This window comes from Enoplosus armatus, chromosome 18, assembly GCF_043641665.1.
Source record: "Enoplosus armatus isolate fEnoArm2 chromosome 18, fEnoArm2.hap1, whole genome shotgun sequence".
NCBI lineage: Eukaryota > Metazoa > Chordata > Actinopteri > Centrarchiformes > Enoplosidae > Enoplosus > Enoplosus armatus.
In genome coordinates, this window is record NC_092197.1 from 14,563,726 (window position 1) to 14,688,896 (window position 125,171).

The 125,171-nt window shown below is 40.5% G+C and overlaps 1 protein-coding gene across 1 annotated transcript; it reads left to right on the forward strand.

Annotated features, from left to right (window-relative positions):
• Window positions 1–49,695: 49,695 nt before the first annotated feature.
• LOC139300941 (ephrin type-A receptor 5) lies at window positions 49,696–105,356 on the forward strand. The gene is made up of 19 exons (XM_070924151.1): window positions 49,696–49,795; window positions 55,522–55,586; window positions 63,088–63,808; window positions 78,028–78,183; window positions 78,389–78,727; window positions 86,471–86,595; window positions 87,475–87,564; window positions 87,761–87,830; window positions 87,980–88,082; window positions 91,236–91,303; window positions 92,195–92,320; window positions 93,155–93,340; window positions 94,375–94,436; window positions 97,816–97,883; window positions 97,985–98,126; window positions 99,492–99,641; window positions 102,598–102,791; window positions 104,122–104,286; window positions 105,245–105,356. Exons 1-19 carry the CDS (start codon window positions 49,696–49,698, stop codon window positions 105,354–105,356), a joined length of 3,042 nt encoding a protein of 1,013 aa, XP_070780252.1.
• Window positions 105,357–125,171: the final 19,815 nt, after the last annotated feature.

Consider the following 125,171-nt stretch of genomic DNA (forward strand, 5'->3'; position numbering starts at 1 on the left):
GAGGAAACAGTAGAGAGTTCAGAAAACTGTTCAATGTCAGCGTGAGCACATCTTAAGGGTCGTCGGGGAGATTCATTGTGACAGCGCATCAGACTGAATCTGACATTATTATGTAATAAAAAAAAATTAAAATTGAGAGAACATTGTGGGGATGGGGGTGGGCGGGGGAAGGGGAACGGATGAAACATCTCTCATCACAAACAACTTCAAAAAGTCACTGAAGCACAGAGAGTCACAAAGAATGAGAGAGAGGAAAATCATCAGAGACAGAATGAAACTGACAGAGACGCAAACAGAGGAACACGGAAAGAGAGAGTAAAACAAAACAGGAGAGAGATGCAGAAGAACTCTGAGACAGAAGTTTCATAAAAAGTAGGAGTGAAATAAACAGACAATGACAGAGAAATAAACAGAGACAGATGAGTTAAGTACTGGCAGTCGAGTTAATGTCTGAAAGGATATGAGGTAGCTTACATCGCAACAGAAGGATCCTGTCCTATTATTTATTTGCCTTCCAAACGTATCATTGGGTTTTGGAACGGTGATATTGGTCATTGCACTGAAAAATGGCTGATTTCTGTATGAGGATTTGTGAGAAACCCACCTCATCTTTGCTGTTGAAGTTGGACTGTGGTTAGTTAGTAATAGCTGTGGTCTTGTGTAACGTAAATGTAACTTGTCTTACTGTAATTAAAATGCCAGATGCTTCATCTCTTTGCAGCGGGGGCCATTTTAACATTCTGACGAAGAACTGCAGATGAAAATGAGCCAATCTTGGCTAACTCAAGCACATTTACATTTTTATTAATGTTGAATAATTTCCATTGTTCTTGATAAATAAATAAATACAAATAGAACATAGCAATTGATAAAGAGAAAGTGAAATGACTCTATTTGTGTTTGTTCTGGTTATAATCAAATGATTAAAGTGCAGGTAAACACACTAAGGGGAGGGAAAAGTATAAAAAGGTGGATGTAGGACAAGCGATGGAAACATACAGTGCATGTCGTGCTGTTCATTGTCAAAATCTTCCGCTGCTCACCAGAATTCCTGACCTGAAACTTAAACATGTCTTTAGTCATTCTGTCCCGAACCAACACAGATTGTTTAACCGTCACTCTCGCATGCACTGCGCTGCCTGCCACATAATAGGAGAAGCACAGCTGTCACTGCGAAACATGATCCAATAGCCTGGAGACAGATGGAAACACACCTGAGCCCCTGCACACTGCTTGCTGGTACAGGGAAATGTCACATTTCAAAGATGCTCATGTATGTCCTAAAATTTCAAATAGTCCCTTTTATGGTTTTTCATCACTTAAGTGGTTCATTTAAATGCTTTCGTTTCAATGGGAATGAGAAATGACAGTGATTATTATGTTGCTGCTGGCAAAGCTGCACACGATGCATGTTAAAATATGACAGACATGGGCTACTCCCTAGTGTTTGGTTTGCATAGAAATGTCCTATCAAAATAAAATGAAAACATTTATTAGTTTGTATGTAATACCAAGGGCTGCCATTTGTTTTGTGAGACGTGTTTTGAATTTCAGCCTTTTTCCTCCTCTTCTAATTGAAAGAGATGAGATGAGACTAAAATTCCAAATATGCCTCAGAAAACACATAATGGTGAAAGTGTCACAGCCTGGAGTAATGTAGACAAGGATCGTCCATTTATGTGGCACTCATTTTGGGAAATGAGGGTTGACTTGACATATCCTTGGTTTAAGAAAGGTACAAGTACATGGGGAAAATAGCCAAATGGGGGACAGAGAATTTGAATAGAAATCATTAAATTACCTTGAGTGTGAAAGTTCATTCTTGAACTTGAAAACAGTACTAGAAAAAAAGTATAGCTACAGATGGAGTTTACTCAGTTGTCATGGAGATAGCTCCATTGTCATTAGGTCTGAAACCGTATCCACTGATGAAGACTGTGAAATGTAGTTGAAAGCCCGTGAAAAAGCTAGTGGGTAAGTTGAGTCCAGGATTTAATCAAACCTTCAGTGTACAAATATATAAATATAATATACAGGAAATAGCCTGTTTCCAGACACACAGCATTTAGCTTACTGTATTTCAATGATCACAAAACAAAACCAAAGACAAGGAGCAAAGAGATAACATGATAATAATAAAGCAGACAGAGAGAAGGGGGGTGGCAGATGAAGAGAGAGAAGGACAGAGTAGTGTTGTTGTCTCAGAGAACAGGGGGATTACAGAGAGAGGTAGAAACACAACGACAGCAAATATAAACAACTGAGTCCTACCTAAACCCTCAGGCCACACACCACACGCATCTGTATCTGTGATGCTGTCATTGATGAACGCAGACAGAAAAACATACATGAAGGCAAAATCGAGCTAACTAGAACACAAATGTGCATGCACACACACATACACACCAAGGACACTCCTAAACTAACATGCAGCCAACAAATACACACAGACACATACACACGAAGGCACACTAAACTCATAAACCAGTACGGACAGTTAACTGGGCAAACACATATACACAGGCACACACACATGTTATTTAAAGACATAATAAACTCTCTCAAGAACTATTGTGGCTCTCTCTCTCTCTCTCTCTCTCTCTCTTACTCTCTCACACACACACACACACACACACACACACACATACATGCAGTGACAATATCTGTTTCATATTCCACTGTGGGGGAGTTAATCCTCACCACAGGAGGCCTCATCACCTCAGTGAGACACTTGTGCTGCGTTTTCAGTGTTCGGAAATGTGAAACCCAGCTGACTTTTTATCATGTTGAGACGCTCAAAAAGTGTTGAGACAGGAGCCGAGCACTGTTTAAATATTAATATGTCAACAGAAATATGATTAGTAGGAGTCACTAAAAACTCTGCGCAGGCATGCGAGTATTTGTATTCGAGGAGTGCGGGTGTGTGTGTGTGTGTGTGTGTGTGTGTGTGTGTGTGTGTGTGTGAGTTTTTTCAGCTCTTTCTATCTACCTCTCTCTGCATCTGTTTCCCTCTGTTACTCTCTCTCTCTCTCTGTAAATATTCATTATGGCTCTTTGTAACACTTAGTTCAGCTCTCCTTCCCTCGCTGTCTGCCCCCAGAACACTGCTGCCTGCATGTGTGGTACATGCTGATGAAGTCGACTTTGTTTCGGGAAAGCTTTGATTTGCAGTTTGGGATACTGTTTATTAAATATTTCTTTAATCCACAGAGTTTGACAGTAATAGTGGAAGTCAAGCTTGGTTATACAATAATCTTTCTTTCTTTCTTTCTTTCTTCTCTGTGTTTCTTTGAGTGTGAGGCGATTGAACACATGCAGTCCCTCAGTGTGTGGTATTCCGAAGGTTCTTCTGAGTCACTGATCAAACTCAAACTAAGCGTGTTTACGTCAGGGTTTGTTGGTTGTCACAGGGATAACATCTCAGTCTCTGTTACGCTCTGCAAGCCTGCCCTCCTGATTTCTCTTCTTCCCTTCCCTGAGAGACGTTGCACTTATATGATGTGTTTGAACTCTTACTGGGACATATGCATTTGTTTTCTTGTGTAGTGATTGGACACAATACTGTATAACGTGTAGGCACATAGATATGTGAATTGAGACTAGTTAAAAAGTGAATTTTAGAAATAAATGAAATTCAAATTGTGAAAATCAAATCTAAAAAAGTTAAATGTACAGTGTAATAATGCATAAAAGTATGTGATTACTACTTTCAGTAATGAGTAGTGAAAGGGATTAAAGTTTGAAATTCAATTACATTACAGTTACTTATGCTACGTATCTTCAACAGTCCAGCTTGTTTGCTGTCTTAGAAGGAGTTTGACTGAGAGTTTATATTCATTTCATGTCTATGGGTTCAGTGTTGACAGTCTGGTCTTGGACCTGTTAGCATGGTTCTGGGCTGGTGGTGTGGGAAGGCGGTTAGCCTCTACCAAAGGAGGAGAAATGTGAATCAAGAAATGCACCTCTAAGTAACTTTTAAGTTCTCTTATATACCCGTAGTGTCTTCTTACTGTAGCTTGCTACCAGTTAGCTACTGGTAAGTCTAGATTCAAGAATCTCCTGGACATTCTCCACTGTAAAATACAGTGATCAGTGTCCTCTTGCTACATCAAACATGGCGTGGAGGTTTGGGTGCATGGGGATATGCAATTAAGGTGAAAATTGTTTCAAACTGATTTGCTCCATTTAAAAAAATCAAATCGTATTTTTCAGTGAGAACCAGAGCAAACCAAAAACAATGAGCCTCAGGATTTGCACACACAACACACATTTGTGATGAAAGAGAGCTGAGTAGAAAATGATACGGAACATGCTGATTGGTGTTGTAATATGTCAGGTTTGATTGATTAAATACAGCACACAGCTTGAGAAGAATTGATTCCTATGATAAAATTAGTAATGTCATCAAGTTTTCTGCATCGCAGGACATGATGTCTCCTTGACCCGTAAGACCTGAGACTAACAGAAAGTAAGAGAGGCAGCAAAAAAAGAGCAAGACAGCATGAGATTAAAGAGCAAATATACTTTCCCTCCTAAATGAGATATCTACATTTTACAGATGTCTTACAATATGATTGATGGTATCAATGAAAGCAAATGATGATTAAAACCAATGATGAACCTTAATTTGCCAATACAGCACTTAAAGACAGATTAAAGCCTCAAGAAACTGATTTTTAACTGATGTATGCCATTTTGGAGATGAATCATCTTAAATACAGAAATAAATTATACCATGTTTCAAAAAGCATAGGTCGTACTACACTAGCTCTCTACCATCTCTGTAAACAGTTGTTACACTGATTTAGCAGTAAGCAGTTTGGCTTCTGCTGCCATTACCAGCTGGTGACTGATGGACCTAGCATGGTGGTTAATGAGAATTGACTTTTCGCCGGACAGAGGTAGCTGTATGTGTATGATTTTGAGCTTGTAGCTGTGGATCTTTGATCAAGTGCTTGTAATTCAGTGTGTCTTCTAGTTGGAACACAGGATCAGTCAGGTAGTGCCGCACCCCTGGAGAAAATACAGATTAACCTTTTCAAATTCTGTGGATGTTTAGGCAAGTACAGAAATGCATTTGAAATTCTGGTCCAAATACCAATATTTCCAAAGATACTGTACCTGTTAGTGTAAGTGATGCTGAATTATAGGGAAATGTATGCAAAGATTATGCACAATGGATATAGAATATTCCATTAGGTTTAGCAGTGCAGCCAAAAAAGGCTTATTGAAGCAATGTCGTGGGACATTTTAGATATTGCTGCCAAATGAATTGCAGCATCTGTTCCTAACAGTATCATATAGACTGAAATGTCACATTTAAGCTCGGTAATTAAAGCAGAGCTCTAACAGTAACATCCAGTGACGGTCTGGAATTTCGCAAGGCAAACCCTTGTTCTGTTCAGGTCAAACTGAGCTGTTTTAAAGTTTTGCTGAAGAGAAAATGATTGGTTCAACTTGCATACTGACATTTTTACAAGGTGAACCAGCTGTAATGTTCACAACCTTTCCCCCCTTTCAAGTTGAGAAGAAATTACATCGTTCATAAAAACACATCCTCAGTAATACTATTACACACTACTCCTTTGTTTGGATTAAAGGCCTGGTGAAAAAACAGTGGTTAAGTGAGATCACACAGACTACTATATCTCATTCCGCTTAGAAATTAATTCTGACAGCATAAACCAATTGTTGTGATTCCCTGTAAGAACCCTGCTATAATAACAACATGGCAATTTTCCTGTAAACTAGTCTCATCACTCATGGTTGTTCTCAGATGTTTTGTTTCCCAAATAGTTCTTAAGGATCTTTTCAGGATATTTTAGTGTTTTGAGAAAAAGGTAGTCAAATCCTTGATCTTTCTCCTTTTCTCTCTTTCTTTCCTCTTTTTTCCCCTCCACTCTTGAATCCCTAGATATTCATTAATTTAATCACCTCTCCTTGCCCTTCTTTCTTTTCTTCCGTCCCTCCTTCCTTCCTTCCTTCCTTCTTTCCTTCCTGTGTGGTGCTTCTGGTGACAGAGCTCAGCTTTCACATTCATTCCACACGTGCTAATACTGTATGACTGACCAACATAATCCCTTACATGTGAAACCCTCAAGATTTAATCCCGCTGGGGCTCCTCTCTCTTCAATGCATGCAAATGCATAATTTGCCTTTGCACATGTTGTGTAATCAAAACCAAATTGTGTGTTTTGTGCCGGGCAAGCACAGTTACCCCGAGAAATTAACATAAATACATTCCAAATAGGATGGAAGCAGTGAATTGATTTCTTGAGGGGAACTGGGTGTCATGAATAATGACTTAGCTTGGGCTAGTTCTTGAAGTCCCTGATGGAAACCAGGCCAATGTTTGGTCTGTCCTGCATGGTTAATAGACTGGCTAGGTCTGACATCTAGTGGTGAATTTAGTGGTTACATTGTCGTGTCTGATGTGTTTTAATGGTGGTTAGATTATATATACACAGTAATAGGCTGAATGGATGTCAATAAATAGAAGGATACATTCATTTTGGACTGATGATGGATACAGAGTTGTCATATTGGACAAGGCATGTTGAAAAACACCTGTCCTGTGTGGGTATACCTTACTCACAGTGATCTCACATAGCCATATGCCAGTGACGGTGGTGCCACTGCATCCCCCTACTGCAATTAAAGTACTCATCAAAATAGCTGCCATGTTCTGCTAAACTGGAATTATATTGTAACAAAGTGCCCTTTTATTAAGGATCATAGTTAGTTTTACTAGTAGGGTGAGGTTAAACTTAGGATGGAGCAGTAAGTGGTTCATTCTTAGAGGGGCTACTATACATACTATAACTATATAGGGCTTTTTATCCTTTTTGGCTGCTTTTTGTCAGTTTTCGTAGCCTGGAGTCAGAATGCCAGTGTCTCCGCCTTTGCTCGCTGCCCAATTGGTAAAGCACCCAAGTGGTGGGCCCACAAGGCAGCAGCCCCTTATTGTCCCTTTGGGTTGAGCCCAACTGGGCCCCATAAGTATAGGCCGATCACCAGGCCGGCAGACTTCCCTCCCAGGCTTGGCTTTAGGAGGCCCCAGGCTCCCTATTCTGGGCAAGGTAGCTTGTTCCAGAAGGCGCTGATTCATCAGAGTGTTGGAATTGCTCTTAACATCTGACCCCTTGTCTCAGACCAATTTGTCTTGAGTGACCCTACCACAGTGTGGTTCAGGCATCTGATTCGGTTGCCTCCTAGATACCTCCCTGTGTAGATATTCCAGGCTCCTTCAACTGACAGGAGACCAAAGGGCAGACCCAGAACACGCTAGAGGGATAACACATCCCATCTCGGAAACCCCCAGGAATAGCTGGGGGATGTGAGGAAGAAAGACGCATTGGTTAACTTGCTTAGTCTGCTGCCTAACACAACCTCGACCTGAGTAAGCGGCAGAAAATGGATGGATGGATGGACTCTGAAGTACATCATTGAATTCACAAAATAATTATTTAGCAAAGAATCATGAACCTTTATATGTTCTTGATTTGATAACATGCCTATAATACTGGTTCTAAACAGACCCCCTTTTTATTCTGAGTCTGACATAGACCCTGCACTTTCCTAGGGTTCTACCTAAATCTTTTTTTTTTTTTTAATAATTGTTAATTTCTTTATTGATTATTAACATGGAGCTGTTTCAATGGCTCCTACATATTATATTATTTTATTATGAACTGTGAACAAAGTTAAAATTAGAAAGTGTAGATCTTTCAGAAACCTCAGCTACTGTAAGCGCAGGAGCAGCTAAGAAGTCATTTTTCACATCATATTCTCTGGAGACTTCATTTATTCCCCTGCAAATGAGTTAGAGCTATACATTGTCTATACATTGAAGTTTCCTTATCAGTAAAAAGTAAAAAGTTCACCGTGTCCCTGATATGTAAAACAGTATAAAAAAATAAACAGGGCTTCAAAGAATGTGCCCATTATACTGACATCTAGGCAGACTCAAAAATCTAGTTTCCACTGATGCATAATTGGGTAAAAATGAATTAGTGTCATAATACTTTGCCATGAACTGAATTTATTTAGCATACCTTTTTAAGCTTGGCAGCAGGGACCACTTAAAATACATCAATATAACTCACCAGAGAAGGCAGCAGTGTAATTAAAGACTCGAGCTTAGAGGGATACTTCAACAAAAATGATACAGTGTGCTCTTCAGAGAGGATGACTTGAATCAAGAGTAAGAAAAAAAGTCACAAAGGAATTAAACGACTGGGTACTTCATATGGGGAAAATAAAGTCTAAAAAATATTAAAACATGTCAAAGGCAAGTCAATGCAGCAAAGATATGGATGAGGATATCAGTATTTGGTATCTATCTACAGGAACAGGAGTTTAGTTATACCTTAAGTCATTTAAGTTATAGTATCACATGCATTGTACTTGTTAGATCTTCTTATGTGCTTTGAATCACTTTGACAAACCACAGTTAAAGGTTGAATGTCAATAATATGTTGTGTCAAGTTAGACTGACACATATATTATATATTATGAAGATAAAAATAGGTTTGATCTTTCATTTGGTAAATATAACCTACAATACTGAACATTCAAAACTTCAAAGTGGAGTCAAAGTCAAAGCAGGATCATAAATGCAGTATACATTGGCAAAATGAAAAACTGAAAAAGTATAATTTCAATATATTAAAGCATACTTAGAATTTCTTGCTGGCAGGCAGAATAAGCCTCCACCAATTTTACTTGACAAATGGAGCGATGACTGATTAGTGATAAGATATAATATAACCTCCACTTCCCTGCTACTCTAGAATAAGGCACTTAGTGCTTGTTCTGACTGTGGAAACCCTTAAAAGATAAAAAGGAAAAAAATTACAATTAGTAACAGTTTACCTCATTAATCAAAACCACAATTTTCCATTTCCATTTCCATGAATACATACAACCAATACACAGTGACATGTGGCTTCTTACCAGAAGGGGGAGCTAGTTGCATGTGCTTTAATGCACTATCTCCCCTCAGGCACCTTCTTCTGATACTTTAACCGGAGTCCTAATAATTAGACAATAAATAATGTAAAAATTAAGTTTCAGTAATGTGGTCACATCTAGTGGTCATACTCCACATACATATGGCATCATTATGAGGTAATAAGAGGTTTAGAGTTTATAAGAGAGATACGGCTTCTTAAAGTGTACTGGTCTCCTTCTCCCCAAACCCACCAACCTTCCATCGCTCAGTAATGGATTATACTTCTTTCAACATTTAATCAAACATTACAATATAAAGACATATTTTGAGAAATGTAATTAAATTCATAAGAGAAGGTGTTTTAAAGCATCACTGGTTACATTTACATGTAGCTCTGGATTGTCTCTTGATTGATTCTAAAAAAATATTTAAAACATGACATGACTCACATGAGCAAAATGTCAACATTTCTAGTCTAGCATGTTGTTTTTTGTTATGTGTTTTGGCATGTTTGGTTACTGTCCTGACTTTATTCAGTGCGCAATGTGTTTACTTTTTTTGAAAAGAAGTCTAAAGCACACATTTTATTGGGAAAGAAAAAAGGTTTGGTGTTAATGATTCCCATTGCCGACCACCCTCTTTGGCCATATTAGCTCCATTCACACAAGGACAATAATCCAGTTAGAGGGGAAGGGCGTTCATTGAGGCATGGGCATTTCTGTGTAATCTGTATAATTTATTACATTATACTCCTAATTAATTTGACTTGTCTATCCTGCCTCATAGTAATTAGCCTTTAATATAAGAAAATAACCCCAGTGTAATGTACACTGGACTAAAATGAGACATATATGACACATATATCCAACACTCGAGACAGACCATTTCATTGCCATGAATCTCACTGGACTCGACTAATTAATGGATCTAATTAGTATTTTATGGTTAAAAGCAGGTCAGTGGCTGATCTTCTGAACAACTGGCATGGACAATGATCAGCACTGTGTTAATGTTCTCAAGAGACCTATTTTTAACATATATCTTTTCTTATAGTGGCTGTAAAATGATTTAATTATATTTCAATCTCATAAGAACTTTCTATAAATATTACATATGACCAAAGCCAATGCTGAAGTCATTTTTATAATCTTTGAAGACCTGAATCTTGAGGGGTTATTGGTCTGTTGGACAATCGTCCCTCTGGCTCCAGGGCTGGCTTCTCCTCCTGCTCTGCAGGGTTTATTACCAAAATCTGAATTCAAAATCCCTAAACAATATACGAGAAGCTACTGTATCTGTTCGGTTGTCAGACAAAAGATGGTGTAATTAATTCAATGACATCTTAATATGGCTCTTTTAATGTGTGTGTCATTTTGAGTTGGTGCTAACATTGCGATTGCATCATGAGCTTACAGGCCATTTACCCCCATGATACACTTCAACGTTTTCACTTATGTTTGCCAAATTAGACCCCTTTTCAAGACCGCATGGGTGTGTACAGAGTAGACAATGATTGATTGACATCTCTCTCACTCTACTGTTGCACCTGTACCGCTTACACTTTAATCATCTTTTTTTGGTTGATTGAGTTTGGCCACCTCATGTAATTTCTAGCACAACTCCAGCCAACTTCAACCTGGGCAGTGGTCTAATCGGCCGTAACTGAGAACGCCTGTGTGGGTCTGCAGGGCAATTGAAAACAGCCTCATGGTAACAACAAGTCGAGTGGTCTGACTGAGCAGGACTACCATGATGTTAACTATATGTCTGCAATACTTTGACATAAATGTGTCGGCCTACCCATGTTCTGTAATCTCAAGATGGTTTTACACATATTTATTGCTAGTTTTAGCTATTAGCAGTGCCAGTTTTACTGCTGGTTTAAGGATATTCCAACAGTGGATCTACTAATCAACCAACACTTGTAAATAAAAGTCACGCGGACTCCCAAGACTTTCTCTTTGGCCGTGCATTGATGATGTGCTTGTGTGTGTGTTGTGTGTGTTGTGTGTGTGAGTGTGCCCATGTGTTTATGGTTTCAAGTGACAGTTAAAAGGCCCAGTGAAGAGCTCCATCTGGATGAATGACATATGAGCCAGTATTTCCTTCTCTTTGTGTGCGTGCGTGTGTGTGTGTGTGTGTGTGTGTGTGTGTATATGTGATTATACAGGCCAATTCTTACTTAATTAACTGAGTGTTTTACACACATAGACATATTGCAAACTGAGACTTATAGGAATCTATACCTTTAGACATACATCTGTCTCTCTGCTCTACAACATTAGTAATCTCACCAACCGTGTCGGAAGAAGAAAGAAAAAATAAAACAGGGCAATCATCATGAGCCTGGAGACATGTGGATATGGGACTGAGACATAGGTGAGCTCTGGAGACTGGGATGCACGATAAATGAAGAAAACCTGTTATAATATCTTCCTATTAATATACCTTGGATATGATATGTTCCTACCTGTTCATCCGTCCAACAATCCTGAGGGGTTAGAAGATAATTATGCCTTTACTGATGGACAATGTGATTGGAAGTGGGGGGTCGCACAGTGGTTCAAAGAATGGGAAGAGAGGCACAGAAAGAGAAATCCAACCCTTTGGGTATCAGGACAGTAATGACTACTGGGGTCACTCAGAGCTAGATATCACTCTAATATAATATATTCTACCTGGACATGAATGCTCTAATCAGACCATGGTCTCATCATCAGTTGATGAGCCCGTCAGTCTGAACTCTTAATGGAGTTGACCCAGAAATGAAGAAATCTTTGTAGAATATCATTAACAGTGGATGAACAAAGTTTTCTTCACTGGAGATGAGTTTTGTTTCAGACTCGACTCGTAGTTCTTAGCTTCTTTGCTGGGACGTGGCGCATTGTCAGCGCCCATAAGATGTTGTATGTCCAAGTTTTTTGTGGACCACTGACTTTAGTGGAACTGTTGTACACAGGGGTTAAATTGGGTCGGAGCCCACCGAAGCTGAGCTCTGCCTCCTGACATCTGAATCATATCCTGTCTGATCCTGTCCGTCTCCTTCAGTATCACAGCGTTGCCAACTTTCACACTTTCGGATACTGTCTCACGCTGACCAGACAAATGTAGAATGTAGGTTCCTTTTCTTTGAATTCATTAAATCACTGTGGCTATTACACAGGAAGCGGCACAGCAGCAGCAACTTCATTAATTATTTGAATCTTCTGATGCGGCATTGGGCTCTTATGGTAGCCTTATTAACCTAAATGCTTTTCTGCACAGCAAACAAACAGGTAAGCTGTTGCACACAGTTTATTCAGTGAAATGACTAGAAACAAAGCAGCCATGCTCAGGATGAGTCCAGCACCGTTAAAGCTCGGTACGTTTTTATTTTCAGCAATAGTCCAAACATCGTCTGCTCAAGAGAGTCACAATATGTTTTTCTGGCATGTCAGGTTTATTATTAAAGTTTTGCTGCATAAATGCAATCATATTTGCAAAACTGGCATTGCTGTAAGAATGGAACTTGCTTGTGTAAATACAGAATGAACCAACAGATAGTAGGCCTAATAATGAAAACACAATTTATTGTAGTAAGCCTACAAGTTACTGCACATACTGTGGTTTTAAGCATGTTTTATGAACCATACATTTAGATAGTCAGATTCAATTTGAGATATCTCTCTCTGGAATTTCACCAATACAATGGAGGTGAATGGAATTTAGTTTGTGGTTCAGCATTAAACAAACAAACAAAACATATTTTTCCAGAAACAGAAACAATCCACATCCACATAACACAATACAGTGTTCATTGGAACCACCGAGAAATAGTCCTTATGAAAACTGTCCACAGTGTGGTCTGTGGAAACCACCCCACCCATACCCAACCCCCCAACCCCATTGGCCAAGCCCCCCCCCCCCCCCCTCACAAATCCCTATTTAACCCGTGGTTGTACAGAGAGACAACAAAACATCAGGAACATCTTTACAATACACAATCCAGTACAATAGCACCCTGAGAAGCCTGAAATACTCAGTTTGTTGGTCTGTTGGTCCATTCATGGTCACCAGAGAATGAATGCTATGACTTTGGTGATCCCCTGACTTTTCATCTTGCGCTTCCACGAGGTTGGCATTTGTGTTTTTTAGTGAACTGTCTCAACATTGGATTGATTGGCATGAAATTTGGTAAACACCTTCATGTCCTCCTCGGGATGAATTGTACTGATCTTGGTGAACCCTGACTTTTAATCTAGTGCAGTCATCAGTTTATCCCACATTTGGGTTTAAATGCAAAACTAATGACATTCCCATCAGCCGCAGCTGTGCTTTGTGTTTAATGCTAATTAGCAGATGTTAGCATGCTAAACCAAGATGGTAAAGCATTACACATCAGAATGTTAGAATTGCCATTGTGAGCATGTTAGCATGCTGACATTATCATTTAGCTCAAAGCACTGCCTAAGTACAGCTGCTATCATGGCTTTATGACAGGATTCAATTCAATTAAAAGTGCCACAAAACTAAATTACTACAGATTGGATTCACCACCTTTCTGACACAGTTTTGTAGTCATCCCGGTCATCCCTGAAGCTGTAGACCTAACATCACATTCTCACCTCGATGACATTATCTGATTTTCATTTAAACGCTTAATTCAGATATGAAGTTATTAAAAGTAAAAAAGTGTGGTTATTCCCTTGGAAGCATGAAAGAGCTCATGAAAAACAATGTCAATCTGCCTATTACAAAATGAGTTGTGTGCAAAGTTGATATTTTGGCCTGAGGACCAGGAATGTCTTCAACGAATTATATCCACATCCTGCCATTCAGTTTCAAAATACTTGGATCAAGGTGTTGGTCAAAGGGAACATAAGACCCGATGGTGGCACTTGTAGACTCACATCATTAGGAATCATCCTCTGAGGATCATGAACATACCAAATACACAAAATCCATGATAACCTGGCTTGCAGACCGACAGAATGACCAACATCTCCTTTGTTAGGCGTTAACACAAGGGACAAAAACTACACTGCTGTAACAGTAATTACAGTATCAGTATTTGGGACTAATGGTATGCAAAGCAGCTCATTGACTACTTTCATTTTTTCAAAGACCAGTATTTACAAACACACTATTTTTTTTGTGCCATCCACAATATTTTGATCGGTAGACTTGCATTAGCCCTCATAAGAAGCTTTAACTCATCACCCTGACAACCACACCACAATGTGACATCATCTGTCATCGTTATCCAAGTCTTTGCTGTCGTCGGGGAAACCCCTTTCAGGTCAACGTGGAATGATGGCATTGTGTACAGAGACAAAAGGCCCAAGATGAGGCAGTAATTATGTACACTCTTAATTTGATGTTGTGAAAAGTAACACAAAAGTCAGTTAATCTGTCAGAAATTTGAAAATAAGTGCAGAAAATGTCATATTTTCTATTGATGAAAATAATAAAGATTAGAGATAGAAACATGTGAAAGGAATTGGTGACTGTTTAGTAACACAGCAACAGATGCTTTATATATGTTCAGGTTTTATCACCTTCTTTGTACACTAACAAGATGTTGCCATGTGTTTTGATGCCCAGAAAGCCAGAGAGGAACACCATTATGTTCTCCACAATCCAAACATAACAAGCTTATTTTCTTTAAATCACAACAGTGTTTTTATTATTTTGTTATCTTGACATGGCAAGCTTGTCATGTTGAGACAGAAATAATTGTATTAGAATAATAAGTATTTGGTGGCTTAATTGCGAGAAAAAGAACAATAAATGAGAAGTGATTACATGCCTCTTCAGCCTTCCATAGATAGCGTTCTTAGAAAAAAAACAAAGAACGAGCAAAAGCAAACAGCCAACAATTTCTTCACTATGAATGAGCATCTGCTATGGAGAATGCAGGCCAATTTAATAAACACTGATCAGTGTCCAGAAGCAATTAGCATGTTGCTAGAGAGAGACGGAGAGCCGCACAAAGAAAAGGAAAGGGAGAGCTCATATGCAATTGCCAAGTCCGCAGAAGGAGGCAGCACTCACCTGAGACCCAGCACAACATACTGTGGAAGAAATTCACAGTTCACACTCTGCTCAGATGATGGGAAATGAGGGAACGGGGGTAGAGAAACAGAGGAAGTTAGGGGATGAAACGAAAAGCGGATGGAGAGGCAGGGAGAGGGAGAACAGAGGGATGAAACAAAGGGAGGAGAGAACGTCCCCAGATGGAGGGGCATACGGTGAGATGTGTAGCAGACAAAGCTGGCAAGCTGATGTGACTCTGAGAGGAATAAAGGGACAGGGACTGTGTGTGTGTGTGTGTGTGTGTGTGTGTGTGGAGGTCTTTGATCACTCCTCAGAGAGTCATCACTCTCCATACTCCGATCGTTAATGAAGATCCCCATTGAAAAATAAAAATCATATACAGTATCACAACACCTAATAATGCAAATAAACACAGCTTGTTACATGTTACATTATGTACTGTATTTACTGGTGATTTAAAAGATACTCATTTGTTTTCTACGTGTTAGTTTTATTAGCCTGCAGAGGGCAATGAAACACTTCACTCTTCACACAGTTTGTTTAAGCTCAATAATTCTTTCACACGGGAAAAAAAAGACTTACTTAAAAGTAAGCAATGATCTGTGTGTATGTGTGGACACATGCATCATGCAGGTGCATTTGTGAGTAAGTATGCATGTGTATAGGACTTATACATTTATCTCACTAACTTGTGACAGCGAGTTTCTTTGCAACGAGGTACAAACTATTTAAAAAAAGCAATGCCAACCAAAATTAAGATGTCCTTCATCTATGGTCTGCTTCTCCCTTGTCTCTTTCCATCCATCAAACCCTTTTCTTGATCTCTCTCTGGGGTATATTTACCAGCTTGGTCTGACGGCCTGCTGTATGGTAAAAACAGGACCTTTAATCGATCCAACACTGATTGATCTGCTGACTAATTAATAATGGATCAAGCTGGCTCAACCACTCTGCTCTTAGGTGCTCTGGTTTGCAGGACTGGAGGCAGGTCACAGGACCTGAGGTGAGAGTGGAGTATATTTCATCACCAGACCTCCTATTTACTTGGGTAACAACAGATTTATATCAGTTTAGGTCAGGTGAGTGTTCAGAGAGGCTACTAATGTCTACCAGTTTAAATGCATCAGTATAAACTTCAGTTATCCAATTAAACTAGCCATGTACAAATAAGTACAAATACCACAAGTTTGAGATGTTTTCTTCTCTGTGGTGACTGTGTATGTTTTGAAAGAAAAAAACTTTTACTTTTACCATTTAGTTCATTGATATGGTGTGGTTGATGTTACAGTAGTTAACTACGTATTGTATCCATGTACATGGATATTATGCCACATGTGTGACCAACAGTGTTGTTACTGTACCTTCGTTACTCAGCTGTCGAAGATGCCTTTGAACATCTAAAAAATCCTCTACACCCACACATCAATCTTAGTTTACAGATTTCAGAGTCACAAACTGGACTGGAATCTGAAGCCCAATCTTCCAAAATCTTCCTTGCAAAAATCAATAGCTTTTGGAACTAAAGATGATGGTAAAATAAGTATTTTTTATGTTCTTTCTTGGACTGTCTAGCTTCTTCTCCACAACTGACATCTCTCAGGTGTGCAAAAGCTGTCTTTATTAATCTAAAAGCAGACCAGAGCCGAGACAAAAGGTCAAGTGGTGTCAAAGTGGCCAGGAAGTGGTGTAACTGAAGTCAATTATTGATTAGCCCAGTGTATTGATATGGATACAGACACCTCAGACTGTCTGAGGACCAGCTTCTTTGTCATGTATATAAAGAAAAGAAGAGAGAGCGCATGTGTTTCACTTTTCTATTGTTTTCCGTTAGTTTGATTATGTCTTTAGGATTGTAGGTCCCAAGATATTTGTTTTCATCTGGTGTGTGTATTTACTTTTGTATTCAATATGTAATTTGTCCTCTGCAATAGTGTTACCTCAACTTTCATACCAATAAAGCTTATTCAAGTTTGATTTGATTATTGAATATGGTACTGCCAGCAAATGTCTGTGTGCTCACTGCAACTTGAGGTCTTTTCATTTAATGACACTCCACACCAGATGGAGCACCATGCAAATCAAAGCGTTAATGATGCGTCTTTGTAGTCACCGCTTCTGCAGACATTTAAATGCGAGACAGTCCAGACTCAATCTAATCTTTACTGGAAATGAGCCGAGGAATGTGGAACATGATGTAAATTCTCGAAATTCTCACCTAAAATGTCCAACCTCTGTCCTTTCCAAGTAATTCAGCTCAGAACTAACATGAATGCTATTGAGATTCTGAGCAGCTATGCTTGCTAACTGATGTAAAGGTAATATTTTCTGACAAACCCAGCTGGTTTCACACCTGTCTCTGCAAGCATAACAGGTTTCATTATCATGCAGTGTAATAAATTTGAATCAACAACACATTTTAATACTAATCTTAACGGTAAACAAACCAAAAGTGCAAAGTGTCTTTTTGGTATCAAGTGGCAAAATTATATTTGGTTGATGACAATTAAAAATGAATTACTAATTCAAGATATAGTGTAGATATGAAGCTGCAAGAGGCTTGTAATTCAAGATGTTTCCATGAGCAGCAAATAAATCGAGTTGTATGATGCCAAAATGAGCAGCTGTGAGCATCATGCAAACCATGCAACCACACTTAGGAATCACGAAGGAGATAAGTATGTGAACAAACATGTTGGCCAGGGGGTTCATGGGTGAGCTTGTGTGTTTCTGTTGAATTCATGAGACATCTGGCATCCCTGAACCCCCTGCCCTCCATCCCAACATAAACACACACACACACACACACACACGCACACACTCACAGACCTGAATAATGAGGTGTCATGTCTCCCTCACACCCTGGGACCTCCATTCATGCCTCATCCATTCATGTCATCTTCCAAATCCATCTCTCACGCTGTAACTCTCCCATGTTACACGCTCTCTCTCTCTCCCAATCACACACACACAGAAACACACACGATGGAGAAGATGGAGGTCAGGTCGTGGTGCTGAGAGATGAGGCTTCTATTGAGAATAATTACAGTTGAGGATTGGCTGCTCCCTGGCCTCTCCAGTATAAACATCTCCTATTGGTCAGGCTTGCTCATTTCTGGCCTACCAGCTGCCCTGTTTGTCTCAGGTGGTAAAAGCGATTATTATGATTAATGAAGATATTATTTATCATAGCAGATAATTTGACAGCAGAGCTGGCTCTAGCTGCTTCTCTACAGTGGCTGCCATTGTTAAGGTTCTCATAATTTATCTGCCCTGCATCTGTCTTGCATACTCGTGTGAAAATTACCAAATACTGAGGTGAAATGAGAATAATTTTACAAGCAATTTGTAAGAAGAATATGGAAATATCTTGTCACTTTTGTGCGTGGTTATTATTGCACTTACTGCATTTACTTTTACTCTACGAAACAGTCTTGTTTTAGTGCTGCTTCTAAAGACAGCTGCCAGATGATTGCACTACAAATGTGGCCTCAACTGATTGTGATGGAAAAAAAGACCCTGAGTCCTTACATTCCGAAAATTACAAAAGATACAGACATATTGTATTGGCACACAATTCAATAACCAGCTGGTTATGATGGAGGTGGAGGTATATGCAGTTTACAGTATGGTGCCTCCACTGACGCACTCATGATGTTACAAAATCAAAAAATGTTGGTCCAGATGCCACTATCAGCAGGATGACATCATTTATTTGTGTCCTTAAAAACCGTTACAAATTACAGTTGAAAAGTAAATCCATTTTATAATCTGACACGGATGTGGTTAAGGTTTATGGATCGGTGGATAGGTTTAGGCACAAAACTGACTTGGTTAGGTTTAGCATAGGTACTTTGTTAAGGATAGAAAAACATTGTGGTTTGGGTTAAAATGACTACTTTTGTACGGTTAGGAGAGCGTCCTCATCATGGTTACAATAATACAAATTGTGTTAAGGTTATTGAACAACATTGGTCATCCATCCAGCCCAGCCGCCTCCCTGTGCAGATTTTTTTTGCTCTCTATCAGCGTCACCTGACTTCTTCCTTTGCTCCCATCATAACTACGAAGACTGCTAGAGGGTTTTGTCACTTGAACATAAACATATGCTGTTTTGGTGCACTTGCTGAAATGACGCTGAAATGTTTTTCTGGGATGACAATCTCCTAACTGAACTAATGCGAAGGAATGTTTAATTCCTGTTTACTGCACTTCTCTATAAACACAATTTACAATAACTCCATTTAAGTATCATTCTCATGAATTGCATACTTTAAGCTTTCTTATTTTGCTGAATTGTTGTGATGGAGCGTAATAAAGCAGACGAGCATCATTTCCATTTTAAGTGTAACATAGACGTTTTAAGGAAACATTTTTTAAAAAGCTGTTGTTGAGATAAAATGTGTTAATAATGTTGCCACATACTTCCAGACTTGGTTTAGACTCTGGTAGCATTTATCTATCCACACAGAGCATCTACCTTAAATAAATTGTCATCCAAAATCAAGCCGCAGAACTGCTTTGAATCCCTTTTCACAGCTACCTTCATTGTTTAAATATTCAGGCTTTTCAACATCAAAAATTCACAAAGAAAGCACAAATATATCAAAAATGTCAACACTGAGTATGAAGCCATTAGCAGGTCTTGGTTTTCTGCCATCAAAAATTTGCTCCCAGTAAATGTTCTTTTTGAGTATCAAAAACTTTCTCCTTTAAAAGTTTAAGAGTTTGTCCCACTGGCTAATGGAGCTGCGATGAACTGATCTCAATCCCTGTGTGTGTGTGTGTGTGTGTGTTTAGAGCCATCAATAATGGCTCTGTGATTCTGTGATTCAGTAAGTTAAGGTGACAAGGACACATGCACACCAACAGACACACACAAGGTGCACACACACCTCACGTCATGTAACCTCGATTACCTAAAGGTTATGTGTTGCTGAAGACAGCTTCATAACACTGCTGAGAGAGGCAGGTCTCTCAACAACACTGTGTGTGTGTGTGTGTGTGTGTGTGTGTGTGTGTGTGTGTGTGTGTGTGTGTGTGTGGAGACAGCAAACATTAATGAGTGGACAGACTAATCTAATCTAACTATTATTCATATTTTCTCCTATGCCTTTTTGTTCGTCTGCTCAAATATTGGGGAACAGACAAAGAGAGAAAGGGAGAGAGTGGTGATAAATAAAGGAGGACGGGAGGTTGAATGGACAGAAGTAGATGTGAGGTAGATAGAGAGAAGGAGGCAGCCAGCACAGGTGTCAGGAGGGTTTGGAGGGAGGATGGGAGCGCCATCATTTATTCAGTCAGTATGTAAATAGTGTGAAGTATAATACTATTAGCTGTGATTATGTTAGGCAGCTATTTCAGGAGAGAATCTGCACCCAGCTGCTTTCACAGATGTTAGAGGAGAGGAGAGGAGAGGAGAGGAGAGGAGAGGAGAGAGACCAGAAAAAAACAAGAGGTGAAGCATATGTTGCAGGAAACATAGTGGAGAAGACAGACAAAGAGGAGAGGCAAAGAGAGGAGAGATTGATGTAACTTCCCATGCATGCAACCAAAGTATTTATTAAAGTCAGCCAAGCCATATACAGTCCGTGCGGGTATTAATGTTATTTATTGTGTCCATGCTCCTACATAAAGTGTCCGTGCACTTGCATGTCTGTAAAAAGAAGACGTCCTCCCCTATGGGTAAGTACGTGAGTGTTTGCTTCCCTGACTATGTGTGGTTTTCCGTGCGTATGTGTGCGTGTTCATACTGCGTACATCTTTCTATAACAGCCTCCCTGTAAAATCATGTATTGGCACACAAGCGTGCAGATCCAGCATCTATGTGTGCAAGAATGTGCTTATGAGTGTGTGTGTGTGTGTGTGTGTGTGTGCACCCGCTAGTCCTCTTCCCGCCTCTGTTCCTGTGTTGAGGTATCCTTGTTCTCTGTATTGTGATGTTTTTATCTGTGTGTGATTGCTACAGTTCCCCTCAGCCAAAACACACAGCTCTCTGAAGGCACACACAGTGCCAGCTTTAGCCGCCCTCTGAGGAGTGTACGTCAATAAAATATGAGCCCCGGCATACACACAGCCTAACAAACACTCACGCTAGCCCACACATTAACACACACACTGAGGCCTGCCTCAGCCTCTGAGTTTACACTGCTGTGAACATGAACGCTAAGTGGAAGTTTGCACGCAAACATGGCGGCCACAGGAGTTACCTCAGGCCAGCTGCTCTGTCATCCAGTGAATCAAGCGCACCCTTGTGTTCCCTGCCCATCATCACCGAATCTGATTTGACTGTGGGATATGTTTAATTAATGAGCACCGTTTGTCCTTTTATATCCTGGCGTGATCTTTCAAGACCTTCCCATCACTCCTACCCCCAGCAAGGAAGGGAAAGAGGAAGATTGAGGAAGAGTGACACGTGTGAGAGCGCAGAAAGAGAGAGTGGTTCCCACATGGGAATGTGTGCGTGTTGGGCTCGCGTGGGAACTGTTGGTGCAGCAGGCTTGTTTGTTGGTGCATCGAGTGACAGCAACAAACTTCATGGGAGAGTTCTTCGGGCTGAAAGGCTTTAAGTGGGCATCTCAGCGCAGCAGAGGATCAGAGAGATGAGAGGGCAAACACAGCATGGACACACACACACAGTTCATGTGCACATATATCGCAGCTACTCACTAAGGCTTGGTAAAGACGGCCACCTTGCCGCTATCAATTGGGCAGTTTTAACCAAAAAAGAAGACAACGTAAAAATGTCAAAAGCTAGAGTTTGCCACTGTACTGTGGTTTGGACCAAAGAGGAAAACTGATGTGATCATGCAATAAAAGCTAATCCCTGAAACCAAATTATTTTGCCAACCTTAGTTGGTTAGATCACACCAACTGACTTTTAGAAGTGAAGAAGATGCTCATTGCATTGGTACAAGGACTGAATAAATGTGACAGTTGAAGCTCAAAGTGTAAAGCATATTTCATCATACTACCCTTAACACAAGTGGTTTTGTGTCAGTTACTTTTATTTGTTTTATGCGGATGACATAAAAATTGTTTCTTTCAATTTCCTTGCTACAAATTTACTAAACGTCTCTCCATTCTGTTTTCCAACAACCAAGTGTCACTGCAAATGCCCACTTATGCCATGTCCAGCAGTGACTCTTCGAACCAAAGCTGAACTGCCTCCTTGGACCAATCTATGCCAGAACTGGACTACATAGAATAATCTCCAAGTGTCACCAGATGTGTTTGCCTTGATCTCCCTCCTGTTGTCATTCATTCAGCTTATCGTCTGGAATAGAACTGCCTCTGATGTCCTTCATAAATTTCTAAGGAGCCCAGAGAGAGCTCCAAGAGGTTTCTCGGCAATAATATCACAACTCCCAGGACAACTGGGGCCACCAGGTTCACTTTCCTCTCGATTTATCAAATGCTCCATGTATGAGCTCCATATATGGGCTTCTAACCCTATTAGAGACAGCAATGTGCCCCCCCTGTAGGACACACCTCCTCTATGCACGAGCCCTGACAAGTTGCCAGTGGAGTGACAAGGATATGATCCCTCAGTGGCTTCCCACACTTCCTTTGTTTCTCCTGCTCCACTTAGTTATTTAGAGGGTTTTTTAAACCAAATCCACATTATCAGTGAGTCATGACAGTTACACCTTGTGTACACTAGACATGTTTTAACTGTGTTTTTAAGTTCACCTCACATTTTTCTTACAGATAGGGTCAAGTATTTTTTTCTACCCACACTCGAGGAGTGCACATTTGAGTGTGAGCTCTGCAAAAAGACCTTTGAGTGTGCAGTAGTTTAAAGTACAGGTATATATATGGTGTGAGTATACTTCCGAAACACACCCGATTCAACAAACTTAGGACCCTTTGAACCACAGAAATGCTTTGCCTCATTCAAGTTTGAAGCTCTGTGCCCTGTAACAGTTCTGTCAAACTTTACTAATTAGTATTGACAATGAGAATTGGATTTATATTAATGAGTGTGTTATCACTTTAGATCCAGACTATTGGGGTATTTCATGGTCTGGCTGGGGGGACATCAAGCGTGGATTGACGTTCACAGACCTTTATGAGCTCAATGCTCAGACACAAATTAAGCTAGAGCCATTGAGTACAGTGACAGTTTTCTGACCATAAGTAAAATTTCCAGGTCTGAAAAAGTCTGACATTGAACATGTAATGTCCTTAGAATTATTCATAGCCACCTTTTCAATAAATGGGTGGAATATCATTTGTAAGCCATTATATTTTGCTTTTGTTTACTGTCTCATAACAGCTGTCTCATCTCTTTCTCTCACCCCCTCTTTATACTTTCCCCATCTTTCCCTTTCTACCCTTTGTCTTCTCCAATTGTTTCTTTAGGTCCCCATTTCTTTCTTTCTTTCTTTCTTTTTTTTTTCTTTCTCACCTCTGTGAATGTACAGGGGTGCTCATTAAAGCCATTCTTTATCATTTAATGAAGCCATTGGATTAGAGGTGATGCATTGACCACTCAAAGGGGAGAAGTGGGAGGGAGTGAGGAGGAGGGGAAGGAAATCAGCTGCTCGTAGCACCAAGTGAACATGTGTTTGATCAATACTAATAAGACTACACAAAATTGTTTGACAATAACGCCTTTGTTTATTTAGTTGCACCATGTAGAAAAAGGCATTCGACCATCATCGTCTTTCAGTTGAATTTTCAGTCGCATGAGAATATGGAAACATTTGATTGCATTCCTGCAGAAAGAGAAATAAGGTGTTTCTATGATGGACACTTTGAGTACCAGAGAAGACATACAAAGGATTCAGATATTCTCACACAGACACTATTTATTATCATAAATGTGACATCTAACTCTACATTAGCGCTATGTATTTTCTACATTATTTTATCCTGCTTGATAGAAGAATACTTCATTTTGTCATTTTTCCAGTGTGAATAAAACCTTTACTGGTTGTCTTTAAGGCTACTGCGAACTGTGTAGTCAACACTGTTTTCTTTTCTTTAATGTACTCCAAAAATACATAAAAAGTATAATTTCAACATACTGTGGCATATCTGAAGTACTTTTAACGCACTACATCCAACTGAAAATGTTGCAGTTTAACAAAACTTTAGTATATCACTTCTAAACATATAATAGGTATACTATATACTGTAGAAAATGCACTTTGTTTAAACTTGAGAACACACTCAAATATTTGCAACTGAAAGTTGAGCATGAAAAAATGACACACATCTTTCTGTGACTTTGGTTGCCTCTAAGGAGGAGAGGTAAAGAACATATATCTGATCCAATATTCATATTCAGACCACATAAGAAAAACTTTTGATATTCAGTTTGAAGAGGAGCAGGACTTAAAGTTTTGTCCTGATGTCGATCCTTGGGGGGATAGAAACATCAATGAGGTGTTGGAGCTTTTAAGTGTTTATGCAGGCTGCGCTTGTATCCTCCTGACTCCAACCAAGGAGACTGTACTGTGTGCAGCTAGCTGTGTCAATATTGAGATATCTCAGCTTAAAGAGACTAGAGAGCATGCAGGCTCATTTCTCTCTTGCTGTTGTTCTTCTCTTTTCCCCTCTTGATTCTCTTTCATATCCTTCTCTTTCCCTCTCTATCAACACTTTCTTTCTTGTTGCTTTTTCCATCTGTCTCACCATCACTCACCTCTCTCACTTTTCATTCCTCTGCCTTCCATTCAATACCTGAGTCTGTCCCTGTTTCTCTTTTTTACTATTTCCAGTTCTGACTCGTTTAATCTGTCCACACTCTCTTGGCCATTTCTCTCTTCTATTTTTTTTGTTCTTCTGTTTCTTGTACGGTGGAAAGCACAAGTTAAACGCTATCATAAAGCTCAAAATGAGATTTTCATCCCAGAACTTCTTGGGTAGGACGGCAAGCTGAGCCCAGTATGTCAGCCGACACCAGCAGGTGTCTGAACCTCCTGTTACAGAAAGTCGGGGAAACAGTGAAGCTGACGGCATTGAATATGGCAGTCTGTCTATGATGGAACCATTGTCTCAAAACAGTGAGTTATAAAAGCTGCAAATCAATTCAGTTTGGGAGAGTTGGATATTACTTTTTAGACACATTGAAATGTTTGTCATTTTAGAACACACGCTGCTCTGCAGAAGTTGGCGGTTTTAGACATTCTGGACAGGAAAAAGTACTTAGACTATTTCAATAATCAGGAATCAAACCAGGAACTGATGTTTAAAAGAATATAAAAACATACAAATAACACCTGGGGGTTACTATTTGTAGAGATACCTGTTTAATGACTTCAATGAGCTGGGATTATTTCTCTTCTCCCTACACTGATTGACTTCCCAAGACTCATAACTTGCTTATGCTGGTGTAGCCAGCAGTGAAAATTTCCCTCCTGAGCCACCATAGGGCTAGACGGGTTGTTAGACACTGGTGCCTGGTGGTGATTAGTAGTATTAATCGATCCTGTGAATTGACCACATTTTCCTTTGTTTTCTGTGATCCTGTATGAGTACTGCAGGTGAAGTGGTGCAAGAGGCCATGCTATGACTGGGTTGGCAGTCATAGGTTTCCCTCACCTGCACTTCACAGCTCCATAATTGTGTGTGTGGTTATTTTGCCCATCTTTTCACACATTCCATCCTTTCTTCTGTGTTTGCAGTGTATAGGGCATGGGCACATGTGTGGGGTTAGGAACCTATCCCTGTACGAATTTTCCTTCTCTAACCAAACGGCTAATGCTCCTTAATTACCACGCAGTTTGTTTTCATTGTGTAATTGATATATACAAACCACAAGCTACGATTAGTTAGGCTTCACTGCGTAGAAAATGAGGAAAAAGGTTTATAAAGTTTATTAATGAGAAGCCGAAGTGTAGATGGTCGATAAATTAGCTGAATTGGGAGTTAGAAGACGCGAGGAGAGGCTGTAGCAGAGTGAAAGGTCACATGAGCCTGGCCTGGTCTCATTGTTGTAATTCAATAAACTAGTAATCTTTATAAATCTGCACTCTCAGCGCTTGTTCTGCGACCATGAAGAACACAGCATGTTCTTTTGTAGTGCCTTCTGCCATCAATGATTTCAATTGTGCTTTCTTCTCTCTCTGCCTGCTTTAAAGTCACTGGCGCGTGCATATCATTTGGCTGCACAAGACTGACATCATTAGTCAGAAGTCACAAGTTAGTTTAGTGAAACTGATCTAATGCCGACCATGGAGTCATGCTTAATGAAGTGAGACTAAACAGTAAGTCTTGCTTAGCCTCAGCGAACTCTACACTGACAGCTGCTTGACCCAAGGCACTGAAATAAAGCTCTTCATGACTTTATAACTTGGAATGATAACGGTATCCTGGACAGAAGGAAGACTTTGCCAAGCTTTGATAATTATAAGGTGTGTGTTGCCAGGCTTCTGCACATAGAAATCATGGTCCATTAGGAAACACCTGCAGAATTGTAACAATACTGTTTCTGGCACACCGCAGATCTTTGTTACATGCTGTACGAGTCAACTACAACATCTGTAGAAATTAAAAGTTAATATTGTAAGACAAAAAAAGTTCAAAATCATTTTTTTTGTCTGATGAAGTTGTTGTTTTTCCGAGGGATGAGGCAGACCTGACCCATGTGCTAATGTCTAAAACAGCTTTCAACTTTAACTTTAAAACCTCTCTCTCTCACATCTCTCCTATCTCCATTTCGCTCACTTCCTCTTCGTGACTCACCTTCCCCCTCTCTTCTCTCCCGCTCTTCCTTTCCTCCTCCTGATCCTCCTTTTCTTCTGTTTCTCCCTGTTTCTCCACGGTTTCCCTCCGTGAGTCTCTCTTCTCTCTCTTCCTGTACTTTCTCTCTCCCCCTGAGTCTTTCCCCTCTCTCTCTCTCTGCTCTCTCTTCCTCCCTTAACCCCCCCCCTCTCCCCCACCCACCCTATAGGGATAGAGACTCAGTAGAATTACCATCCTCTTGATCTATAATTACCACACAACTCTCTCTACCCCTGGCTCTCTTTCTCCTTGCTTGCTTGCCAGCCAGTCTCGGAGTGTACACAGGATACATACATCATCATTGAAACACCTTTTTTTCCGATAACAGCCTCGTCCTGTGAATAAATATAAGAATCATTGAGATGTTGGAAGGAGGATGTTGAACGCATACTGTATAACAAATGCATGATAGCATGACCTATATATTGGATGAGCCATTAAGAAAACATGGAAAACAGGACGTCTAGTACCACGTCTTGTCCCCTTGATGACAGGTGATGCACTCAATACAAGGGATCGTTGAGAATCATAGACATTATAAAATAGCAGCTGTGAATAGGAATACTAATTGATGCAAATGTATTCTTCTGTCTCAGGTGTCTTTTTTTGTCAGTATCTTTCCTTGTTTTTTGGATAACAGCTAATAAATGTTTGACTGATACACAAGATCTTTTCTCTTGCATGCCAGCTTGTTATCTAATCACTGTATAGTCAGCGGATGACCTCCTCAGGTGTGCAAAGCATACATTTGACAGCTGTGGTGTCATAAAGTCATATAGTTTTTGGATAAGTGTGCATTTTTTGCTGAAATTGAAACACTGAAACCTCCACTTGTGCATCTTTGGCTAAATTTGCACTGCTTAGAGTGCATCTTCTTCAGTTTTGATTTTTCTTCAACTCACACCTTAATCTCCGACCGAACTGTCGGCAATCAAGTTGCATTGTGGGAAATTGTAGGTACCAGGTTTGGACAAGGAGGAAGAAGGTGTGGAATCTCTGGTTCTGCTAGATTGATTTTGATTTTGATTTTTTTTTTAGCTGTCTATTATGAGTCTGACAGTGTTGGACTGCATGAGTGCAATGCTGCTTAATGCATTCTGTAGGAATATGTTTTAGCCTTTTCCACACAATGGCAAAATAGACAACATCATAAAAGTACAGTGTTCACAAATAGTAGCCCAGTATCCTTACATCCATATTGAATGATTCCACACCTTAAAATGTATGTGCAACGCCAATGTTCAGTTTTGAATGCAGTCAGTGGTGTGCCCTTTTTGTAACGAGGCAGAATGTAAGGATAGAGGTCGGGGCTGTGGATGGACGAAGTGCGTTAGGCTGTGATTTGTTTGTATCATGTCTCAGACCTGCGATTAACATTTGCCTTTTTATCAACCGTAATCACAATCTTTCCCTGACCTTTACGTCATACTTCTTCTACCATGTGCAGATGTTGTTGATATTGCAGCAAGAATTTTAAATATGTTGGCACTGGATGTAAAAAAAAAAAAAACATTGTCATTGAATGTGTAACACTGGGTTTTGCAGATTCAGGAAGAACAACAAAATGTTTTTCATCATACGGTTATTTTAATGTCTTCTCTTGCAGGATTAAAAAAGACTCAAAAGACAGATCACTACTCAAACTAAAGGCAGGAAGTCAAGAAGAACAAGCCACTTAATGACACATTTAGTAAATGGATTGCGTTTATAGAACACTTTTATCCAAAGCACTTAACAATGTATCTCTCATTTAACCACTCACACACCAATAGCAGGAAGCTACCATCCAAGGTGTGGGCCTAAACAATGGGCTGACAATTCTGTGATGAGTGGACAACCTGCTCTACCCGCTGAGCCTCATCTTTTTTAGTTCATTAAATATGTTCGCCAACAGAGAACAACACAAGAAGGTGGATGACTTCTTCACCAGTCAGTCTTTTAAGAATGGTAGACCGAGCAGCAAAGAGTGTAAAACATGACTTGTAATCTGGAACACTTGTCATCTACTGATGATTTTGGAAGACTGCATACGATTGTTTACTGATTTATGTGATTATTGTGATTAAATGTATAAGATAGTGGCCAAGATAATGAGGTTTGTCTGACATAATACTTTTTCAATGCAGCGGATTTTTTAATACAGTTTTAACGGACTACAAAAGTAATAAAATCAGTCAGTCAGTCTTTTGTATGATGAAATCAATAACGCAGTGTGAGGCAGTGACCCAGTATACTTGGCTATGGCAGATTTGGGACCACAGTGGCTGCCTGTTTTCAACTAGCGTGTTGCTTAATAAAAGGAGTCAGTCAGTCAGTCAGTTGTTTAACTATGATGAAATTAATAAGGCAGTAGATGAGGCAGTGAGGGTAAACACAGTTTGTAACCTACACTTCTATTCTCCTCAACATCTATTATTCATCGGCCAAGATGATTCTTTCATGAGGCAAGCTAGTTGCACATAATTCATAACGCAGGCTGTGGAAACTAGGACAGAGTGAGATACAGGCAGAGAGGGGGAAGGGGAAGAGGAGGAGGAGGAAGGATGAGAGGGCTGAGTGAGAAAGAGGGTGACGAAAAGGATGAAGACAGAGAGGGTGTCAGTATGAGGAGGTGAGAGGAAAGAAGAGGAGAGAGGCAACAGGATTTGGGTTTACAGAAATGCAATTGAATGAGGGGGAACATGCTGCAGAGTCTGTTCAAGTTCACCGCGGAGAGAGAGAGAGAGAGACAAAAAGATGGAAATTGGGAGATTAAAGGCATGAGAAAGAGATGGAGGAGAGAGCACTGGAAAATATAGGAGAGGAAGAGAAGTAGAGATGGTGGGAAAAGAGAGAGAAAGCTTAAAACAGGGGAGGGGGGTTGCGTCTAGCTGATGTGATAGACATCTCTATCAGGCGGAGGGGGGAGGAGTCTGCGGTAAAGAGAGAAGTTTATCATTGGTCCTTTGTTTTACCAAAGCAAGAGGAGAATGCGTTTGTTCAAGCTTAACTGTGCTGCCTGTTAGGGAGACAAATGCTTCCCCTGCATATTTTTTTTCCCACAGAATCTACAGCTGTAGTGAGAAGAATCCATCTTAGCAACGAAAGCTCTATTATCACTCTTAAACTGGTATCAGACTTTTGAAGGGAAATTCTCCTCAAAGCAAGTGTATTTCATGTTTCCTTCCGAAAAGTTGCTTGCAAGGCTTGTTTCAAAATATCTTTTTGGTGCGAAGCAGTTCACTCCACTTGCACCTGTGAGTAATGCTGCCGAAACGTGGAAGAAAGAGGAGAGGCAATGTAAATGAGGAGAGAGACAGGTGTAATTCTCTGGTTGGAGAGGTGAGATGTGGAGACAAAAGTCTGGACTACTTCTCTTTGGTCTGGTGCTGGGAGCGGAAAGATCAGAATTCAAACATCATTCAGCAGGTGTGTGTGTGTGTGTGTGTGTGTGTGTGTGTGTGTGTTTGAGGGAGAGGGAGAGAAAGAGAGAGAGAGAGAGAGAGAGATCACAGAGAGAGTGTGCACTCTCTCCCCTGCTATATAGCTTTGGGCCATGTACACAGCAGAAAGTCACGACCCCAAAGTACAGTACATGGTCTGAATTCCAATGACTTCTTGACTGAGATAGAGCATGTGTGAGCGTGCGTGTGTGTGTCTTAGTCCGTGTGTGTGTGTGTGTGTGTGTGTGGCTAGGAGGATGGGTGGGTTTTAGCGTATGGGGGACAGTATTCCTTTGGGTGCTGACAGCAGAAAAATAGAACGCTGAATTGTGACAATGACACACTACCCTGGTACACACACAAACACATGTGCATGCACACACACACAAACACACACAGCAACCCCCCGTGGAAGAGGTGCGAGTGTAGGGCAGGGCAAGGTGACCACAAATAGAGTTGGAACAAGGCTAAGCATCTTGGCAACTGCTTCCATGTGGACAGGCCAGTATGCTGCAAAACAACGGGTACTGATGGAGACATCTGTGTGTCAAATATGACACTCGACCTTGAATAGCAAAACCACACTGCAATAATGACTAAATTAAGTAAAAAAGTACTCAAACAAACATTTTGTCCTGTTGTTGGACATGGTTGTACAGGAACAACGCACTGCTGCAAAAATGATGGCATTTTGACGCCCATCAGCTCATGCTTTGAATCACATCCTGTATGTCAAGATTAGTATATAGCATGAACTGTACATACATATGTACCCTATCGGCTCCATGGTTCTGTCTTCTGTCTGACGTAAGTGTCAAAAGCAATCAAAAGTCAAAAGTAGTCGTGGCAGTGCCGTTTTTGCCATACCCATTCTGGAAAACAAAGTGGTTTCTTTTTTTATGTACAGAATTGAAAATATACTTGTACACATACAGTAGTCGTACATGAACAACTTGTTTTTCTATTTGTTTCTGTGACCTTATGCATTTATGAAATGCATAGTCATTACATCATGGTTTAGCTTTTCCTCACTTAGATCCATTACATCATTTATTTTGTGTTTTTCAGCTCACCAAGATTTGCTTAGTAAGAGTCCATGGCGTTATAATCCCATGAGCACTTTTCTGTGGTTTGCAAAAGCTTCCTGATTGATCCTGGTTTATATTTCAGTTTTCTCCTCTCTCCATCTCTTTTTTGTTTTATTTGTGTAAATGTGTGTGCGTCTGTGTACATGTATATGTTCTCTATTCTATGCCCAGTCTTGCGATCCGTATTTTGAAGGCACGCATATAGCATGCACATATCTGCACTTATGTGGTAAGTAATACGCAGGAACTGCTTCAGTCCGCATTTGAACATTTCTGTTTCTCTCCAGCTGTTTATAATAATGTGTGTCTGACATACAGTGAAGCACTTAAGGAAAGAGCACCGTGTTAGTCTCTCATATTACAGTGTAAGTTTCATGTAACAGTCCTCAAAGTAAGCAGTTCTCAGACTGTCTGATGCCTCTCTGAATGCTAATGCCATTACAGTACAGCAAAAAAGAATCACTGTGATCAATATGCCTACTAGGCAGTTAAATGATCTTTGGAGCATACAGTAAATTGGAAAAAAAATTATGATATGGATTTTAATATGTAGAAAATCTGTAGCAATTGTAGTTTTCTTAAAATGAGTGAGGGTATCTTCCAGAGGGGGGATATGAGACCATCCTTCCAGTCAGTGACATTGTTGGCATATATTGCCAACAATGTCACAAAATCTGAAAACTTACTGAGATTAACCATTATATGGTGTCTATCTATCACAAAATGTTGTGTACATTTACTGTTGTTCACAGACAGTTGATTTAATATTATTGTTGATAAAATTCCACATCTCATTTACATTCAAATCACTATGTGGGGGATTTTTTAGAAAACTGACCATGATTTTCTGCCTTATTGTTGATTTGATCTGTTAAACTCCTAAATCAACATGAGCCACACTGACTGGGAGCTCAATAAATAAATAAATTCACAAAAAATGAGCTTACATTACTGTATTTCATCTGCAAGACAGGCAGAGGGGGTCATCGTGGGTCATGAATTGTTAGAAAGGTCACAGAGAGACAGAGGGCACCAAAGGTCACAAGTAACACTCCCACCTTCACTTGATTTCTCTAATGTCATTTAAGAAGTGCTGTTTCTTCTGTCGTTTACTTAAAACCCTCGGATTGGCACTCAGCTGAAACTTTAGAGGATCCTCTGGCTACCAGCAGACCCATTTCAAATCAATAGCTGTAGACACTGCCCCTTTAAAGATCAATAGTGGTACTTAATGGAGTATTTTGGTGAGGTCTTCTTTTAAGTTGGCCTGTCCACCCTTTTGTTTTATTTTGTAATTTGTCAAGATGTGCAGAGAATAGAGAAATAACAACTCTGGTAGGTGAAAATTATACAAAACTACCAATTATTTATGACAATTAGGACAATTTATGGGAATTCTAATTGTTTGAGGTTTACATGCATACTATTTTTGCAATACATCCATCTACTTAGCTCACCAGACTTCAGGACAGAATTGTATTTTATTTGACACACGAGAAATGTGAATTGCATGGGTTGTAAACTAGAGCTGGCTGCCCTCCAAACGCTGCTGCAGGGTCTGATCCCAGCAGGGCATGTCTTGCACTTAATAGACAGTGAGAAAACAGCTTTAATGCAATATGCCACGTCAAAGGGGGGGGGGGGGTCATTCCAATTTCTTTTTAGTTTTGCCGTTGCATCAGTGCAGTCACACTTGGACAGGACAAAGAGCTGGTGAACAAAACACTGGCTCGAGTTTCACTTTGTTGCGTTTTAATTAGAGAATGCTATATTTAACCACAAAGGATTCTTGGCGAAGACCCTTTAGAGGATGTGCTGTAGACTGTCAACCCCCATTCAATATGATTTTGTCCTGAAGAACACCATCGGAGAAGGATTATCCCAGTTTCGCCATCATTTTCAGCTGTAATTCTTGCCAAAATGTTGTTGTAGGGATGTCCCGATCCTTATAGGGTATCTACCGATACCAAGTCCGATCCAATACTTACATTTACAAAATAATGATTAGATATGTGACTCATTGAAATAACTGCTGTAGCCTACTAAATCTTATATATCTTATATATATCTTTTTATCTTTTTTTCTTATACCTTTTTATGAGCTACTTAATCAAAACACTGGAGGTTTATGAGCTTAAATTATTGATATGATATGAATGAAAGATTAACTGGGAGAATACGACTCCTGCAACTGATGTGACAAAATCCACTAGAGAGAAGACCTCTCACTCTGTTGGAGTTGTTGGAACTAAAGAAACACTTGTGGCTGTTCAGTGGTGCTACAGAGAGGAGTTTCACTCAGAAAGTATATTTGATGAGTACAGACACCAGCTCACAGAGAGCACTTTAGTCAGACATCAGACGAGTAATTTTGGTTACGAAAATAATCATAGAACATTGTTTATTTTAGCCGATACTGATCCATTCAAATATGCACAGATAGGCCCTGGTACCGATTCTTAGGATCGGCACGGGACATCTAACGCATTTATTTTTGCATAAACTGACGATCACACTGCAATGAGATGTACAGACGTAATCTGGTTGTGCCTTTAACACACACTGCACTGCTTGCATAGGCATACATGTTCATTTATTCATTATAGACTGGGAAACAAGTCAAGTGCCACAACAGTAGGTAACAATCAAAGCTGTATAAGAGACAAAAGACTTATTTTTACCAAAGCATCATGTTATACTCCTATATATAAACATGTTTTAGCAGTGTTGGGGTTTGATTTCTTGAGCCTCCACCAATCCAAGGACAAGGAAGCAGATTCCAATTGCTATCTAAGCAATCCATGACAACTTTGAGTGAATCGATTGGTATGGTAGAAAGAAAGATTCCACCGACAAAGCTATCAAAATGTAGACCCGATAATATACATTCCATTACTTCCTCATATCACTGCACAGTTGCTTTGAATAATCGCTTTACTCTCACTTTATCCCTGCAGCTATTTAGTGATGGTTTAGAATTCATCTGACAGGTTGGAGTTTCTACTTGCTGCCTTATCTGCTTGGTTTCTCTGTCTTTGTTGTCTCGCTCTCTCTCTGTTTCCAGTTGTTTTTTCCCTGATCCCTGTGTAGAAGTAGGTTGACACCCCCTCAGAGAAAACTTCTTGTAGCATTTCAAATGATGACTCAGTCATCAGAAATACCTCTCTTCATCTTTTTGTGCGTCTCAGTGAGGCATGTGCACTATGTAGTGTGCATGTGTCACTGAGTGCGTGTTAATGTACATGTGTGTGTGTGTGTGTGTGTGTGTGTGTCTAAGCACACTAATAATAATTAGATGTTTCCTGTATCAGGCTGTTTGCAATTTGAAGCACGGGCTCTGCCAAGTGCCCCGGGGGTGTGTGTGTGTGTGCATATGCGTGTGTGTGTCTGTGTGTGACTCTGGTGGCTCTTTGTTTATATTGGGGTCAAGTGACATCACACTTCCTGTGCACCAGTATTCCCTGTCTGGCACTGTGTTTCTGCTTGTGTGTGTGTGTGTGTGCATATTAGCATTGGCAGGGTGAGGAGTATGCAAACACAGAGCCCTCACCCTTAATAAAGCTGTCACCAAATCCAGTGACTTGTTTTTCTTCTCCTCTCCATCTCTCTTGCACCACTTCACTGTTTAATTCCTTTATCTCTTCTTTCTCTCTAAATGAGTCATGGAAATGAAATCTGCTTCTTTTCCTCTTTCTCTGCTCTACATGTCCCCGTCATGTTCTGTCCCATTTTCACCCCTACATCTTTTTTTTTTTAATCTCTTTTGACCCCACAACTATGTTCCTTTTCTTCTTTATTTCCCGACTTATCCCCCCCCCCCCCCCCATTTTGTTTCTTTTTAGCTCCTGATCTCACTCCCTCGCTTTATCCAATCCATCTCACCCCTTCCTCTCCACATCATCTTCCTCTATTCTCAGTCATTTTCAGTGTCTTTCATTCCCTTTCTTACTCTTTCTCCTTCTCTCCATTCTCCTCTTTTCATCTCTCTCTTGCTGTCTCTCCCTCTGCCTGATGCTCTCTCTCTCTCTCTCTCCCTCTCCTCCCTTTAGGAATGGAGGGATTATGGAGATGAGAATATGTATTGTTAGGAACAGGGCCTGTCTGTGATCCTCTGGTAAAAAAGTCCAATGCCCCCAACTGTAGAGAGCTGCATCACCAGGATAAACACTATGTGGCTGTCAGATACATACAAACACACATTACCCACTATTATGCTGCTGTAAATGTATCCACATACACGAAAAGGCATAGGCACTGACATTCATTCACATATGCAGGTATAGGTATGTATGCAAGACAAAGCATGCACATACTTAATATACATAATAAGACAGTGAAATACACACTCAAATAGACGTGAAACACATAAACAAACACCTACAAACAAGCACAGAAACACCTAACAAAGCTGTCATAGTGGCGCAACTAACTAGATGTGGCAACCACCAGGGGGGTTATTATGCCACAGGAGGGGTTTTCTCTCTCTTTTTCTATCTCTCTCTCTGCATTTACTCCTTTGAAGTTTTAATTTCCCTCCCCTCATGTTTACTGGTGTGTGTGTGTGTGCTGTATGTGGGAGAGGAAGAGAGGGGGGCAAACACACAGAAGGATTAAATGTAGTGTGATTCATTTTGTTACCGTTACAGACTGCACTTATGTAATGCAGTATTTTATGATCCAATAAAACGTAGGATGTGTCAGGGTATGTATTATATCTGTTTGGATAATGAATGGCACTACGCTGAACATGAATACATAACCTTTGTAATTAGGCATGGGGTCATGCTAAAGGCCATGGAACTGATTGTGATAATACATGATAAACATACGGTGGGCAGTCCTCCACAACAACATTGAATAGTGAGAAGAAAAAGAACTTCAGAGTGAAGCTATACAACAAGCTAGGGGTGTAACAGAGAGTTACTATCTGTATCTGTTGTCTGTTTATTATGTGTGGTTTATACCAGACATTGTTCAAAATTGTTGAAAAACTCACTGGGCCTATTTGCATGCACTTTTGAGACAGTCCCTAACTTCAGCTTGTCAGTTCCTATCTATCGCCAAGTCACCGAGGAGATAGGCGTCAATATCAGATTAGGAGATGAAGAAATACATCAGTCAGCTTTATCCTCCACTGCAAAACTAATCTGGTGAAAACTGATGAGAAGTTATTGAGCATTAACCTAATGTCTTGTTTACATTTTGACACATCTGAATCATGACACAACAGGAGACAAAAAAAAGTCTGAATATGATGATTATGAGACAAGGTCTGAAGTTATAAAATGGGCCTTTTTTTAAATAATTTCAGATTTGTGGACGTCCATCTTCCATGATTGGTAATCAATCATTTAAGCTCAACTGCCTCAAGATTTGCATATTTTAGAGTCATACAATACAAAATATACAAATATATTTTTGTTGTATTTCTTTAAGGTACATTGTAAGACACCCAGCAACTACAACTTGTACATCCACATTTCATTTAACAACCAGCCGATTTGGATTTAGACAATAATGATGGGTTATTGTTATTGACCACATTGATTGTCATGGTTTATGATATCAATTAAAGGTCCCTTACTTGTCCAACAACTCTTTGTGTTACAGGAACAGCACAGAAGATTGGTTTCCGCATAATAGACTAGTTTTACGATAGCATTTTGTGGTTGCAGTGCAGAACACATTTGTCACGGAAGACAACATCAGATGGTCCAAGCTGCTATGTGAATTGTTGATGAGGCATTTAATCCTCTTCTTTTCTCTTCTTGTCAGAATGTAGGAAGTCAATTCCATTGGTTAACATAGGGTCTATAATGGAGTCTGACATGCTCGGAGTGTTTATTTCATCTCTCATCTGTCCAGTGTATGCTGGTATACACTCCAGACCAATCCAGCATGAACCCTGAGTGGGTCCATCAATCCGTCCATTTTCTATACCGCTTATCCTGTTGAGGACACACACACACACACACACACACACACACACATAAAATTACTATCACCCTGTTTGTGTCCTGCTTGTTTCTTTGCTGTTTTTGTTATTTATTAAGAAAGTATTGGATGGTAAATTGGATGGTGAGCTCATCAGGCACCTCTTTTATACCAGCCTTAGTCAGATAGCAAGCACAGATCCCTACAGAGGTTACATCGAGGGGATTGGAATAAACTGAGAGAGGAATGTGGACTCTTTGAAACTTTATTCTTTTATGCACCATTCAAGTCCCTGTGCATGTCTAATAATGTTAATATTGGGTTGTTTTTTACAAACTACTTTGCACCACATTATTGCACTTAGCACAACGGTAAGAAAACCTCTCAGCTGCCTTTCCAAAAAGTAAATGTAGGTCAATGTGCTCTCATTTTATGTCCTTTGTATTTTTAGATTAATGGGGTTGGTTAATTACTCTGATATGTTTGTCTTTCTTTATGTAACTAATAACGGTTAAGTTGTTATGTGCCTTATATACAGTAACTGCTGTTTTCTTCAGGTCTCCCTGAAAAATTCATCGCATCTGGGTAAATGAAGGCTTTGACCGACATCAGTGGTTTCAGCCATTTTGGCCGCAGTGACTCCCAGCACATGAAAGAAACATAAAGCCATAAGGTCTTTTTATGTCTCTTTTCATTGCTGTCCTATATGTCTGGCTGCAAGCTGTTCTCCCAGCACCACTGCAGCGTCGCCAGCTGTGCCGCTGCTCCCCTGGCAGGTAAATGATGAGCCCTGATGAGACGAGATAGCGGTGTAGCGTCAGCTTTTTAAGTAAAAATTTGTTTTGCATTCCAAGTAGCTGCATTTAACATAAAATATGGGTAATGTAATGTGTTACGGCATATGGCAAATAGACAACATCTGAAACATGAAAAATATCACCACGTTGACCTTCAGGAATCCTTGGCATGGCCAATAAACCAGCTATTCACAGCCAAGTGTTTCATTGTTTTCCACTGAAAAGAGACTCCTGGTCAACGGCAAGCTTAAATTTGAAATATTAAGTTTGGTGTGCAGTGATTTCTATGCCAATTCTCACCTTCAAAATAACCAGATTTCTTTATATGACCCGTAACAGTTTGTTTGAATCTTCGTAGAGCAGCTGAATGCCAAAATATGTAAATATAAAAGTAATTAATGACCTATTGAGCACAACAGGCTTAATTTTTCAGTGATATGCTGTGAGCATCCAGTAACCCCATATACAAGCTGTTATTAAAGCCTGTGCAGTGTCTACCAGCTGTAACAGCTCTCTCCTGGCAGGCAGCGTACAGTCACAAAACCATCTGTGTTTGCAGGCATCAGGCAGCGACACCAGCACAGTATATATGTCCTCCTTCAAACTGCCGTTGTACCACTGCTTCCTCCACAGCTACGGAGATAGAGCTTTTTCCCCACAGTGCTCAATCAGACAGTGATGTACTGGCTCGCATGCATCTGTGTTTTCTTTTCCTATTTTTGGTTCCTGAACAGATTTAATATTTTCACATCACTTAACCAAGCGCAGTTTAACCTGAGCAGTAAAGTGCTGAGCTGGATGTCCTTGTCCTTCTTTGGTTGAAATAATAAAATTGCAAGGCAAAAAAGAGCTCAGTTATATTATGCATGAAAGAAGAAAGAAAATGTTTCAAAAGCAATGTAAGAAGTGAATCTTCTGGAAAAGATAGCCCCTGACCTGGCTATAGTGGCCTTAATCACTGGCACATTTGTGCCATACAATGGCATGATGAATCAATTTTGCAAGGTGCTGAAAAATATGTGTCCCTTGTGGAAACGACAGACAATCCTGGATATAGGACCACAGTAAAATCCCAGACTGTGACAAATTGTAGTCTGTTGTACTCCGTCGACTCTCTGAATGACATGAATTGCACGTCCACCTAGCTTGGCAAATTCCCTTTTTGAGGGAAATTTCAAGGGTTCATTATTTAATTTTTCAGGAAGGATTTGTGTGAAGTCTCATGCAATTTCTTGTTGTGTTTTTTTTTATGTGTTTTACTTAATATTGCATTAAGTATAAATATGAGAAGAGTAGGTGGTGTGCTGTCATATTTTGCAGTGTATTTGCTGAAAAAAACTAAATACATATTTAATGTAACATACATTTTCACAATAAAATATTTATTTTATACATAGCATGTGTTCAAGTGGCTGGTCACTGAAGGACAGTTTCATTTCTAGGAGAGCTAAGGCCTGTCTCATTCTCTTTTCCTCTCCATGCTGTCAGTCCCACACACTTTAGGATTTGACTTGTAGACCCTCTGCCCAACAAGCCCAATTTTCCGCTCATTATGCTGCCTCCTCACTCAAACCTTGTTCTGTCATCACCCGCTTTCTCTTCCCAGCCCTTCGTCTCTCTTCACCATAGACTTGATAAAGCCTGGTCTTAGCTCAATGTCTCAATATGCAAATAATAATACACGGACATTTTGGAAAAGTCCAGCAGCTACCATGAAAAGGATTACATGGCAGAGACACGAGTAAAGATAAAGTGCTGCCAGTTATTTTCCTTATGGCAGCTGGTTACACAAGAAGTGGCTATACAAGCACAATGTTTCTACATCTTATATCAGATTATAACACATACATTTTTTTTTCAATATCAGATCCATTGTTTTTGTCCAGATTATAACCAGTTGGCTTGTCAGATTCATATTATTCCCCAATAATCTTTTCGTATTCTGAAATTCGTCTGTAGTGAATACATTTTCAAATGTAGAAAATGTGAAACTAAAGCAATTTAGTAAGCAAGGTTTTTTTATTACACAAGCATTTGCATAATATTATAATAGTTTCAAACGTTTCACACACATGTCTCCAGTGATATTGGGTGTGTGTGAATGATTATGGAGAAGTTGTGAGGATGCCTTTGTCTTGTGATGGAAGGTGGGGCTTACATTTGGAGTAATTAGCTGGGTGATAAAATGTAAAATGAGTCACTGAATTGCAAAAATAGAATGTAATTCTATGGAGGTGGGTGGTTTGAATGTGTGACATCTTGCTCAACCAGCAACGACAGCTGTTCAGCTCCACCGTGTTTCCCATCAACTCCCCTCACCCCAACTTAAGACTAAATTACTGCACACATACACACACACAACCACACATATAGTAGCACTGGAATATGACTGTCTCCCTTATGTGTAACTGGAGGGCAACTATGTTGTATGTTTATTCCCCAGGGAACTTCTATTCATACTCTACCTCCGTTTCAACCATCTACACACACACACCATCTAGTCTGTTATTGCTCTATAGGGAGCAATTCGTTTTCACATGTAACATTCAAATTAAGTAGCATGTGCACATGTGGGCAGCGGGTCGGTACATCTATATATCTCAGTGGGGGGAAGTGGAGGGAGTAGGTAAATACAGATACAGCGTGCATGAGAATCCTGTACACATTTGAGGTTTGTGAACAAATAACCACAAGTGACTGACACCGGCTGGAGGGATATATTGATTTTACTTATTACAAATCATCAGCATATTGACCTCTGATTGGTCAATGATCCCGCTCTGTGGTTAAATAGGAAAATTAGTCCAGGCGGTTACTCTTCTACAGGGAAAATACAAAAATATAACATTGTCATTAGCAATCTTAGCTGTTTTAATTTAGCTCTTGAATGCTATCAGACATCTCTATGGTTACATTTATCTGCATTGTACTCCATTGATGGTAAAGATATGGTTACAGTTCTTTGGCCTAAGGATCTTTTGGACTTCCTCTTGGTGCAGATACTGTACTGTACTGTCCTGCTGAAGTTGATTGATAAAGGAAGCTACTAAGCCAAATTAGCTTGGAAGGAAATTCTTTTCAAATCAGTATTTTGTGTCAATAAATGTCTACTGTCACTATAGCCATGCAGCTAATAAAATTTAGATTTGATTTGTTTCTTCAAAGCTTTTGTTTTGCACCCACCTCTTCATTCACCCTTCTGAAGCATATTTTATATTATCACTGACACACTGTAGAGTATTTCAATGTAGCGAGAATTTAAGTTTTAAGAGTTCCACTAGTTTGGCAGCACAAATCTCTAGTGACATTACCGACATACTGTTTTAGACAGTAGTGGATCCACACATTTTCCTGAGACCACTCATGATCTGCCTTTTGGCGACTTGAGTCACGGTTTGGCTTGTTGATTACAACCATCAAAAATGCCTGATGGTGAGGGCCGTCAAGAGTATGCTGACTGTATCTTGCTGTCTTATCATTATGTCATTTAGGTCATATGTTAGATCAATACTATTGATATGGTTATGCTAGTGTCATGCTGTGTCTTTGCCCCTCTGACTTGATATTATTCAAATATCAAGAGAGAGAGAGAGAGAGTACTGACGGTTATGCAGCTCATACATTTTGCTTTTATTTTGATGTTCTGTTGTTTTGTGTTTGAGTTTTGTGGAAACCTTGAGCTGGTCGAGCATAGATGTGTCTGTAATATTTTCCTATAACAAATTGAGTGGATTTATTGTATTTTGGTGAAAAGGTGACTTGCGTGTCCTTGTTTTTGCCCAGAGAGTGAGATGGACGGATAACAGATGGACAGAAATAGCAAAAAGAAAGAGAGATGCCAGCATTTTGCTAACACCACTGAACTGGACAAACAATTGATTGGATTGCCCTGGACCCCCAGGGCATGTGTGTGTGTGTGTCTGTCTGTGTGTGTGTGTGTGTGTGTGTGTGAGTGTGTGTGTCAGCGTGATGTAGAAGTTGTAGGTTAATAGGAAGAGGAAATACAGGGCTTTAGATGAGAGGGTGATTGTATGTGCACATTTGTGTGGATGGGTGCACTTCTATAACTATGAGGGCTAAATGTCCTCCAAGTGAAGAAGAAATCTGATAATTGTTATAACTTAGGTCTTATTTTACTAGTTTTGGCCTATTTAGCTAGTTTATTTTACTATCAATGATGATTACATTTTGCAGAGACACAAAGGTTTGGGACCTGTCCAGGGTGTATCCAGCCTCTCGCCCAATGTCAGCTGAGATTGGCTCCAGCCCCCTGCGGCCCTGCACATGATAAGTGGTTCCAGAAAATGGATGGATGGGTGGACAGTGGTTTGGTGACAATGCTAGACACTGTATAATGAAATCCTTGGAGCAAATAAGTAAAAACCCAGTGAAACCCAATGTCAATACTGCCTTAATCACAATTACTGAATTGGTACATAGGCTCAGCTGTGTGTGGTGATATAAGCATGAAGAGGAGGAGGAAGGGGGCTGAGGGACAGATGAGAAGGTTAGCATAGGAACTAAATAGAGAAGAGAGGAAGAGCGAGAGGGCAAGAAGGCATTGCGTGTCTTATAGAAGAAAAAGCTAAGGGAGAGAAAAGCAAAGTGACAGAAAAGTGCAGGATGAAGGGGGGCGCTGGCTGAGAAGAGAGGGGGAGAGGAGGGGGTAGATTGGAGAAGACAAAAAGGATGAAACAGATAAAAAAGGACGGGGGAGCGGGGCATGCCTAAGGGAAATGGAGGCAATCGATAGAAAAAGATGCCAAAGAGTTTGGGGGGGGGGTTTGTGTTATATAACTCCAAAATGGCAGCCCTGAATTGTGGGGTAGCCTGAATTCAGGAACACCCTCATCTCTCCTCCAAGTTGACTTCTGTGTAATCAAACCACAGACACTGTCCCCTGTGAATGGAATTATCTGAACCTGAGCGTAAGCCGGAGAATTGTTTATGCATCCCAAAATGTCACAAAAGCACGTCAACGTTTTTTACACTGAGGGATTAAACGACGGCAGGTCAGAAGCATCTCTAATAGGATCCCTTTGATCCCACTTGTCCATCAGCTATGTCGAGGGATTGAGTGCAAAATCTGATTTTTGTCTTTTGTTTCCGATTTAAATCCAGCTCAGGAGATCAAAGTTTTGTTTATACTTTGTTATTTTTAAAATTGAACAAACAGCATTCAGCATAATTTTCAGCCCACGCGTCCACTGTGGAAGTTAATGAACGTACCATCATCACTGATTGCTCTGGAGGACCTGTACTCACAACCATTTACTTAATGTGCTGTACCTTTAGTGCATTATAATACTGTAACCTCACTTTAGTATTGTTTTTAACAAGTGAAATTGACAACCAGATAAAAAAAACAACACAAACAGAAACAAATGTATGAATTGATTGATGATGTAAGAAACAAAAATCTGCGTTTTACTTCTTTGACCGATCATAGTTTTATGCTTTTTTTGTGTACTGTAACCTTGTGCTGTCATGTTTTTTCAAATACAGGATATATTACATTATTTGTAATAAAAATATCAGAAAAAGAATGTTTCTTTAGTTGCATAGTGAGGGAATCTAAATCAAAGCACCTTGTTTTTGAGTATTTATGCCACGGCTCATTTTGGATCCTCAGGCATTTTTTTTTCTCCACGGATTGCACTTAGAATAAGTTATCCCTCAGCCCCTACACACTCTTTTTCATATAAAGTATATACTCTGTAGGTCCTGAGTTGGGAGATAAAATGTGTGAAAAGAGAGCAGTAGGATTTGGAGCAGCATGCAGAGGGGAGCAGCCAAAATAGAGAGAGAATATCAGCAGCACTGCCTGCCAGCCTCACTGAGCTGCTAAGCAGGGCTTAACGATGCCCAGGGGGTTGTGTATGTGTGCGTACGTGCATGTCAGTGTGAGTGTGTGTGTGAGTGTATTTTTTGTGTGTGTGCTTCCCTTCTTTATAAGCCCAAAACAAGTGCTCCATGTTTCGGGGTCAAATAGAGGCCAGAGAATCTGAAATGCAGAACTTTGTTTGAGGGTTGATAACTTGTCAAGTAGTTCGTAAACAGAGAAAACGTGGGTTATTTTAATTGCAGCAAGATGAATTTGTTTAATCCTTCATTTCTACCTGCATGAGAGTCCAGTTAAGCTGGTCACAGATGTCAGACTCAACTGTGCCTTTTAGATAGCATGTGCCGTGAGGGTCTCAGTGTAACATCCTTGCAAAATAGCTCGTTCTGGCTGCAGAGAGGAGTTTCACCATGAGATCTGAACAGATAATGAGGTTCACACTATCTCCCACATCACCTCTTGTCTCCTCAATGAGCAGATGACCTGACCAACCAGGGGGAGTTGCCAGTGCATCGATCAGGGCATGAGCTCTCTCCCTCTCCGTGAACGCTGCCGTTACATCTTTTTCACGGCAGGTATTTTTACTCGACTTGAAAAGCACAGGTGTAACTTACAACATAAATGATGGCTCTTTTTCATTTAAGGGCTCCAGTAAGCCATGCCAGTGATCCAGCACGCACAATAGCGGCACCCTGGAATTGGGACATCTAAATAGTAATTAGACACATGCTTTTCCTGCTATGAAATGCCAAAATGCCTGCCGTGAAGAGGTCCATCATCTTCTTTTGGAACACACGTTTTCTCTGCTATGCCACCCAAACATGATTCGTTCAGGCTCAAAGGGGGGTACGGCAGTTTTAGATTCAACTTCTTTCCAGTTCATTTAACTCTGACTGGGAATTCAAATGTAAACTTTCTTGGAACACTGACAGCTGATTTCAGCTTTCAGAGTTGTCCTGTCCACCAAAATGATGGAGCAGAATGAGGTATGATTAGCAAAATGACCTGCATCTTTCAACCTGCCATGTTGATGGTTCCAGAGCTTCTGAGGAAAGAGCTTCTGAAAGCATCTGAGTTACTGCACTAAAGCAGAAGTTGCTCTGGAGGCCTAATGTATTTCAATGTCTCACCACATAATGCTCTCTGGGAAATCCCAGAGTTTCTTGCAGCAGAGGCCAGCTGGTCAAGCCCCAAAGCTGATTATTTTGGGAATGGGGGTGCAGTGTGTGTGTGTGTGTGTGTGTGTGTGTAGGAGGTTGGGAGGGGGGTTCTCAACTGTACTTCAAGGCCCATTTCTCCCCAGGGGTTTGTAGCCTGGCCGATCAGAAGGAGGTCTTTTTAGTTATTTTAGAAGAATCAGAATGAAGCACATGAAAATGTCTTATGCTGTTGTACTTATTTTATTAAAAATGTACGTTGTTTATACTTTCAGTCGGTAAAGTACTTGCAATGTAAAATTGGATTTTTGTAAACACAAGAATATGCTGTACGTGCTGAAAAATCATGTAATCATGCAAATGCTGGTAAAATTGTTTTACACTTATGTGCGTGTGTGCCTTGTCAAGTGAGACCTTGTCAGTTGGAGGACTGAGTCAGTTTGGACTTCCTACTTCTGCAACAGACAGAGGTGTCTTTACTGCCAACAACAAGGTACTCCTGGCTACAAATGTGTGTGTGTGTGTGTGTATATGTCTGACTGAGTGAGAGAGAAGTGCGTGTATGACCCTGCCTGACCTTGCTTTCCCATTCCCTCCCCTACTGTCATGAGTGGGCAGACACAAAATCACAGCTGACTGTTCAGCCCCCAAGGTACCATCACATGTGATTGCACCAAACCATTGGTTTTGGAAAATGCTTTAATATGGTGCTGTGTCCTGTAGTGAAAGTAAATCCTACAGAGACGTTTTACTGCCAAAGAAAAGGGAAAAAATGGTTCACATTCCTCTTTTAAATTTTACATAATTTGATCTACATTTCAAATTGTTGTGTGTTTACTAGTGTGCTTGATACTGTGTCACTAACCTTGGTGCTACTTTGATTCTGTGAACATCACAGGAGTAATGAGGTCTGGAGGTCTGGGTAGTAAATGGGGGAATAAGCAGTTGCTTCAAATTCAACCTCATCATTTCTTTTTTTAATCTTAAACTGGCTATATAATTTTTTTTTTCTAATAAAAATGACGACTCATGGTGACAAACCCACTGAGAATTATCATTGGACTATGCAGTTCTTCTCATCTCTATGAGCTTTACAGACTCTTTCAGCTCATTAGTTGGGTTTACCAGCCCACAACTTTACTATTTTGTTGCACTTTCACCGCTTTCACAACATCGTTTTTGGCTGCAGCAGGCAGCAAAAAAGTACTGATGAACCAACTGTATGCTACCCGTCCAGCACCAAACAGCAGACAGACAGAGCTAAAAGGAGACTGAATATTGGACTCAACATTCACCACATGACCAAAATACAATTTCGAATGAATGCTAATGTTGCTCACTATCTGCTGGGTGTGCAAATATGCAAGTGTAGTTTGCCTTTTAACTTAATAGGTGATGTGCCGAAACAATTAGCATCAAGTTATTGCCAGTTTAACCAAGGAGTTTTTGTTGCCCAACCATAACCACACTTTAGAGAGAGGACATTTTGCAGATGTATGTTCAGTGCGAACAATGTGTCTGATACATGGACAGAAAATGTAGACCAATGTACCCAGAATTCTGTTTCCTCCAAAATGTGCTTCGCTAATTCAAAGTAGTGGCTTTTGAATGTGAGGAATGGGGTTTCTGATAAAAAAAACAAAAAACAACAACAATAACATCAACAGTATAATCATTGGCTACCCTTATCCTGTTAGAGGTCATTGAGGTTTTGGATTATGAATGCATTTGGAGAAGATTATATGTTGCAGTTTGGTTTTCTGATGTATCCTCTGTCCAGATCCTGTATCATCTATGTAACAGTGTTCAAAGTAAATTTACCACTAATAATCAAACTCCAATGTAGCAGATCTGGAAATATCTAAAATTGACGTCACATCATCCACTCATTTACCAAACACCCAAAGGAACAACAAAAATACATCCCCAAACAACCAAATTAGAAGATGCATCACCGATAGCTGACTGTTTGACTGGTTTGAGGTTTGGGGGTGGATTTTTCTTGCACTTTCCTCTGCAGACATTTTATAGAATTAAGCCGACGACACCTCCAAGAGACAACAACAGTTTCTGGCATCCCAGAACCACCTCCACACCCGCTGTCAGTGCTGATCAGACCCCTACATGTCTACAATACACCGCCGCCAACACCACCATCCTGGCATTACACCTACAGTTACGGTTGTGCTTGGCAAACAATGTTCATCATCAACTGTAAAAGAGGCAACATTTGAGATTTGAAGATGCTAACATTTGTGACAAAAATAAGTGGGTAAGGTAGGGATTTGTGCATCTATCAGGGTTGACAGGTCGCAGTGGGGTCTTTGAAGATCTGAATGTGTGTTTCTATATATGTATACATGCCTGTATGTATGTGTGTGTCTGCATGTGTGCATGCATACACAAGGAGTGTGGGAGGTGTCAGCAGGGTAAGCCACAGGAATATCACCCAGAATCCCTCAGTGATCAAAGAATCTAATTGCACCATGGAGAGCGAAAAAGAGGCAGAAGAAAAAAAATAGAAAGACAGACAGCAAAAACTGCAGGGAGACTGAGAAAAAGACAAATAGAGACAAAGGCAGAGAGAAGGAGAGAAAAAGATACAACAGTACTGTTTTGCTATAGGTAACAGTGAGGAAGTGACAGAGAATGAGTGAGATGGTGAGAAATGACAGAAATGGAGATCAAAGCCAAGATGCCATTACACAATCATCAAATGGCATCTTACAGTTTTATGATCACATAAATATAAATTAATTTAACCCACAATGATGACTCATGATGATACAACACCGTTTTGCAGCTTCAAGTGTACAGGAGCAGCCTTAAAGAAAAGAATCTGTGGCCAGAATGTTTTACTTCAACACATATTTTACCAGAAAGCAGACAAAGAACAAATCATCATTCACAGCTACAGTGTGAGGAGTTGGCGGTGGGTGTATGTGTGTTTGTGCTGGGGGGTGGAGGTGTTGAGTTAATACATATTCACACTTCAAAGATGTGAGCACCTACACTGTTCTCAGGGACTTATTAAGGGCCCTTTATGGGCACGTTTAAGAGAAAACTGTTACTTTTTAACTGTCTCTGTCTAGACTGTTCCAGTTTGTCCTGGTGCAATGAATCAAATGACCCTGATATGACAATAGGACCACACTCAATTCATGGAATGAGACTTTTTTTTTTAAAGAAAACAGTTTCACACATTCCTATTTGTAAAATCTTTGTTTAAGTTGGTCATCTCAAGCTGCGCTCTACTGAGAGGAGGAACTAATCAGTGCAATCACATCCTGAAAACCTGCAGACTCATGATTACTGACACTCTTGATGATGACACTACTGTAATAGACAAATAGGTCTAAGTATGTGAAAGCTTATATCTGTAACACTTATAAATACACAAAACCAGGATTACAAAGTGGTTCAAGGTCACAAATAAAATAATTGTTGAAAGCATGAGAACAAGTAGAGGCAAAGAAGCATAAAAAAAAAGCCTTTAGCACTTAATAGGCCTTGACATGAGATGTATTATACTTGACAGAGTTTGCTGACCTGACCTCCCAGAGGGAGACTGTTCCATAACCTGCAAAAGCTTGGTCACCACTCTTGAAGAGAAAGAGGATGATGGAAAAGTCCTGGTGGCCTGGCCTGGTGGTTAAGATACATGTACCATCTAACTGCACTGACCATTGATTATTGTTTGTTGCTCTTTTTCCCAATGTTTGCATCTCTACTGTCACAAACAAGTAAAGCCATAATACCAAATAAATATTTAAAAGAAAAAGGATATCAGCAACAACGGGTCTCAGATGAAGAGTAAAGTATGAAACATTTCACAGTGAGGCAAGACTCATGTAGCCTACTGTGGTCCGTAAAGCCCACAACAAACAGACAGAAAATCCTGCCTGGCTGCAGTATGAAAAGAAAATACTGATGTTTTTGATTGTGTCATGTGGCTTCACTTCACTTTCTCTTCATACCTCTGTCCTTTATCGCTGGTGGTATGGCGCTTCATGTCCACTACACTGTGCTACATAGCAAATCACAGCTTTACCTTTCCCTGTTAGTTCACAGTTACTGATGAAATATTAGGTCCAAAGTGAACCCAGTAGTGGACACTGTTGCAGGTTCATAATTTGGTTAATCTCCTCTAAACACATATCACTGGTAATACAGTTATTGATCCTAAAATGATCCCATCTTGTGAGACTCTTAAATTCATGACCCCCTTCCTCCAATTAATTTTGGGGGGCTTGTAGAAAGCAGCATGAAAAGTACAATTAAATGGTTTTTAAATGAGTGGGTATAAGGTAACAAGGTTTATAAGTAACAAGCCCCTCTCTGTTCATCACATAGTCTCACTCGTGCAGAAATGCTTAATATGCACTATATAGTAATGTTACATCTGGAGGGGGTAACGAGCGAGGAGTAATCTATTATCATTTGGAGAAACGAGTCCAGCAGCAATGGGGTTCACCTGTGGAGGGTCTGTGATTGGAGAGACTTGCGCTTCACTCCGCCCACCCCCCGGCGCGCTGCCCGCCTCCCCAAACCCGGAGCGCACACAGTACCTTCCTCTACCCGAAGTAGTATGAGCTCCCTTCCCTCTGAGCGGACGCGCAACGATACAGATGGTTTCTTTACGGTATCCCGCTTTATGCTGACCAAAACTGCAGTTGTTTAGGAAAACCCCCCCACCCCCCCCTACCCGTTACCGGTTGTGTTTTTTTGGATGCGCCATGCAATCTCGCTGGTGGAGTTGTGGCATTCGGCTGGTGGCATGGACGTGGGTTTGGAGTCTGGCATCGCTCGGAGCGTGGTGCATCCCCGCAAACGAAGGTAAAACACGCACCGACACACTGCGAGGTTAATGACACCGCTCTTTGGTCCGTGGCCGGGCTTTAATTGGCACTGACAAGTGTGACCGCTTAAAGGTCCGTCTTGCTGGCTGCCTCTGGTGCCCCAGACCGTCGGTCTCCTTTAGGCTGCCTGTAAGGCTCCCGACGCCGTTTAACCAAAAACTGAGGTCGCATAAAAATCAATTTGAGCAGAGAATGTTTACGACGGCTGTGTCCCCAAGTCTGACTGTGCGTTCCGAAGCGGTAAAAGCTGAAATACAAAAGGACCTTTGAACGGAACATGCGGATGAGCGGTGCTCTGAGGACCCGGCAGCGCCGTCAGACGCACAGTGCGCTGCGGAATCACTGTGTTGAGCCTGAACGCTGTCCAGCGTGTGAGGTGCTCATACTGTGGAGTTCACAGTGACATTTAGGCACTTTATGCTACTTGACAAATATGTTACAAAAAAAAAAAAAAATCTGACAGCAATTCCCATTTCCTTGACTTGGCTTTGTGGTAAGGCGAGTTTTAATGCACCTCATGTTTTTTTTTTAAAATATCTTATAATAATGATAACTTTTAGGGGTTTTGCTGCGAGATTTCTCTTCATTCCCGTCACGATTATTTTAGGTTTAGTCTAGTCTGGCTTTGTGTGTTTAAAGATGCGGGTTGAATCCTGTTAACACACCTCACGGCCAGTTCAGATGGCGGTCGTTCGCAGTATTGTTACTCACCTTATCAGATATTAAAAATGTCATTTGGCATCAGTCATAATTTGGCGCAATTATTTCCATATCCGTTACATTGGGTTGCAAACTGTTAACTAATCAGTCTTCATCTCAACTGAACTTGTGCACCTGCATTTCCCTCTTACTGAATGCCACATATGGACATTTGCAACGTGGCTTAAAAATTAGACAATGGCAAAGAGTAGAATGTATGAAACAGTGTGTCAAATATTGTTCCCACGCTATTGTCCGCAGACTGAGCAGCATTTTAATAGCTCGAGATGAATGCCATTGTTTGGGGCTATTAGACAGAGCATTATCCGGGAAAGAGAAACATTCATCAACCTGCTTATTCTTCACATGGCAGATTTATTTGGTCAAAGGTGGTTCACAAAGTGTGACCATGTTACACTCAGGGGCCCTGGAGGGGGTTTGCAGGGCATCCTTCTGCAACATATCAAGCAGTTAAAGTTCATTTTGAATGTATAGGTTGACTCTTTGTATCGGTGTCTTGTGAATTAGATTACTGCACTAAGGGTTTGGGCATTTCTATTGATGCTTCGTGGGATGAAGTAATTCCTTACTTTCCACAAAAGAGTGAAAACATTTCACCAAAATCACTTAAAAGGAGTATTTTCCTTAAAGTCTATCCAAACCAATTTACTCATGAGGTTTATTGTAGTTAGCACCAATACCAACACCTGCAGTTTGAAGTATGTGAATTCCCATTTGGTTAAAATACAGCCTTGTTAAAGCCAGGCTTCAGGCTGTGAGAACTGTGAATCAATGGCAGACTGGATCCTAAGTTTGTGTTTTGACTGCAGTGAATGAAGAGAGAGAAAGAAGTCCTCGAAAACATGTTTGATCTTCTCACATCATCGTAGAATTAGTCAGACATTTGTTTTCTTTGCTGTCGTCATTTCTCGAACCCATCCTTTTGTTTTGCTCTGCAGCAGCACATTATTAAAAACCCGTTTTATTTCCCTAAAAGTGCTCTCAGACTGAAAAACCACAGACTTCTACTTAACAAAACACATACAACAAAACTGTAAAACACCTAACCCCTTAAGAAGCTTTTGCCAGAGGCTGCCATTCAACACAAATTTTAGACTCATTTGGCACATATTTGCATTGCAATGGATAATCATACATTGCATGCGTAATTGGAGAGGAGTGTGAAGCCCATAATTAAAATAACTGCTATTCTCTCATTGGGCTAATTTATTGTAATTGAAAAAGTAAGATTAAACATTTTATTGAGCTCGCTCTAGACATCTTTGAGAAATCATTGGGGCTTTGGCCACTTGCCCATCTCAATTTGTGTCTTAAAATGAGAGTAACACACTATCAGGCTCCATACTGATGTTGTGTAGCGTGATGTGTCCTCACATTACACAGCAAGTTCACCTTTCATTTGCATCTATATGCTAAGTTTGTACCCTGAATTAAAGGGGAAAACTGAACAGAAAAAAGTCCTTTCTTAATTATATTAACGTTTCTCTAGCAGTGAGGACAGTTATCTTGCAGTCCACCACTGATGGATGATACTGTACACACTGTGCCACCTTGATTAATTTCCTCTCTTGAAGCTAATCCATTCTTATTTAAATTGCTCACTTTTTGAGAACATCTCAATGCAGAGCCAGATGCCTCACATCTACTTCAGAGATTGTTATTGTGTTCGATTAACAATAATGTCTGACTAATGAGCATGATCTGGGGTGTGTGAGCCTACACTTCAGGGGGTTTAAAACCCATCACTTTGCTTTTTGTTGGTAATGGTGTTGATCAAATGAGGATGGTGGATTTGGGTTAATTACAGTAAATGGCTCGAAAGAAGTGCGTGTTTGCCTGTGTGTCTGCATGTGTGTGTGAGAAGGCAGGCCGTGAAGCCCGGAGCCATTCAAGCTAACATGTAAATGTCACAATAAAACAATGAGGCGCAGACAGAAAAAAAGCACCAAAGAGGCAAATGTGTTGAGGGAATTTAGAAGTTTTAAACTTTAACCACTGGTTTCAGAACTAGGAGGTAAGATGTGGTTTCAGACTAGATTGTATTAGAGATCACTGAGGTCAAGTTGGCACTTAAACCCACCTGCAAGAGCGCTAAAAGTGTGCAATTGAAAATGAATACCCAGGTAGCCTTGTTGTCAGTTGTCATTTCAAGGCGAATTTTTATCAGTATTCCCCCTGCTGAAAATCCTTTTAACTCTTCAACTTCAGTATCCTTGAAGTAATGTCACTACAAGACTTTTAAATCACATCACTCATTCGGTGGTGATGACTTTTAATAATAAGTTCTGTAGATCATTGTCATGGCTGAGCTCTAACTTGTTAGGTGGTTTGATCCTTAGAGAGAGCGCGAGAGAGTGAAAGAGGTAACATATCCCTTATGATCTAGTTCAGCGTCACTTATCTCTTCTTTATGGCCTAATTAGTTGTCTAATCGCCTCCTAAGGACATCTTTTATTATTCTCTGCAGAGCAGTGGAGATGGTAAGACTAGAGTAGTGTGTGTGTGTGTGTGTGTGTGTGTGTGTGTGTGTTGGGAGAGGTTGCAGAGCGAGTGCGTGTGTTCAGTTATTGAACTAGCTCTCGCTTCATATTTAGTTCTGCTTGCTCCACCTTCTCACTGCAGATGTCTATTCTTTTGTTGACATTGGGGCAGGGTTGATATGACGATCGGCTGTTTTACAACATGGCTTATCATTGGACGTGACTGGAATCAACGTACTCAATCGCTGGTTTTATCTCGTTGGCAGCTCCAAACAGCGGCAAGAAGTAACGCTACAAATGTCTAACTTCAGTGCCCAGAAATCTTGCAGGGTTAGGTCAGCATTGACATTCAGTCGTTTTTGCCAAGCTGGCTGGTCTGTGATGCTTTATGAAATCCAAAGGAAGAGAGAAGCAAAACATCTAATAATGTGGAGTCCAGCTTCCTCTGTGTTGAGCACTCGCGCACAATTTTAATTCGTCGGTTCCTGCGGGAAAAGATTTGACATATCCAATCCCAAAATTTCAATTGAGTTAAGTGTGAAATCCTCACCAGTTGTCATGAATGGAGCATTAGTTAGGCATTTCAGACAGTACTAGTAATTTGCATAGAAACTTTAGTGCCGGTTTTATGGGAAAATAATAATATCGCACTTGTGGGAAAATGTTTGCATGCAAAATGTTTTGAATTTGCATATGAGAGGGTTTTTTTTTGGGATTGTTGGGTGCCTTTCTTGTGAGTGTGATTACATTTTATCCCAGGATTTGTCAGCTTAGTGGGCCAAGTTAGGAAGACAGCCGCTAACTACAGTTTAAATCAGGAAAAGAGTGCATGAACCCAACTCAACCTGATATGCCATTAGAGGAACTCAGAAGTGATAGCAAGCAGAATGCAGCTAATAATCTGAATGGAGAAGTTGCTGATCAGAGTTAGATTAGATTGCATGTGTCAGTTGGGTTCACTGTGGGCAAATCTATACAGCTTATATGGAAGCAATGGAGCAGCCGTTCTCTATAATGATTGGCTTGAATTTTTATTGTAGCACTCACCATATTTTTATCCTTGTAAAATGCACAGTTAAGGTATATAGTGATATGAAGCATGCAACAAAGGTTTAAAAAAAGGACTAAAACAGTGAATTTGCCAATGAACATCTTGTGAGGCCAGGTGGTTAAGTATCCTGTAGAGATTCTGAAAGGGAGATTTCTAAGACCAGCTAGCATATAAAAGATACTACTTTGCTTCCATTAGTGGTATGCTCAAATGTCTAGCTCGTAATCCGCTCCCCTTTCATGGAGACAAAAAGCTTGACAATGGATCACTCAGTTGGACTTTCTCTTTTATTGTTTGAGTACACACTGTGTTAGACACAGAACCAGCCAGACGTTATCATAGATGAGATAAAGAAAGCTGAACTCCGACCTGACAACTTTGAGTCGCGTTTATGACAGTGCATGTCATGTTGTGGCAAATTCAGATGAGTTTTGAAGCTCTTCCCTAAAAGGAGATGTGCAATTTGTTCATTGATGTGATGTACTCTATTCAGTGTCTGTGAAAATGCTGTTGAGGAATCTTTCACTTTATGTACATCATCCAGTTACTGAAACATACTTTGGCCCAATTGGCTGAACAGCCATATCATCATGTGAAGTTTTACCTTTATCCCGAACTGTTCATTCGGTGAGATGTACTTTTGACAAGAACGTTTGTGACTTTTGTTGGAGAAGTATTTGGACACACTGATAGGGAAGATAAGACAGAACTCACAAGACTACACTGTCACCAGTGCTGCACAAGAGGAGTTGGAAACATGTTTTGAGGAGTGCAGTGGTCAGGTAATTGCACTTGACAGCTTTCAACTGCGAGGCAGAGAAAGGAGGATTTTAATGGCTCAGTTTGAGCTGAGAGCACAGTTGGAGGATAGAGTTCAGCGGCAGTTTTTGGTCAACAAGATGCAGAAAAGTGCAGTTCCACTACGGCGTGTGAATAGACAGTAGCCACTGTTCTTAGCACAACACTCCAGGCCATGCCAAGTCTTATGCCTACTCTGACTCATGAAGTGAAGTGATGACTACTATGCACAAAGAATCTTTTGAAATTCTCACACGTCTTCATTTTAAACCAGTTTAGATGAGTATACAAATGGAAAGTGCCCCTTATTCTGTCAGCCTATGAGAGAAATACATGTGAATTTACAACATCTCAACAGATTTAAAGTTCTTTTTTAATCCTCAGTTTGTGATTAAGATTGTGTCAATTCTCAACCTGACCTTCATCAGCTGAATACCTATAGCGATTACAAATGGTTTTGTCTTTGCACATTAGTAAATGAAGCACCACTTGACCACAACAGATCATGAATGCACATCTACATGGAGACCACACAATGAGAGTGTTGGATGCTTGGTTACTGAATGTGGAGGTCAAAATCTCAGCTGTGTCCTTTTTGGATAGGTTGGTTGTTTGTCTATACTTAAGACTCTCTGTGTTTTTAATCTTTAACAGTGAACCTGCTGGATTCTCGCTCTGTGATGGGAGACCCCGGATGGGTGGCCTATCCTAAGAATGGGGTGAGTATGAGCATTGCTAAGACTTTTCAAGTATTGATTAATTTTTCAGAAATAGGAATGAAATTTGACAGATACTGTACAGTATATGTAGTTTAGGTAGTAAACTCACTTTCTGTGTATGATGAAAGACACCTGTAACCTTATTTTACACTGAAGCACAGGCTCTCCATTTGTTTAATCAAGGTTAAAGGTCATTACATTTCAAAGAACTCTCAGTTCATTATCAGGGTAAATTGAATTCATGAATAAGATATTGAAAGTCACCATGGAATATATTATTCTCAAGCCAGGAATTGAGTTTCCATTTCCAAGTATTCCCAGGGTGTAGGCTAATTAGAGAATGACTTGCTGGAGTTGGAAAATAGTTATTTCATGGTATTTTATATAGTGTATTTTAATGAAAAATAAATGGTGTTTAAAAAATTGTAATAATGTATTCTGGAGTTTCAACATGACCTCGACTCATGAGACAGTAGTTCACAGCCGAATCTGCCACCTTTCCTGGGAAACATTTAATTCGCCACCCTCCTGGGGGTTGATAGTGCTGTGGTTGGTTTAAACAGGAATTCATTTGTGCACCCATTTGATCCACATGGAAAATCTCTCATATAGTCACAACTCCTGTTCGCAAATATGCAGCAATACACGCCGGACCAATAGTGCTGACCATGGCGTTTTATCAGCTCTGGGTATTCAAATCACGGCCCACTCTGTGGCTGTATGTAGATGGGAGAGATAGTGCTGACAAAAGCAGCCGTATGCGCAATCATATTAATGAAGATGTGATTATGGTGTGTGGTTTCCACAATGCAACTGAATAAATAACTGCATTCAGGCGGAGACAGAGGGAGAGAAAATAAAGGACGTGACAAGAGAACGTAAGGATCTCATAATGACCTGATCCTCTTATTAGCTGTTGTGTTTTTATTCAGCTACAGTTTAAGGTGATTTAAAATGTCTGACAATGAAGTGACAAACATGTCTGACAAAAAATGTATTCGCTGTTTATGTATTCCTGGCATTTTAAATAACAGGCGTTATCATTGCTGGCCATTATAATTCTTATCGTGTTCAGTATTTGTACGACAGAACCTAATCTGCAGCATACTCTCGCACATTCTCCATGCACACAAACACATTTACTCTTGGCAGCAGTGCTCTTTCATAGCTAAATAAGATGTTGAGGAGGCACGGAAGTTTTTTTGTTTTTTTTTGTCTCATGTTCCAGATGGTTTGTTTCATCTCTCATTTTCTCCTCCTCCACCCCCCTCCATCCCCATCATCGTCTCTCCTCTCATTCTTCACTACTGGTTCAGGTTTCATACCTGGCCCTCCCATCCTTCCTTGTCCCTGAACATTCATTTAACTCCTTATCCCCATTTTCTTCTTATTCTTCTCATCTGCTTGTCTTTTTATCCCACCATCTTGCTGCTTCCCTCTTCCAAAGCTTCAATGTGCTTTGAAAGTTCTTGAAACATTCATTTAAGCAAAAAGGAGATGGAGGAAAATAAGGGCTTTAAAAAGTGTTAGAATTTTGATGGATGACCTTGAAATGTTATGACACGTTTCCATGAACAGCATGACACTGACACCGTAACTTGAAAGTGAAGACTGTAGATTGCAAAATGGGAATATTTTGGTTTAAGAGCTTAAGTTGTCACTGAAAACCCTTCTCTCCTCATCTATGATGAGCTCCTTGAACTTTAGTGTTTAGAGTTGGGTCTTCTTCTCTTCTTAATACACAGACTCCTTTATTCACAAGCACAATATGAACTGAAATTATAAAGGCCTTAAGAAATGCCCTTTTTGAAATCTAATTTGGAAGTCTGTCTTGAAGGTAGCAGGGGGCCAAAGTAAATTTTTTCTTTGAGGTCCCCTAGCATGTTAAACTGGCGATGTGGAAAGAGGTGTGGTGTAAGACAGAGGTGGAGAGCCAGACAGAAACTGACTGAGTGTGAGAGAACTTGAAAGGAGCCAGGCTTCCTGTGACCTCGAGAATACAAGTCCTCTTGGGAAGTCAGGAAGGCACTGATAAACTGGAGAAAGAGACAAGAGTCTCTAATATGTCATCTAATACCTCCATTACTTCCTGTTCCCATTGCATTCGGAGTGCTTGTTCATAGATTGGGTGGGCTGCTGATCATATGCTATTTGGGTGATGCTTTTATCTGCTACACCTTCAAGCATCTTGAAGGGACAGGAATGAAGTAAGAAAAGTCAGGAAGGAAGATGCCATCAAAGGAATGGATCCCACAATATGGATTATTTTGCTGTCTCCATTACCATCAGTCTGGCAAATCCAAGAACCATCTTACTTGGTCCTTTTCCGAACTTTAAAAGGCATTGTCCAGACACACCGAGCCAACCTCAAAGAACGTACCACTGACAAAAGCTGACTGATGAAACTCTTTTGTGTCGCCTTACGTCACCTCAGTTCTTCTGTTAAAACTTTGATCAGAAGAAAACACAAAGACTGTAGCCGATGGCTAGCTGACGGCTGACATGCACCACGCTCTGAGCCTGCATGAGAAGAAAAAGCCAGAAAACCTAAAGATTCAGCACAAAGACGAACAAGACAAACTAGCCCACCATTTTCCCACCTGTGAAACTGTTAGATTGAGCTTGAGATGTGCTCAGAATACAAACTGAGAATATGTCTCATTGTGATTACCATGTAATTGGGATTATTTTCTTTAAATGAAATCCCAGTACTGTAGTGGTCGACATTCTTTAAAAAAAACATGTTTTCATAAGAGTTGGGTTTTGATTGATACTATTTTATAGATATTTGTCCATGGTAATTATGACAAACTGCTGGATTTGGCGTAGTGTGTTATGTGTATGTTGTTTTATGACTTGATAAAAGTCATGTCTGACAGATATTAGACTGACGATCCCTAATGATACAGTTGGCAGCTCTGTGCTTAAAGCTGCTTAAGCTAATATCACTGTTAGCTTCACAGACTGACAGGACATGCTACTTCACCCCTCTGAAAACTGGAGATCCTGATTAAGAGCTTTTCAGATGATAAGCTCAAACAATGATATCAACTGGGAGATTCTGACAGCTCTTTCTACCAGCTGTCCGTCTTTCACACTCAACTACTACTGAGCTAAATGTTACCAAGCTAAAATTGACCTGAGGTGATCAGCTAATGATTTAGCCCTACATTGCCCACAGTGAAAAATAAGGTGAAACCGTGCTAAATTGGTTTAATCACTGATTGGTTCGGGTATACAACCATTCAGAGAGCTCTCTTTCATTGACTGCCTCTCCTGATTCAGCACGCTCAATTGACCAAAGATAAGGGAAAGCTAGCATCAAAAGTACTGAACACACTGCAAAAACTCTGGGAAATTATCAGGCACAGATACACAGTGACAGAGAACAGTTGGCATGGTGTGTCAGGGTCCTAAACTGTCTGTCCCTAATGAGGAAGGGGACGGCTGTTTGAGGAGTGTTTGCTTAGAGATTTGTTGTGCCACAGCTCATGCTATTTAGCAGAGTCTCTTTTTTATTTCCCCATAGCACATTACAGTACCATGAAGGATGGAAGACGAGGTGGGGTAAAAAGGACAGAGGAGAGGAGAAAGAAAAGAGAATGGCGGAGATTAGTTAGGAAAGGTGTGACAGGAGGGAGAGAAGGAGGAAAGAAGCAGAAATTGGGGACAAGGAAGAAGACAGGAAGTCAGAAGCTGCAAGTGATGGAGGGTAAGATGGAGTAGGGAGGGGAGCGGTCGAACAGTGTTTCTGGGTTAGACTTCAGATTGGATAATTAAAGGAAGAATAGAGGACACAAAGGGAAAATGATGATAGACATGGATGAAATGAAAAGGCAGAGGAATGAGGCACGAGAGGAGGGAGGTTAGAGAATGAAATGGAGGAAGAAATGGGGAAAAACGGAGGGGGGATTCTTGTATGGTTAAGAAGTGGGGACAGTGCCATTACAGTGTCGTGACGGTCAGCAGTAATGGGTAGTAATAATAAGTTGGAGACAGCTTTATAGACTTAGAGCCAGGAGGGCACTCAATACAGCCACAGGGGGTCTGCTGACGGATGTGACACGCGGACACGCACTCCCACAGACATAATAGTCAACAAAACAAACGCACACACTAATGAGAAGCTAGAAGGATGCCAATAGGGACAGTTCAGTGTAGGGAGCAAAGTGGGAAAGGGCAGGAAGTGGAGAAGAGACCATGGAGGGGTGAAAGAGAGGTTAGGGCTGTGCGAGAAGGTCTGAAAGGACTGAAATTAAGAACCTCTGATTATTGGAACCATTTACCCCCATTGGGACCAAAAACTGTGTTGGCTTTTTAATTGTTCACATTAAAGTGTCAATTCACACCAAAGAAATCTTACTGCTAGCGGTATTCAGCCATGCAGATAGTTTTGGTTTCATGTGTCAAGGTGTTGGGAGATATTTTCCTCTGAAACATCTGCTGCCCCCCTAAAATAATGGGACTTTTGTTCATGTTGCTCAAAGCTTTGAAAAAACATATCAGAAACATTCCTTTTAAGAAACTATGTCCTGCTCACTCAAGATAATTCACATTCTTTGCTTCTATAAATGCTGTCCACGGCAAAGTGTGCATTATTCTGAGTAACTTGGGATAGTGTTTAAAGGAAAGAAACATCAGAAATCTCAAACAGATATCTGAAAACTTTAATGGGTAAATCCAATAGAATCTGTATGGCTAGATATCACTAGGGGTAAGTGGGAAAATGCCTTTTTCTTGGAATTTGGGTGAACTGACCCTTTTTAAGAATAGGTTGTGTGAATTGTATTACAGTGAGAAAGGTGCACTGAAGATTTCAATATCACGTTTTTTAAAACCAATGGATGGTGAAGTGCGTTACAGAATCATCATTGAGAGACAAGCAAGGAAAGCAGAAATGGATCTACTGTAAAATGTAATGTAGAAACAGTTGTTAGGTTTTAAAAGGTACACTATTGGTGAAGGCTTTTGTTTCTACAGTGCCTCACAAAAGCATGGGTGGTCCTGACCCCGCAGTGTTGGTATGTTTATCTCTGCACCAAGCTTTGTCTTTGACCTCGGAGGCCCCTGCCCACCTAATACCATGTTTAATCGTCTTTTAAAAATCCCATGGAATAGGCACTTGAACTTCCTTGAAAGCACCCCCTCCTGGAAAACTATGTCATCACAGTCCCTCCTTTCTGCCTGTCCCTTCCAAGTCATCTCCATTAATAATAGCCCTTAGTTTTATGCTTAAGATGTCTGATTTCTAGCCCCAATGTCCTGCTTTTAAAGGAAATACATCACGACAAGGAAGTAAGGAAATCATGTCATGGAACTTTTAAAGTAAATGTTAATAGTAAATGGTCTTCACTTTTATAGCGCTCTTCAATCTTAAAGGTTCCCAAAGCGCTTTACAGATCAGGTCTCATTCACACATTCACACCCCGATGGCGAACGAGCTGCCATGCAAGGTGCTGGCCTCCATCAGGAGCAACTTAGGGTTCAGTGTCTTGCTCAAGGACACGTTGACAAGACGGGGGAGCTGGGGAAACTCACTGGTGAAACTGGTGTGGAGCTAACTTTAATGCAAGTGTGTGTTTCTTTGCTCATTTTATAGGATATTTATTTGCAAATGGCTCATGTTAAACCATTGTTTGATGACTCAGTTTAAAGATGTAGCTTAGTGTTAAGTGTCATGTCCCATTTACATTTGTAATCAAAGACTGTTAATCCAGTAGAGTTGCAGAGTGGGAGGACTTCCAGTGGCAACAATGGCAACCACGCTTTATACACAGATACTGAACCCATTTGGTTCCAGGCAAAACTAGAAAAGGTCGTCTGTTAAACTCCCTGCTGGGCTACCAATAATGATTGGTGTGTGTGTGTGTGTGTGTGTGTGTGTGTTAAGCTGTGTAAAGCTCAGAACAGGCTGGTGGATCTGTGTGATCTAACCAGTAAGAGGCTTAATGTCTGCTCTGGGACTGACTGGGCTGGAGTCTGGGAGATGGGGACTCTCACAAGTACACACAGATCTGTCTGTGCATCTACAGTATACTTGTGAGGACACTTGTTAACATAATGCATTTACTGTAACACCAACCTTAGCCTGAGCTATGTCTAACCTTGACTGTGTCAACCCTCTAACAGCCCTTTGAATGATTGAAGTTGGTTAATATGTCCTCACTTTCCAAAAATGTCCTCATAGTCAGTTCTAAAGCTCAAATTGGTCCTCTCATTACACAAAAGGTTCAGAAACTGAATGATAGTAACCAGAAGACAAAAGGGGAAGACTAAAGCAGGGAGGAATGGGGAAAAAAGACAGATGGAGAACAAGACAGAGAGAGGAGAGAGAAAAGACAAAGACAGAAGGTTGTACACAACGGTTACAGCAAAGATTGATTAATATGGGCTATTAAGCTATAACACCAGATCATAGTCTGGTCCCTCTGGCCATATTACGGTGACATGATGAAGTGCCTGTATTAGCCATGGGAGAGTGCTAGTGATGCAGATAATAGCCACGTCCCAGGAGACCTGCAGAGGGAATTAATGCCGCTGTCTGACACACACAGGCATGGATGCAGACGCTCACACACACACACACACAAGCGTGAACACTGACAGAATCATTTACATATATGCACACACAGGCAGGGATGGATACACACACACACACACACACATTTTATAAAGGTATGGCTATAGAGTACACACAGATGGACACACTTTTAAGTGCACGTTAATTATTTTTTCCACTGACTAGAACTCCACCCCTCATTCAGGGTAAATGCATATATACCCTATAACACTATCTCACTCTTTTCTGTCTGTTGCAGTAGGAGGAAATGAGGTGGAAGGGATGAGGATTATTCTGCTATCTATACCTAGCCACACACACACACACACACACACACACACACACACACACACCCACCCACCCTCTGTATAATTTCCTTGCCACTGTTAAGCCTTTCAAAAAGCCATTGCTTTAGCTCTTTCTTGCTACATTTTCATGATACTCAATTCTCTGTACATCTGGGTATCATTTGAAATGTTCAGATACTAGCGTAGATATGATACCATACCGGAGTTTTGGCACTGATACCAAAACTTTTTTTTTTTTTTTTTTAAATCCTTACGTTCAACAACTTTTTAACAAAAGGTTTTCAAATGTTAAATGTTGTCTAAGCATCTCTAAAAACTTTGTCTAAATAAATAATTGAATCTGAAATTGTCTGAACGAAGAATGTAAAGAAGAGTACATTTTCTTAAGTAGGATTTAGAATGCGAGAATTTTACTTGTGGAGTATTTTCTTACTGTTGTATTGGTACTTTTACTTCGGTCACGGAAGTTAATACTTCTTCCACCACTGTCAGTTTGAAGAAGTGCCAAAAAAGTAATGAGTTTCAATAACCAGCTCTACTTCCCTGTCATCAAAGGGAAGTGATCCTGTTTTGTTTCATCTGTCCCTTCTCTTGTGCGCTCTCTTCATTAATCTCCCTCTTTTCTCCGCCTCAGTGGGAGGAAATCGGCGAAGTAGACGAGGACTACGCTCCCATCCACACCTACCAAGTGTGCCGGGTCATGGAGCAGAACCAGAATAACTGGCTCCACACCAACTGGATCCTGACCGAGGGCGCCCAGCGGGTCTTCATTGAGCTCAAGTTCACCCTGAGAGACTGCAACAGTCTGCCCGGGGGGGTCGGGACCTGCAAGGAGACGTTTAACATGTATTACTACGAAACGGACGGGGACGAAGAGGAAATGGAGGATGGGGAGATGAGAGATGGAACGGGGATGACAGAAGAGGAAGACAGGGCGATGAAGGAGAGCAGATATATCAAAATTGACACCATAGCAGCTGATGAGAGCTTCACTGAGCTGGACCTGGGCGACCGTGTGATGAAGCTCAACACTGAAGTCCGTGATTTAGGTCCCTTGATCCGGAAGGGCTTCTACCTAGCATTTCAGGATTTGGGGGCCTGCATTGCTTTAGTGTCAGTGCGTGTTTTCTACAAACGCTGCCCATTTCTGGTGAAGAGTTTGGCCGAGTTCCCTGACACCATCCCGGGGTCAGAGGCCTCGCAGCTGGTGGAGGTAGTAGGCCACTGCGTCAACAACTCCCTGCCTTTATATGAGCCTCCCAGGATGCATTGCAGCACCGAGGGAGAATGGCTGGTGCCCATTGGGAAGTGCGTGTGCCAGCAAGGATTTGAGGAAATCAACGGATCCTGTCAAGGTAAGAGTGCGTGTGTGTGTGTGTGTGTGTGTGTGAGAAGTAGTGCTGAAACAATAACGATTATTAAACTCATTAATGAAGCAAAAGTGCCAAACAAATTCTTAAATGTGAGAACTGCTGCTTTTTACTTTTAAAATCATTGTCCAGTGTTCACATTTTTGGCCTTTTTAGGTTAGTAAGTGCATCCCTTTGGGTTGCTATCTTCTCTCTGTTTGTTTTGTTTTTTATATCCATGCACATGTTTGTTTTTAGTATTATGTGCTTGAGTGTGTGCACGGATCTGTTTGTGTGTTTCTCCCTAGCTTAGTGGTGGGTATTCCCCCGAGCCCTGCAGCACTTTGCTGCTCTCACACAGCCGCTGTTCTGCTCTGACTCGAGCCCAAACATTCCCGTCGCCGACCTTAACTGCCATTTCCATGGGCACCCAGGGCCTCTCTATTTTTCTCTCCTTCACTCCTCTCCAATCTTCTTCTGTGCTGTCTTTAAATTACTCAATTTTCAGACTTGCACACTACACTCTACTTGTGCAAACCAAGAGCAGCTCTGAGTGGCATGGCAAAATTCCAGAGAATGGTTATGATGGCGGCATGAAGCTGTGTGGCCCTGAAAGTTGAAATGTGTGATTATTTGGTAGCTTTTGAGTGTTTCATCTTTTCCCACAATGCCCTGCTGATCAAGTGTCAGTCTCAAGCGATATGAAACTAAAAGATTGGTCTCGATTGCTCAGCTACAAACTCTTGAACAGTGCATGCTGAGATCTACTTCATGTTTTGCTTTTCTAATTTGAACATGTGTATGAGTGAGCGTGTATGTGCAGTATAATAAATCTGAATTCTATAAACCTACTCTATTGCAAAAAACAATTCCTAGCTATTCTAAAACAGTTGTTTTGTAGCTTAAAATCATGTCCAACTAGCCATGGCTTAAATGCTAATACGCGAGATATTATTCCTGAGCCACACAATGGACCTTGGCTTGAATGTAAGAGGAGGGTGGCTGGTGGTGTGCATGGCAGCAGTGATTTCAGGGAGCCCATCATCTGATTTTCCATTGAATTCATCACACAATGCCTCCAGTAGATCCAACAGTAAATCCTGGCCTTTTGGAACCGGCACCTCTCTTAGCTATGTTAAGTTCATTATAATCAAATGGTAAAACATAGTAGCTGTGTAACAAAGTGTGCACCATCTCCAGCTTAACTTTGTCAGACATAGAGTCTCTGCGGGGAGATCATTAGGAAATAGCTGTAAGTGTGCCACTGGCCTGCCCGGAGTCATACTGCCACGGACTGTACAGTCACACAGACTGTTACAGATCTGTGGCTGACAAGGCTAAAAAAAATAATACATGTAATCAGTAATACATGAGAGCTCATTCTGTGCACACTGTGCATATCAGTGCCATGTCACAACAGGCTGTAGTCATGAGTATTAAAAAACACTACATTTGTGCAGTTTAGGAAAGGAACACCTTTGAGGAGGTTATGTACTGTACTTGAGAGACGTATATGTGCAAGCACGAAAATGTGTGAACTTCAGAATTACTCTACATGTACAGTAACTTCATTCAAAAATAATGCAGTCTTATGGCTTTTGTGCCCTGTACGCCTATTTTGCATGTAAAGAAATGTACTTTTTGAATTATGGGCTCTTGGACTTTGCATTATTTGCAATGTGCAGATGTCTTTTAGTTTTACTTGTGGTTTAGTTGTTGTCATGCTAATTCTTATGATAGACAAAATACTGTAGCCTACAGTTGTGTTTTCTCCAGTTTTTAGCATGCTAGCAGCGTGTCTCTAGGGATGGCGACTGACAGTCGCATGGTCGGTTGGTCAGACCGTCCACCACTTTGGTCCAGACTGAAATATCTGAACAACTATCAGATGGATTGGCATGGGATTTTGTACAGACATTGATGCTCCCCAGAGGATGAACCCTAATGGCTTTGGTGACCTCCAGGATTTTCTCCTACCACCACCATGGGGTTAGCATTTGTGGTTCAGACTGACATATCTCAGGTAACATCATGTCATTTGGTACAGATATTCATGTCTCACTTGGGATGAACTGTAATAGCTTTGGTGATGCCTTAAAGTTTAATCTGGTGCCATCATTAGGTTACATTTTTAATTTGTGCAATACTTTGATATGTGACCAAATACTGTACCTGCAAAACTAATAACATTGCCAGGGGAAAGACAAATTTAAGAACATAGTTTATAGAAATATTTACTATGTGGGCAGATGACTATGTGCTAAATGCTAAGTATTATTATTCACAAGGTTTAGAAGCCTATATAGTTAATTTGAAATGTGTTTCCACTTTTCAATAGGTAAAGACGTCTAAGCCTGTAACAGAGAAGTGGTTTGTGTCTGTGTGGAGCTGGTGTGGACAGCAGTGAAGATTAAAACAGTATTTTTGTTTCATGAGACATGAAGGAAAAACACAACTGAATCTTTTCTGGTGTAGACAGAGCTTCAAAGAGGCAGCCAAAAAGTGGCATTCCCTTTGTACTCCTGATAGGTTTTTTTTTTTGTATGCTGACTTGAGCCGGACTATAGTTGATGGATGGCAGGCTACCAAGGTCTCCGGAAGCCATAAAAGTCAGCATGATGCATTTCAAAATCTGGTGTCATCAGGTTTGGGTGTCCATTTAAGAACTTGTTGTTGCGAAGATGTACAGACTGATGTTGCATCTGGTACAGGGCCTGGAGGTCATTGGTGATGCATTCTGTCTACATATATGTGAATAAAAATCAGCCAGGACCAGTGGCTCAAGAAATCTTCCCATCAACCCCTATTCACAAAGGGTGTGAGTGATAAAATCTGATCCTGCCACAGTGTATTGCAAGAAGCTGACAGTACACCTCATGGCCTGTTTTCACTTTCCAGTTGCAACAGGACAAAGATTTACGGTTGCAGAGCGTTTAACTTATTTTCATTTTAATGAGCGTTTTGCTTTCCAGGAAGATGAAGTTGTGTGATATGCAAATGCTTGTCATTGGTTAAACATTTTAAAATTAAAAACATCACCGGTGCTCACAGTAAAATAGATGTTTTTTTTTTCATCCTGGTCCATATGTACTGCAAAATGAAGTAAACAAACTGAACAGTCAGAGTCGAACACAATCCCAGCAGTTAATGAAGCTACAAGATGTTTTTTTTCTTACAGTTTCGTATGCAGATGAGACTGTTGAAACTGACAGCCTTTGAAACCGTCTACAGAGAGAAACATGGCAGGGTTTCCTCTCTCTCACAGCTTTGTAACCATATGTGTTCACTGCTTTAGCAAACATGTCTTCATGTGCATTTCAGTCACTCCGAGTGTGAAGTGCTCAATTCTGTTTTTTGGGAGGTTGAAAGAGTGACTGGACTCCATACTGCGCAGTGTCGTTTCTTTTTATTTGAGGGGTTAGGTTGCCTTTCAGATTTGGAAGTAAGGAACATCAGAACCTGCACTGCAGCTGTTTAAAAAGACATGCAGCATTGTTGATAACCACATTTTATTTTATAGCCTTTTCAGTGAGTGCTTGTCTTACTGCAGTCTGAGAATGAGTGGTTTGCAGGTGCAATGTGTGATGTATATGAGATAAAATGTGTAATTGTGTGTGGATCCTGGCTGTATTGGCTGTGTGTGCTGCCTAGTAGAGCATGATATAATGCAGCCTTTATGAATGTAGGACAGAACTCGTTATGGACAGCTCTCTCTCTCTCCCTCTTCTTTGTCTTTTTCTTCCTCTTTTTCTGTTGCTCTATCTCATTCTCACATCTCTAGTTTGTTCTGTCTCATTCATTATCTTTCTGCCTATACCTCAGTTTCTCCTTTGTTTCCCTTTCTCTCACTTTATCTTTCTGTGACTGCCTACAATTCATTGCCTCTCCGTCCCTCTCTCTTTCTCTTCCTCTTTATTGCTGCCACCCACATTAGCACTCTCCTGTCTTTTACAGTCGTGCCAATGGCTCTCACTCCACTTCCCTCTCCTTCCCCCCTTTTAAAGATCTGCACATCTTTCTTCATCAACAGTCCAACTCATACACTCTTTTTCACTCACACACACAAAAGTATGGCAAATATTCTGCCACAGTGTAAAGGTAGGGAAATACTGAAGAACGCTGAGCAAAATATTGCCACTGTACAGTAACATCTGTGCAGGAATGCATTGTTGGCTTTGTTGTTCATTGTGTTGCTATTGTCCAGCCTCTGTGTTTTATTATTTTATTTGCCTTTTTTTATTTATTCATATGGTCATCATCTTATATTTTCATAGTATTTTAAAAGTAAGAGTGAAAGATACATAGAAAGTAAATGTATTTACATATAAAGCGTGTGGTGATCCAGTCTACAGGGATAATATTGTGTCAGATGACATCTAAAGATATTGTATGTGGTTGTGTGAGATATATAGATGTAGGCACAACTTTAGCTGGGATAATTGGTGATAGCTTGCAGCACTGTCAGCCCCTGCAAGACGGAAGAGAGGGAATGGGGGAGGAGCGGAGTGCATAGATGGGTAGATGGATAGATGGATAGAAGAAATGATGGGAGGATTACAGAGAGGAGAAGTGATGGCAAAACAAGGGAACACAAGATAAATTGGAAGATTTCTCACCACAGGGTGTGAGGGCAAAGAGACACAGAGATGGATGAGTGTTGTTTCAGTGGTGATGGCGATAGAGGAAGGATGACTGAGGATAGAAGTGGGCAGATGGATGAAGAGATAGATGAGAAGGAAGGGGGGGGTGTTATAGATTGAGTTCAGCCTCGCAGATGAGATTTAGGCTGAATGAATACTAGAAGGAATGTGGGAATAATGACTGAAAGGAGTGCTGAGTGGTTTAGATCATATTCATGACAAACCTGGTTATTTATATCCTTTTAAACATTATTCTCAGCCAGTTTCTGTCATTTCTTTATCAGTTGGGCAGTTAACAAATACCCACATTGGTAGTCTGGCTGTCAGGACTGCACAGCATACATTAAATATACCACACAGCAACACAATCAGTGACAGTCAATGACTGCAAATGAAGAATGTTGAAATTCTTTATTGTTTACTGGGATCCCCATTGTTGCCAAGGCAACACCTACTCTTCCTGGTGGGGTCCATATTCAAATAAAACGCACATAGTCAAAAATGCTTTCTTCACTTCATACAGTAAACAATAAACTTACAACATCAGCATTTCACCCAACAATGAAATTACATCAAAACTCTACATATACTAAACATTCAAAGAAATGGTAGAATAAGGGAGTAAAGGATTGTTTGAATGATGGCAACTGGGGTTAAAATAGTCAGAATCAGAATCAGAAATACTTTATTGATCCCCGGGGGGAATCAATACAATAATGAAATAATGTTACTGTAATGTAATAAGGGCTAAATAAAAAGTTGAAATGATATATTAAATGTTGAATGGAATGTTGGCTGGAATAGGGTTCCTTGAATGATATGAATAATGGCATATGAGCCGAGTGAAATGTTGTAATCATAGTAAAGGAGCTAAATGACATACTGGAATGATGGAATAAGGGCTGGATTCATTGTTGGAATAATGGAATATGGGCTAAATTGGATGTTGGACTGAAAGGATAAGAGCTGCATGCCACGTTGGGAAGATGAAATAAAGGCTGAATGGAATCCTGGGATTGACAGCTTTGTTATGTTCGGATTCAGGCTGCACTGACTTCACATGACAGAAGAGAAAAAAAGACTTTGAGGTGTAAAAGATGGGCAGTAAAGTCGGGGGAAGAGAGGAGGGGAAGTTGGGGGAGGGTAGGAGTAGGCAGAGAAGAAGAAAGAGGATGACAGCAGATGAAGAATACAAATGAAAACGAAGACGACTGTCGGTATCAGCAATTAAGAGAATCGCATGGAATGATAAGTGAAGTAATAAGGGACTGATAAGTGAATGAGACGAGCCGCTCAGTGGAAAAATAATAAAACCACGGAGCCTTTCGTTCAGCAAGTGCCGTCTAAGTGTGTCATGGGTAGAGCTGGATTTCCCTTGACAATACTTTGTTTCAATGCCAGGGCTCCCCTGATGTCCCTCTGTGTTTTCCTGCCTGTCAGACGTCACTGCAGCATATGTCAAACTCGATCTGGTCGCGGTGGCGGTGGTGCTGCCATCAGAAACTGTCTCACTGGTGTAGTAATGTGAGGAAGCTTTCTGCCGTCTGCCTCTAGGGAATTATGGGATAGCGAACAAGCGGCTCACACTTGCAGTGTGGGGCTTGTGGTTGATGGTGTGGTGACAAGGGTATTACAGTCACTTGCATAACACAGAGACACACACATGATCTTGGCGGCATCTGCTATTTCAATATGATTAGCCATATGTGCTGACAAGGACCGGAGTTCCAACATCACCTTGCTTTGGGTTGCTTTATTTATAGTATTTAGTTAGTTAGTTCTTTTTAGTAGTTAGATTAGTTTCTTTTAACTTGTGAACAAAATTTGACAGGATTCCCAGTAAACAGGACAGTGGACAAATGAAACATGTCATCAATGTGACACATCAAACAAATCAATTTCTTATTTAGTCTTCTTATTTAACTATCATCTATCTTTGATGGCAATATCAGCCGCACTGCCATGGATGCGAGGGTGCAGCCTAAACTTGTAAATGCTGGATTTTGATCAAGACTCACTGGACCTGAACGATCTAATGGCATCACATATCAGTATCTATTGCGATGTGCCTTTTTACATGTTAAACAGTATTCAGTAACCTTTTACAGATATAGAAGTTCTGTCATCCCTGATTTGCTCGAGAGACAGAACAGCATGCTGAATGATCGCGCAAAAAATCTGCAAGTGGCAGGAAGCCTTTTTGATTCCATCATCTCCTAAAATATGAATCAGCTGGATTTATTGCAGGAAGAGTGGCCATTCATCTTTTTAGATCCTGTTCCATTGGAAGCTGCTACTGGCTTCTTTTCACTCCGCTCTCTCACTCTGTACTCTCTTCCTGCCTCTCTCTGTCTCTCTCTCTCCTCCATCTTCCTCCCCAGCCCCTCTCCATCACCCCATCAGCTCAACGTGGTGATGCTGTCATGACAACTAAAGTGCTTCCTGAGTGCTTGTTGGGTAAACTGACTTTCCCAGAAGTGCTCCCTCCCTTTTAGCCTTCCCCCTGCTAACGTGCACACACATTCAGGTTTTTTTTTTCTATTCTTGTGAGGAGCCTAATTGTCACAGTATATTTCCTAACCCCTAACCCCAGTCATTACCAACATAACTAGGTGCCTTACGCCATTTGCCCTAAACCCAATTCTAACCCTACCCCTAAACCCTCAAACACTTTATTGGAGAAATGTGGGCCAGCCACAATGTCCTCACAAAGATATAAGAGCACGTAGACACACACATTCCTGCAGTTTGTGAAATATTAATACAATGCTTCATTCAGCAGAGCCAGCTTCTTTCCATGAAAGCCTGTTCGTCTCCAGAGTCCCAGTCAGAGGTGGCTTGTAAGACTGGTTAGACTGGTAGTTGTGGACACTTCTGATGCATGTAGGTCAGGTGATGAGTTTCCCAATGAAAAGAATTACAGTTACGCATTGTTGACATTTGATCCCTGCACCTTCTCTAGAGGTCTGGAAAGTGGTGATGGTGAAATTGAAATAGATGCACACTTGTGAACGTCAAATTTTTGTATCTCAGTGCTGTTTTCAATTCTGCTTTTTCCATTTCACTGTAGGAAAAAGCTGTATGAATTTTTGAAGGCCTATACATTTACAACCTGTAACTTTGATATTGTGCTTTGCTGCTTTAGGAAAATTTGCACATATACAGCCATTGTACAATATCCTGGCTATATGATTCTAATGCAGATGAGCACTGGAAAAATGATTGTAATACAAAACTTGTGAATGTCTCTAAATTACCGGATCATTGCTGATCAACTTTTGGCTGAGAAAACCAAAAGGAATCAAGTTTTGTGTGTCTGGATACACATAACATACACACATCAAATGTCCTGAATACTTGTGTTTAAATGGACACATGCATTTCACATGTATGTCTGACCTGACAGCTCTCCACCTTTTGCTGAGATCACATGTCTCAGGAGTATTGTAATGGCACTGAGATTCTGACCCTGGGGAGTCAAGCAAATGAGTGTCAACTAAAGGCTGAAATAGTAATATAATATGTAGTCTGGTGTCATTGTTATTCAGTTGGTTGAATTATTTCCTAACACATCTGGTCAGCATAACTTGTCACATGATTTATCATTATAATGTATTGCTAATGTTATCTCCCCCTCTAGACTTTGTCTGGGACAATAAATTAGTTTATATTGGAAAGCTTTTGTGACCTGCTTGACCTCTTGGTTTCTGCTTGTGGCCTGATTGTGAGAATAAGTGGGTGCTGAACAATGACCTCCTTGGCCATCCAACAGACAGGAAAACCCCATTGACTTGACTGTATATTATTATGGTATTATCATCTGGCTTTGTTTGTGTTCACACACAGGCGTACACAAATATGAGCATGCTGCGGCACATACACATGCACACATGCAGGGGCATGTAAACATGCAGTAATACAACAATCGTTCATGAAGGTATGACACCCTCATTCATGCGCACACACACGTTGTGTTTATGTTCCGTAGGCCAGTAGCTCGCTGTGGGACAAATACAGGAACAGGATATTTACTGTGTTTCCTTTGCCGGTTTTTTGGTTCACAATAGTATCTGTTAACATTGTATTGAGCTTCAGCCTTACCATTTTTGTGTTTCGTCTGTTAAAGTTTACTTTTATGTCAGTCCCGCCGAATCTGTGTACAGCTGGAAGAGTGACAGGAAAGATGGAAATATAAGTGGACGTCACGTGCAACAGATTGTGTGAGCCATCTGACTTATTGTCCTTATTTTGTCTGATTGTGAAGTTCTGTTTGATATTCAGTGGTGGAATATAACTACAGTAAGAGTAGTTTGAGTATAGTTGCTTAAGTACTGTAATTCGGTACAATTTTGAGGTACCTTCACTTCCCTCGGGTATGTCCATTTTATACTGCTTTATACTTCGACTCCGTTAAATGTCAAACTAAAATATTATAGTTTTTTAATCCACTATAGTTGTTGCAGAGGCAGATTTTCCGCCCACAACCCAAAACAAGCTTATAATTACTATTGAGTAGACTACCGTACAGTATATAAAATATTATAAATTGCACTTTAACCAACTCCAACATTAAAATGCTGCGTACATGTTATAGCATAAGTAGTAGGCCAATATTACACTTTATTATAACAATAACATATTGAGTTCTTTTGAAACATTGAGTACATTTTGATGGAAATGCTTCTGTATTTTGAAAGCATGAATTTTACTTGTAATAGAGTATTTTTTAGTATTTTTGTGAATATTGACCCTTGATCCTGTGATTTGTTTTATTTGTTCTCTCTCAATATTTGTGTTTTACAAATGTATTTTAAATATTTGGATCCATACTGTGTCTATGCCCATATAAATGAATTTAAATCAAACCTTCTGTTGGGGCCCTCAAGTTTCACTTCTGTTTTATACCCCCCTCTCCCCTTCGAGTATGCCTCTCTCCCTCTTGCTTAATCGCTCACTCCCTCTAATCCCACCAAACGACAGCCAGTCATATAAATCAACATGTTTACAATTAAATGTTTCCAATTAAAGAGGACGCTCGTTAAGAAGCATCAACGGAGACCGCTGGATCCTCAATTGCCTGGGATGCCAGTGTGTGATGCATATTAATTACGTATTAACCTCACACACACAAGCACACACACAAATGCATACAGGCACATTAGTGTGTATTGCATATTAATTACCTATTACCCTTTGTGCTGTGCATTAAGAGCTGCGTGGCATCAGAAAGACAGCTTGCCCAAGGGCAACAAACACGCACACGCACACACTAATACCACCAACACTGTCTATTCAGATTGCATTCACAATGAGGAATGAGCCATCTCAGTCAGCCAGCCATGGCCATAACTAATCTCACCACAGTGTGTGTGTGTGTGTGTGTGTGTTCAGAAATGAAGATGTATGCCAGAGTGGGTGTGTCCCTTTTTAAGACAATTAAACGAGTAAAGCACCTGATCCAAAGATCTAACAGCCTGCCTGTCTTTGCGTCTGGAGACGTTTCATTGTAGGACATCTAACAAGATAAATAATGATGATTAAATTAAATGAAGAAAATAGTCACTGAAAAAAATTGATTATTTTAAAGTTTCACAAAAAGGATTGATATATTATTAAGCTAGTGATCGATACAGTAAAACTGTGGGCTTGAAAGCTGAGGTGTATGGTACAGGTCATTGAGGAGGAAAAAGTGACAGTTTAATTTAATTTTCAACAAGACTAAGAGTCTACAGCCATACTAACAGCTCCGTTACGGCTGTAACAGCAGTATGCTAACATACTTACAGTGACAGTGCTAACATGCTAATGTTTAGGAGGTAATGTTCACTGATTTATCAACAAAGCTCAGCTGAAGCTGATGGGGATGTCTTTAGTTTTGCAGGTAGATGGTCAGGGGCAAAGGCATTGGACATGATGATGGCTTGAGATGAAAAGTTATAGAGCCATGCAAGTTACTCTATGGCTAAAATATATAATACATTGTCAAAAAACAGTTTTATGCACAAAATATCTGTACAATATCTAGTTTCTTCAAATCACTGTATGTGCATTGTACTTCTTTGCCACTGTCATATCTGTGTTACAGTAAACATCTTCATTGCAGTATGGTAGTAGGTAGTGATTACTGCTTTCATTTAAACTGTATGTTCAAATGTACAGTGATCCAGTTGCCATTTAAATGACATTTAGTGAACTTGCATGTTTTCCCGCTCTTGTCCTTACAGCTACACCTCTAAGGCTACCCTTCAGCTGTGTTGCTCTTAGATTCCACACTGAACATACATGTTCTTGTTCACTTTCTGTGGCATTTTAACCGCTTTATCCCATTTTCAGCCTTCAGCTGGCTGATCTGACCTATATGCCCCCTTTCGCCTGCGTGTGATAAATCCTTTGACACATAATTAAGCGAGAACAGTCAAAAATGGAGCATGATATAACTATGTAGTCATTTGCTGTCATGTCAAGTCTAACAATACATGCTTTTAGTTAATTTCCACACATGTTATGTGTTCACTTTTCCTGTAGAGCATGGATAATCTATTTACCCTAAATGGAAATGAGCTAGAATTAATGATAATAAATACCTTAACATCTACACTGTTGGTTCTTATTAGTCAACTGGAATTGACTTTCATTAAAGTGGCACGCAATGGATTTTTTTTTCACACCAATTTGCACATTTTAATTGCAAATGTTTATGTCGTTCTCATAATCATTTGCAATTTCCAGGGGAAAGAAATGTGTTATTTTAATTTAATCAAAACAAGTCATGCAATCTTTGACACCATTACCTGTATGTAACATTTTTTTAGCAAACAAATGCAGTTTTATTTTTATATAAAAGTAAAGTTTCTATTTTTGCTATTCCATCGACTGAGAGTCTTGCAACTCTTTCCCCAGAAAAATCTGGGATCGTGTAGTGAACATTTTCTGATAAATGTCCCAGGTGTGTGTGGAATAAATAGAAAAACGATGTAGTTATCCTCAGCAGTGACAGCTTAAAGCCACTATAGCCAACAGACAAAAAAAAAACCTCAAAACTCGATCAGGAAATGCGAGTAAGGAGCCATCGTAGTACCACACTGTGCCCACAGCATACTGTTTGATTGACAGGTGATCTTTGGGGAGTGCAGAACAGACACACTAGGAGGTGAGAGCTTGGCACCAAAAATAGAAAATAAATAAATAAATAAATAAAAATAATCGTAGTTACACTGGCATAATATCTGAACATACCATCTCAAATCGCTAATATGCTCAATGGGGTTTTTATTCATCTGTACTTTTTGTTGCTGCTTCTTACTCCCCTTCACTCTACTCCCCTTCGCATGTGTGTCTGTATATGTGAAATGAGCTGCCACCCCATTTTTATTGATTTGGCCATGGGGGATTGGAGCATGAAGTGAAGGTGAGCTAGACACCAGACTATGGCAATAAATCTGGATGCAACCATAAATGTGTGTGTGTGATTGTGTGTGGCAACGGGCTGAAGCAGACAAAGGATCAGGTATGTCCTACTGCCCTGAATGCTGCATTCCTCCTCTCTCTCTCTCTCTCTCTCTCTCTCTCTCTCTCTCTCTCTCTCTCTCTCTCTCTCTCTCTCTCTCTCTCACACACACATATGTAGAAGGTGATGAGGTTGTACATCATTATAGCTGCATCAGAGTAAAATGAAGTAAATGGAAATGCAATACAAAACATACATTTAGTAAGTAATTAACAATCAATACAGCAGGTATGGGCCCATTTTTCTCTGCATTTATCCCTTTTAACAAAGCAAAAGACAAAAACTGTAAGGACAGCAACTCACATCTGAATAAAATGAACCCTAAAGGCATACATTATTGTCTGTGCTCTGTTGAGCATGAATTAACATCATGTATTACTATCTGCTCATTCGAAACTAGGCCAGCTTCATGAATGCCTCAAAAGCAATGTCTTGAGCCTCTACTCATAATTAGGGTATGTGTGGCATCCTACATGCCAAACACATTTCATGAAAGGCTTCGTGTGTGTGTGTGTGTGTGTGTGCTCCAGGATACTGTGTGTTGTTTCAGTGCTGCACAACCGGTGGTACCCAGAATGCATGTTCTTGTCTGGTGTCCTTACAATGCTACAAAGATATGTGCGTGTGTGGGGGTCTCTGTGTGTGTGTGTGTGAAGCAGAGGTGAGACACAGAGCGATCCAGGGCAGAGGGAGAATTTTTCAGGCCTAATGTTCCATGACAATGGACCAAGGTTCCGTCAAGGGGAATCAGAGCCACTGCCGCCTAATGCCTGAAACACACAAACACACACACACACACACACACACTCACACACTAGCAAATCTTCCCCTCCACCACTCCTCCTTTGTCTCATCCTCTCTCCTCTTTTCTCTCCCCATTTCCCCTCGTAAACTTGGCTTTCCTCCTCCTATCCTCTGGTGCGATCATTCGCCTTTCCCATCTTACTTCCTTTTTACCTTCCCATATTTTTCCCTCTCCTATTCTTTATCTTCCTGTCCTCTTACCTGAAGTTTTAATTACATAGTTCTTAATCACAGTTACAGCCACATTAAGAAACAATGGGTGAAAACAACAGCTTTTAACCTTCAAGACCTCAGAGGACACACACAGATGAAACATCTCTCTCTCTGGTATCCTCACCTCTGCTCCCCTCTCCGATCCAACAATAAATGAAACAGAAAATTGTCATTGACTACTCTGTCCATAGATATTGTGTAATCTATGAAGTATTGCATTCCCTATTGCATCTGTCTGCGTGCAACAGCAAAATCAGGAAGAAAATGATGGCGTGATAAGCCAGTGATTGGTTGGCTTGGGGGCGCAGCCATGGCGACAGAGGTTGTTGATGCATTCTTGGGTGTTAACATTCGAGTGTGTCACCCTGCTGTCTAGCTGCCTCGCTTAGATCAAGTGTCTGAGTGTGTGTTTGTGTGGGAGGAAGAGAGATTATGTCTTGTTTCCGTGCTTGTTTTGTTTGTTTGTATATGTTTTCGTACATGGGGCTGGGTGGGTACAGTATTGTGCAGCAGATGCAAGTGCAAATTCTTAATCAGGTGCTGGTCACAAATGACTGAACTGAAGGCTGACTAGGAATAAGAAGGGAAGCCCCGCAATAGGAGAAAAAAGAAGGCTTTTTTGTTTAAGATAATAAAATGTGACGAAGAGAGCAGGGTTGCACAGGTTGGATAAAAGAAATAATCCCTGGAGGAGGAATATCAGAACAAATCAGGCTTCTAAAGGAACAAAGAAAAAGTACAAATTTGACAACAAAAACTAGGTGACAAATGCTTCTTTTAATGTCAGCTCTGCAACTGCAGTGGTTTCTCTGATGAGGAACCTCAAAACACTAGCGAAATGTTTCTGCTGTTTTGATGCTGACCTCTTTTTTTTTTTTTTTTCAAAGCAACTAACTGCTGTCCTGCTTTTTTTTTCTCTCCCACTTTTATTATTTTTTTTACCTCTCTCCCCATGACCCCCTTCCCTTTCCTATTTGTACGTCTACTCTTATCATCTCATCTCTTCTTTATCCAATCCCAAACACCCCACGGCGTCCGCCTCCCCCCGCCTCGTCTTTCAGTCTGCAAAGTGGGGTTTTACCGTTCGCTGCTGGAGTCTTTGGCCTGCAGTAAGTGTCCACCCCACAGTGTCGCCAGGCAGACGGGAGCCACTGCTTGCAGTTGTGAGGATGGATACTATAAGATTGACTCTGACCCTCCCAATATGGCCTGCACACGTGAGAATATAACACCTTTTTATATTTGCACATGCTTACTTCTGATTTTACTGCTCATGTTTATGTACTGCTCAGAGTTTTTGCCAATGTGCTTTTACTCATGTCATGTTGCTGCGATGAGATCAAATTTTGTCAATCAAGATGCTGTTGTATGATATTACTGGATGTATGAGTTTTTATTCTAACCTCTTTCCATCTCTCTCAGGCCCTCCCTCTGCTCCTCGTAACGCCATCTCCAATGTCAACGAGACCAGCGTCTTCCTGGAGTGGTCCATTCCCATGGAAACAGGCGGCAGGAAGGATGTGCGCTACAACATCCTGTGCCGACGGGTCTTGCCAGATGGAAGGGGCTTGGAAGAATGTGGCCCCAACGTTCGCTTCTTGCCACGCCGCGTCAGCCTGTCTAACACGTCTGTGATGGTGGCCGACCTGCAGTCACACACCAACTACAGCTTCCTGCTGGAGGCTGTCAACGGGGTGTCAGAGCTGGCCAAAGACCATGCGAAGCAGTATGTGTCACTTAATGTGACAACCAATCAGGCAGGTATGTTGCGCCCGATCTGTCACAACTGTCAATACTTGCTTTTTTTTTGACAATCACAGTCTCGCCATGAGTTCTCCAATCAGCACCACAGTTGCCCCCCCCCCCCCCAGTATTCAAACTTGCTCTGAATTTCCCAACAAAAGTCATCACCATTTTGTCATGGCTCTTTTTATTACCCCCCCCCCCCCATTGAGACTACCCCAGACCAACCTGTGCGTCGGATTCCTGGCGTGAATATCTCGGTTTGATGACAAAGACACCAGATGATCAAATTATCACAGTATTTTTCCAACAAATCTGTCGTCGTCTTAATTTTCCCTTGTGCACCATCCCTGCTGTGAATGAGGGAACATTGCACAGTGGAAAGCCTATTTTGTTTTTTGCCTTTGCATCCAGATTTGTCATTGAAAAAGCAGCTTGGTCCCCTCAATTAGGCAGTGCATTTCATCAACAAGATTTGCAGGGATCTGTGGCATAATGAAAGCTCTTCATTTGCTGATTGTTTGTGTATGAGGTCTTGTGTGGTAGCAGGTGTTATTCTGCATGCCTATCAACAATGATGAATCAGGCTGATGACGCGCAATTTTCCATGTTAATTTAAGGCTGGGGAGTGGTATTATTGATCAACTCTGAGCACAAAAGAAAACTTCAGCTGGTGTAATGTTTTCCACTTGTAGCTGCTGGGAGTATTTCATTACGTGCGATGCCAGAGCACTTTAGGAAATCTGTGTAACTATAAAATATGTTTGAGCAAGGCCCTAAACCAACAATACTAAAGTGAAGCACAGTGGCCAAACATAAAAGACCACTCTTAATATTGGACAATGAAAAAATCCAACTGCTCCCCACAGCTGTAAATATTGGAAGCTTTGTTGGATTTCCTTTTAAGGAGATTAAAATTCATGTCTGCTTTGGGAAGCCATTTTTATGTTTACAGAGGTATGTGCTTGTGTCGTTTATTTTATTTGCTTGTAATGAAATGGGTAGCACGCGGTGTAATGAAATGAGAAAAATATGAGGTTAATGCTCTCCTTCCCAAGGCTTCCAACTGTAGGGACGGCTAGAGAAAAAAAAAAGATTTTGAAGGAGTGTGATTGGTCCTGTTTGTTGGACAGATTGCTCATTGGCAGTAATAGTAGGAAGTAGTAGTAGTAGGAGTAGTAGGATGGATACAGCATGTGTATGCGTGGTAGAGAGAGAGAGACAGACGGCTTGTCTGACAGTCGAGAGTATTGACGGCCCTCTAACTGTGTTGTCACTGTAGCTGTCAGCAGACTGAGTGGATTACGCCAGACTACAGAGTCACATTCAGTTTATTGGAGTTGTAGCTGGATTAAAGTTAGCCAGTCACTGGACCAAATGGAGATTAGGGATTACATTAGATTACACATGGCTGGCAGAGCCACAGACAGATAAAATGTGCTGCTCTTTGGCATGGACGTGGTACAGACGTGCTTTTTTGTCAGATCAATATACTTGCTTGAATATGGAAATACAATAAAGTCTAAAGAAGTTTACAGCCATCAATACATCAAATGAATAAATCAAACTCGATTTACGCAGCACCTTTCATGTAGGTTAGTGCAGTTTAAAGTGCTTTACAGGTGATTGATAAACTAATATATATATATACAGATGTAAGATTAAACTTGAATGACAAATGATTAAAATAAAAACAAGAAAATGCATAAAAGTAAATAAATAAAAGAATGGGAAATGGTCAATATGGACTGTAATTCCCAGCACCTATATTATATATAAGCATCAATAAACACAGAAACATTTACACGATAATAAACTGGAAGCATTGGAAGATGGACAGATTTTGAACAGCTGTACAAATAGTGATGTTTAGCTGTTCCAGACTTCTGGAAAACATCTGTGCAGCACATCTGTGTGCTCGCATGCAAATGCTAAAAGTGTTCAGCTGAACTGTCAATTTACAGTAAACGCTAAATACCATATTTTGCCAAGTAAATGCGGTAAAAATAGTTCACCACCAAGGAATTACATCTGCAAGACTGCAAATCTCTTACCTTTGTTAATCCTCATCAGTTCAACTGTTTCTCTCATCTTGTTGTGTTGTGTTACTCCTCCATGTGACACCCCTCACCACAGCCGTTAATGTGAGTAAATAGTCCCATAATACCAAGCTGAAGGACATTAATTAACTGACCACATCCAGCATCATTGAGGGATGTTGCCATCTGCTACACCTTTAACCACACCCAGACAGTGATGTCATGGTGCACACACCCTGAGTACATTTCTCCATCCTTGCAGCAAGGTTAGCACTTCAACCACTGGAGGTCTTTGTGTCAAGGGATGTCCCAAAGTCATCAGAGCAATAATTTTAACAATAACCCTGAAGCAAAAATTGTAATGAACACTTTAGCTTACTCTGATCCTGCCTCGCCTCTGTATCACAGATGTAATTACCCAATGAGGACTTTGATCAGCATTGTAAACATCTGTGGTTTGGTGTTGTGCTTGTGTGTTTTGACTGCGCTTCTGCTCGTGAGGGTTAAAAAGGCAAAAACAAGATACCGAGACAACAGTACTGAGAGACGGGAGCGACTCAGACTGACAGAGACAGAGAAAAAGAGTCAGAGGATCTGCCGTTTGATGTGTGGGAAGTGTCACACTCGATAAGGGATCCATGAAATAGGTGATTTCACAGTGTCCCTGTGAAGCCCTGCTGAATAATAAAGTGTTGGTACTCGTGAGGAGGAGAGGTGAAAGGCAGGAGGGAAGGAGGAAACGGAAGGACAGAACAACAGGGCGGAGGTGGAGGTAGAGGGGACAAGCTGTGGAAGAGAAATGATGGGGCGGTTGTGATAAGAGAAGAAAAGGTGAGATTGCAGAAAAAGGGAAATAAAAGGAGGGAAAGGGGGGAAAGAGCGATGAAAGATTGAAAAAAGAGAGGGTGGACATGAACTGCTCGCATTCATTCAAAAACAGTCAAGAGGTCTGGTGCAGCTTAACAATTTTAAAAATTCAAGTCATACATTTTGCACTGCTTTGATGTTCCCTTTCACACCAATACATCGTTTTTGATAAGGTAGCGGGTGAACAACCACTATTAATTTGAAGAAATTAATTAAAAAAAGAACAATATCACCAGACCACAGAACTATCCCTGCAGCCTAATGGCGTTTCCAAACATCTGTATTTTAGATATTTGTTCATGCCTTGTGAATAAAACTTAAAGCTTGAGCAGCAGTAATCAATATACAGTCCATTCTACATAAGGAGGAAATGTCCTTCATGAATCCAAATCATAAAAACAAAGTTTTGAAATCTAATTGGCCTTTAATCGTCAATAATCACAGACTATTCTTTTGTTAGCTGTGCTTGATGCATTAAATGGGTTTCTTTGGTTGCTTTGCTCTATTTTGTCTTTATTTCTGGCCATTTGTTTTCCATGTTGTTCACAGCATGGGAGGTCTGCATGGTAACTGCACAGTAAATGCTCCCATACATTTTTTTTGCTGTTGTTGGCTATTAATCAAATGAATCGTGATACATTACCTTGTGGGTGGTAAAAAATAATTCACAGCCTGGTGCTCTGCCCATGTGTCTTACTTTAGTTTTATTCTTAGAAGTAGAGGGGTCGCTGGAGTGTTTGCACTGAAACTGAAATGAATTGAACTTGGAGCTCCTAGTTGGCCCCGCTCTCCCTTTCTCGCCCAGCTACACTACTTCAGTAAACATGGACACATTGCCGTAATCTGAAAGATCTCATGTTTACAAAAAAGCATCCGTTTAAATTTATTTTGAATGTGGTTTGCACCAGAGATTTCAAAAATCGTTTTGACCGCTGTGAACCAGGACTTGCAACACTGATGGATTTTATGACCGAGTCACCAAAACTGAATGCAGGATTTTACTTTCGCATTGATGCTGGTTATCACACGGTTTTGCACATTGGTATAAATGGTCTGTGGAAATGGAGGTGATACCAAAAACTAACTGAAAAGTTGGGAACTGCAAAATTATATTTCTAATTGGTGAATCTATATCAAAATGTAAAGGGGGGGAAAAAACACTTTTAGTGATTCAGATTAACATTTGGTTACCATGTGTTCATTTAGAGTCCCCAAAGGCTTTTTGGACAGCCGTCTGAACCTTTCATGACAAAACACTGTAGGATTGTCACATTTTTGTGCTATCTTCTTCAAATGTGAGACAGGTATAAATCAGTACTTTATGTATTACATTTTTTGATTTAAGGTGACAACATTTTTCAATTACCACTGACTTCAAAGGCCTGCTCCTCTGTAGTTTCTGTATCACCTAGAGTGTTTCTGACACTTTCACCAGACTGTAGGACGTTTCTTTTCTGGCAAGACCTTTTATTTATGCATGTAGTCAGTGTGGTTCATGAGCTGCAGCCATTTTAATTTGGTTATTTAATTTTTAAGCCTTTTTGCTCCCAAACAGCGGCGTAGTGGAAGGGGTTAAAGAAGACAGACGGGACATATGGTGGATCAGAGCAGAGAGAGGATATGGGAATTGAGAGTGGGTTAGAAAGATGGCCATGGCACACATGAAGGCAGGAAGTACAGCGGCTTAATTTTTGGGTTAGGGGGCATCTTATAGTTTGATGCCAATAGCCCTGATTCAGGACTGTTGACACATCATGGTTCTGGAACCTGAACATTTTAACCACTCAGACATTCATGAAATGTAAAAAGAGAGAAAGAAAATATGGCACATCGTCCTCACTCAGAAGCAATATAGGAGTGGCATGAGATCGAGCAGGTAGGCGGGAGATTAAGTTGCAAGCAAAAAAGATGAGAGCAGCGTTGGTACTTTACAACCTTAAGAAAGCCATCTCTCTCTCTCTCTCTCTCTCTCTCTCTTATCTTCCTTTCACTCTCTGGATCTTTCTCGTCTGTCATTCTCTGGGGGTAGTTAAAGGATAATAAACCAGATTGTTGAAGGTCCGTATTGATTTTTGGTGATGCCTCAGACAGATAGCGGCCTGAGAGGCTTATGTTCTGCACCGTGACAACATCGCTCCTATCTGAGGGCCAGAGCTGTTACACTGGAGGGCTGCACTTGTCCACTGAATAAGCTTTCACAACCTTTCCTAGCCTACACAGCTTCAGATTGATGGAAAAACAGAAAATAGCATCACAGGGTTATTTAATTATGGCAAAACACCAGGAGTTCATTTGTGTTCTGCTTTGCTGTGCTGTGGGTGCTCATTAGCAGATGTAACACGCACAGGAAGTGTTTAAACCCTGGAAGTGTGATTCCACTGACTTCCCTGTTGCTAAAATGGAAGTGTTGCTGGGGCCCTGTCTACACTCTTTCACCATGTATCCCCCTCGATGTCTCTCTCTCATATTTCATCTCTCACTTTCGTGAATACTTGTCAGCCCACTTGCACGTCTTCCATCCCCTCTTCCTCCTCCTCCATTAGCACCCCTTCCCTCTCTTCCATCATCCATTCTCTCTCTGCACTGGCATTTCTCAGTTATGTCAGACTTGTTTGTTAAGGCACAGTTGCCGAGTCGTGGCACTGAAAGGTGTCACATTGTGCAGAGAGGGGCTTCTGTTGACCAAAATGCTGTTCGGGTGTGATATATGGACATTGTGGGTCTGTGCTGTTTTGGTATTTGGTGAAAAGGGAATGTTTGGGCTGAGAAGGAACAGGCAGAAAAATATCTGATGATTAGATCGGTCGGCGATTTGTTGCTTGTAAATGTGCTTGAAATATAAACAGAATTTCGTATGCGTTAAATGCACAGAAAACAGCACAGTAACAGTGAATTACAAGAAAGGAGCTTCAGACATTAGCAACCTGTAATTTTCCAGCTTCTCAAATATGAGATTTTGCTGATCTTCTCAGTTTTTTTGTCACTATAAAGGGAATACATTGGGCTTTTGGTCTGTGCATCAGACAAAACAAGCAATTTGAAGATATCAGCTTAAGCTCTGGAACATTTTAATGGATGTTTTTTTCAATATGTTCCTTTTATTTATTGGAAAAACATTTGACAGATGAATCAATTACAAAAAAACAAGTAGCCGCAGCCCTAGTTCAAATTTATATATATTTTGTGTGTGGAATGTCACATCGAGTTCATTTATACAATCCAAAATAATAAGTTTGTATACCAGAGGGCTTTACAATCTGTAAACCCTCACATGACACCCTCTATTCAAAACTTTTGATTAAATATAGCATGGCCAACTGCATCCATTTCTGGAGGATTTAAACTTAGATTTTGGTGTATTGTTACCCAGTAAGCTGCTGGGAAAAGACGCCCTCTCTCTAATCATCGCATCCCAGCATTTATACCATTCAAGCATTGAGTGTGTGTGTGTGATTCGGTTTCTGGTTTCAGGCTTTTAAGATGTTGCAGATAACACTTCTGTGCGACCATCCACTCAGGATACAGTTACTGTGTTTGTAGCGATGATGAATCCCCTTAGGAGTTCTGCTGAGGCTATTGAAACCTAAACGGTGTTTAGCATTTGCAGTAGAAGCTTACACACACACACACACACACACACACTATCAGGATGTTGCCTGAGGGAGCATTTTGCCTGGTGAAAAGCTCTTTATGTGTCAGAGACTCTCCAACTGTCCCTCTGAGAGATGGGCCAACAGTTCAGGTTACAACAGGACTGCTCGATAATTGATGCAAACTCACACTCACTTCACTTCAGAATGTATAGAATAAATCACAACAGAAAACTTTAAGGGAAATGGAAACTTTGCAAAGAGCCAAAAACAAACCAAAAGAAAAAAAACGTAAGACCAAAGAAAGTGTTGTCCTGTGATCATATTGCAATTTGAAGGGGGACATTAAAACAACCAGTACTCCGGTTGTTCTTCCAGGTTTTAATATGTATAACCACACTACAGTAAATTAAGAAAGTTGTAAAACTTGCTTGTGTACTAAATATCTAAAATCTTTATATCACTTGTAGACTTTCCACGCTGTTACTACATGAACTATTATGGATGTGTGTTGTGTCCTGTGCAGACTGCCATATTTGGTACACTAAGAGCTGTGTGCTAGATGTCTAGATGCCTTCATAGACTCCTCTGCCAGCTTCTACTGAATAGCAAGATACAAAGGGATATTTAATTAGGCACAGGTGCCCCTTGTTGCCAGACTGCAAACATTTTTTTTCCGAGGCAGAGCTGCTTTGGAACCAGAAAATAATCTCGGCGGTTGAGTAAAAGCTCAATGGGATAACCTCAGAGGAACTTTGGTAACTAACAAACTTGAATTCCAAACAAGAAATAGGAAATAATGAAGATAAATAAAGAAATCCTTCACCCAGCATGTCAGAAATAACACAACAACAAAGACAGATGTACATTACTGTGTAAATGCTAATAGGGTAACCCCCCTCCCTTTTTCACCACGTTTAAAATCATTTTTGGCCTTTTTTTTGTGATTTTTGTTCTTTGATGTTTCTTCTTCAGTTTAATATTTCATAACGTACAACAATCACAGCAAGGATTACAATTAGCTCTGCGCATGTAAACATCAAAGGATGAGGTCTCATGGAAAGAGGACAGTCTTATAGATGCTGATACCCAACAGATTGTACAACTTTCACTGTTTATCACCATGTTATCTCAGTCATGTTAAATACTGGAATTAAAGAGATTTTTACTACTCAAGCAAATGAATGTGCTTGAAAATGTACTATGTCTTTATATCTCTGTGTGTTTGTGTGTGTGTGTGTGTGTGTGTTTGTGCGTCTGTGCAGCACCCTCCCCAGTGAGTGTGGTCAGAAAAGGTCATACAGGGAAGAGCAGCATCGGCCTTTCTTGGGCAGAGCCTGATCGCCCCAACGGCATCATCCTGGAGTACGAGATCAAGTATTTTGAAAAGGTAAAAAAAAAGAAGATACAAATTGTTCTTTTTTTTGCTTCCTCATACTGTATGAAGGCATGTCTCTGTTCACTGGCATTGGACTACCTGCCTCTGAGTACCTTTTGACTCCTTTTGAAATTTAAAGTGTTGTGTTTATTTTGTCAACACCATGTTCACCCGAATGCATGACATCATTGCATTGAGCTAGTTTCACTGCCCTGTGCTCCACATACCTGATGTGCTATATTTGCTGAAACTCAAAGACCAACATTGTTCTAATTGGCCTTCAGCAATACAGCTGTATATACATTCAGTTTGATCAGGTCCTCTTAGAAAACCTTTATCTCAAGAAGACTCTTTCATGTGACAGCACTGTAGCTGTGTGTGTGTGTGTGTGTGTGTGTGTGTGTGTGTGTGTGTGTGTGTGCGTGTGCGTGTGTGCGTGTTGGACTTTGGTAGAGACAGCAATTTGATGCTTCTATTCAGATCATTGTTCCTGTGCCCTTCCTCTTTTCTCTCTTTCATCCTCTGATGTCGTCTTTCCTGGGAAGGTCAGAATAAAGGTATACAGGAGAGCGGAGCAGGGTTTGTGGTCAGTGGTTAGCTAATGGCTTCTGGCTAATGGAGGGGGCATTTAGCTTTGGTTAAACCTGATGTGATTACAGTTGGGGAAAGTGATCCTCACACACATGCACTTGCACACACTCGCACTCACACATATACAACAGGTAGCTGAGCCATAAAAATGTCCAGAAGAAAAAAGTACAGGCAAGAAGACACACGTACAACCTCTGGCAGAATAATTACTGCAACAACAAATAATCATCAAGGCTACTAAATGTATGTAAAGCAGGTGAATGAATTACAATAACCCCTTCTCCCTTTCTCCTACTGCAGGAGCAGGACTCCAGTTACACTATTATAAAATCCAAGGAGACTGAGATGGTGGTGGAAAGCCTGAAGCCCTCTTCAGTCTACATCTTCCAGGTTAGAAAAAATCTAAACAATCTGATAAATAATAATGTGAAAAAAATAAAATATACAAATATGTAGGAATTCCAAAAGGCACTTCAGTGTAGTCTGAGATGTGAAGAGGTCAATATGCAACTGCGAAGAAGTCATGTGTAACACATGAATATATGTGAATATATGATGTGATATATTGGGATGTGATGCATTACAGGTGCGAGCCAGGACCTCAGCAGGCTATGGCGCATTCAGCCGACGTTTTGAATTCCAGACCAGCCCTTACTGTGAGTACACCAGAGAGAGAGCATGACGGTACAATAAAAGTTCAACTTGTGCGTGACTCCCACCTGCTTTTGGAGGCTGCATGAACAACAGATGCCAGGTGTGTTTTTTATGTGTGTGTGTGTCTAATCCCATCTCTTTTGTTCGGCAGTAACTGCTACCAGTGAGCGCACTCAGGCTTTGATAGTAGCGGTGGCCATCACGTTGGCTCTGGTCCTACTGGCAGTAGTCGCTGGATTCCTGCTCAGTGGACGGTAAGACGTAAATACACACCTGAAGAAACATAGACACAAACAGGAAAGCATGTATTTAGTGATATGTTTGCAGGTGTAAGCGCATGCAGGTACATCTTAAACGCCCACACACATCTTTCTCCTGTGGATAGGATATCCGCAGCACATTAAAGGTATACAGACATAAAGTAAAGTAAATATGTGTCATTATAGGGGTTGTATGTTGTGTTTTTTGGTTTGTTAAATGAAATGCATCAATATTCAGTAACACTGAACTGGTAGAGCATGAACTGCCTGTATGATGTGAATTTGTGGAAGACTGATGTGGGAATTGTGCGAGTTTGTAGTGGCATCCCTCATCTTCTCATCTTTTGGAGTAAGTGATGTGATTGGATGATGAGAGTAAACTTCACTGACATTACTCGCTTCAAGGGAATAATGACAAACTGCATTTTACAAAGAGGACATCATTTATTCGGGAACCATTCTATTCCATGAATTTCTGAAGGAAGAGGCTGCTGAGATTTAATTTTATTTGTATTTTTAACAGTTGTGATTTTGTTCGTGTGCGTCTCTGTATATGTGGTCATATTTTATGTAAGCTAATTCAGAGGCCTTCCCCTTGTCCTCATCTGACCCATTGCTGACTAACAAAAATGACAAACCCCAAATCTCATCTCTGACCCAGATATTTCTGCATTGCTGAGCAGCATTATGGGATTAGATACATGGTTTGAGGTTGAGTTTTGTAATAAGTCAGGATTAAGGGTTGCTTTTTAGGTTGTAGCTTTAGGGTTGATGCATAGAAGTCAGCTGATTCTCCTCAAGTCTGGTGACACAACTTTGTTCTGTTACACATCAGCATTTAGCACTCTGTGCTCCGTGCATTAGACACTACATTAATGTTGTATCTGCATTCCTCCGGGCTCATACAACCTTCACTTAACCTTGTCTTGTAATTGGTACAACCAATTTTCTGATATCGTTATCACACATGCACACACACACACACACACACACACACACACACACACACACACACACACACACACACACACACAACATACAAATGCAAACACAGTATACAGGAACAGCTGTTGTTGAGAAGACATTCAGCCTCTTGTCTTCATATGATTTTGTGTTCATAAAAGTCCCTCTTTGTATCTTTTTTTTTTTTTTTACAAGGCTCAGAGTGTGAAGTCAGATTTACATCTATATTCTGATGGTCTGTTCATCCACCAATCTCTCCATTCACGCATTTACATTATTGATCTTACTTTCATCTAGCCATTGATCTGTTCATTCTTTTTGCTCCATCCACATGTACACACATTTTACTGCTCCTTCGTTTATTGAACTTTCCATCCCTTTAAATATTAGGTCATCATTTCAGTTCATCCTTCTTCAATACTACTTATTCACGAATAAGGTGAACGTGTAGTTGTTTGGCAGAATGATCAGATGTATGAAACAGTCGGGGCAGCGGTGATCAGTGGTTCAAGGATTAAAAAGCAAATCAGGAAGACACAGTGGGGGTTTTGGTTTAGCCGAACAGGGATGAAGATCGAGGATCGCTCGGGTTTAGTGTGGGGGAGGAGAAATGGAGGAATGCCAAATTTTCCGGTGATGGATTTGGGACACAAGCACCACAACCCCCTCCAGCCACTGTACCCCCCTCCCCCCGCCTGCGTGACCCTCCAGACTACACACGCAGCATACACAGCACACATGTGTGGACACATGCACATACGCATTGATGCATGTATGCATGGGTTAACACACACACACACACACACACATGCTGGAAGTTGGAGGGCAGGCTGGGCATTGAGCGTGCTCAAACCCCTTGACTCAACAGATCCGGCAAACTAAACACCCTCAGGCAAATGCACATGTACAAAACACACACGCACACACAGACTCCCCTCCCCCAGACTATCCAGCTGCCCATACCAAACCCCTCCAGCCAAGCCTGGCTGTCCTACAGAGAGCCTTGATGGGAAAGACTTGGACATGACCCCCGTGTGTGTGTGTGTGTGTGTGTGTGTGTGTGTGTGTGTGTGTGTGTGTGTGTGTGTGTTTGGGTGTTGTCGATATGTTCCTGCACTTTTTGTCTTCAAGAACGAAAAATCAGGAAAACTGAATGCAGTTATGTAAATTAATTAATTTCCTCACAAATATACTAATTCAAGTGTGTATGACTTAATTCTATCAGTGTCGTATGTTTGCCCTCGTGTGTGTGTTTGCATATAGGATCAAGCTTAAAATCAATCCTCCTGTTTAATCTGGGTTATCTGTGATCTCTGATCATCTTTCATGCTGCGTGTCTAAATATTGACATGAGAAGCTTTGAGCACACACACACACACACACACATCCACATAAATGAATACAGGTTATGGTCTGTGCATCAGGGGATACACAGACATGCTTTCTCACATGGCCATGAGAGGAATGAATATCATACGGATGCAGACAAAAGCCAGTGACTTAAAGAATTTCTCTTATATTTTCTTTTTCTTTTGGGTGACTTGACCAAAAATCTTTATTTTGTTTATGTCCTTTATCAATAAGCGCAAGACTGCTGTCTCCTCTCCCAAAAGTCAGAGTTGATCTGTTGACGAGGGCTTTCTTGGAAAATGGCATTATTCGAAAACTGCAGGCCTTTGCTAATGTCTAAAAGGCTGGTAGTTTCAGCATTTTCAGCAATACTTTTGAACACCTTGAAATGTACGTTAGCAGATCCTATGAGGAAATAAAAAGCTTATCTTGCACTTAGATCCAAGTGTGATTGTGCCCTCTGTTGACCAGGATTTGCTTTTCTGGGGCAGGGCCATTTTGTGGTATCTTTACTGTGATTTCTGTCTGTTACCCTTTATTCTTCTCTCTTAGTGTAAATGTCACTGTTATTGCTTTGTATAGATATACAGTAGATAAAATGCATAAGGGGTAAACAAATGATGTACAACCATTGCTAAACAATGCTACTGTAAATAGACCAGCTGAAACTGAACTGCCTACCCCCTGTAAATCATTAGTATGTGTCATTTATACAAGTGTAATTATAAGGTTTTCTGCACTGACCAAAAACACTAGTCAGTGCTTTCACATGTGCACATCACTGTGCTGTGGCATGACATTGATCCTGACGTGTTTGTGTCTCCTCCCTCTCAGGCGGTGTGGCTACAGCAAAGCAAAGCAGGATCCTGAAGAGGAGAAGATGCACTTCCACAACGGTCACAGTAAGTTAAGAAAGCCCCAACTGTGTGTGTTTGAGAGTGTGGGTAAGTTCATCCAAAGTTTACATGTACAGTAGAGGGTTCAGACAGCGGTCATGTCTGTATGAGTTTATTCATCACTGTAGGCCCATGCGCGCTTACGTGCGTGTGTGTGTGTGCGTGCATGTGTGTTACCAGTACAGTTGACAATGTTTGGTACTAGGAGCTATTCTTTGAATGACAAACCAGCTCCGTGGCAGCCATGTTGGCAGAGAACACACAAAGCTATGATGATTTATAGGCCGTGACAGCTTAATATATTTGGCCGCATTTTTGGCATTGTATCCTGCTATCCATCTGCTGGCATCAGAGCCGACCGTGACGGGTACATCAGCTCTGGAGAAGTCAGGGAAAAAATGGCAGTATGTGTGGTTTACTGTCATATTGATTCATACCATGAAAGGAAATATTTTTAAACAAATGGAAATTACTTCACTTAACTCACAAAAGTGACTGAAAGAGTGTCTTGTTTTTGGGATAATTAAAGGAATTAATCGTTGTATTTTGTTCCCTAGATTTTTAGGTAGTTTTGGTAAGTACTTTCAGTAGGAGGGATGTTTTTTAAAAGGTAGAATAATCATAGAGGCATCAGGAGTTCAGAGCATGCAATTTATATAATATATATATATATATATATATATATATATATATATATATATATATATATATATATATATATATATATATATATATATATATATATATATATATATATATATCAGGTAAAGAGAGTGGGACCACTCATGCTGCTACATTATGTGTGCATGCATCGTATTGTGGATACCAACCTGAATATATGTTAATAATTGTAAATGACATCTAAATGGTAGTGATGCCATTCATGTGTGTCTGCAGTAAAGTTCCCGGGGGTGCGCACCTACATTGACCCCCTCACCTATGAAGATCCCAACCAGGCGGTGCATGAATTTGCCCAGGAGATCGACGTCTCGTTCATCTCCATAGAGAGGATCATCGGAGCTGGTGAGTCAACTTATTGTGCCTGCCTGTGTGTGTGTGTGTGTGTGTGTGTGTGTGTGTGTGTGTGTGTCTCTTACAGATACACTGATTCTTATTCTGAGCGTCACCTTGGGGCTCATTTGGCCAGAATAATATATCACAGAATACATTATTGTTCATTCTGAAGTGAACCTGTTTAGTCAAGCATGCGCAGGTAAAATACTGTAACGTCATGTAAGAGATTAATTTCAAACAGTACTGTATTAAAACATACTCAATGTACAGTCATAACGGTAATGAGGTTAGCCTCATTGGGTCATGTTGTATAGAATTTAACCATTCACAACAATCAAGCCAAAGACTGAGCTAGAAAATGACGGGTCGCACGGCTATAAATGGTGTTTGTTCTCTGCGGATAAACATGTTGATTTGTAGCATTTGTAAGTCTCACAGGCTTTCTAGTGAAATGGGCCTTCAGTGTAACACGTTGATCTGTTGTGATAATGAGCAGCGAGTTGAGTGATGCTGATCCCAAAGTACATTAGAAAAGGATTTGTAGAGGTGTTGCCCTTGTAGTCAGTATCAGCAATTTTAGAAAAAATCGAATTGAATGCTTATTTGTGTTTTAATTTTTTCTGTTCTATGGAACTGATAAGTAGTAGCACCTAAATTCTTCCTATTAGCTGGATTATTTCCTTCTCCATAGCTTTACTTCTATGTATACCTGTTCTCAAATAAAGCAATATAAACAGTATAAATTTAGGTCACTATAAAAGGTTTGTTTCACCATTGAACAATTGCAGCTGAAGGTGGGCTGAGATGTTGAGGCCACGGTCATGCTCTGTCTGTTTGCCTCAGGGGAGTTTGGCGAGGTGTGCAGCGGACCGCTGAGGCTGCCCGGGAAAAGAGAGATTCAGGTTGCCATTAAGACCTTGAAAGCAGGCTACACAGAGCAGCAGAGGCGTGACTTCCTGTGGGAGGCGTCAATCATGGGCCAGTTTAACCATCCAAACATCATCCATCTGGAGGGCGTGGTCACCAAGAGTGAGTCATCAGCACGTCTGCTTCTTGTCAGATTTAACACACTTTTGCTTTTTGGTTGTGAGCCAAGGATTCGCCTGTAGGATTTATAACATATGTCACAATGCAGATTACCGCGACTGCTCATATGGCAGTGGCACTGTATGGCTGTTTAGGAATCTCAAGCTCAACTTGTCAGGTTCAAGTTAACTTGTCAGACTCTGCTTTGATTTATTCAGTCTATAAGCTGCACTTTGTCAGGGTTTTTCAACATCCATCACACTCAGCTGTGCTTCAGTCACGTTCAGAAGTGCTTTCACAGCTTCAACTGTGGTTTATCGAGCTCAGTTGTACTCTGAATTGTACTTTTGAAATTACCTTTTTCCTGATTCGTACATACCATTGATGTCATCCAGTGGAACAGTAATAACAAAGTGAAATTTAATATGTTTCAGAAAGCTCCAATATTGCTGATACAGAAGTGTGAAAAGCATACAAGCAGCATCACGTCAGTCAGGTTCATTATTCAAGACTAAACTCTACTGTAATGCTCCATATCTCCATATGCGTGTTATGTGAGTGTTAAACAAGTCAAATCTTTTAGATTTTAGAACAAAATAATCTCAAGAGGCCACACTCTTAACAGATGTTGTCAAATCCAAACTTGCATGCAACTATATGGAGAGACTGTGAAGTTAGAGCTGAGAACTGAGTCTGGGGGATGCTGGGTTAACTCTTGACATAATAGTACAGTTCAGACTGATGAAAAAAAGTCATTGAAAGAATATTTTCCTGATTTACCTGTGATATATATGAATTACACCATTTTAAGCTTGTCGGTAATAGAATGTTATAGATTTTGTAATATTCTGTATGTTTGTTCAAAATTAAGTTGTTTGAGAAAACCTAAAACTTGAGTAGCTGCTCCTTAATATCTAACATTAGACTTATGGCTCAACATCTTTTCTATTCTCTCTCTCAAGATTGTATTGTTTATGTAATTTTTTAATGTATTATTGCTTTTGTATTGAAGTATGTTCTCATATTTTGCTTTTCAGGCAAGCCAGTGATGATCATCACTGAATACATGGAGAATGGATCACTGGACACTTTCCTCAAGGTAGGAAGGGGACAAGGATGCTTAAGGGAGGGGTCATGGGGAATCTAGGGAGACAGTGGATAAAGAGGAGGAAGAGTGGGATAACTGGGAGCAAAAACAGGAAGAGGATGGGAAAGAAGAAGAGGAGCTTAAGGAAAACCACCTCTTGAGAATCAGTCAAAAGGAATCGTTTTAGCAGCATGTTTGGGGTATATTAAAGTGAAATGGATTCAGCTCTCAGACATAGATCAGCTGGACTGTAGGGGTGGAGAGCCTCTACCTGCTGATATGCCAAATTGGAAGGTCAATTATCACAGAGGTGGAAAAAACATTTCATCTCCCGGAAAAGGAAAATGCGTTTGTGAGAGCTGTCTGTAATGGAGAAATGTCACTGTGGGGTGACATGAGAATATGTCCACTAAAGCTATCATTACTCCAATTCAACACCTCATCATTCTACACATTGAAGCAGAAGTTAACAAGAGAAGTTGATAGATGTTTGTGTAAAATCATAACCTGAGCAGGTGTTACGCTGACGTCTTTCAAGGGGAAAGCAAAGTTACACGTCGTCATAGGTATTATTTCTCAGTACATGAGATAAAAAAATTAGCACAGCAACAACAAATAAAACTGAATAATCAAAGGAGCCCAGTTCTGAGCATGTCTACATGGTACAGATTTTAAACATACTCTACAAAGTTTGAAATGTTTACTAGCCCCAACTGTGAGAGGCATCACTTTGCCAGAAAATATGAAAGACATCTGAGCACTCCGGGCTGGAATCATGTCTGCACTGTCTAGACAATTTGGACTTCACCGAGTGGAGAGGGTGAACTATAATGAAGAGGCAGGCTGGTAAATCTCTGAATTCAGTGATCCCCCTTCAGAGCACTTAAGTTTATTCACTGGTTACAATGGCAAGATGCTCAGTTGGCGGACAAGGCTAATCCTGTATGAAAAAAGGGGTAAACTCCTGCAGCAGATGGCTAATGGAGAGATGAGAGGAATAAGGTCATACAACTACAATATGGTAAAGAACAGCAATTATGGAAATTTGAGAAAGGTGAGAATAATGTGGTGGTGTTTGGAGGTTCAGGTGTGCTTGAAAGGCAATGAGGCCGGAAAAGACCTTTTTACCTGAACAGGATGTTCTCACTCTGACTGTGTGGAATGGGAGGATGCTGTGAGACGAAAGATGGGGGTGGGGGGGGAGGTGTAGGAGGTGTGCTACGGGGCTGTGGTCACGGAAAACTGCTGACATGACTGTCCTGTGTGCCTTTGGGGAGTAATCCTGGATGGAAAAGGGGGAGGCAGAGGAGCTGGGAGACCAGCAGGCGGAGCAGCACAGAAACCCCTGTGAAGTAATTACATGGATGGCTGGTGTACTGAGGCCGGTATAAATGACACGGCCATGGGAGAACCAGGGGCCGGACTGGCTCCTGGATGAAGTGTCACAGCTATGGACAATGCAGTATGAGGCTTATAACTCCCACCTTTGGCTTAACATGTCATTTCACATGTAAGTGCAATGTTCTGCTGTAGATGGATATTTTACATTTGGATTGGAAGGAGCTTAAACTAACAGAGCGAGAGCTGTCATTGGGGGAAAATAGTGGAAGGGTTTTCCACTGGAGGGAAAGAGCAGTCACAGTACTATAATGTACTGTTTTCATCAGTATTGTATGGAAGCTAACACCGTCTCCTTCAGCACTAAGCAGTCAGCCAAATGTTCCTTTTCTTAGCTGTTTATACAGTTGGCTCTAACCCCGTCACCAGACTCAAGGTTAATATTAAACAATTCTGCAGAAACCTGGATTATGTTCAGTGGTAACGTCTTTGAGCATTTAGTGCTTTGTTTTAATTATTACAATATTCGTGCATGGCAACAACAGCCCGGTTACAGTTAGGGTATCCTAGTTATGGCAAATAACTATTGTTAAGTTATGGTTAAGGTTAGAAGTTTTAAGGTTACATGAAAAAAACAATTGCTAGTGACAGGGTTGTGGAGTTAGAAAGAAGTGAGTTTACCAGACCTCTATAGTCCACTCCTCGTTGTGCGTTGCAACTCGAGACGACATTAGCCACTACTAGCATAACACACCCAAATCATACCCGAAAAAACTGTCGGCAGTTGAGTTGCATTGTGGGATGTGTAGGCACCAGGCTTTGACAAGATGGAAGAATGTGTGGGATAAAAACGACTTAAGATATCTTTTGCATTCATTTTAATACTTTTTTTAAGCAGTCCATCATGAGTTAGTGTGGGAGTGCAATGCAAAATACTCTCTACTCTAGTCTTTCAAGGAGCTACCTCCTGACCAGCATGCAGTGGTAGAGAGAAAGCACTTTCTGTCCTTGGCAAAAAAGTTCTTTGCCCCTCATCATTTTTCCCTGGTCACTGAAAGAGCTAATTATTAATATTGGGGTGTGGAGGTTTGAAGGTCTCACAAGAGAAGGTGAAGTCGGGGCTTGAAGTGAGGAGCGAGACAGTGGCCGTGACTTGCTGAAGGGAGACACGGCTCAGCTGGTGTCTGCGCCAGAGACTGATTTCATAAAACATGGTGTGACTCTGGGCAGCAGCGCAGCAACGAGTTCTGGGCAGGATTAGAGGAATCCTTAATCTTGGTTTCGGTCTGCCAATAGAGCAGAAGAGCTATTGACAAGAACACATGTGCGTACATGTGGGTGGAATGACCTGAGGTACAAAGCTGCACAGGTGGAAGTTGGACGTGCACATTTGTGTTTTTGTTGCTGTACTGTACGATACAGTAACTGGCTTTGTGGCTATCAGTGGCTGTGTGGCTTTCATGCCAGAAGGACATTTTTAAGCAGCCGTTAACAAAATGCTTGGCGATAATTTTTTTTAATGCAGAGGTCATACATGTCCTCTCTCTTTTGCCTTTCTTTGTTATTTTGCAAGTTAACCCAGTTTTGCAGACTACACGCCAGGCTAAAAACTACAGAAAAAAACTATTAGTATTGAACCACATTGTTGTCACTGCATTTTTCCAGACAGTTTTTAATGTCAAACCTCATGGGGACTCCATCATTACAGAACAGTGCATATATATATATATATATATATATATATATATATATATATATAGATATATATATATATATATATAATCATCCCAGGTCAACAGCTTTCATATTGGGGGTTACTGGCAGGCAGTTAACCAAATCATGTGATTTTCTTTCAGTGGATTTGCAAGATTGGGGATTTTATCTGATTTTAAACATTTGTCATGTGATATTATCCCTCCCATTTTCTTCCACTCCCCTCTGAATACTCTCTGTTCACTGTTTTCATAAACTGTATACAGTGGTTTAACTAAACATACCGGAACCGCACATCAATAAGAATGTCTTTTTCCTCCTTGTCCCTTCTTTTCTTCAGAAAAATGATGGTCAGTTTACTGTGATCCAGCTGGTTGGTATGCTGCGTGGCATTGCGTCTGGCATGAGGTACACATGCAAGTCCACATAAACACACAATGTGTCACATAACATGTCATTAGGGCACAGTGTTTAGTTTTAATCCTCTCCTTTTGTGTTGATAAATACAGATACCTGTCCGACATGGGCTATGTCCACCGTGATCTTGCAGCTCGTAACATCTTGGTCAACAGTAACCTCGTGTGTAAAGTGTCTGATTTCGGCCTGTCCCGAGTCCTGGAAGACGACCCAGAGGCTGCGTACACCACGCGGGTAAGGCTGCGCATGTTTGTGTATGTATAATAGGGCTGCAACTAATTCTTAATCTCTTTATCATTTCAGTTAATTAAGTTTAAATTGCTTATTTTGATATTTTGTCTGACCAACAGTTCAGAGACCAACGATATTTTTGACAATTATAAAAACAGATAAACGAACAAATCCTCACATTTATAAGCTGGAGCCAGCAAATGTTTGGCAATTTTGCTTAATAAACGACTTAAACAACTAATCAGTTGCTGCCAATTTTCTACCGATCGATTAATCCACTAATTATTTCAGCACTACTGAGGGAGAAAGAGGAAGGGTAAACTAGAGGACACACTGTTGTGTCTTAGAGGACATTTATATTTAATCCGGTGTGTATCTGTGTGTGTGAGTGTGTGTGTGTGCGCGCGTGTGCACAACAATTGTGGTATATGAAACTATGGATTAAGTGGAACACTCTTGCACAAGAGTCTCGCTCAAACCGAATACACACAGACGTACTTGCATTCTCACACACACACACACACACACACACACACACACACACACACACACACACACACACACAGACGGCAGCAGCAGGTTTTAAATTGAGCTGTGTGTCCCAAGCTGAGTGGCGTCCTGTCAGCCAGAGACGGGCTGCTTCCTGCAGGAGGAGGGCCAATTAGTACTCAGCTCAGTCTCTGCAACACTCAATTAGCACTGAGTCTTGCTGCCTTCGCGCCAAATATCCTGTCACTCACCTCTCACTGCCAGACTACCTCTCTTTTTGCTCTCTCTCTCGCTGTCTTTCCCTGACAGAGCAATGAGAGTAACATAATTCACACCCTTCAAATAATCAGACCCTGAGATATCCCGCTGCTGTGTTCATCAATACTGCATCAAGCTAATTTCACTACTCATCAGCTGAAAACACATTTTCCTCTGGAACTCAGCAGTCATCCCGTGAACTTTTCTATCTTTGCAATGAAAGCACGATAATGAAGATGAGGAAAACAAGAAGAGGAATCTCCGGCCCCCCGACAGTTAGAACAGGGAATTTGTAAAAGAAAGTGTAACTTGGTATCATGAATGTGTTCCTAAATTGGTATTCATTAGTGTAATTGTGGGTTGGACCACATGCGGCAGAAGTGTCTCAATTAAGGTCTGTTCTTGGTTTTCGTCTTTGTGTAACAAAATGTAATGCTTTTGAATGACTGCAGCTGTATGTAAGTGTGGACCTGAGCTGTTCTCAATGTAAACATATAAAGTTTAGTTCTGTCATGCACCGTAACGCATGGAGAGTTGATATTACATTTTGTAAGCGTAGTTTCCTTTAAATCCGCCAAGGTATTTGCATTATCTGATACATGTTCTTGCATGTCGTCACAGGGCGGGAAGATTCCTATTCGCTGGACTGCTCCGGAGGCAATCGCATACAGGAAGTTCACCTCAGCCAGCGACGTGTGGAGTTACGGGATTGTCATGTGGGAAGTGATGTCATACGGAGAGAGGCCATACTGGGAGATGTCCAATCAAGATGTAAGTTTGATGCAACATTGTTATGGAAATCAGTTTGTCTTGTTTTGAACCGTTTAACCCACAATTCAACCACCGCATGCACAGAAAGCAGGATTGTACAATGGCCATGAAATAGTTAGGACAACTGAGAAAACTCTCTCACCACAAGGTCCATTTAGTAGCTGTTCTGGAGCTTTCAATCATATCACATGATCTTCATCAGCAGAGGAAGTTTGCCCACAATATATCATGTTTGTTACATCCGTACAAAAACCGAAGTGTAAACACAACTTGCCGTTTTGCGGTGGGGTTACGTGCCAAACTATTTCCCTAACCCTAACCCAACTACCAAAGGCCGAGAAATAGTTTGGCATGTAAAAGAATAAAATAAACTAAAAGCCGTACATCCTGAATATAATTCCATAAATGTATAGGTCAACAGCATAAAATCACAGATATTTTTAGTCCGTCATTTCAGTTTGCATGCAAAGTATTTACTTCCATTAGAGTAAAAAATGTTAGCACGAGGCCAACTGCATTGTTCCGTGGGAACTTTTGACTTGTGTATAACAAAAGACGACAATGGAGAGAAAGACGTGTAGGTGAAATGTTGTGAGGCTAAATGTGGGCTGAAATAGGGAGGGCTGTGCGGGAATCTGTTATTATAAATCTATTACTGCAAAGTGTGGACAGTGAGAATGAGCAGCTTTAATGGAAACACAGAGAGAGACATTGTGTGGTGTAGAGAAAGGTGTGCGTAAGCAAAAGGGTGAAACAGGTGAATACGCATGGAGGTGCAGTGCTAAGCAGAAAAATGTGGCAGAGAAAATAGCTGGTTGTACACTCACTTAGGCTAAGTATATATATATATATATATATGTATATATATATATATATATATATATTACATTAGTTCTTAAGGTGTTTAGATCGCTTGTAAACAAAATGTAGCAGATGTATTTCTGATTTCTGCATCATTCATGCTATTCTAGAAATATTCGGCCAAATGAAAAATTGTAAAACCTGTTGGTAGCGAGTTAGCTCTACTCCTCAGTGAGTACCCAAATGACCCGCATGTGTCCGTTCATCAGAGAGAGAGGCGAAGAAAGGTGAGTCAGAGAAGAAGGAGAGGGTGATGAAAAGAGTAGGAGAGGGTAGCACCTACATTACAGTGTGGCGCCCGGAGGTCATTTTATTGAGGAGAGCTGCAATGTTGTCACATGGCGATGAGTGAGAATGTCGCATTTGATTCAGACACCACACACGTGCACTCGCTTCCCACCCACACACACACACACACCCACACACACACACACACACACACAAAGGCACATATGCACGCACAGCCCTCCGGTGACCTCTTCATCCCCTGCTTCAGACCCCTCCCTCCTCCTTTTGGTTATTAGGCTGTCTGTCTCAGAGAAGTCTGGAGATGGTGAGGAGAGGAGGATGAGAGGAGAGGAGAGGAGAAGACGTTTGATGTTTAATTGAAAGTGTTATGCTGGATTTTCTCTGATCTGCGCAAGAGAGTGCCGGCTCTCACACTCTCTTTCTCTAAGCTTCTCTCCTTCTGTTTCCCATTTCTAGCCCTTTTCCTCCTCGTCCTCTCTTTTGTCTCTGAAAAATGCAATCTCTGTCTGTATTATTTTATTCGCCTTCTCTTTCTTTCTCCCACCTCGGTCTCTTCATTTTCTGCCTGTGATCTTTCCTCCCTGCCAGTCAGCTATGTGTAGTTCTTCTCCCTCTCAGCATGCAGCAATGATTTGATGCTGCGCCTCTCTCTTACGCTTTGCTGCGCGAGTACGTGCGCTTTCATGCATGCGTGTGTATTGGAGTGCTATTGCGTCTGTCTTTTGTGTGAATTTGACACAAGTAAAGGCTGTCATGAACTCAACAAATCAATTCCCTCCAGTGTCTTGCACTGGCAGAACTAGGCTGAGAACTCCAGCCTGCTTTCCACTGCAGGGTCTAACAGAGGGAGTCAGGTTTATATATTATTCATCTAACTCAGCCCCCCCCAACCCCCCCCCACCCAAAAAAAAACACATTTTGGTGATTCAGTGCTGCATCTTGTGACTTGCGGAAATTATTAACTGGGCGATGCAGTGTATCAAATAAACAAATAATGTTTTTTATGATGTGTTACTTTGTTGATGCTTGCAGGGGAGTTTGTTTTTTGCTTGCTAACTTCTTGGAGGTTTGAGTGTGGGGTCAGATAGAGAGCAGGAGCTTCCCTGGAGCAAATACCAGGATTCGGGATCTTGCTCTGGGGAGAACTCAGATTGGAAGTAACATCACTTTTGCTGAAGTTTGTTGCGGTCCCGCTATGAAAAAGATATTACATGTTCAGGCGTCAAACAAGTTGTGTCCTCTCCATACCTTGGAAATGTTTCCTCCATGCAGTCATTGTCCATCTGAGATTCCCAATCTTGCGGTGTATGTTGCAGCATCATGTGACCTCATTGCTCCCTCTTAAAATATATACAGTTAGCAGATCTCTTCTCTAATGTCCAGAATCTTTTTGAGCAAACATTAAAACTGATCATTGTATTACATTAATCAAGATTCAGTGAGAAATTATTTTGCTCCCAATCCATTACTGTTAAATGCTCCGCCAGCTGCTGATGAGTCTTCCTTATAATATTGCTGGGTGATGATGATGACCTTGTTTGAACCATTGACAACTGGATGGGATGATGATGGCTGGAGGTTTAGTGTTTTGTTGTCACTTTGTTGTGTAGCGTATGTTTTGCATGTATTTTATCAGGTTTTATGTTAAAGTCTTTGTTTTTAACTGGCTGCAAGACAAATTTACTGTTGAAAGTTAAAGTTGAAAGAGGCTCCAAGTCATCTTTTCAGAGGGGAGGATTGAGACTTCCACGGGGGGTTTCACTGCTCTGGCTGGTCTCTGTTAACCCTGAACCTGTTGTTGTACTAACCCCCATGTGTCTTTCTCAACCCCCCTGTCTGTCTGCAGGTAATAAAGGCAGTAGAGGAGAGCTATAGGTTGCCAGGTCCTATGGACTGCCCTGAGGCTCTGTACCACCTAATGATGGACTGTTGGCAGCGAGAACGCAGCAACCGGCCCAAGTTTGATGAGATTGTCTGTCTACTAGACAAACTCATTCGCAATCCCAGCTCATTAAAAAAACTGGTCAACTCCTCACACCGGTATGAATTCACACCGCAAAAAACAACATGTCTATTTGGAATTTGTCACATTTTCTTGTGGACGACAATTGCTTGGATACACATGGCTGCCTTAACACAAAGAAAAAAAATTTTGAAGCCCAATACAAAAACATTTATTTTTGGATTTAAGAAATAGATGACCAACCGTTACATTGATATATGAATAAGATATGAATATCTTTTAATTTGAGCATTTTTGTTAAAAATGTTAACTTATTCAATACTTGAGGAATTAATTCTCACACCTACTTCTAGTAAAAGACTACACATTGTAATGTATTTATTTTTTCAGGAAGAGATATATGTTGGCTTTTACTTCTGAAAATGCATTGTGCTTTAAGTGACCTATTCATTCTTAAGTGAATTAAACCCAGCGCGGCAAGCTAATAGACTCATCATCGTTCAGATGAAATGTAAATAGAGTCTCTATTGAGGTCTTGTGTAGCTGCATAATTAAATCAAGATGGACATAGTCACTAACTGCTGCATGCTGGCAAAGAGGAGCAGAGAAATAAATGAAAGTAGCTTGATTTTCTTAAAACTACACATTAGTGGGAATTGTATCCAGTGGGGTATCTTTTGATTATCGTAACATTTGAACATTCAATTAGTATTTCCCCACTATGTATGTGCATTGAATTAGTGTATAATGGTATGAAATGGCTATAAGTGCACTGAAGCAGCCATTTGGTCAGATACCATCATTCCCTTATTTTCTTTGCAGAGATAATGAAATAATGTGCAGTCTTTTGTGTAAGTGGAAAAGAGAAAGGAGAACAAACACACACACAGGAACACGCTTAATAAATCAATTCCATATCTAACATCCCACGCAATAACATATGACAGTTAACCAGATTAAAGGGACAACAGGACCGGTCCTTGTTCCACATCATTCCTGTTCTAGCTACAGCGTGGATAATATTGTTAGCTAGCATGAACATTTGTGTTTGATAGCATGGAGAGCTTATTTGTTAGCATGACGAGTGAGCTGAATGACAAAGACTTTTGAGTGGACAGCGTATTCAGCTTTGTGTGATGGTGCATAAGGAGCATTATAATGCCTCACTGGTAACTGTCAGGACTTTTGAGCTCAGCCCAGGGCTTCAAAATGTAGTCAATTGCGCAGTGAATCTCACTCCATTTATGATAATGATGTGAAACAGGGCTGGTGCTGAAAGTCCTTTAATCTGACAATCTGTCATCCTGAGAATGGATTCTGTCTGAAACAATGCATGCTTAATTTTGTGCTTTAATTTGATTACTGTCATACTTCTTTTCTTTTCCTGTATCTCCATCCATGCACCAGGGTTTCCAACCTGTTAGTGGAGCATGCCAGTGTAGAAGGGGACTGCAGCACTCGGAGCCAGACTGTAGGGGAGTGGCTCGACTCCATCAAGATGGGGCGTTATACTGAGCTCTTCATGGAAGGAGGTTACTCTTCACTGGACACAGTGGCTCAGATGACATCAGAGTAAGGCCACTTAACCACATACAAATGTAAACAAGTACTACTTCTAGCCATACAGATAGTTTTTGGTTTTATTTGTATGAATTGCATGTGTCTAACATGTGACATAGTTTTTTTAGGTGAAACTGCTTGTGCTGCCTTCTTAACCAGGACTCCCTGAAAGAAGAGATCTTGTATCTCAACTGGACCTTCGCTTGCCTAATAAAGAATACATACAATTTAAATTTGTTTGTGGAGCTTACAGCAGTGCATCCACAGACCTCGCTGTCATAATTTTTTATAGGGGCTACTTCCTTAGTAGAACGTTGTCCTTACAAAATCTTTAGGTGGACTGACCTTTTAAGTTCAATAGTTGGTATGATGATCCTGACTCAAATGAGAAGAATCAAATGTGCACTGCAGTTTTGATGTCGTTCCCTGCTGAACATACAAAACTGAACAAATGTTCCATTATAAGAGGGTTTTTTTAGATAGAGAAGCAAAGAACATTGTCACAAAATGTTGTGACGGTCAAAGCAAAATGAGAATGCAGGATCTATTACAAGGTTGCAAGCCTGTGAGAAAGTTCTGAAAAGCTGGCACCCTTTATAGAACTTAGAGCTTCTATAAAGATAAAGACATCGGTATCACTTGTGAATGCCTAACACAGGGACCATTCAGAAATTACCATATCAGTATTCGTATTAGTTTTTTAATTGCTTTAATCAGGGCATTTACAATATAAGGGCTGTGCCTTGTGAGGATATTATATATTGATTCTCTTAGTTGCAGCAACACTGCACTACAACATCAATAAAAAATGCATCAACATGCTAGTTGTCTAAAACATTCCAATGAACCTTTTTATATATATATTTTTTTTAAGTTTAAGTACAGTCATTTTCACTTTTTTATATATTTCTTTATCTGTTAGCAGACTGCTTGATAAACAAGTGCCTGATCTTTGTGTGGTGTTTTTCAGGGATCTGCGAAGAGTAGGGGTGAACCTGGCTGGACATCAGAAAAAAATCATCACTACCATTCAGGAGATGAGGGTCCATATGAACAACACCAACTCTACTGTAAAGATCTGATGCATATGTACAGGCACACACACACACACACACACACACACACACTCACGCACATACACACATGTATACATACACACAATATATGGACCTAGTATGTGACGAAAAGACTCAGATTTGCTGTTGGACCTAGAGCGGCTTAGCACTTTCTATGAACAAGGAAACCCAATGTTTATGGATCTAACCTGGAGGATCCACATTTTTGTGGTTCTTGTGTGTGGAGTTTGCTTGTGGTGTCATTGGGGATATTTGACATTGCAGCACTAAAACCAAACTGAACTGAACTGAGTGGTGCTACATGAAGGGAAGATGATGGTGAGCTAAAACTGAACTGAAAACAAGTAAAGACTTTTCCTTCTAATTATTCCATTTGCGTTGAATCTTGGGGATTCTGATATCTCTGTGCACTGTTTGGATTCTCTCAGATCAAACATGAAACATAGACCACAGATCTGGCTCTGAGAGCAACCAGCACTTTTTGGCTGTATCACAAATATGGGAGGTTCAATGCAGTAGACTCAAACTGAACTTTTTCAGCCTGTCTCAGGTGATCTGAACCCAGTGGATCGGAACAGTACTGACTTGTTCTCTGTAAGTACAATTCCATCCCGAGTTATTGAGTTGAACACCATTCTCAGGCAGGGTAGACATGTAGTAATGGACCAAGAGCAAAATCTTCATTCGTTTCGGTCTTTGCTTTGCCGTGCTAATGTGCTTTGTTGTTGGATTTTGTTGTTGACCCTTAGGCAGGTCTTCATGCAACAAGACTGCAGTTGTGATCCATCTGCACAACTCATGGAAGATCCACACTCATTCAGCATCATATACTTCATTATCCAAAGCAATGCAAGACAAGAGTACATACCACAACCTTCAGTAGTCCATGACAAGGAAACCGTCTGGGTTTGGGTCTTATTGAACCTACAAAAAGAAAAGTGTGAAACGATACAAGGCATTAAGCATTAGGATACCCTCTACAGCTGTTCATCTTGCTGAATGTATAGCACTACATCGAACATAACGCTCAGTTGCAGCATCAACCTGTTATGTTTGTTATGTAAATGCTGTCAAGTAGGGATAGAATGTGGCAATATAACCTTTCTGGTCCTTAAAACCATCTTCTAAATGAAGCTGCAGATTGTATAAGAGATTCAGCCGGCTTTTCGTCATCTTTGCTCTGATGATCTGTAGGAATCTCCACTAAGATCTTGATGGGTTCCTACAGAACTCACTCAGTTATCAACTCCTAAACCATGCAGATTCTAATTGAAAATTGTGTCCTACGCTAGATACTTGCATGTTTTAGTGGTTCACTCAGACTACCGGGAATCTTCTTATAGGTTCTAACAACAACATCACACATTCAAATCAGTCACAAACTTCACTCAGAGTCAAGCAGAACAGTTTACGGATATTGTACTGGAACCTTTGCTCAGACACTAAAGGATCCGTTCAGCCAGTTCCTCACACAGGCTCTACTTCGGACAAATGGAACAGTCACAGCCGGAACATTCAATCCAGTGGAAATTTCATTCACGGAAATTCATGGAAAGTTCAGTCGATCCTGATGGAACATCTGTTCATGTAATAATGGAACTGCCACTCAGATTCTCATAAAAAGGATCACCCAGATTCTAGTGGGACTGTTTACTGATATTCTTATGGAACTAATGGAATATCTACTAGGATACCCAATGCAGCCTTCACTCAAGACTGCACTCAGATTTTCATGGAGCCTTCACTTACAACCAACAACCTTCAGGTACCACAGAAAGCACTCAGCAATCTGTTCAGTTCACCAGAGTCTCCCTCCACCACATGTCTGCCACACCACAATAAACCTCACTCTTACAGGACTGCTGAAAATAAGGGGGCAATATTGATCAACTTGATAATCATTTATTTATTTATACTTGTTTAAAAAATGAGCAAAAATGATGTAGACAGTTTGTGTTTGATCATAATACTCTCTCTTGGACTACTGAGCAGCTCTGCCTACATGTCTTGTCATGTATATAATGTATTATATATTGAAAGCAGGGAGCATTGTTCTTCTGTCTACCATCATGTGGACAAGTTGGTATTGGTCAAGCATCTCAAAGTAGTACACATTAGTAAATAGTGACAAATATTCTAAATCAGCATTCCTACTACTTAGATCTGGGCCACTGTCAGGTGGGGGCAACCAGCACATCTGTCCCCATAAAAGGGTGCCCTAAAGGGTATGCAGAACTATCAAATATCCATGTTATGTTGTTGGTGATTGTGTTTCATTTCAAGTTTTGATGCAAGACCTAGAAATATTTTCAGCGGCCCTAAATGAGACAACAATAAATACTCTGTAGTCTCTAAAAGCTGGAGAAGTGTGCACAGGGATTGATATATGAACTTCTGGTATGGTTGAAAGGTATACAATGATGTCAATGATCAAGCCCTTGCTTTACTTCTCTTTGGTATGGTATGTTATACATTGCTACTCAGTGCTTTATTGCTAAAACTTGACCCTTTTCACCGTTGTGTTCACCTAAGCAGGAACTGAGTTCTGACAGTATATATATCCTCTTTGCAGATGACGTGCTAATATTTTTTTTTTTAAGAGTGGAAACGAAATGAGATTGTAAAGCTAGTTTTATAAGAGGTGGTATCACTTGACTGTATGAAAAGCATAGAAAAGCACACAAGAAGAATGTAAGGTTTTAAAGGGGTTTTCACTCTTTTAGAGATGTTTCGCTTTTAGATACTCAGACCTCCTTCTGAGTTCAAGAGGAGTCAAAGTAAAAGGCCTCATTGATGGCGGAAAGCCGCCTCACTTGTGGCATTTAAGCCTTTCCACCTGCTGTCAAGATCATACTTGTTGACTGGTTTCATAAAAGAATGTGAGTGAGGAATGGTCACAATTGTTATTCTATATGGGTATGTGTTTTTAAAAGTCGAAATGTTCTACCAGAGTGAAGGTTTGCTTGAAAGATAAACATCTGCATAGTCTCTTTAGTCTACATTTATCACTTTGAAAGTTTGGCACCAGCTTGTATGTTAATATACTATATTGTCATTTGAATGGCGGGGAAAAGTAGCCATTTAGCAACATTAGATTTGTGGTTTTGGCCACAGTGTTTTCTTTTTGTCTTCAAAAATGCAACCAACTATTTGGCAGTAAAACATATATATATACTGTATGTAGACTATTTTGACTATGCAGATCTTTAATTTAGCGGGGGAATGCATCAATAATGTGGTGCACATTTTATATTAGACAATATAAGGCATGTACAGTACAATGAAAGTAATTATGCTGGGTGCTTTTAATTTATCACCCAGCTTGTTTTCAATTTCAGTTTCCTCAGTCATATGAATATGATAGCCGTTTGATGAAGTTTCACAGTGTTTTGATCCCCTACCCAAATTTCATGGTATTGGCTTTTTACTACCACCCTTTTCGACTTAATTTTCAACTTAAAACCTATGCCTGGGGCATGAACAATTGGTGAATAGTACACCCTTATAAGTGCCTCTCATCTTTCAAGCACCATTATTTCCTCCCTGGCCAAAATGCTATGCCCCAATTGTGCCCCAACTTTCTATGTATTTACTTTTTGCCAACAATATCTAGGCAATAAGGAGAATGTCAGACAATGTGTATGTTGGAACTAATTTAATTTGCACTTTATGAGAAATCTGTTGCCCTTTTGTTTGACTAAAAATGTCTATAGGTGACTGACTTTTTAGTGTCAAAGCTTTTCTGAATTATTTACTATATAATTACTATAATTATTGTGTTCCCTTATGCTGATTATATCACGTCATATTCTCAATGCTTCCCATAGTGTAAAATCTGACAGTTAAGCACAAAGCATTGATAATATTTTTACAAATCAAAGCTATATATGGAAAACTAAAGCATCATTGATGTAGAGCACCATTTTCTTGTGTACGGCACAACGACACACCTTAAGAACGTAAGCACAGGGTTTGACAGGAATCTTTTAGGACATTGAGCGTATGACCTTTTGTACAAAGGTCAATAGCACTAGCCCTTGATGTCAACAAACTTCAGCCAGACGTTTTGTCTGAGTGTTTGTGACATTTTAGCATTACCACTGCTACAAAAGTGTTGATTTGTTGTCATTGCAAACAACAATAAATATACAGTTTAGTGGATAGATGTTGCTGTGCGAAATATCTTCATTAATTCAAATGATTTATTCTCAGCACTTTTGCAATGGCATGATTTTATCCTGGCCGTCTCTGATTAAGTAATTCTCATTTAGTAGGAAGAAACAAAGCACAGCAAACGAGCAGAGATTTATTGATGTGTTACTCCACAATGACCGTCAGCTGGGACTCCATCAACCATGCAGTGAAGTGTTTATGCAGGAGCCAATTTTTTAGTGTCAAATTAAATTACATAACACGTTTGATGTAACATCTGAATCAACAACTTTGTTGTTTGAAATTGACTTTCAGAGGAGGGTAATCAAATTTTTTCACATCAATATACACGTACATTTCCCTAACAGGTTTTTGCATTCGTAACCATTGGAGTTTGTTGGGATTGGCTCTGTAATAAAAGCACGGCATAAACCGTTGGGTAGGAGGTTTGACTGAATTCTAGCAAATGTACAAAAGCAATACCTAATTATTAATAGCAAAAAAATCATATTTGCATACACAAATATGAGGGGATATAACAACCATAAAAGGTTGCACTGACATCTGGGTGGTTTTTAAGACACTTTATAATGATGAAAAACATAGTGTTGGTGTCTTTGAAAACCTCAGAAATAAAGCAGAGAAGTGGGCGGGGTTATATGTGGGCCTGGTTTCTGGTAGTAACATCCCTAATTTTTCCTTTAGACAATATTACTATTTTTGACAAGCTGTTTGAGCATTTCCAATACTTGGACGGTATGACATTTTTTTCAGTTGAGTCATCAGCTCCAATCAATGAGCAACTGTGCGGATAAAAAGTCAAAGGCACAAGACTGTGTTTGCCAAGAGTATTGTTCCTGGTTGCAAGAAGCTTCAACTGATTTCACATCTCTAGCTGCCATCTTTGTCGTGGCCAATGAGGCCTGTGGGTATTGTAGTATTTTGTGCCATTGACAAACCACATTGAGGTTGAAATATTTACAACCGGTATAATGTTATTGATGACTCCAGTGTGTGTGTTGAGTAACATTGAGATTTTTTTGCTAAAAGTAAGGTTTCAAATGCAAATTTGCAGTTTGAAAGATACTTTTGTTACCAATGGCCCCGCCCACTTCACAACTGTATAGTTAGCTTCTCAGGAAGTGGAAAATAGGTACATTCATTGGGTCATGACACATGTGATCTTTGGGAAAAATGCGCAGCTTCTGTGTCAACATTCAAAAGCAGGTATGCAGTTATTAGGTTTTCCCCGGGTCAAAGACGATCATGTTATCAGTAACTCACACAAGGTTTTAAACAACTGAACTGTTTTGTGATTCTTTGAAAGCACAGTAAAAATACTAGCTATTGATGTGCTATTGGTTTGTCTTTGAGACTGTCATGTATTATGTTTGTGTTGATGTTTTTGTAGTGTGTTATCAAATTCTATATTTTTGCAATAAAACTTAAAAAAAAAAAATCTGTTCTAGAGTTGACTTTCATTGTCTGATAGCCTTACAGCCAGTGCCACTGTATGACACAGCACATCCACAGGTATAGGTTCCTTTAGTTGTTGCTTTACAGTATACACTTGGGTCCAGACTGAAATATCTCAACAACTATAGGATGGTGAAGTATTTCAACATCTACTTTAACGATTGGATGGATGGCCATGGGATTTGGTTCAGACATTCATATTCCTCTCACAATTAATTGTGATAACTGTGGTGGGCCCTTAACTTTCCATCTTGTCAAAATGTTAATTTGTCCAATATTTTGGTTTATGACCAAATACCTGCAAAACAAACAACATTCCTTTCAGCCCCAGCTGTACTTTATTTGATGCTAATTATCAAATGTTAGCATGCTAACACAATAAACTAAGATGGCAAACATGGTAAACATTATACCTGCTGAACATCAGCATGTTAACATTGTCATTGTTAGCATTTAACTCAAAGCACCACTGTGCCTAAGTACAAGCATGGTAGCATGGCTGTAGATTCTTAGTCCTGTTTACAGGTGTCCTCTGTGACAAAGCCATGCATGTTTTGAGTTTACCTTATGGAAGTGGCAAATGTCAGAAATACAAATACTTACCTTGTCAATGTTTGCAGTTATAAAGAGAACAATTTCAAGCAGTAATGAAATGTTTTATGGATGCAGTTGTGTGCAATGTAGCTTCTTACTGTTATAGCTGTTCATCTTTACCAGTTAATAGACCAACCTACAGGCTGTGAACTTTATTGTAATGTACTTTGTTAGGATTTGTGATCTGTTTTTGTCTGTGTTTATATCCCTTGCTGGTTTCTATGTAATGAGCTTTTTTAGCCAAACAATGTAATTGCTGAAAGATGTTTCCCAGCAATGCAATTAGACATGGTTTATTGGTTGAGATACCAATTGTCAGGGTAACAAGGGATCTAGTTAGCCGTTTTTCTCTTTGTGTAGATGCAGACTGGGAGGGAAGGAGGGGGGGTGTGGTAGATGGAGACAGATGGATAAATGAACACAGAGACAGTTTTTGATCTACGAAGCAAATCACATACTGCCCAAGTAAAGAAAGTCACCCTGAATAACACGGCCCCCATCTATGTGCTGAGCTATTTCGTGAAATTTATTGTCAATGGTGCATCATGGCTGACAACTTAATCCAGTAGAATACAGTTCATCACTGGGTTATGGTGATAATGAGCTGTGAGGTTCTGTAAAATGCATGATGTTTGAAAACCTGATGATGCAAGGCCTGGCAATGATGTGTTTGTCAGATGTATTAGCTGCTGATGTCAGCAGCTCATGTTACTGTGGGATCCCTTCATTACAAAAGAGCCAAATAAGTGAAAGCCTTGCTAACAATTAGCGTATTAACCAAGACTAGTATATCTGATTTTATGAAGAATGTGATGAATCCTTATGATGAAGTATTTCTTTTTTAAATCCTTACGGCACCTTTTACAAAAGAAAAAAAAGGATTTGCTTAATCTCCTTTGCAATACATAAAAAAATTCCCTAATTTACACGTCTTTTCATGTTTTTTGTGATAACCTTGAATCGTGTGTGAAGGTGACGCTCAGTTCTTCTACAGTAGTTTATATGTAAATATTAGCACCAAATGGCTGTGTGTACGTGTGTCTGTGTGTGTGTGTTGTGATGTCAAATCAAACCTAGCCGATCTCTGGGGGAATCCACTGCCTGCATGGCTCAAGGTGATTATTACACTCACACACACATAAAGTGTATGAAGGTGAAATTAGCCATCACACCATCAGCGTGGCTATTACCAAAACCCCTGTATCAGCGGCTTGAAGAAAAGTGCTGCAGGGTGGGTGTGTGTGTGTGTGTGTGTGTGTGTGTGTGTGTTGGGATTGCACTGGGGCCATATTCCCACTGGTGCTGACTGGGATTGTTCTTGGATGGATGGACGGGTTTCTGGCTTTGGGCAAGCCCGGCTATCTCTCTGTATGTATACATGTCTTCACATACCTGCCTGCTCGTCTGTCTGACTGCTACATGCCTGTACATCTCCATATCACGTTCAGTTTGTGACACTATTAGGTCTGTCTTGCCTGGCTCTCCGTTTGCCTTTACATCTCTGTCCCAGTCTGTCGCTCTTTACTGTCTCGCTGTTGATTAGACCGTCACTGTGTCAGTCTAAAGTCAGGTATCCCAGGGCACGATAAAGTAATTTTCTATTGAAAAGGTGTCAGTGGTCTAGGCGTCCCGAGGGTCATTTGAAAATCATTGCAGAGATGCCTCTTTAATCACTATGAATGACCTTCAGCAGAACCTTAGCTGTCAGTTTAGGCGTGATTGTGTGGGTGTGAATCTATGGGTTTTTGTGTAAGTATGTCAGAATGGAGACATGTCTGAGGGTATATGAATACATTTCTGTCTGTATGTGTTTGTTCTGTATGTGCGTCTACATCTGTATTTGATGTTGGTGGGTTGTTTATGACATTTTATGCAATTTCTTTGTCTAAAGAAACATGTTATCGTAAAAGTCCAGCAGGGAAGAGGGTGCAGGAAGTACTACTCAAAACCTGGTGCTGGTGCAGAGTTTATAATGGGCAGGGTGTTTGAAATGGCAGTGCTGTGTTCTGAAGCAGTCTTGACTTAGCCTTTTAAAAATGCACAAACTTGCAGGGAAATTCTAGGCTTTGTGGGGTTGTGGTCACCTCACACTCATATTGGTTTTTCCAGGATGGAATCATCCTCTGAGCTGAACTAACTGCCTGTGTGTCCATCTATTAGTGTGAGCATGCCTGAAGAGGCCCATTAGAACAATTTCCTTGCATTAAAATCTCAACTGCAATATCTGTGAAATGCAATGTTTGTTTCTTTTTTCACTTTTAAATCATCTTGTAAAGAAATGTAGGAGGTGTAACTTTTATGTGCTCTAACAAAGACTCGAATTAATGGGATAACAAATTGAAGTCCCAGCAATGTTTAGACTGAATTTACATAGCATGCTCATTGGAGCATATAATCAGCTGAATGAGAAAATGAAACAAGTATCTCAGTGTGATATTGAGTCGGAACAGGCCACTTGCCAGCTGTCAGCATTAAAAAGAGTTCTAGTATGGGCAGGTTTTAGAAGAGGATATTGCCATAGATATAAATTATAATTTCCACTTGTAAAATTTAATAAGAAAACATATTTTTCCGAATATGTCCAGGTTCTCCTAGTTGTGAAAATGTCATTTCTTAAATCACTTGTCATGCAGATGCAAGCTCAAGGTGCATATGGCCAGATAAAGCCGCTCGCCTCCGTGTAGCAACCACCCTCAACACCCATTAAACTGTTACTGGAGGTCTGACCCAGACCAAATAAGCTGCTGGTAAATAGCCTTATCCATTCTGCTACTGATCCGAGGAGCCTGCCATGAGAGGGCTGTGTGATGTCAAGTGGCTGGCAAGGACACACATTTACACACACACCCACACTCACACAGAAACCTTGACAGCGGTAGCAGTCTGGCAGGTCTTTGTGTAGCACCGGAGATAACTCAACACACACATTGGCGCTCTCTCTCTCTCTCTCTCCCTCTCTCTCTCTCTCTCTCTCTCTCTCTCTCTCGCTCCCACAGTATCTGTCTCCTTCATACAACAGCAGCCAGAGGGACGTATTTGTCACTTGCCCAGATGTTTTTCCAAGGTCCTTTATTCGAAGCAGTCAATCATATGAGCAGAAATGTCCCTAATGTGAAGTCCCTTTGGTGTAATGGCTGTGTGTGTGTGTGTGTGTGTGTGTGTGTGTGTGTGTGTGTGTTTAAGCTTGTGTATGAGCATCCATGCATGTGTGTGGAAGGTCAGTCAAGGTGAGATGAAAGTGCAGTTAACCTGAGACACAGGGAGGTAATATATTTGTAACAACTACAATACCTTACACACACATACAGTTGCTGTTTCTCTGGCCTAATGAGGTCTGTCACTCTGACACACACACAAACACACACACACATACATACACGCAGATTTTAACTGACTTGGATGGGCACACACTCTTTGTTCCTATTTTCTCCATAAAAACTAAATCAAGCATCTCTATCTGACACATATTCATTCATGTCTCTCTTGAATGCTCACAAACCCATTTCTATGTTAAGTGATGAAATCATCTGCAATGACTTTATGAAAATGCATGTGCTGTGATGCAAAGAAAAATATGTCATAATTCTTGCTAATGTGTCAGATCTGTAGAATACATCAACTCTGGTCATCTTATAGTCAGACCCGTACTCACAAATGTAATATATGTAGTTATTTTTCTCTTTCATGATACTGCCTGTTATCCTTTGTCAACCAAGAACATGAACCCTTTCCTACTTTTCAGGATTTTTGCAACCTTGACCTATTTTTTTGGTCCAAATATGTAGTACAGAGGCAGCTCCAAAAAATGGACGACAATAGATGATATTTTATTCAAAATATATCGAAAGAATTATCTATATTTGAATCTTTAAAAACTCCCACAACTTCCTCTTTTGCATATGCAGGTGTTTGATATGCAAATAACACACTTGTTTAAACCTGTGGTGAAACCTGTTTCAACGGCATTGACTTCACCTGGTGAACAATCAAAAGATAAAAAAAGACACAAAAGTTGTGAACAGTCCAAGAGATAGAGCCGTGTGGCCGTGACATAACCCTTGTGAGCATGAAAGAAACATGTAAGATAAGTCCTAAAAAAAAAAAAGAGCAGCACAAACTAAGCATAAAGGTGAAAAGGATTTGAAGAGTTTCACGTCAAACCTTGCATGGTGTGCACTGGCACATTTGGAGGTTGTTAGCCCCCTCAACCTTGCCCCATAATGAAGAGGTGCTGCCTGCCCACTGAGCTGTCTGGTCTGATAATTATTTTGACATTACCCACTGAGAGCTGGAAGGGAATTATCCTCCACAGCGTCTGCTTGCCATACATTCTCCATAATCAGCCTTACCCATGGGTGAATGTGTGCACCAGGCATGAGTGCAAAATGTGTGTGTATGTGACACTAGTGTAGGGGATAGCATGTTACAAATGGGCCACAGTCACTTTACTTTTTGCTGTTATAAAGGTGCATGATTCAATTCAATCATGTTGCAGTTAATGAGCACTTTTTTGAGTCCAATCATGTTCAGTGGCTGTGTAATGTACAGTTAATAAAATGTGATGCAGCTGAAACAGCAATGTTAGAGCTGCGGTATGGCAATGTTGGTCTCATACCGGATCCAGGATCTTCTGTTTCAGCGTGTGAGAAGAAGAGTGCAATAAAACACCTACAAATAAGTGGGCTAGAGGCTTCATTAGAGATGCTTTTGCTAGTCGTTCTATCAGATTCACTACAACACTGCTGCTTGCCCGTGCAGAGCCACATAACATTGTTTATTAACCTTGTGATTTCCCTGACAGCTGTGATGCTTGCACAGTGTACCTACTCATGATTCTGACTGGGTTTAGCATGTTGCATACAGTAATGCAAAGCAGCAGCAACCCTCTGTGAAAGCATCCTGAGGGAGAGCAGGGCCAGATGTGTCTCACAGTTTGAAAGAGCCACAACATTTTTGGTTTGTGAAGTTAAAAATGTATGTTTTTTTCCCTTATAGAACGAGTTAATAGTTTGATCTTTATCATTTAGGAGATTGAAATCTGCATATATATGTTCAAGTAATTCCATTCATTTTAGTTTAGATCCGTTCAGTTAAATGTGGTGGAGTGTAATTAGGTTAATTTCTGTTCATTATAGTCCAATCAGTTCAATGTAAATCAGTTAAATTCAAATCAGATCAGTACATAACACATGTTTTGATCGCAGAAAGTGTTGGTACAGACGAGGGCTCCCATTTTAAAATGTTTATTTCAATAGAAATTCTTCAACTCTGCAATAGAGAACAAAAATAAGGCAGCAATTTTATACTTTTTACATAAAAATGCAATTTTCTAGTAATACAAAAAACAGGACCGCCACTTTCTGTAGTATGTGATATGAAAATGTGTGGTTTTCCTCAGATATGTATAAATTGGAGTTAATAGCTGCAAGAGAGCCTTGGTGTCTGTGACAAACGTCCCATTTGTCTTAATATTCACTGTGCTCTGCATAGACAAACTAATGACTGCAATGCATCACCTGGATATTGTATTTCAATAAAGAGTGTGTGTGTGTGTGTGTGTGTGTGTGTGTGTGTGTGTGCATGTGTGTGGAAGTGTGAGTGTGTAACAATGTTCTTCCTCAGTCCATCTCCCTTTATGTCTGTTGCATATTTGCAAGTATCTTGCTCAGTATCACATATATGTAATGCGTCATATATCGGTAATGAAGTGGCTCTCAGTTCAACCTCGTCTCCTTGGAATTCCATGCAATGAATTTGAATTGTGAGGTTCGTTCACTGGCCAATGCATATTAATTGCCAATGCACAGAGTAGGGTGACACTCATGTAGCACAGGAAAAAGTGAATGTGTGGAGGAGGTGGGGCATACAAAGTGTGTCACTTTAACACCTGAGGGCCAGGATCATGTTTCATCTTATGCTTCAACTATGCATTGATTTCTTTTAAGGGATCAGGTCACCCAAATCACAAAAAAACTTAACTTAACCATTGTGGTATCTAGCCATGCAATTACTTTCAATGTTAAGTGTGCAGGTTTTGAGATATCCAGATGTCAATGTCTACCAACACGGCAAATCAGTGGAGGTAAATGGAACTGTATTCATGCTGTTGTTATTGGAATTACTCTCTACCAAATAAATTGTCCTACTAAAAACTGTTGACAGCAAGGTCTGTGGATTATCCTGAGTAATGGGCACACGGTATCTGGTGAGTTTTTCAAATATAATTTTTCAATGCTTTGAGCAGCACAAATTAAATTCCATTCACCACCATTTGTTTGGAATGACAGTTTATCTAAATGACAAATATTTTTAAACCTGGGCTAATAAAAACTAAATTATCTGTATGTCTAGACATGAACTTACCCTTTAAAAGAGTATTCCACTGATTTAGCATTGCACTCCCATAACATTGTAGCCTCAAACAACTTTTTCACATATGCAGTAGTGCTCCCAAAGGAGTTCCCCTTTAAGCATGAATGTAATTATTTCCCAAATCTTATCTAAGTTCTGAATCTCAACTTATATAAGTGATTTTAGTTGCCTAAAGATAAAAGACAAATACTACCTTAACAATATTTTAATTGCCTCAAGCAGATATTGTAATGAAAGAAATGTTAACAGTTGTTAACATATATGTTCAAAATGAAGGTTTTGCTGATATGTTGGTTAAAAAAAAAAATACTCCTGGTGGCAAAACATATTTAGCTAATACAAAATAGTTTCTGAACATAAATCTCAGAGAAATGGCTGCTCAGTCTGACCTTTGCTTCAATAGTAGTGCTCACTGCAGTGTGTAATAAGTCATTATTAAGTCATGTTCCTAATATGACTATTGATTTTGTCCCATGGTGAGAGCGAGCTGCCAAGGGCTACAACAAAATGCACAGACAGAGATATGAGTGAACGTTCTATAAGGACAATCTCAGCAAACAATCAGTTATCTTGATGAATCCCTTAGCTCTACTTTTGATCATACTTTGTACTTTTCCCTCAGCGATATCCCCCTAGAGGTATTTTCTTCTTGTTGTGTAGTCTCCCTGGCAGAAAAATCAATGAATGTTTGAATTACTTTGAATAGATGATTTGTCTTAGTGGATGAGGAATGAATGAATGATGAATAAGGTTAAGACGGTCAGGTTTCAGAGCACACAATTCGAACGTCTCTGCTTTTTAATGTCTGTCAGAAAGAATGGAAACAGACATTCGTGGCTGCTTGACCTCATTTGGCGCAGTGGCTGATTTCGTCTCATGTTGTTGCATTTTACTGCAGTCAAATTTTTAATACGGTTATTAAATACAGGCATGCATATGTGTGTGTGTGTGTGTGTGTGTGTGTGTGTGTGTGTGTGTGCGTGAATATGTGTGAACCCATTTAGCTCAGTGTCAGACCTTCTGAAAGTGTATGTCGTAATACATTCAAGTCCATTAATGCCTGGGAATGAAACAGAATCCAAAAGAGGACACACACACAAGCATGCACAGACACACACACACACACCCGCCTGCGCACATGCACACACACAGAGAGCTGTATGTCTCTGATAGCTTCTATTATCTAGGTCTCCCTCCTGGCTGCACATCAAACATGGATGAGCTCCAACCATAAAAGGCTCCATTTTCCTTTGATTTATACAAGGAATAAAAATCGGAAAGGTGAAAAGTCCAAACCATGCATATTTTATCAGCTCGCTGACACCAAAGGCAAGACGGAACAAATTTTAACATAGAGCAAAAACTTAAAATAGACCATGATAGCACCAAATACAGGAACTGCAACACCAAACCTCCTGACCTCATTGGCCAAAAGCCTTCTAACCTGATCCTGCATCAACAAAAACTTGGCTGCAACGGCATAAATAAGTCAGTTTTACCCATTTTACAAGCAAGTTTGACTTCATTTGTTTCAGTATCTTTTTGTCTATTTAACAGGGAAATAAACACATGAAATTGAAGTCTAGACAGCAATGTAAACATAATATTTTACACGAGGTTCACATTTTTCTTGACACCTCAGAGATTGAGGGAACAGATCATGCTTTAGGATGGAAAAACCAGTCCTCAGGGCCCAGTTTGTCTTACTCCTTGTTAAAAGACAGCGGTGATTACAGATTAGTACTTTGGCAATGAGAGGCTTTATCTATGTGTCCCAATGGTGTTTCCACTAATAGTTCCTATGGCAGCGAGGGTGGGGGCTGGTTGGTGTGTGTGTGTGTGTGTGTCCTGGCCAACCGTTGGTGAAACGGTGAAATAATGAGTAGCTGTTGATTAACACATTAAAAAGTCCCTTTCCAATCTAAAAATCTGCAATGACACAAAATTAGATTAGACAAATATATTTAGCAAATGCACTCTCACATCAGTCAGTGTCATTTCATATCAACACACCCTCCCTATATTTTGTAAAATAGCCACAGATTTTCGTCAAATCCTATCACTACAAAGTTACCATGAATTAAAATAAGTTGTCTGGTTCTGTTTGGTTTAAGGCTATAGCTAGAAAATCACATGGTGTACAGTTTTTGCTTCCAATGAATAACCGTCATGATTTTTTTTGTACAAATATGCCAGAATTATAACAAAAGTCTATTGAATAATGAACGTCATGAATTCCTCTACACAATTCATTTATTTTTAGGTAAAGCTCTTGAAATGAATGGTTATATGACACCTTTTACTGTATGTGCAAGGTCTCCAAAATCCTACAGATACCACTAACACACACCACCCTTGCAGACACATCCACCCCAACTTCCTTTGTATTAGTTCATCCCATTCTGATCCACCTTATTCTCCCCCCATTACAACCATCCATCTGTACTGTACATCCATCTGCCCTCCCTCCCTCCACCACTCTATTCATAAATCGCTCCATACATAGCCCCATTCCCATCCCCACTTTCCCTCCCTCATCTCATCCTTCCTTCCTGTCCCCTCTTGTTCCCACTCCCCCATTCTCTCCCCTTCCCCTTTCCTCCATCCATCCATGCTGTCTGAATAATGCAGTGGCCACGCAGCTGCACTGCCATTGTCCCTGCTTCAATGTTAATGTTGTGTCCTTGTCACAATTATTGGTCACTATCATCCATCACAGCTAATCATTGTCATACAGATACACGGGCAAACAAAACACATTACGGAGAACAAAGGCACACCCATGTAGAGAACAAAAGCACACATGGAGCAGAGAAGCATGTTGCGGTTTATGACGCTTGTGTTAAATTAAATGATGCACTTTGAAAAGGCAAACACAACAGGCGTTTTATTTCTGGCACTGAAACAGATGCCACATGCAAAATGTGCAGTAGATATAAACGTAAATAATTACATTTGTATGTGTGTTCTTGCCACCCCAGCGGGATGGGAGAGAATGGATTTTTTTATGCTGCTGAAATCATTATTTAAAACATTGTATTTTCATGTCATGTATACTACTTTCTGCTAACAATCCCACAATAATTGCATTTTATAGACGTGAAAATCACTGCCGTCCGACTCTACAGCTGTCAGGGATGATGATGAAATAACGAAAATGACGATAAGTCTGAAATCTCAACCTCACTATTGAGTGTGTTTTATGTAGAGAGTAGTGAATGAGTGAACTAAGGAGAGACACAACCCAAAACTACCTGCATAAGCAGATACCATAGTTAACTTACTCCATAAGAATAAGTTTAAAATGTTTTCTTGTAATTTGGGGGAACTGACCCTTTACTTTATAGAGGTTTCTCTCCCAAATGCACCTGTTTCCTGACATTCATTCCTCACTGAATTTAATAACATTACAGATGATCATCTAGTCTCAAATTGCTCTTCTTTGTGAATAAAAAAAAAAAGCACTCAGAATAGTCCAAAAATAATCACTGCTGATGAATTTGGCTTCCATCCCCACAGTGGTGACCAGCAGGTCACCCATTATTATGTGATTATGGTTTACTTCGTGTGTCTGTTTTCACCAAGATACAACAACATTTGTTCAGAGCCATCAAGAGCAGTTTGTAAAAATGCAAAATTCAGTTTTGTCGGAGAATACTGTCTTACTATTTAGAGCCGTTGTCATAGTTTAATTTATAGACAAAGTCTTCATTTCATTCCAAAATGTGTTCTTGTGTTCGAGTTTCGATCACCTCTGTGGTTTGGCTCTGCTTCAGATTCATGGATCAAGCGGCTAGAGAACGCTTGTGATGGAGGATGGGTCTTTAGCAGGATTATTTGTTTGATTTTCATCAAACAAACACTTTTCATTGAAGGACTCGGTATATGGATTTGGACTGCTGCACTGAAGAATTTGTGGTGGTGGGGGGCTGACGTGGATTAGGTTAAACAAACCCATTAAAACATGAAAGGTTGCTGATAGCTGATGTGGGAGTATCAGACATCTTCTCTTAGAGACCAGGGGCTTTAGGGTATTGGGCCTGTGCGTGTGTGCATGTGTGTGTGCGTGTGCAAATGAATCGATAGTGATGAGAACAGGCTGGTTTCTATTACCTATTTAATTATCCTCCATCAAACAAACATGATAGCACCTTGAGATCACTTAGACTGCGGCCCTTCACATATACACACACACACTTAGACACACACACACACACAGAAAGGGAATACACAAAACTACAGGGTCACTTTTACTTTTGCTATCATAAAATAGGAGAGAATCAAGGTCACCACAGCCGAGAAACACACACATGCATTCACATAAGAGCAAAAGATGGCAGGTTCTTTAATTAACCTTGTTCTCTGACCTTTAAGTGGTGGACAGAAAGTCAGAAAGGTAACAAATGAGGCCAATTAGGTGAGATAGTATTATTTGATTTCTCTCATTTTATTCCAGACTAAAGGGCAGTTTTAACATCATTGGTTCAGGAATTGCAAACTCGTGTTGCCATTGACCTCGTGCCGCTCAGTGTCAGCACGAAGCCACGTATGTGTCTGTTAGAAAGCAACTGAGCAGTTGTTGTCTGCCGTCGCCATCTGACTCGACTGACATAAATAATAAAGACTTTCTGGTTGAAACCAAAATATTTACACCGATGATGACTTGTCAACGGCAAACCAAAACAAGCCGTTTGGATGCTGCAGCTGGGAAAGCAACATGGCCGCAGTCAGTGTCTGACAGACAGCTGTGAGAAGTGTGTGTGTGTGTGTGTGTGTGTGTGTGTGTGTGTGTGTCTGCTGATGTCTGATTAGGCTGCGGTGCCTGTCCTCACTCTCTCTTTCTCTTTATCTCTCTCACTCTCTCTGGCATGATTACATAACAGGCGATCTGCAGTGAGATCTGTGTGTGTTGTGTTGTGTATGTGTGTGTACAGTATGCGCATGCAATTGAGAGAGTTTGTGCCTCGTGTGACTCAGTGCGTATGTGTGACCTAGAAACGTCGAACAGTCTCTCATGGCTTCATTAGGGCATAAACCGAAAGTTCAGAGTCTATAACCTTCAGATTATCGCCCTACCAGCTCCAACTACAGCAGAGCTTTTTTGCTCACTTTTTGTATTTCTCTAACATATTGTCATGCTGAGCTTCTCACTGTTTTCTTCGTGTCTTCTATCACCTTTTCCGCTAACTTTTTCACCTTGTCATCCTCCCTTACAGAGTTGGGAAGTGGGAGGAGCCGCTGGTTCTGAAAACTCCTATTTTGAAAGTTATTTTTTAATTATATCCTCAAAGTTCCTCAACACAGAAACACAAGGGTCTCCTGGATCATTTAAAGATACAATAGGTTCATGTTATGGCCATCAGTTTTGATTTTTTTCCTATATATTTCTGAGAAGTCGTTTTTTTTCCCTCATTTTGGTAAAGAATACGGCTGAAAATGTTACAATATCCATGAGTCTAAAATGCAACAGCCTCATTTGACACCTGTTGCACACACCAAACGTGCCATACAGACAGAAGATGTAGTCAAGGTGCAGTTGTTTGGAATATGCCAAACTGGGGATTGAATATGATGAGATCGCTGCTTTTCTGGAGAGTTAGCTTGTGTTTGACGCTGGGACAGTGACACATCCTGACATGAATTGACGTACGTTGACACAACGGCAGTGTGCAGGCTTACAAAGGACTACTTCATTTAGGTTAGGGCAACTTTGTCACCATGGTTACAATAATAACCACTTGGTTATGGTTAGGGAACGTGCATGGAGAAGAGGAAACGTTTCGAGAGGTCAAAACTAAAGCAACAGTTTATTGGGAGTCCAACGCGTTTCAGCTTTTGGCCGTCATCAGGGTCGGAATCCAACAGTGAACTGATTTGAACTGCTGAACGTTTTATCAGGTTTGCGTACGTTTTTTATGTAGACACAATTGTGATGTTGACTTTTTATTTAAGAACCAGATATTTTCTGACACACTTGCTCCTTTGTTTGCACTGAAGATTCAACCAGGAGAGTTTCATACCTTTCCGAGCTTTGGAAGTGCACCAATGCCAGTCACCTGGCATTGTCTATGCAAAAAATTACTTTTACCACTGCAACTCTACAGTAGATACCTGAAATAACTCCTGCTCCTTTGCAACTCTATAATGGAGATAAGGACGGCAGTACAGGAGAGTTATCAGTTCCAGGACCACTGCAGCATTCCGCTACCTCGCTCTCACTCGCCCTTCACTTTTTTTCCTCCTTTGCAGAGTCCCGCCTCATCACCTCTCCTTCTCTCTTCCCACTCCTCTGGCGTTCTCTCATCTTTCTCCCCCCTGCTGCATCCTCTTCCCCCTCCCCTCCTCTCTTCCCCTCCTCCCCACATGTCTGTCTGTTCGAAACTGGAGCAACGTCTTAATCGAGGCTCCGAGACGTGACAGGAATTTCTAAGCAACCTGGCTCTGCGGTACAGACACAAACACACACACACACACACACACACACACACACACACACAGCAACACGCACATTCTGCTTGGCAGCCAATTAACAGCCTGCGATCCAGCGCCAAAGGAATAACTGCATGTTGATGAGCTGGCGGCTCTATGTGTGTGTGTTTATTTGTGTGTGTGTGTGTGTGTGTTTGTGATGAGCTGGTGGCCGTCAGAACCACTTACGCAGATAGAAGGATATCTCTTTTATGTGTTCAGGGGAAAGAGGGGGATTATGGCGCATTAAAAACCATCTCTGTGAGGGACAAACTAAGACAGGAACAAGGAAGTGCGAGTTTGTGCCCGAGAATCTCCTTGTGTGTGTGTGTGTGTGTGTGTTTGATGCTGTCCCGACAGCTTCACAACGCATGTGTGTGTTTGTGCATACAAGCAGCATTAGGAGAACAATGCGGATGGTTTACACGGAGCTGAGTCTTGCTTTCTCCTCCTCATCCTCCTCCTCATCCTTCCTCTGTTTTCCTTACCTTTCATTCTGCTAATCCTCCTCACTTCTATCCCGCCTTCACTTTGGGGAGTTCATCCAAAGGTGAACGCCTGACAAAAAAAAAATGTATCTCTCCCCTCTCTCAAAAAAAACTCATATATTCTCTTTATGTGTCAAAAATATTGACACCAGCCTTGACACAATATCCCCGAGCAGCAAAGCGCTGTGTTTGCCAGTCCAGGTTTCATCATCCGTCCTTGTTTTGGGTTTTTTTTGAGAGATAGACTGTGTTGAAAAAAAGACTGTGGGTT

Coding starts and splice junctions, on each gene's coding strand:
- LOC139300941 (XM_070924151.1), top strand. CDS start 49,696: ATGCAATCTCGCTGGTGGAGTTGTGGCATTCGGCTGGTGGCATGGACG. Junction 78,184..78,388: donor TCCCAATATGGCCTGCACAC/GTGAGAATATAA, acceptor CATCTCTCTCAG/GCCCTCCCTCTGCTCCTCGT. Junction 87,831..87,979: donor ATTCCAGACCAGCCCTTACT/GTGAGTACACCA, acceptor TTTGTTCGGCAG/TAACTGCTACCAGTGAGCGC.